This window comes from Cydia fagiglandana, chromosome 26 (assembly GCF_963556715.1).
Source record: "Cydia fagiglandana chromosome 26, ilCydFagi1.1, whole genome shotgun sequence".
In the NCBI taxonomy this organism is placed as follows: Eukaryota; Metazoa; Arthropoda; class Insecta; order Lepidoptera; family Tortricidae; genus Cydia; species Cydia fagiglandana.
In genome coordinates, this window is record NC_085957.1 from 11,010,258 (window position 1) to 11,154,436 (window position 144,179).

General features: G+C 38.5%; 1 protein-coding gene across 2 annotated transcripts; it reads left to right on the forward strand.

Annotated features, from left to right (window-relative positions):
• The first annotated feature begins 26,035 nt into the window (after positions 1-26,035).
• On the forward strand, positions 26,036-117,888 carry LOC134677430 (nucleolysin TIAR). Of its 2 annotated transcripts, XR_010100024.1 has the most exons (10): positions 26,036-26,299; positions 79,059-79,146; positions 91,502-91,577; positions 92,586-92,688; positions 98,768-98,948; positions 99,937-100,066; positions 102,472-102,650; positions 106,052-106,211; positions 106,873-110,435; positions 110,488-117,888. XR_010100024.1 is itself a non-coding variant. In XM_063535896.1 (9 exons), the coding sequence occupies exons 1-9, from the start codon at positions 26,134-26,136 to the stop codon at positions 106,912-106,914; spliced, it is 1,125 nt and encodes a 374-aa protein (XP_063391966.1). In that variant the 5' UTR covers positions 26,036-26,133; the 3' UTR covers positions 106,915-117,888. The 2 variants fall into 2 exon arrangements, 1 of the variants encoding a protein (XP_063391966.1); XM_063535896.1 differs by having other exon boundaries at positions 106,873-117,888.
• Positions 117,889-144,179: the final 26,291 nt, after the last annotated feature.

Below are 144,179 nucleotides of genomic sequence, written 5' to 3' on the forward strand. Positions count from 1 at the left end.
GATTTTTGACCAAAGTTAAGCAACGTCGGGAGGGGTCAGTACTTGGATGGGTGACCGTTTTCTTTTTGTTTTTTTTTTGTTTTTTTTTTTTGCATTATGGTACGGAACCCTTCGTGCGCGAGTCCGACTCGCACTTGCCCGGTTTTTTTTAATACCTTTTTTCTTTCCGACCGATTTCGAGTCACAATCATAACCGAATGACTTACGGCTGTTATGAGTTAGAAAATAAAGACGTCATTTTGGGCGCTTATAAATCTCACGTTAGCTTAAATGGTTATTTATGACACCGTCAGCGACGGAAGCGATACGGTTTTTATATACAAAAAACCGGACAAGTGCGAGTCGGACTCGCGCACGAAGGGTTCCGTACCATTACGCAAAAAAACGCCAATCAAATCACGTTTGTTGTATGGGAGCCCCACTTAATTTTTTTTTTATTCTGTTGTTAGTATTTGTTGTTATAGCGGCAACAGAAATAATATCATGTGTGAAAATTTCAACTGTTTAGCTATCACGGTTCATGAGATACAGCCTGGTGACAGACAGACGGACAGATGGACAGTGGAGTCTTAGTAATAGGGTCCCGTTTTTACCCTTTGGGTACGGGACTCTAAAAATTCGATCATTAGTCATTTTATAGGTTATATAGTTAATATCTGGGAGACCGAGCATTGCTCGGAAAACATATAAAACCTCAAAAACGCACGTTTTCCCAGAGATAAAACCTAGCTAGATCGTTATTTCCCCCGTAAGCCCCCATAGGTATAGCTAATTACTAATTATTATACAGGGTGATCAATCCAAATGGGTCAGTATGGAGAAGTCAGGAACTATTAAGAGATAGCGAAATCTGTTCTTAGGAACCATGGCTTCGATTTTAGATTTAATAATAATGGCATTCAATTTTTTTTTTAATCTATCATACATAACCGGGATTCGGACCTTGTCAATATTCTTGTTGTCTGTTTGTATGGCAACTTTTAAACGATGCGTGATAGGTGGGGGGTGCTCGACCAAATATCATAGCCCTCTATGATATTTGGTCGAGCACCCCGAGACAAAACAAACTACATTAAAAAAAATTCAAAATGGCCGAAATTTATTTTTATTTTTTCAAGTTGGTCCGAGCGCGCTGAGATTTGGCATGCGGCGAGCCGGGGGCCCAAAATTACCATGTCAAAAAATTTTTTTGGAAAAATCCAAAATGGCGGCGGACAGGAGCAAAGTCAAATTTCCAAGTAGATTAAGCGAGCCCGAAGGGCGAGCTCCAGGCCGGGAGGCCGAAGGCCGATCCTGGCGGAGGGCCGAAGGCCCGGAGCCTCCACCCCGACTCCCAATAGGAAAAGTGTTGGCTCGTGTTTAAGCTCCAAATTCCCCCTCTCGTGTGACGCTTCGCCGTCGGACATTCGGCCCGCCGGCTTCGCTCATCAAGGCAGTTGACTTGGTAGAACGCTTGGAAGCACCGCATTCACGCAGCTCGGCCTTCGGCCTCGCATTTTGGGAGTCGGGGTGGAGGCTCCGGGCCTTCGGCCTTCCGCCGGGGTCGGCCTTCGGTCTTCCGGCCTAAAGCTCGCTCTTCGGGCTCGCTTAACCTACTTGGAAATTTGACTTTGCCTGTGTCCGCCGCCATTTTAGATTTATTGAAAAAAAATTTTGACCTGGTAATTTTGGGCCCCTAGGCTCGCCGCATGCCAAATCTTAGCGCGCTCGGACCAACTTGAAAAAATTAAAAAAAAAAGTCATTTTGATTTTTTTTAATGTAGTTTCGTTTGTCTCGGGGCCCTCTATGATATTTGGTCGAGCACCCCCCACCTATCACGCATCGTTTAAAAGTTGCCATACAAACAGACAACAAGAATATTATCAAACTGCACAACGGGACTTAATCGCGTATTTAAGTTTTAAGATTTACCTCCGACGTTTCGAGGACGGCGTTGTCCCCGTGGTCTCGGAGAAGACTGGCTCAAGTTGACATCAACATCTTCTAGCCGCGCGAGTTTTTCGAACTACCCGCACTTGGTCTTGTTTATCAGTTTGAACGTTTTGCGCACTAGGGATGTCACTCTGTCGACACACAACACTAACGATATTCGATTTATCGACTGTCGATAATCGTTTCCGCTTACATTTACTAATGACTGGATTCCATGTGGATGAGATCTTAAAACCCTCGTCCCGATTAAAATTGCAATGTTTTTTGATTTCAATGGCTTCCCGCACTTTTCTACTGTAGAAATGGCGATCCGTGGAGAGGATTTTAGGGTTATGCAGCTCAATCCAGTGGTTTGGTCCTGACTCCAGCAAATGCTCAGCCACCGCAGACTTGTTGACCTGACGATTTTTGACAGCTGCGATATGTTCCTTAACTCTTTCTGCTATGGTGCGCTTAGTTTCTCCGATATAGGAACTACCACAACTGCAATCTATTTTATAAACGCCAGGTGACTGGAACGGAATAACGTCCTTCGGTGACCTTAGGCTCCCTGCTACTTTGGATAAAGGTGTGTACACCGTCTTTATAGAGTACTTTCCAAGTACTGTGCCAACTTTATCCGTTACCCCCTTTTACATACGGCAAAAATGCCGGCTGTCTGGAGACATCAGGACGTTTCCGCCTTGCCTGTCGTCTGGGTTGCCACTTTTTTACCTTGTACCCGTTCCTCCTTAGTACCTCCTGAATATGCGACATCTCACTCTCTAAATATTCAGGGTCACACAGATCATGTGCTCTGTTTACTAGCGAGGTAACCACCGATTGTAAGTGACGAGGATGGTGGTGAGAAAGGGCGTTCAAATACCTGTCAGTGTGTGTAGGTTTCCTATAAACAGTATGAGTTAGGGTTCCGTCCACTCGACCAATCACTTTCACGTCCAAAAACGGCAAACTGCGCTGTGATTCCAATTCATACGTGAACTTCGTCTTCGGATGAATTGAATTTAGATATCGGAGTAGTTGCTCCACCTCCTGCTTCCCACCCTTCATAATACAGAAAACATCATCCACATAGCGCTTCCACAACTTCACCGCCCAAGGCTGCAAGTTTATACTGGCTTCGATATGCTCCATCCAGATATTTGCCAAAACCGGTGCTACAGGGCTACCCATGGCTACCCCATCAATCTGGAGGTAATGCTTTCTACAATACAAAAAGTAGCTTCCTTCCAAGCAGTTCCTCAGCAACACCATTACTGACTCCGATATACCCTCATCGCTCAGTTTCCTTCTGACTACTTCTAGACATTCTTTAACGGGAACATTGGTGAAGAGCGACTCAACGTCAAAGCTCACCATTACCTCATCTGGTTCCAGCGTTATTCCCTTGAGAATATCTATAAAGTGACGAGAGTCCTTCACAAAAGACGACGTACTACCCACAAGCGGCTGCAACACCGACGCAACATGCTTTGCAAGATCGTAAGTGGGAGAAGAGATTTGACTCACGATAGGCCGCAAAGGCACATTCCTTTTATGTACTTTTGGCAATCCGTACAGTTTAGGTGGCAGTACGATCTTGGGTTTGTACAACCGATCGAACACGTCTTCTTCGAACAACTCCCTGTTGTCTTTGATGACAGCCCTAATGCGACGAGAGACCCTAGCTGTAGGGTTGTACGAAACAGGCTTGTATACGAGACTGTCATCCAGTAAGTGCCGTATTTTGCTGTCATAATCCGTTGAGTCCATCACTACAGTGGCGTTTCCCTTGTCAGCCTTAAGAACCAGGATGTCCTCATTTTCCTTTAGATTGGTTCTTAAGGCTGACAAGGGAAACGCCACTGTAGTGATGGACTCAACGGATTATGACAGCAAAATACGGCACTTACTGGATGACAGTCTCGTATACAAGCCTGTTTCGTACAACCCTACAGCTAGGGTCTCTCGTCGCATTAGGGCTGTCATCAAAGACAACAGGGAGTTGTTCGAAGAAGACGTGTTCGATCGGTTGTACAAACCCAAGATCGTACTGCCACCTAAACTGTACGGATTGCCAAAAGTACATAAAAGGAATGTGCCTTTGCGGCCTATCGTGAGTCAAATCTCTTCTCCCACTTACGATCTTGCAAAGCATGTTGCGTCGGTGTTGCAGCCGCTTGTGGGTAGTACGTCGTCTTTTGTGAAGGACTCTCGTCACTTTATAGATATTCTCAAGGGAATAACGCTGGAACCAGATGAGGTAATGGTGAGCTTTGACGTTGAGTCGCTCTTCACCAATGTTCCCGTTAAAGAATGTCTAGAAGTAGTCAGAAGGAAACTGAGCGATGAGGGTATATCGGAGTCAGTAATGGTGTTGCTGAGGAACTGCTTGGAAGGAAGCTACTTTTTGTATTGTAGAAAGCATTACCTCCAGATTGATGGGGTAGCCATGGGTAGCCCTGTAGCACCGGTTTTGGCAAATATCTGGATGGAGCATATCGAAGCCAGTATAAACTTGCAGCCTTGGGCGGTGAAGTTGTGGAAGCGCTATGTGGATGATGTTTTCTGTATTATGAAGGGTGGGAAGCAGGAGGTGGAGCAACTACTCCGATATCTAAATTCAATTCATCCGAAGACGAAGTTCACGTATGAATTGGAATCACAGCGCAGTTTGCCGTTTTTGGACGTGAAAGTGATTGGTCGAGTGGACGGAACCCTAACTCATACTGTTTATAGGAAACCTACACACACTGACAGGTATTTGAACGCCCTTTCTCACCACCATCCTCGTCACTTACAATCGGTGGTTACCTCGCTAGTAAACAGAGCACATGATCTGTGTGACCCTGAATATTTAGAGAGTGAGATGTCGCATATTCAGGAGGTACTAAGGAGGAACGGGTACAAGGTAAAAAAGTGGCAACCCAGACGACAGGCAAGGCGGAAACGTCCTGATGTCTCCAGACAGCCGGCATTTTTGCCGTATGTAAAAGGGGTAACGGATAAAGTTGGCACAGTACTTGGAAAGTACTCTATAAAGACGGTGTACACACCTTTATCCAAAGTAGCAGGGAGCCTAAGGTCACCGAAGGACGTTATTCCGTTCCAGTCACCTGGCGTTTATAAAATAGATTGCAGTTGTGGTAGTTCCTATATCGGAGAAACTAAGCGCACCATAGCAGAAAGAGTTAAGGAACATATCGCAGCTGTCAAAAATCGTCAGGTCAACAAGTCTGCGGTGGCTGAGCATTTGCTGGAGTCAGGACCAAACCACTGGATTGAGCTGCATAACCCTAAAATCCTCTCCACGGATCGCCATTTCTACAGTAGAAAAGTGCGGGAAGCCATTGAAATCAAAAAACATTGCAATTTTAATCGGGACGAGGGTTTTAAGATCTCATCCACATGGAATCCAGTCATTAGTAAATGTAAGCGGAAACGATTATCGACAGTCGATAAATCGAATATCGTTAGTGTTGTGTGTCGACAGAGTGACATCCCTAGTGCGCAAAACGTTCAAACTGATAAACAAGACCAAGTGCGGGTAGTTCGAAAAACTCGCGCGGCTAGAAGATGTTGATGTCAACTTGAGCCAGTCTTCTCCGAGACCACGGGGACAACGCCGTCCTCGAAACGTCGGAGGTAAATCTTAAAACTTAAATACGCGATTAAGTCCCGTTGTGCAGTTTGATAATGTTTAATAATCGTGAAAGTTTAAATCAACAAGAATATTGACCATGTTCGAATCCCGGTTATGTATGATAGATTAAAAAAAAATTTGAATGCCATTATTATTAAATCTAAAATCGAAGCCATGGTTCCTAAGAACAGATTTCGCTATCTCTCATTGTTTCTGACTTCTCCATACTGACCCATTTGGATTGATCACCCTGTATATATCAATACCAATCATCATCATCATCATTCAACTCAGACAAAGTCGCGAGCGAAAGCTAGTCCTAAAATAAAACTAGAGTCGCAGTGCAAGTGTCATTTATACGTCATAATTTCATAGAAGCTTGACGTTTAACACGTGCACTGCGTGGGCTATCAAATCCGCTGCAGACTTTTCATGGACTGACTCTAAAAGGTCGTTTAAGTGACAAAGAATGCGTCATAAAGTCCGCCATTTTGTTTTAATCGTGCTTTAAAGATGTAACGCGGGCCCTAGAGGTCGCGACCCCTATTTATGAAATGTAAATTGAGACCCTTCCCTAAATAATGTGTAGTGTGCGGCAGTGTTCATAATAGGGTCCGCACTCCGGTGTGTGAGTGGGACAGCGCTATAGGCCTGACCATTTAACATTCACACGAATCTAGCCGCTAAAATTATCAATAAAATATATTTCAGATTCCCACGAGTTCTTTCATTTGATATGTAACACAATTAATTTTAAAAAACTTTATTTTTTAATTCTTTCATTTGCCCCCCAAAAGTGGCTCCGTGTTTAAAATTCATTTGTTTACTTTACATGTTCGTCTTTGGGTCATAAACTGACATATGTGTACCTTTCAACTTAATTGGTCCAGTAGTTTCGGAGAAAATAGGCAGTTACAGACGAACAGACATACACACGCACCGACTCTATAAGGGTTCCGTTTTTTCCTTTTAAGGCACGGAACCCTAAAAATCTGCTATACGGAATCTTGTGGTCCTTGTAGGAGGTCACGACCCTCACGACCCCACTGAGAAGAACGGAGCAAGGAGGCGTTGAGTAATAATAGGCCTTTTCATCTGTGTCAGATGTTTTAAACATCATCCCGGTTGTTGCATGCTTCTGCGCCTGGGATAGACGACTTTTTGGCAACACGGGCTTGCCCAGAACCCGTACCACCCTCTCTGTTCTGTCCTTCCCGACATATTCCACAAGAATGACGAGTCAGTACGTGTGGTTTCAGTTTGGCCGCAGGCTTGCGGCTAAACGGTGGCTCCATACCCGGGTTTAATATAGTTCCGGGTTAGTTTTCCTTCGTTTTTAGGGTTCCGTACCCAAAAGGTAAAACGGGACCCTATTACTAAGACTTCGCTGTCCGTCCGTCCGTCCGTCCGTCTGTCTGTCACAAGGCTGTATCTCACGAACAGTGATAGTTAGACAGTTGAAATTTTCACAGATGATGTATTTCTGTTGCCGCTATAACAACAAATACTAAAAACAGAATAAAATAAAGATTTAAGTGGGGCTCCCATACAGCGAACGTGATTTTTGACCAAAGTTAAGCAACGTCGGGCGTGGTCAGTACATACTTGGATGGGTGACCGTTTTTTTTTTGCATTTTTTTCCCGTTTTTTTTTATTATAGTACGGAACCCTTCGTGCGCGAGTCCGACTCGCACTTGCCCGGTTTTTGAGCCTAGGTCTTAGCGTCTCAATCCCTTAGTCGCCTCTTACGACACCCACGGGAAGAAAGGGGCCACAGTGGGGCCAGGTAATAACATTAGGTAAACTAAAGCTGTAAAGGCCCCGGAGAACTTCTACAATTAAAGTATACATTAGTAATGGCGATCCCGGATAAAGGACCCGGATATCCGGGAACGGGTTAAGGATGTACACACTTAATGTATGTTGGATTGATAGGGTATTTGTTTTTTGTGTATATCTTAGTTGTTTAAACATTCAATCATGCAAAAGCTGCAACAGAAATCGTCAGTTGTGAAAATTTCAACTGCCTAGCTATCGCGGCTCATGAGATACAGCCTGGTGACAAACAGACAGACGGACAGTGGAGTCTTAGTAATAGGGTCCTTTTTTACCCTTTAGGTACGGAACCCTAAAAAAACGTTATACATATATTCGTCCAAAAGTGGCGTCGACATGCCTATCACAGAGGCAGTTTATTAAACACCACATGAAATTCATTGTCTATGAATATTTTTATTTATTTTTCTATTCCCGTACTTTTATTTGTCATTTAAAGGGTTGTGCACGTACCTTTAAACCCCTATCTTATAGTTGTCAAGACAAGTCTTTAGTCTATTCCCAAAAAAAGTATTTGTACATACACGCAGTATCTTTTTGGCACTTTTACGATACTTCGTGTAATCACCACTTAAAAAATATTGTATGAAATACATTGTTGCCAACCTAATTTTAATTGTCATCTTTGACAGATGAGTGAACCATAGACATGTTTTTTTTTATTTTTAGTTAAATTTATAATTTTATTTCAAAGTAAGTGATTTGTCGTAGAAAAAGTATGGTATGCAACGTTGTTTAACTGAGTCAAAAAATACTCATGGCGTCTTCATTAACAATTTTCGGCTTCGCCTCAAATTGTTACTCACGCCACCCGCCTTTTCTGACCTCTCTTACACAACGGTTGCATAAAATAGGTACTATTATTATTTGTTCGCAACAGAAAGCTGCGTCACGAAAATTATTTTTTAAGATTTTAGATTTTTATGTTTATCCTATAAATTTTGTATGTATTTATATCCTTTATCTTTCTGGTACCTTGTTGTACATTTTGCTGCATTTGTCACCCTCTTTTCACTCTCTCCTCTCATCTACTCAAAGGTTAACTTGAAGAGATCCCTCAAAGGGATAAGTTCGCCTTTGTACTTCTTGCTAATTGTATGTTATTTTTAATATGTCTTTTTGTACAATAAAGAGTTTACTACTACTACTTTTATTATTGTATATATATCGTCGGCCTAAGTCGCAAACCTCGTAACTCCATTTCAAGGAAATTAGTAATTGCTACCTTGGACAACAATATTTATAGTCCAAACCTCGTAACTCCCCCGGAGGAGTTACGAGGTTTGCGAGTTAGGCCGACGATAAGTGAAATAGTTTGTAAGCTTTACTAGCCTGAAAATAAATGCTTTGTTTGATTGGTTTGATTGATTGATTGATTGATTGGTTGAGCCCTCTATACTATCTATTCTCTTTGTACTAATGTATATACCTAATACTAACAGACGTTATACGTAAATGCATCATACTAAATTATCTTTAGATTCATTGGATTTGCTGAAATATTTAAATAATCTAAATTGAAAGAAAACTACTGAAGCCATGAATTCGGGATTAGTTTCAACTCGATGAAAAGAAAATAACTGCTAAATTTAAAACAGAAAACGAATAATTGAAAATAAACTTTCATTTTGACTATAGGCCAAGAAATAAGAAGTTATAGAGGGAAATGCTAGGAACACAACTTTTGACTCTGTAACTTTGTTTGGACTAGTTAGGAGGTGAACATATCAAAAGTCCCCGGCCGTAGCCCCGGTGCTGGGGGGGAGAGGGGGGAAAGAAGGTCTCATTTTTCGGTTTTTCACTAATATCTTGGAAACTTTGCGTCTTAGCGACATGACTACTAAGACACACCAAAAGCTGATAAAATTTGTTACAAGTTTTATTCAGTCAAGTTTTTCGATATCTTGAATAGTTTTTGAGATATCCGCTCTTGAAAGTTTATTTAGGGCTTTCAATTTTATCTTGATATCTACATTAGTGAAGCTGCTAGGCCGTGTTTGGTATCATTTTCGTATAAATCGGGGGTGCTGAATTCATTTTTGGTATCACATTGACACCATTCCTTAGAAAAAACATATAAACTTTAAACAAATACCTTTTTTTTTAAATTCCTCTTCACGCTTAAACCGCTCAACCAATTTAATTGTAATTTGGTATACAGATATTTCGAGTCCCAAGACAGGACATAAGATACTTATTATCTCAATAATCATCCTTTAAAGTTGTGAAATGGAGTATGGCGGGAATTCAACTTCGTCGACGAAACTGAATTCCTGAGGTAAATACTGCTTAAGGTAAAGTTTGAAGTCATGTTAGGTATCATTTTCATCTAAATCACAGATGTATACCATCCTAAATTTCACCTAAACCGGTTCAGCGGTTATTGACTCCTCATACAAACTTCCACCCCACTTTCACATCCTCAAAAGATGCTTTTGGTTATAAAAACCATCCTATGTCCGGTGTCGAGACTGAAACTATTTCTATACAAAATTTCAACGAAATTGGTTCAACGGTTTAAGCGTGAAGAGGGATTTTTAAAAATATATTTTTTTAAATTTTGGTTTTACTTTGGAATAGTGTCAATGTGATACCATAAATGAATTCAGCACCCCCGATTTATACGAAAATGATACCAAAAATGGCCTAACAGCATCACTGATGTAGATATCAAGATAAAATTAAAATCCCTAAATAAACTTTCAAGAGCGGGTATCTCAAAAACTATTCAAGATATCGAAAAACTTGACTAGATAAAAGTTGTAACTAATTTTATGAGCTTTCGGTTTGTCTGAGTAGTCATGTCGCTAAGATGCAAAGTTTCCAAGATATCAATGAAAAACCGAAAAATTCGACCTTCTTACCCTCTTCCTACCCCGCAGCACCGGGGCTACAGCCGGGGACTTTTGATATGTTCACCTCCTAACTAGTCTAAACAAAGTTACGGAGTCAAAAATTGTGTTCCTAGCATTTCCCTCTACAACGTTTTTTGAGCATTCATTTACTGACCTACTAGGGAACAAATCAGATTATTTTATGAATTTTTTTTATTAGTTTTTTTAAGTAGTCACACTACTATATTTATGTAAAACAAAAAAAATTATGGATATAAAATTGTAAACTGAAATAGATATCATACAGTCTACTTTCTCGCGTTATCCCGACATTTTGCCACGGCTCATGGGAGCCTGAGGTCCGCTTGACAACAAATCCCAAGAATTGAACGTAGGCACTAATTTTTACGAAAGCGACTGCCATCTGACCTTCCAACCAAGAGGGGAAACTAGGACTTATTGGGATTAGCCTGGTTTCCTCATGATGTTTTTATTCACCGAAAAGCGACTGGTAAATATCAACTGATATTTCGTACATAAGTTCCGAAAAACTCATTGGTTCGAGCCGGGGTATGAACCCGCGACCTCCGGATTAAAAGTCGCACGCTCTTACCGCTAGGCCACCAGCGCTTATAATGAAATATTATTAATATTGTGATATAATTTATATAAGTTCTTGATTGAACTGTAACTTTTTTATTATTAACTCAATTCAATTCAAACAATATTGCGAGCTGGTGACACTTACACAGCTCAATATCACAAACAAAAGCCGAATAGCGCCAAATCCTAAACTCACAGCTTCAAAAGATCGTAGCAAAAATGTTAACCATACATTCATGTACATACACGTATATACATGTATAGCATCCGAACAAAGAGGCGGCCACCGCGCAGGCGCGGGGCGAGAGAGACGGGGCATAATCGAAATGTATAACGATGAATGGGAGTGAAGGGGATGGGGGTAGTCGTAAATTTGAACGACTCTGGCGAATATTCGTATGGTGTTTAGTAATAATTATGAGTGTTTTAGCTTTTTCGCTTCGTATGGGTTGTTTTTAATGAAAATTAGGGCTATTATGAACTCATACGGTAAGGAACGAAGTAATTTATTAGGCAAACAATTAAAAATACAATACATAATCTAAGTAGCCGATGGTCCTGGGTTCGTATCCCAGTAAGGGCATTTATTTGTATGATGATACAGATATTTGTTCCTCAGTCATGGGTGTTTTCTATGTATTTAAGTATTTGTATATTATATATATATCATTGTCTGAGTACCCACAACACAAGCCTTCTTGAGCTTACTGTGGGACTTAGTCAATCTGTGTAAGAATGTCCTATAAATATTTATTTATTTATTTATTTTTGTTTTATAAACATAAAACTAATTAAAATCTAAACATAAATATAAATATAAGCAAAAAAATATAGTAAAAGAAAAAGAATTATACTAATTAACTAAAACTACCTAAAAAGTAAAAAACCTACAAATAAAAAAATGGCCCCAGGTCCGTGCCCTCAGGTAAGGTTATTTTATATTTTCTTATATGACTTTCTTCAATACTTTTCCCCTTATAAAACAAGTATTTTGTAAATAATACTAGTGTTTTGTTTACTAAAAACCGACTAAGTGCGAGTCGGACTCGCGCACGAAGGGTTCCATTGCGCAAAAAACGGAAAAATAATCACGTTTGTTGTACGGAAGCCCCACTTAAATATTTATTATATTCTGTTTTTAGTATTTGTTGCAATAGCGGCAACAGAAATACATCATCTGTGTAAATTTCACCTGTCTAGCTATCACGGTCCGTGAGATACAGCCTGGTGACAAACAGACAGACGGACGGACAGTGGAGTCTTAGTAATAGGGTCCCGTTTTTACCCTTTGGATACGGAACCCTAAAAAGTACTATTTATTGATTATATTTAAATAAGTTTAAATATAATTATATTAATTATACTAATATATTATTTATTTTGTTACAGATAATTGCTCCGGTGTGAAGGGAAATAAGGAATCAGGTTAATTTTCTCATGAAAATAATAACTTTATCTATTATACTAATTATTCATTCATGCATTTATTTATATATAACACTTTAAACTCTCGCGTTTTTTACACATATTTAATTACACAAACGGGTCTACCGCGATATAATTCCATTTATTATTATTTATTTTTATTTAATCTTTATTGCACATAAGGAAATACACTGTACAAAAGGCGAACTTAATGCCATAAGGCATTCTCTACCAGTCAACCTTTAGGCAAAGCAGATAAGTTGTAGGCGGTGCAAAAACATGTAGTAGATGATACAATTAGGTACCTGTACGGACACAATACAATCATAATAAATACACTAATATAAACATACATAAATATAAATAATATTGATACAAATACATATACCTATTTACATATACAAATACATATACATACATACATACATATGAAATCAGATGAACTTACAAAACAGAAACATTCAAGATTTTCCAGTACTATTTAAGGTAGAAACAATGAAATTATATCGCGGTAGACCCGTTTGTGTAATTTAATATTTATATTATTAATATACCTTACTTAAGTTACATTTAATATTACTTATTGGTACAGTCGCTATCAGAAATATCGGAGGGTGCTGTGTTATCCCTGACTAAACCCCGAGGTATGAAAGTGGTCAGTGATTTTTTTAGACGAAATTTTTTTCTTGCTCCCATAGAAAATGGATCAGTCAAAAATGAAACCGCCAAATTTTTTCCAATTTGAATTATTTTATGATCAAACCAGATTAGCTTCTGGCTAGACTTATTAATGGGCCTTTTGACCTTACCCAAAGGTCACATGAGGTCGATAGTCAGTTTGACCTATCTAATAACCCTTGTACTAAAATACTAATAATATATTATATGCGAAAGTGTCTGTCTGTCTGTTACCTCTTCAGGCTCTTTTCGTTTCATCGTTTCTTCAAATAAAAACGTCACTTTTGACACTGACACAGTCATCTAATCTATATAGTTTCTAGATCTATTAATTGACGTATCTTAAAGTTCGAATCGAGCAGTGTATCTTTTACTGTGGTACCTATGCAAATAAAGAATATTCTATCTAGAGTGAGAGCAAGAAAAATCTGCAGCTATTTGGATAGCCCACGCGGTGCAAGTGTTATTTTTAGGTACGTCATTATTTCATAGAAGTTTGACGTTTAAAATAACACTCGCACTGGGTGGGCTATCAAAATCGCTGCAGACTTTTCTAGATATAATTCTATACTAATATGTCTGTCTATCTAGTATCTATCTAGACCAGGATCTTTCCGTCAGACCCCATCAGGTCCCTTTTCTTTTGCATATGAAGCATAAGGACCCTTCTCTGTGGAAAGCCACAATTTTTGAATTATGAATATTTAACCGCGAATGTCAATTAAAGTCCGTGTACATATCCCGTGTATTAAAGTAAAATAGCCGCCATTTTATGAAGTCCTCGGGGTTTTGTTTGCGTTGTGAAATTTCATTACCGTCAACCCTGTTTATTGTAGGGTTGGGACAAGCGATATCGATAGTTTGAAAATGGGTGGGTCTCTTTTTAGGGTTCGGGTAAAAACGGGACCATTACTAAGATTCCACTGTCCGTCCGTCTGTCTCAGAATCAGAATCAAGTATTTTGTTCGTGATAAACTTAAAACTAAAATTACATACAAGAGACATTACATACTAAAAACTACGAATGTTTATAAAATAAATAAATAAATAATAAATAAATAAATAAATATTGGGGACATCTTACACAGATCAACCTAGCCCCAAACTAAGCAAAGCTTGTACTATGGGTGCTAGGCGACGATATATATACTTATATAGATAAATACATACTTATATACATAGAAAACACCCATGACTCAGGAACAAATATTAGTGTTCATCACACAAATAAATGCCCTTACTGGGATTCGAACCCAGGACCATCGGCTTAGCAGGCAGGGTCACTACCCACTAGGCCAGACCGGTCGTCAAAATTGGTAAGCGTTAAAGCTTACCACGAAATGGTCTCGCCTCAGCATAATACTGACCCGAAAGTCAGCGCTGATCTTCCTGTCACCAGGCTGTATCTCATAAACCTAGACAGTTGAAATTTTCACAGATGATGTAGGTATTTCTGTTACCGATAATACACTTAATACTTAAATCAGAATAAAACAAATATTTAAGTGAGGCTCATACAACAAACGTGATTTTTTTGCAGTTTATGCGTTATGGCACGGAACTCTTCGTGCGCGAGTCCGACTCGCACTTGGCCGTTTTTTTCCCACCACACCAGCTCATAATCTTCCCATTGAAATTGCAGTCGGGTTGCAGTTATTCTGTATCGGCCCTATAGGCATTCTTTATACTTCGAAAACTGATGAGAAATTTGCTTTTTATCCACAAGGGTGGCAAAATAATCTGATATTTTTGTGTTGTTTCCTCATGTTGGTAGAATTGACTTTTAAGTGATGATTTTGTACGATAGGTAGTGATAATTTGGTTTTTCTCAGAAACGCGTAACTTTTCATGATTGCCATGAAACAAATCTAACTTTATTAACCTAGGTCTATAGGATAACCTTACGAAAATCCCGAAAACTTAACGATTTCATAATTATGACTAAGATAATCTGACAATTTACAATAATTATCAGGCCTTATAACTTGTCGAAATCGTTCAAGAAGACCTCCAGAATCGCGAAAACGTCAAATTTGACATATCTATCTCACAAATATCTTTAAATTATCCATATTGTAACTTGTTGAAGTCTAGTAGATTCATTTTCCGAATCGAGCCGTATGTCCAACAAATTGATCCGATTTAAGACACCTTTGTTACAATAGAAATAAGGACTTGTATCGATATATTTGGCCACTTCGCCCGTCACTATGTATTCGATGTTGAATGGACATAAAAATATAACCTAGTTTTAATGTCGTGTCAGTATTACGAGTGCAATGACTTGGGGCCCGATTCGGATTTTGAAATAGACATCTATTAGATATCTTTTAGACATCACCAAGATACGATAACGATATGTTTAAGATCTAACCTGTCAAATTTGACATTTGCGCGATTCTGGAGATACTCTTGAACGATTTCCACAGGATATGACTTAGAGATCCAATTCACATCTAATAGATATCTTACTCTATCTAACGTAAAAGTGACATTGGTTGCCCGAATTGCGCTGCAAAAGAGAACTAGTTGATATCTAAACTATAACGTATCTAACGATCTTGTACGTGTCGTCTCTTGTGAATATCTTGAAGTTCGAATACGGCAGTTGTTTAATTATTAATGTCAGGCCACGTTCGTATTATTAATGTCAGGCCACGTTCGTATTATTAATGTCAGGCCACGTTCGTATTATTAATGTCAGGCCACGTTCGTATTATTAATGTCAGGCCACGTTCGTATTATTAATGTCAGGCCACGTTCGTATTCGCTTTCATGATTACTATCACGATACCTACTAAATGTATTAAATGTCAAATAAACTCTCTATCTATCTCTATCTCTGTTTATATCTCTGTTTGGCCCTATGGTTGACTGGTAGAGAATGCCATTTGGCATTAAGTCCGCCATTTGTACATTGTTGTATATATTTTGTGCAATAAAGTTTAAATAAATAAATAAACAATGGAATTTATATTTTTTTATACCACGTCGGTGGCAAACAAGCTTATGTGTCGCCTGATAGTAAGCAGCTACCGTAGTCTATGGACGCCTGCAACTCCTGAGGTATTGCATGCGCGTTGCCGAACCTTGCGGAAAATACCAGTTGTTATTATGAATATGAGTATCAAATAATAATTTAATTATCATTGTCCCGATAGTCGTTTCAGTGAACGGTCTAATAGCGAAGAGTCTCGACCAACATCTTGAGAGACTCTCGCTAGGTGGTCAAGGGTCAGATGCAGAAGGCGGTGATCTTGGACACGGCGCGGATAGTCCGCCGGTTCCTCTCTCTGCGGCCCTGACCACCGGCAGCTTGGGCCCTGCCCCGCTGCTGGCGGCACCCTAGGTTAGGTTTATTATGATGTGTTTATACTTATTTTTTGTTGTTTTTTATGTGTTTTTGTATTTTACTTTTATATTCATGTTATAAATGACCTAGCCTAAGAAGAAAAATAAATAAATGATTTAATTACAGCATAAGCAATATTAGTCATTATATCTATCTAATGCCTTTAAACGAGCAATTCTTGTTTATTTATATATATTTAGCAAATATAATTCGGGGATCTCGGAAACGGCTCTAACAGTTGCGATGAAATTTGCTATATGGGAGTTTTCAGGGCGATAAATCGATCTAGGATAAATGGAATCTAGAGCTTTGCGAGGGTTTCAAAGCACGAAAGTTAAACAAATAAATCGGAAAACGCGCATTTTTCAGTTTTTTAATTATGTTTTTCCATCAAAGCTCGGTCTCCCAGATATTGTTCTTTGATTGTTGAGTAACTTATCAAACTATCTGAATAGTAAAAAAATGATTTGCCTAAGTAATAAAAAATAATCAATATCATGACATGATGAAAGTGTATTATTTAAAATTTTCGCGTTTTGAACATATTATTAACTCTCATTCATAGACGAGTCTATCGCGAATTGAATTTATTAACTTTATTTACCGACGTTTCGACACAGGTTTCACTGGTCGCTATGAAAATGAAAAAAAAACGGCCAAGTGCGAGTCGGACTCGCCAACCGAGGGTTCCGTACTTTTTAGTATTTATTGTTAAAACTTTAGCGGGAACAGAAATTTATCATCTGTGAAAATTTTAACTGTCTAGCTTTCACAGTTCATAAGATACACGGACAGACGGATAGCGGAATCTTAATAATAGGGTCCCATTTTTACCCTTTGGGTACGGAACCCTTAAAAGAATGAAAGTGGAAATAATTTAAAATGTCGATATCAAATATAGTAATCTGCAGCACATCCCTATTGCTTCTTGGCGATCGCAAATATACTAATGAAGGGTTGTAAATAAGGGCCCGGTCGACCTCGGTGTCAACATTGTTCTGTTTGACAACCGTGTTACAAACGCTTGAAGTACAACCGAATCAAAGTTATGAAAATAAAATAAAAGATTTTTGTTTGATAGGATTTCAATCTTTTTATTTTAAAAACTTTTAATCATTTTTAGAGTTCCGCACCCAAAGGGTAAAAACGGGACCCTATTACTATATAATGGTAACATTCCATTTCTAACCGCAGCTGCACTGCCGGTACTGAACGCGTCGCTTTTATTGTCAATTTCCATAGTAAAATGAACACTAATGTATCTGTCGTTGGAAATGGACTGTCACCTTAAGACTCCGCTGTTCGTGTGTCCGTCTCTCTGTCTGTTACCAGGCTGTACTGTATCTCATGAACCGTGATAGCTATATAGTTGAAATTTTCATAGATTATGTATTTCTTTTGCCGCTATAACATCAAATATTAAATCCAAAATAAAAAAATTAACTTAAATATATCTAAACATTAAAATATTTTAATCTAAAAGACCTCCGCTGGCTGTACCGGGTGCAAAGGTGCCCATGATGATGCCGCGTTACCACGTTGGATAGCGATAAAAAATATTTAAGTAGGTACAACAAACGTGATCTTTTTGCCATTTTTGCGTAATGATACGAAACCCTTCGTGCGCGAGTCCGACTCGCACTTGGCCGGTTTTTTCACGTCCATCAAGCATGATTCGGAGCTCGCCCCGTTTTCCCACATCCAAGTCTAAGCCTGACTGAAAAAGCTTCGCGGTCTATTCACGAATTCTGTTTCTGAGGAAAGCTCTTTGTACCATCGCCCGCACTGTTAACCGTACATTGGACCTTATGCCGTTTGTAATAAGGTCCACCGACGTACAGTCAGGATGTACGCTGTGATACGCCGACGTGCGGATTGAGGTCTTTCCCTGTCGATTCAGTGATACAAAATGTAGTTTTGACGACACCAGCTAGTAAATGCTCTATTTGCGACGTTATCTATGAAAAGGGACCTGTTTTAACGATGCTCCGATATAAATACAATGCCGCGCGACGCTATGCGGCGTAAGCGCCATCGACAATAAGGCCCCTCTTCATAGATAATGCCCCATATATTCTTCGAAAACTGGGCTATAACCGCGTAAATCGAAGTTCACAAATTGCGGGCATTTTTCTCTGTCACTCTAATTACGCCTTCATTGGAGTAAAAGAGAAAGATCCCCGCAGTTTTCGGTTTTCGCGGTAACCCCTCTGATGAGCACGTTGCATTTTACCCACAAAAGTTATTCAATATTTGTGATTGACTCGTCTGATGATTTTAATCTTTCTTGAAGAAGACCTATATTTTTCCATGTGTGTTACATATTATCTACAGCAACATCCATACTAATATTATTGATGCGAAAGTGTGTCTGTTTGTCTGTCTGGTACCTCTTCATGTTTGAAGAACGCTGAACCGATTTACTTGGGTACAGAGATGTTTGAGTCCCGGGAAACATCTTAGAATAGTTTTTCTCCCAGAATCCCTTAAAGAGATTAAAAGGGGGTGGAAGTTTGCATGGGAAGTTAATAAAATCAAATTGGTTCAGATAAGCTACCCAAATTCTTTATTCCATGCAAACGAAGTCGCAAGCAAAAGCTAGTACAAACTAAAAACCGGCTAAGTGCCAGTCGGACTCGCCCACCGAAGGTTCCGTATTTTTTAGTATTTGTTGTTATAGCGGCAACAGAAATACATCATCTGTGAAAATTTCAACTGTCTAGTTATCACGGTTCATGAGTTACAGCCTAGTGACAGACAGACGGACAGACGAACAGCAGAGTCTTAGTAATAGGGTCCCGATTTTACCCTTTGGGTACGGAACCCGAAAAACGTCAGGTAAAAATAAACCAATGCTATTTCCTTTCTCCGTATTTTTCACCTTAATTCTTTATTTGCCAAATTGCATGTTGTTAAGGAAAATCGTGCACCAAAGATAACCCCTGACAGACAGACAGACAGACAGTAGACATGACAGTTGTACACGCTTTCGGTGTAAAAACAAAGCATTGCTTTCATTATAGTACCGTAAAACGGGGTGAGTAGGTTTCGCTGGGAGAGGTGGGTTATGAATGGGGAGAGAAGGGTTGAAAGGGGGGTGAGAAGGGATTTTAAGGCTACTGCTACAAAAATAACACTATTTTTAGTACATACCAGTTTGTGTAATTAAATATGTGTACAAAACGCGAGAGTTTGAAGTGTTATATAAAATCATAGCCCAACGTTAAGATCATAAATACCCCTTCCTTTTGTTACCTTCAATTGGAAAAACTTTTTGGGATCAAAAACAATTTTTACCTCAGAATTGTACCAAAGAAAAATGAGCAATAACCAGCATAGTGGCTCCCCTGAGAGTCATAGCAATTTCATTACGCTGCATAATATATGTATTTGTATTTTAACGACATAGTGCCTGTTTTATGTCTTCTAACCTTATTATGCTATTAATAGAGAAAATTACGCAAAACTCAGCGTAGGTATATAGGGGGCGCCACTAAGGTACTTGCACCTAATAAGGCCCAGATTTAAAGCTTGCTCAATTTCAAAATTTCATACTTTTATAAGTGTAAATGAGTTTAAATTTCTCGCCCATGTTTGGTTAGTACCATAGACAAAATTGGAAGTTCATATCAAAAATGAAAAAAATTAAAAATTATATTAAAAGTGGGCCTTATTAGGCGCAAGTACCTTATTTAGCGAACTCTTTAACGATACGAACAGTTTGGTGCAACCGACCCTTAGGCCCACTTGCACCATTCCACTAACCCGAGGTTAACCAGTTAAACCAGGAGTTGCCATGGTTAGCCATACAATTTGACACTAGGTTGATAGTTTAACCGCTTAACCCCGGGTTAGTGGAATGGTGCAAGTGGGCCTTAGTCGGCAGGCCTATAAAGCCAACTAAGCAGGAGGTATATATATTTCGGGGATCTCGGAAACTGATCTAACAATTTCAATGAAATTTGCTATATAGGGGTTTTGGGGTCGGGAATCGATCTAGCTAATCTAGCTAGGTCTTATCCCTGGAAAAACGCGCATTTTTGAGTTTTTATGTTTTCCAAGCAAAGCTCGGTCTCATGGCTCCTCTACACGATGGGCCAACGCCGGCCATTCCAAGGGACGCATTTATACGTTAGAGGGAGCAAGTGATATTGCTATCTCATTCTACCGCATGGCTGCGTCCCTTGGAGTGGCCAGCGCTGGCCCATCGTGTAGAGGAGCCATCAGATTTTGTACATTAGTGTGTGTAACAGTGACAAATTGTTCCACGGTTGAAACATATTCTGTGTAAATATTTTTGGCGCATTTGCCCCAGTGTAAACGACCTCCGCTGTGGCAGAGGTCGGTAAAAGGGTACCCGGGACGCATTACGGACTATTTGCCCAAATTCACTGGAATAGGCTCGAGCCTTCTACAAGCGGAGCGGGAAGCGTTTTCAACCGCTCGTGAAAAAAAATTGGGGATAATCTGATACAAATCAACCCAGCTATTAACTAAGAAAAGCATTCAAAGTCAAAGTCAAAGTCAAAAATACTTTATTCATGTAGGCCTAGTAACAAGCACTTATGAACGTTTTACATAATAATATATTATCTTAAGCTAATTATCAGAGCAATTTATTGAAGTTAATATTATTCCATAGTAATATTGGAATATTATACAGATCAAATTTAATACTAAGAATTTCACTAAAAGATCGTCAAACATAAAAAAAAATTGTATAAAAAATACTAGTCTAGAATGTTTCTAGAATAAAATCTAAATGTCAATAACAAATGTCAATAAAACTTAACAAAGAAGTACATACATTGAATTATCTATTTCGAGTCACCATTAATCCCACATTATGAGATCGATATACATACTTGTATAGAGAAATACAAAACTTACCTACTTTACGGGATCAGAACCCACGACATCCTGCTGCACAAAGGATGAATCACGTTAGACCGGGCCGTGTCCGGGCCGGAGCTTCCGGCACATCGTTTTCTATGGAAAGCGTCACGTGATCGCCTGGCACGTCATAAAAAAGTAAGTGTCGGAAGCTCCGGCCCGGACACGGCCCGGTCTAACGTGAGTCATCCTTAAGCATATCCAACTAGGATAGGAGGCAGTCAGATTATAGGACGATGCATGTAAAAAAACTCACCGTATGAAATTGTTTATTGACTTTCTATTTATCTCATGATTCTCATGAATCGATACATACTATTTTTTTAAATCCTTTTTAGGGTTCCCTACCCAAAGGATAAAATCGGGACCCTATTACTAAGACTCTACTGTCTGTCTGTCTGTCTGTCACCAGGTTGTGTCTCATGATTCATGAGTCATGAACCGTGATAGCAAGGCAGTCGAAATTTTCACAGATGATGTATATATTTCTGTTGCCGCTATAACAACAAATACGAAAAACAGAATATAATAAATATTTAAGTGGGGCTCCCATACAACAACATTTTTTTGCCGTTTTTTGCGTAGTGGTACGGAACCCTTCGTGCGCGAGTCCGACTCGCACTTGGCCAGTTATTTTAATCTGATCCGCACGCTAAATGTATGACGTGACCTTATAATCATTACTGTAGGCCGCCGCGCCCGGATAATGTTTGATGGGGGGCCGGGATTCCGACGGTTGACGCCGACTGTACATACGTGTACAGTCAGCTCAATATCATATCTACCTGATTCAATTAGATACTTCCGTTTTCAGATTTTGGGCTCGATTCGTATTTTGAAATAGATATCTATTAGATATCTTTAAGACATCACCAAGATACGATAACGATATGTTTCAGATCTAACCTGTCAAATTTGACATTTGCGCAATTCTGGAGATACTCTTGAACGATTTTCACAGGATATGACTTAGAGATCCAATTCACATCTAATAGATATCTTACTCTATCTAACGTAAAAGTGACATTGGTTGCCCGAATTGCGCTGCAAAAGAGAACTAGTTGATATCTAAACTATAACGTATCTAGAATAGATCTAGTACGTGTCGTCTCTTGTGAATATCTCGTAGTTCGAATACGGCAGTTGGTTAATATCACTACACCTTATAAAACAAAGTCGCCGCCACTTTCTGTTTGTGTGTTTGTCCGCGATAAACTCCAAAACGACTGAACGGATTTTCATGCTGTTTTCACCTATCAATAAAGCAATCTTTGAGGAAGGTTTAAATGTATAATTTGTTAACCCATGCGAAGCCGGGGCGGGTCGCTTGCCTGCCGAATAAAAGGAATACGCAATGAAATTATAACTAACCTTAACACATAATAACTAGAGATGCCACGGTATTCGGCCTATTCGGCCACTTTGCCAAATATTCGGTATTCGGCCGAATGTTGCCTACTATTTGGCCGAATACCGAATATCTATTGCACCTAGAAAGAAAAAAAATCTCAAAAAAAATAACCAAAAACTGTATATTTAATATTTAAAATGGTAATATTCTTGGAAAGTGGTTAATATGAAGGCACGTTTTTGAGCATCTGTTGATTCCAAACTTATTATGTTAATTATGTTGAACATAAAAATATACCTTAGCAAACGTTGGCGTTGTGCTTTGTTGGCGAACAGTTTTCGTAATAATTGTGACTCAAAATGTTCGCATGTCATGCCGACTATTCGGTCGCCGAATATTCGGTATTCGGCCGAGAGGGCCGAATATTAGGTATTCGGTATTCGGCCAAATTCACTATTAGGGCATCTCTAATAATAACCATATTCTTTGTTTAACGCATACGAACAAATGTAGGTTATTTAACCCCCTCACTGCTAAGCATAACTCATACGCCCATTAATTACGTTGGCTAGCCTCCATTTTTACAACATGGCCGTACGAGAGAATGCTTTCAGGGTTCAAATCCCGCGTTACATTTATTTAACTGACCCAGTTAAATGGGCACAATTAATTTTACTAATGGAAATTGAATAAAACGATTTAAAAGGAAAGGAAGTCGACATGTAACGTTCTCAAAATGTGACGTCCACAGAACGTGACCTAACTCGAAAGTGACCTCCTAAAAACGTGACATACGGTGCGACTCGGGAAATGAATTAGAGATTAACTAGATATGAATTAGAAACTACCTTTACCACCTTATGACGGTTGGCGCTTACGCTATTATTAACGCCGCCCCAATATTATTGCGGTGCTATGCGACGTAAGCACCAGCCACCATAAGGTACCTTTTGCCGTGGAACGTCACATATCTTCACTATTTCATATCTAGTGAATCTCTAATTCATTTCCTGTATCGCGGCGCCAGCCGCCATTAGGTATCTTTTGCCGTGGAACTTCACATATCTTTACTATTTCATATCTAGTGAGTCTCTATTGCATTTCCCGAATCGAGCCGATAGGGTCTTGACTGACAGACGCACGGATGGACCGTCAAAAAAGTGATCCTATAGGTGACAGTTCCGAACAACTGACAGGCTTATATTAGACTAGGCTTATAGCTGGATTAAAAAGTAAAACAAAATAAGAAGATCACTTTTATGTGAAAACGAGTTTCCTTGCGGTGGTTCTCAGCTATGTAACTATTAGAAATCGATACAGCACTTTGAAGAGCTCTTTTCCAAAATGATGTAAGGCTTTTTTGCCATAAAATATTTTAGTTTGCATATAACTAATAAATAAAAAACCCTAGTTTTTTTATTTGTACTAATAAATAAAAAAACCCTAGTTTTTTATTTATTAGTTATCTAAATTAAGTTCCTATTTGGTCACAGGTCAACTAAACGCTCCTTTACACCTCTAATGGCTCCTCTACACGATGGGCCAACTCCGGCCACTCCAAGGGATGCATTTATGCGTTAGAGGGAGCATTTGATATTTCTATCTCATTCTACCGCATGGCTGCGTCCCTTGGAGTGGCCGGCGTTGGCCCATCGTGTAGAGGAGCCATAACACGCTTTACCAAGGCACTGCGAAAACTACGAGTTGTTTAGTCTGAAACAAAACCCAGTTTTCATCAAGTTTCGGAAAACTAGATAACTAGTTACGTAAAACACTGTTTACGGTATTACGAAAAACCGGGCAAGTGCGAGTCGGACTCGCGCACGAAGGGTTCCGTACCATAATGCAAAAAAAAAACGAAAAAAAAAGCAAAAAAAAAACGGTCACCCATCCAAGTACTGACCACTCCCGACGTTGCTTAACTTTGGTCAAAAATCACGTTTGTTGTATGGGAGCCCCATTTAAATCTTTATTTTATTCTGTTTTTAGTATTTGTTGTTATAGCGGCAACAGAAATACATCATCTGTGAAAATTTCAACTGTCTAGCTATCACGGTTCGTGAGATACAGCCTGGTGACAGACGGACGGACAGCGAAGTCTTAGTAATAGGGTCCCGTTTTACCCTTTGGGTACGGAACCCTAAAAACCAGTTTTAACTACGGAAATGTGTTTTTCTATCACTTGAAACAAGTTTATACCTGCTGTTAGTTAGTTAGTTAGTTATACTGGGCATTTTCCGCAAGTCGACAACCATTGTGCCTATTTTGCGTGAAAACGAGGCAGCCACTACTCTAGCCACCCCAGTTCCTCCACGAAACCTAGCAGTGTCTTCAGGTCGCTAACTGCCTCCTTCAGTGTGCACGGAGTCCCTAGGTATTGTACCTACTGTAGCAGATTCAATTTCAATTTCAATTAGCCTTTATTTAACAATCTTACTAGTTTTACAAAATATAATATAAACATCTTACTTAAAAATAAAATATAAAAAACTATTACAATATTTGCGCTATCAGACATCGGAGTCAAGATTGTCTTGCTTTCCAGCATAGGCCTCCCCCAAGTACCTCCAAGGTAGCAGATAGGTTAGTTTAAGTTTATCAAAACCTACGTACCTAATAAAAAAAATCACGGCCACACTACGTAAAATAAATAATCAGTAACCTACTAAATAACTCAATATTTTAATTAATAACAATATCAATTCGGGTCTCTTTGAATCTAATAGGCAATAAATATTAGATTCAAAGATCTAGATTCCCATTTCAACATTATTATGTCTAACTTTTTGTTTGCACATTAATATTATGGAAGATTGAAGTTATTATATCTTAAGTTATTTCATTGGGACATAAAAATATAGTTATTATATTGTCGTGCTAAGATTACCTTGCTAGGTATATATCAGAGTTTCCCCTTCAAAATATACCTTAAAAAATACATCTAATAGTTTTAGCGCCGACAAAGATCCATATATAAATAGGTATAGATACAAATACAAATAATAAATAAAACGAAACGTTGTCATCGATGCGTGTTTAACACATTCAACGCCAAGAACCCGACTGTTGGGTACACTGTTCGAAACTACGCGCTCCATACGGCGAAGACGTGGCTACGCGCTACGAGCGTAACCCGTAGCACTTAGGGCCCCCCCACATCTGGCGTTAATTCTATGGCCGCTGCTCGACGCAACGTCGACGCAACGTCGACGCAACGTCGACGCAGCGTCGACGTAACTGCGCAGCGACGTCATTTTCCATAGCGCTGACCAGACGCCGACAGACGCCGACGCTCGAAAGACCCTTAGTGGCAATTAATGTGTTAAAAATTAGTGAATTTTATTTCAAACTAACTTCAATAGGACCGTCAACATCAAAATAAAAGGGCACAATACTAAAACATAAAAAGTGAAATAAGGCCACTAAAACAGTGTTCCATAAACGAAAAGATAAATTAAAATCAGGAACCGGCGTCAACAACGAACAAAAAATACTAAAAAAAGTGTTAAAAAGTTCAACAAAAAAAAAAGTGTTAAAACGTTCAACAAAAAAAAAGTGTTAAAAAGGTAAATAGTGTAGTGAAATGGAGTAGGTGATGTTGCCACGATGCTCGCCATGTCGACGCTGATGATGCCCGCGGCCACGATGACCACCATGACCAACGCGGGGCCCATCCCCGTGGCGCAGGCCAAGCTGGAGCCCAAACTGCTGCAGCTGCCGCACCCCGTGATGCTGCACCAACACCAGCACCAGCACCCCCACACCAAACTCGGTAAGTGGACTTTTGGGCCTTTCTTCCTTTCTTCCTTTCTCCCTTTCTCCCTTTCTCCCTTTCTCCCTTTCTCCCTTTCTCCCTTTCTCCCTTTCTCCCTTTCTCCCTTTCTCCCTTTCTCCCTTTCTTCCTTTCTTCCTTTCTTCCTTTCTTCCTTTCTTCCTTGCATCCTTTCATCCTTTCTTCCTTTCTTCCTTCCTTTCTTCCTTCCTTCCTTCCTTTCTTCCTTTCTTCATTTCTTCCTTTCATGACGGTGTTACAAATAGGCACTATGGATAGCCCGGTGTTGACTAAAGAATGGTTAAGCAATAAGCACGTTTAATTAATTCTTCATTACTTGCACATCTTCACATTAGTTTAATGCATTATAAGCTATCAATATTACTCTTTAAACAACATTAATGAGCATAAAATTTGCTACATCTAGATACGTATCCTAGATACGTATTGTATCTACATGTAGATACAGTATCTGTTTTATAAGCTAGGTATAATAATTTGGCGCCGACTGTACATAAAAAAATCACCAGTAGAGAAATGCGATCCGTATTGGAGAGCAGTCGGACAGACAATAGGAAAGCATTTTTGCCCAATGACAAAATGCCAAACTACCAATAAATAATAATAAATATAAATAATAAAATATTATAGGACATTCTTACACAGATTAACTAAGTCCCACAGTAAGCTCAAGAAGTGTTGTGGGTACTCAGACAACGATATATATAATATATAAATACTTAAATACATAGAAAACACCCATGACTCAGGAACAAATATCTGTATCATCATACAAATAAATGCCCTTACTGGGATTCGAAGCCAGGACCATCGGCTTCGCAGGCAGGGTCACTACCCACTAGGCCAGGCCGGTCGTCAAAATAAATAGAGGGTCATTGTTTACTGGCAATATTGGCATATTTTATGTGTTGCGTGATCACTTTACGTCCACATAAACAGGCCCTGGGACTGTAGGGTTGCCAGATGGTCGGGATTTGGCGGGATTCTCCCGATTTTTAGCAAGTGTTCCCGATTCCCGACGAAGTGAAAATTGTCTCGAAAAACAGCTTCACGTTATAAAACAATAATTTCATGTTCCGAACTGTCGTCGAGCGAGCGAGCGACCGGCGTCGAGCGCGTAGCTAACGTAGTGCCAATAATGTAAAATATCGTTGTTTTTAATACAATTACTTTAATTTGAAAGTATTTTTTCCCGACTCAAGTCCCAAAATCCCGAAAAATTGATATTTTTTCCCGATAATAGCGCCATTCGATCTGGCAACCCTACCTGGGAGGCATTGCAACCTTTAAAAACAATAGATCTAACATAACACATACCTTGCTCGTCCCATCGCCCACACTGTTAACTGTACATCGGTGGACCTTATGCCTTTTGTAATAAGGTCCATCGATGTACGGTTAGGAGTGTTGCTGTAAGTAACATGTAAAAAAGCTTGTACCATCGACTACACTTTTAACTGTAGGTACACCTGCACCTCTAGCACATCTTGCATCCGCGACTTAGACCGCGACTCGAGTCGCCATTCCCGCGGCTGTCAAATCTGTCGATTTCCGTAGCATAACTTGTACCCGCGACTGCAACAGCCGCGTAGAGAACTCAAAGTCGCGGCGCGACTCATCTGTGTTACCCGATGGAATCAAAGTCTAAACATAAATGCTATTTACATGTGACAACATTGTGGTGCTGACTGATAATATTTCATACAAAGCATGATTTTGAGCCGGACATGATCCTGTTACAGCCACGTATCACATCATTCTGTTACAGTGCGATGCAGCGGGCACAGGCCACATGTAGGTATCTTTTGTTGAAGTCGAGGAAGGTTCCAAACGGTACCTAAATAGTAAGAGATTGTTGTTGAAATTAGACATCTAACTGTGATCCTAAATACTACTACTAAGAATATGGCTTACTCAATAAGTTGGATAGTTTGTTTTGAACATTTGTACCTACCCACCTCATCGGCTTCGTTTATGTACAAGCAAGCGGGCTCCGTTGTTTAGGTTGATGAAAGTTTTGTGTAAGGAAATCTGAGGATTACTTTTACAAACTTACGAACCTGAATTGAAATTAAAAAATTCCTACATAAATATGTACCTATTTACTTAATTGAGTACCTACAATGATGGGTGTGTTGTGGGTATCACCTTTAGTGATTGTTCCATACTTCCTTATCCCTTAGGGAAATAAGTAATTATACAAATCATATTTATACTTAATATATAAAACTTGTTTTTAAGTTATAATTATCATGAGTTTAGTTAAAAAAGTACAAGCAAACCACCCGCGAGAGCGAGTCGCGTAGACTTCGACTCGCGGATTGACATAAAGACGAGAGAATATTTTGTCTTAAAATAGGCAGTTGTGCTACGGATTTTAGTTCAAAGTCGCGATCGTTGTCATTTTCTGACAGTGACACCTGATCGCGAGTTTGTCGCGGCTCTCGCGCGTGAGTTGTGCTGCCAACACGCGACAAGCCCTCAAGTCGCGCCGAACTGTCTTGTCTCGCGCCTGTCGCGGCAAGATGTGCTAGAGGTGCTGTAAACCTTATTACAAAAGGCTAACGGCTCGATTCGGGAAATGAATTAGAGACTCACTAGATATAAAATAGTAAAGATATGTGACGTTTCACTGCAAAAGGTACCTTATGGCGGCTGGCGCCGCGATTCGGGAAATGAATTAGAGATTCACTAGATATGAAATAGTGAAGATATGTGACATTCCACGGAAAAAGGTACCTAATGGCGCCTGGCGCTTACGCCACATAGCGCCGCAATAATATTGGAGTGGCGTTAATAATAGCGTAAGCGCCAATCGATATAAGGTACCTTTACCCGTAGGACGTCACATATCTTTACTATATCGTATCTAGTTAATCTCTAATTCATTTCCTGAATCGCGCCGGAAATGTCCACCGATGGACAGTTAAGGGTGTTGCTGCTAATTAAATCAAGATCAGATCTTTGAAGCCGGAATGCCTATCTTTCACGCGTATTCGGGAAACGAGATAATCACAAGATCTAGAAACGATATAGAGATCAACTAGATTTACAATAGATATCGACTAGATGTGACTTGGATATCTAAGTCATAACTTGTCGAAATCGTTCAAGAGGACGTCCAGAATCGCGGAAACGTCAAATTTGACATATCTATCTTACAAATATCGTTAAATTATCCATATCGTAACTAGGTCTAGTAGAGATCTATTTGATTTCCCGAATCGCGCCGTTTGTGTGTTTGTGGTCTCCGAATGGCTTTATTTGTAAATGTTACGGACTTACTTTACTTTTATACTTATTTCACTGACACTTGTAAAATTTATATCGCTATATATATGTGTTAAAAGTTGAATGTCCGAATAGGTACCTTTATGTTTCCGATGTATTTAATGCATGATACTGCAATAAAATTGGTATCAATATTATTTACATAAACAAAATTGTTTACATAAACAAACCGTTTTCTTTAGGTAAACATACCTACACCACAACAGAGAGACCAAAAAAAAAAAATCTTTTGAACATACAAGAATTTTCCAAATCGGTTCAGTCGCTTTAGAAAAAATATAGAGGAACATACGCAAAAAAGCGCACAGATCCTGAAAAATTCAGAAGCGCCTCCGTTCTTACTTTCTTCTTTATAAATTCAGAATCTTTAAGGGCCACTTGCACCATCCCACTAACCCAAGGTTAAGCGGTTAAACCGTTGAATCAGCGTCAAATTGTACCGGTAACCATGGTAACTCCAAGTTTAACGGGTTAACCACGGGTTACTGGAATGGTGCAAGTGACGCTAAGACTGTTAAAAAATAAACTATGTCCCATTTGAGAGCCTAATGTTGAAGTCCGTTAAATTAAAAATCCAATTTGCACACACGTAAGATAAGAAACTTAAAACGCAACTTTGCACCTGTAGCGATATTGCGAAAATTTGCTCACCGCCGGGCCGAAAGGCATTACAAATTAACCCCCCTCCCCCCCTCCCTAGGGGTAGGGGGCTTGTTAGCGCGCCTGAATATTTGAGGGTCGGGCCGGCAAGTTCGCTCGCAGGGTGTTTAGGAACAGTAAACAAAGGTTAGTTTGTAATTTTAGAACTTTAAGTTTGGTCAAAAAGAATAGATAGTATAGAGGGGTCCTGTCATTGTCAATTTTGTAGTCACGGTACATTTACTGCCATCTATCGACACACGATTAAAACTTAAAATAAAATTGAAAATATATAAAATAATCAAAATATGTTTACGGATAAATGATTCTTAATTTTTATTGTTCCATACTGACCCACGTTCTTTCACATATGTGTTAAAATTGTTAAATACCAAACGGTGTCGTTAACGCCATCTAGCCGAGAATAGGCCAAAGGTAATGGCGCCATCTATTCGAGAATGACTTTTCCTTGGCCGTCCGAGGCACGTTTTTTTCTTAGACTTTATTTATCTTATACGGAGTTATATATATCTCTGGTTTGGTCAAGTTGGGGACTAACTGCCCGATTCGAACTTTAAGATACGTCAATTAATAGATCTAGAAACGATATGGATTAGATGTGTCAGTGTCAAATGTCAGGTTTCTTAAAAAAGAAACGTCACTTTTGACACTGACACACTTTTACCGTTACCGTTTTGACCCTTAGTTTGACGGTTGACCTGGCCCCTGTTTCACCAACGTGACAGGTGCGACGAATTGTAAAATCACTGTTGCTGACGTCACAGGCATCCATGAACTACGGTTACCGCTTACCATCGGGCGGGCCGTATTCCTGTTTGCCACCATCATTGTATTATTTAAAAAAACTTTATGATATCGGAAAAAATACAGATATTTCTCTTGCTAAGTTTATGACAATAGTCACAAGAAACACTACAATTGTCACGAAATTCCGACATAATATATAACTCATTACCTGTCAAGAATTACCTACAATTCTTCTAAATCTTTGACAAATGTCAGAAACTTCGCAGGAGGAATATCTGTTTTTTTCCGATATAATAAAGTTTATTTAAATAATACAATGATGGTGGCAAACAGGAATACGGCCCGCCCGATGGTAAGTGGTAATCGTAGCCCATGGATGCCTGTGACGTCAGCAATAGTGATTTTACAATTCGTCGCACCTGTCACCGATGTGAAATTGGGGCCTGTTTGTGTTTGTTGTATCTGTGTGTGTTGTGTGTTGCTGTTTGTGTATCCATTACATGCAGTGAATTACATGTAAATAGGTACAAATTGTTTATTTGTCAGAGTTTGCAAAGTGATGCTTAGGTAGTTGACAATATTACTGATTGTATTATCATATTCTTGCGATTCCGGTACATTAATAAACACAACTATTATTACTGCGTTAGTTTTTACTGTGACCATTGTAATAAGACAGGACTAGCAGTACGTGTAACTACCCTATGTAAATATAGCCTTAGGGCTCTACCTACTGAAACACGAAGGTAGCCCTTTATACTAAGTATATCGATCAAAGCGTCCATAGCCTACAATAACTACTTACCATCAAACAGATTATAAGCTTACCTACCACCGACGTGGTAATTATCACACCTTATAAGAGTCCCCCATCTGTCTGTTTGTATGTTTGCGATAAACTCAAAAACTACTGAACGGATTTTCATACAATTTTCACCTATCAATAGAGTGATTGTTGAGGAAGGTTTAGGTGTATAATTTGGTAACTCGTGCGAAGTCAGGGCAAACAATTTGACGAATCAGGAACAATTCTTCGCTAGTCATCATCGTCTTCTTCGCGTTATCCCGGCATTTTGCCGCGACTTATTGTAGCCTGGGGTCCGCTTAGCAACTAATCCCTAGAATAGGCGTAGGCATTAGTTTTTACGAAAGCGACTGCCATGTGACCTTCCAACCCATAGGGTAAACTAAGCCATATTGGGATTAGTCCGGTTTCCTCGGATGGCGTCCATTGAAGATAATATTTTATTTTGTATGAAAAATAGTATAATTTTTAAAAGTTGTTGAACTAGAGTGTCACCATTTGAGGAGTACAATCTATGTTTTAATTATTTGCTCGTGTTACAGGCCACACCCGGTATAAAACCTAGTCGATTTGGGTTACTGCGTGAGATTTTACTGTGTCCATTATAATACGTGCAGGACATGTAACTGCCCTATATAAACAGTAGCCACGACTCTGCCTACTCCTGGCCTACTCAAATACGTAGGTATGTAAATTTACTGAGTATATCGGACAAAAAAACAAAGTTAAGTCACACAAAGCATTGTGTCAAAGAGAATTATCAAAAACTAGCGACCCGACCCGGCTTCGCACGGGTTACACAAGACCTTAAGAAATTATACATTTAAACCTTCCTCAATAATAACTCTATCTATAGATGAAAACCCCATGAAAATCCGTTTATTTAATAGTTTTTGAGTTTATCGCAAACATACACACAAACTGACATACGCGGCGGGGGACTTTGTTTTATAAGGTGTATACAGTGTGTATGTCAAGAGTGAACAGGCACCTTCTGGGCGAGCTCGCTCCATCGTAGGCCACGTCTACGCCTCGGCTAGTCTGTGGCCATGAGTAAGCCCATTCATAATAATAAAAAAAAAAATGTAGTGATTATATAGTTCCCATGAAATTTTTTAAAACTATATATCACAACCGCGTTTAAGTGCTACGTACAATCGCCTGCGTTCGTGGTGAACCACTTTTAGACTCTATTCTAGTATATTAAGGTTCAAAGGAACACCGCTAACGTAGGCAATTGTACATGTATAATATGATAGTAGTGATGGTCTTACTGTCTTTAGATCGGCATATGCATAAGTAACCCATGCGGAGCCGGGTCGGGTCGCTAGTTTTTGATAATTCTCTTATGAACATACCATAATATATAATAATTTAAAAACAGTTGGGTTAGTACAATTATAATTGTATTATGACATTTATGACTTTAGCAGCATTTGTTGTGGATTAAGTTTTTGGAATTTTCTTCAAAATGGCGGAACTTTGGTGGTTGGCGAGGTCTACTCGCATAGCTTGTATAGAAAGTACCACGTTTTTATTGCTCTAAAGTGTATGCCATGGTTAGATGTAATAATTCCGTGTTCATTAGCCCCCGCGGCGATTAAAGGGGCGAGGACGACACACGGGGTTATGTAATTAACCGACTTTAATACAACGGTCTAACCTAGCCACTTGCACCGTTCCACAAACCCGGGGTAAAGCCGGTTAAACCGTTAACCCAGTGTCAAATTGTACTGGTAACCATGCTAACCAGGTTTAACCGATTAACTCCGGGTTAACGGGATGGTGCAAGTGGGCCTTAGGCGGTAGTGACTCAACCCACAAAGGAGGTCCCGGGTTCGAATCATGGCAAGGGCATTTACTTAAGTGAAGGAAGCTGAAGAGGTATGTCAGGATCGTATTAGCAAGTGGAAATCCGTGGTCACTGCCCACCCTTCCGGGAAATGGGAACATTCCCATGATTTGTTCGCATACCATACCTACATATGTATTCGAACAAATCATGTGATAAAATGTAATATGATTTCATCCGAACAAATCATGTGACATGGAAAGAATCGAACAGGAAAGACCCAAAAAACGTAATTACGTATCGACGAAAAACCGTCATACGTCCGCAATTAAACGTGCTTTAAACCCTCGCTCCCTCAGGGTGTAAATATTCCCTCCCCTTATTATAAAGTGAAAATTGAAAGCGGGCTTGTTCACACATGCCAGGCCAAGAACCCTGTCGGGTACACTGTTCGTAGCGACTACGCGCTACATACGGCGAAACCGTGGCTACGCGCTACGAGCGTAACCCGTACCACTTAGTGCCAATGAATGTGTAAAATTTTAGTAGTAGTAGTAAACACTTTATTGCATAGAGTTATATATTTGACAGAGGGAATGTCACTTAAGACAAACTGTGACACTGCAATGGCGGACGGTTTGAAAGTGTGCGTGTAGACGAGTGATACCATGTAACACAAATTCTCCCCTAATGGTGAAACAATTATTTTCAATATCGTCCTTGTTTTCAAATATTAAAATAGTACAGTTTTACGCTAGACGATTAAAAAAGTGTGTACCTAACTTATTTTATAGGTCTTGAAAATGCGCATTTGCACAATTACTTTGTGCAAATATTATTTTCAATACCTAATGATATAACTTGTAACATATCTGGTTTTAAACAAAAAATAAATATAAGGTAAATGTACTAGTGCTCGACATGTTAATACCCAATAGATGACACCTTGCTGTCACCTCTATTGACAATGATTTAAGTTTCAAGATGACTTGTACTGGACTGGGACCGCGTCGAGCACTATGACACTATGAGTATGTTTATCTTACATAACAAATAAACGTTAGCTATCAAAAATTATTCATGTAAACGTCTTTAATTTCCTTATTATCGGGAAATTACCATACCAACCTAGTTTGAAATGCAAAATCAATATTATTTAGCTATTTACCTAAATTTCCTAAATGATCTCTTGAATACATAATAATTTAATAAGAAGGGCAGCAATTACCCTACTTTCGGGAAATTACCCTATTCAACTTACTGGTCACACTCCTGTTTCGCATTTATAAACAATGAAATATGGAGATTTTATGTACTATACCGTGATAATTGATAAAATTAGCTATGAAAAGTGATTCCTTCACTTTTTTTCTTTCGATCGGTACAATTCTTGCAGGATTTAACTACGCATGCCGACATATTTTACATTTTTTCTTGGACAAATTTACTTTACTGACGTTTTGATCCGTCTGACGGCAAATTGGTGGATGAGGGCATTGAGATAACTGTCAATGTGTGTGTGTCATGCGTAAATACTAGGAAATTGGTGGATGATGGAATCACAGTTTTTGTCTTAGCAAAACTACGTCCGTAGTATTCTAGGTCCATGCTTTATTGTATAAAAATCAAAACAAAACTGGAAAAAAATTCGTCATTACAAAGGCGAACTTATCCCTTTATGGGGTCTCTTTCAGAAAACCTTTGAGCAATTGAAGGAGAATTGGAAACAATTAGAATTTGAAATTTAATTTTGCGGAAATCAGTATTCAAAGTAGTATGGTTCTACTGTACAGTCAGCAGCAGAAATTGCTAAGCGGACAAGATGTTCAAAATTACCTTGACACGCTCTTGTTCTGTTAACAATAAAGTCGCGTCAAGATCATTTAGAACACCTCGCCCGCTCAGCAACTTCTGCTGCTGACTGTACTGCAACCCATCTGTAACTAAACCCATGGGCCCGATTCGGATTTTGAAATAGACATCTATGAGATATAGACATCACCAAGATACGATAACGATATGTTTAAGTTCTAACCTGTCAAATTTGACATTTGGGCGATTCTGGAGATACTCTTGAACGATTTCCACAGGATAACCTTTGGTCCGTTTTCATAACTTTGGTTTTCGTAACTGGCTGCCAAAGAAGATTAATTTTAATATGACTTAGAGATCCAAATCACATCTAATAGATATCTTACTCTATCTAACGTAAAAGTGACATTGGTTGCCCGAATTGCGCTGCAAAAGAGAACTAGTTGATATCTAAACTATAACGTATCTTGTGAATATCTTGAAGTTCGAATACGGCAGCATGACACACAACGAAACCTTACACTCCATTGCTTACCAAATCTAACCCTTAGGCCGTTAGTGGCCGTTACCACAATGGATGCGATTCACACCGGGCTCCGATGTTTGAGCGAGACAACGCTATGCGCATTATAGCGACATCCCGCTCGCTCATCAAAGCGACATGCGAAACGCATCCAATATGATAACCGCCTACAATATCATATTACCCAAACGCGGGTAAATGGGGCGAACGAATCTGGACTTTATGTAAGCGCATTAAGGTTGATATTGGAAGGAAAGGAAATTGTGCGAAAATTTTGAAATCGAGTCGAGCGGATGGAAATGGGGCAAGGAATGCGATCTAAGGCATGAGCGGTAGCGATTTAGATGTACTATACATATGCACTCGTAATATAGTTACAACTTTCTCTTGTACAAACATCAACAGATCTAAGGGCCCGAGTCGGATTTTGAAATAGACATCTATTAGATATCTTTTAGACATAACTCGTAATATATTTACAACTTTCTCTTGTACAAACATCAACAGATCTAAGGGCCCGATTCGGATTTTGAAATAGACATCTATTAGATATCTTTTAGACATAACCAAGATACGATAATGATATGTTTAAGATCTAACCTGTCGAATTTGACATTTGCGCGATTCTGGAGATACTCTTGAACGATTTCCACAGGATATGACTTAGAGATCTCATTAATATCTAATAGATATCTTACGCGAGTCTTACTCTATCTAACGTAAAAGTGACATTGCTGGTTGCCCGAACTGCGCTGCAAAAGAGAACTAGTTGATATCTAAACTATAACGTATCTAGAATGGATCTATAGTACGCGTCGTCTCTTGTGAATATCTTAAAGTTCGAATACGGCAGATTTACTTTCTATATATCTCTTTCGCACTAATATGTCAGTACGAGCGTGATGCATAGAAAGGCTAAAGGCATCCTCTACCAGTCAACCAGAGACCATGTACTTGTTGTGTATTACATTACTCTTTGACACTATTTAACCCTAAGCATCCTAGAATCTAACCTAGGTATTTATAGGTCACCCGGACGGGTCTCGTCCTGACAACTTTACTCCTGTTTTAATCGGCAAAGATCAGACGTTAAATTAAAAATTCATATCCCCCTATACGCTAACCCAACGCGAGGGTGAATTCCTAAACAATCAAATACCAACCTTAACTTTTTGATACAAAGTCGAATATTGTTCGAGCGGAATACAGCCAAAGCATTTCAAACTAGTGTTGGTAGGAAGTCAAGTCTTTTGAGTCTAAATTTGAAGAAAATTTGGTATTTATTCGTTTTTGGCCATTTCTATTTTTTGTACACCCAACTTGCATTTTAGAATTTGGAATTATTATTACAGAATTACGAGTTCTTTCAATTCTAATAATACGAGAATATAATATAATAAGAGAAAGTGTCCCTAAAATTTCATACAATTTTTTTAGGGTCATAGAAGGTTGTATTGAAAACCGTAACCAAAAGGACAAACAATTTTGGAGTAAATGGAGAAGCTCGTGATTCCGAGTAGACATTAATATAAAAACCGGCCAAGTGCGAGTTGGACTCGCGCACGAAGGGTTCCGTACCATAAAGCGAAAAAAAAAACGGAAAAAAATGCAAAAAGAAAACGGTCACCCATCCAAGTACTGACCACGCCCGACGTTGCTTAACTTTGGTCAAAAATCACGTTTGCTGTATGGAAGCCCCATTTAAATCTTTATTTTATTCTGTTTTTAGTATTTCTTGTTATAACGGCAACAGAAATACATCATCTGTGAAAATTTCAACTGCCTAGCTATCACGGTTCGTGAGATACAGCCTGGTGGCGGACGGACGGCGGAGTCTTAGTAATAGGGTCCCGTTTTACCCTTTGGGTACGGAACCCTAAAAATTGCCAATTCTAACACAAACGTTTTTGGTACAACTTCAATAAATAGATATGCACTTTTACGAGATTCTGTGGCAGTTAAGAAAACTTCCGAAAGTCCCGAGTCGAGTTCTTTATTTAGTTTTTTTAATGCTACTTAGACGGACTCGACCCTTGGATTTAAGGCTCCGTCAACAATTTTGTTGATTTTTTCGTAGATTTTATCTAAATTAAATAAGCAAATAAAAATAAATATTACAGGACATTTTTTACACAAATTGACTGAGCCCCACGGTAAGCTCAAGAAAGCTTGTGTTGTGGGTACTCAGACAACGATACATATAATACATAAATACTTAAATACATAGAAAACAACCATGACTCAGGAACAAATATCTGTATCATCATACAAATAAATGCCCTTACCAGGATTCGAACCCGGGACCATCGGCTTCATAGGCAGGGTCACTACCCACTAGGCCAGACCGGTCGTCTGTCTGTCGCTAAAAATATATGTAATAACATACATACATACATACAATCACGCCTATTTCCCGGAGGGGTATATGTAATAAATAAAGCTGCGAATAATATAGGCTTTATTGTATGGTGTACTTAACCCATGAATTTTACATAAAGATATTTTGTTGTTTGCAAAAAAGATGTTTTGCAAAAAAAAATTAGAGCTATCTGAAAAGGACTCAAGTCTCTACAACAGACTCGAGACGCTAACAAGTTGAAAAGAACTCGAGACGTTAAAAGAGTCTGAAATACCGAGTCGAGTCTAAAAAGAGACTTAAAGCGAGTCTTGTCCAACACTATTTGAAACTCTTTGCATGAGATACAAAATTGATATCCGCTAGACTGGCTCGGGCCTATAATGAAGCTACATTATGATTATCGACTCTACAGTTAAAGACTTAAGGTTCGTTTCGGGTTGTAGTTTTGTAATAAATATAACAAAAGCTATATTCGATTCTCAACTCTAAATGTTAACAGTTAAGGTTTAGTTTAAGTTGTAGGTGTTTTTGGTAAAAAAAGCTTTTTAAGATATTAGTTACAAAAATGTTACTCGTAAACGTGTTAGCGAACGATGAACCGTATACAGGGTGATTGTGGGGTGACATATTGATGGGTCGGATAGACACCTCTATGGCTTGTCATTTAATGTTCCGTTAAAAATGACAGAATGGAAAATGGTAAGTAATATTATACTACGTTTTTTTAGCATTAGTTAAATTGTAAACAATCTTGGCGTGACTTTTTATTGAAAAACGCTTAAAAAATATGCTTAGTAAATATTACTTCTTACTCTTATTCGACCTAAAGAATATATATGACCATGCTATAATTCGTCAATTATTGAAATCGTATCATAGAATAAATTTAGTTTATAGGTGAATATAATTAAAATTTAGTATAAGGTGGCCAGTTATTAACTGGTGGCTGGTAATTGACGATTTACTCTAAAGGTTACATAATTGGTGTAACTTACTTTTCAAAAGTATTTAAAAAATAAGTCACGATCGAAATATAGATTATAGGTACCTAAGAATTTGTGTCAAGGGCCGCCATTTTTCAATTACACATTTTTTCATCAGATTTGGGAATTCGTATGTTATTTCTATTCAGAATCATGAGCCCTTTCTATCCTAATAGTAGAAAAAAGTGTTATTAGTCAAAAACATGCGTAATAATATGATTATTAGCTATTTTCGTGATGATAAGCTGCAAAACGCGCCGGCAATGGATATTCGTACAACATTGCCGGAATGACCTTGAGCGCGTCACACCCCGCGCCGTTCATTGAACTTTTAGGTTATGTCAAGAAATAACGCGTTAGCGTGGAGTGCTCACCAGGGATCGGAAATTCGGATGCTTTTATACCTAAACTTAGAAAATTGCCGGAAAAAGCTCAGCAAGTATGGAGTCGGCTTCTTAAAAATATTGTTTTAATTAGAAATGCACCGGATATCCGGTTACTATCCGGTATCCGGTCTATCCAGCCATTATTTTACTATCCGGCTGGATACCGGATAGTGACCTTCTATCCGGCCGGATACCGGATAGTAACATTGCTTGATTTCGCAGTAAACAAATTAGATTTAAGAAACAGACACGGTCATAATCGTACTTGTTTATTTTTAAAACAATTTAACCTCGTGCCGCCCACCATACAATATTATAGCCAAGGAAATTAGAATCTTGTTGTGTTTTCAATTGGGTTCATTTTCATTTGTTCGAAAATTTTACGAGACAAATGAAATGCTACCTACTTTCTTTTTAATTAAGGTTGATATTCCATCGAAACTGAGTGTACATCCTAATGTACATTGGGCGGCACGAGGTTAATCATTCCACTGACTTGCGCGCGCACTCATTTCGAACCTAGGAGTGAGTCCCCGCGAACGTTTACTAGGAAACAGGTCAAACCTCCAGAATGCGCACCTGAAAAATCGAAATGTAGGTATAGTTCCGCTGGCCGAATATTCGGCGGCCGGATACCGGATATTCGGCCGATGGTCAGGCCGAATATCCGGTATCCGGTATCCGGCCTAACAACTATCCGTTGCATCTCTAGTTTTAATTATTTAAATAATCACGAAATAGTGTTAACTGTCAAAATATTTAGTTTATGACTATTTTCAGCGATTTTGTTAACATACCTACACATTGGTAAACAGTTTTAACTACAAACAGGGTGTAACAAAAAAATTACCGCATACCACATTATTTGTAAAACAGCTGAAATATGTTATTTAAATACTTTAATTTGTATGTGATATGATCCTAATTGCCGGTATTCTGGGATATCCCGGTAAATTTATTAGCAAAATTAAATTGAGTCCGCCTCCATACTACTCAACAACAACGCGGTGTAGGTTGCGCAACCCTGGTGCTCACTCTATACATCGTATCTTATCTTATGGCTTCCGGGGGTCTGAAGCGCTGGTCGCCTAGTGGTAAGATAAAAACATATAAACACAGTATAAAAAACCTAACCTATAGTACGTTTTTTTAGCATTAGAAATAAGGTAAACAATCTTGATGTGTCTTTTAATTGAAAAAGACATTTTAAAAATAAGTTACGGCAAATATGTAACAATTATGAATCTAATACGATCATTTATAGTCTTCTGCTTTCATAGTAATAGTTTTTGATTTTTAAAAAGCGTTTTTCAATTAAAAGACATGTCAAGATCGCTTACCTTCTTGCAAGTTCTTTCTAATGCTAAAAAAAAAGAACTATAGGGTACCGCCAGCAGCGGGGCAGGGCCCAAGCTGCCGATGGTCAGGGCCGCAGAGTGAGGAATACGCGCCGTGTCCAAAATTACCGCCTTCTGCATCTGACCCTTGATCCAACCACCATGATGGCCATACGATGTTTTCCTTCACCGAAAAGTCATATGGTAAGTACATCGTACATAAGTTCCGACAAAAGGTGACAATCCATTTCCAACGACAGCTGCATTACGTTCATTTTTACTATGGAAATTGACAATAATAGCGACGTCTTCAGTACTAGTAGTGCAGCTGCAGTCAGAAATGGAATGTTACCAAAACTCATCGGTGCGAGCCGGGGTTTGAGCCCGCGACCTCCGGATTGAAAGTCGCACGCTCTTACCGCTAGGCCACCAGCGCTTCCACTATGTAATTCCCCAAGGCATCTAAGTCGAGGTCGCCCCCTCTGTTGAATGGGGTATAATTATTATAACATTAATTACGGAGTCAATTAATATTAATTAATTGCTAAATTCGTTTGTACGTTCGTTAAATTTAACGAACGGTGTTCGTTTTAAAGATATCAGTTACTAGTTTATTAGAATAAGTGGGTTTTGTATTATTATTATTACACTGCCGTATTCGAACTTCAAGATATTCACAAGAGATGACTCGTACTAGATCCATTTTAGATGCGTTATAGTTTAGATATCAACTGGTTCTCTTTTGCAGCGCAATTCGGGCAACCAATGTCACTTTTACGTTAGATAGAGTAAAATATATATTAGATGTGAATTGGATCTCTAAGTCATATCCTGTGGTTTTTAGAATAGTCTCGATGAGTATTAATTGCATGTGGAAAGAAAAATACAGTCAGAGATAAAAGCTTGTACCAAAAATGAAATTTTTGCCTAAAACTTATTTTTAACTAAATAATAGTCGTAGTTATATTAAATAAATTTCAAAACAAGTTATCTTTTCCATTTCAGGTAAGCTGTTTTACGAGTAAAACTCTGTGGTAAGGTTCATCATCATCATCATCTCAGCCATAAGACGTCCACTGGTAAGGTTATAACTCTTCAATTACATTAGCACCGAAGTAAGTAGATTGGTTAACATTATATATTTATGTCAAAGTTGTTTATACGACAACGGTTTCACTCACTTGAATTTTTAGTCGCTATTGGCGATTAATTAATTTTTTTGGTTAAATTCAAGTGAGTGAAACCGTTGTCGTATAAACAATTTAAAATATGTCTCACGAAAGTTTAATATCGATTATGTCAAAGTTTTAATATTTTGTACTGAGGTTATGTTTTAATCAATAAACGTTTCATTAATTGTTAAGGGAATGAGTGAATTGCAAACAAAAGAGTAGTTTCCACAATCAGAAATGTCTTCAACATTAAAGGTGGCCACTGACGAGCCTTCCAACAGTCCAAATAGCGTGGCTTCTTGCCAAAATCGGTCCGTTTAATATTAGGATGCGTCCATTTGGATGAATCCATCGTAACGGCATCCATTTGGAAGGCTCATCAGTGGTCTGCTTAAAATATCTGTAATAAAATAAATATTGCACATACAATCATTTACAACACTCTTACATTTATATATATATATATATAATATATTTAGTGTAACTCAAATGCTAACAGAAATTTCACACTTTTACAGTAAACATTAAGCTTTAAGTATTTAACAAAACGAAAATGTTGTATTTTTCTCCCATACAAAATGCCTATGTCCCCACAACAATTCATTGTAAATAAAAATTCAAAACTTTTGTGTAAATTGGCTTCGTTATTTTTTAAGACATCTTTTATACAAACAAAAACTTATAATAAAAAGGTTTGTTAGACGGTTTTAACGTATATTTTATATAACAACATGATATTTAGACTATTTAGAGTTATATTTAACGTTTTAATTACCAACGCCAAAAATATCATTTATGGTACAAGCTTTTATCGCTGACTGTACTTTTCTTTCCACAGACAACTAATACTCATCGAGACAATTCTAAAAACACCAAACATAATTATGTTTCGTTGTTTTATCACAGAGTTCCTATGGCCACCTCCGGTCTCCATCATCTGATCAGCTCTATGACACCATAATATTGCATTGTCAACCGATTTACGCATGTATGCAAAATTTCAGCTCAATCGGAAACCGGGAAGTGGATCAAATTTAACTTGCAAGATTTAATTACACACAGACAGACAACGGTCAAGTGAAACCAAATAAAAGCTTGTAAAAACACCGTTATTACGAAGTAACGATATTTCAAGCTGTCGTCAGCCTTTTTAACCAACAGGCTTCGAGAATGCCATAAAATTCGAATAAATTTATACGAAATCCACCAATAGCAATAAGGAATTACTAGACGAAATTCACCAATCTCATGATTGTACTCCATTTGCGAAATTCGGAAAAAAGATGGCGCTTGTGAGAAAAGAAACGACTTGGTGAAAAAGTTAAGGATAACACACACGGATCAGTTAACGTGAGGAAAGTGATAATTTACTTTAAAAGTTTTATATTTAGTGTCCCGTACCCTAAGGGTAAAAACGGGACCCTGTTACTAAGACTCCACTGTCTGTCTGTCTGTCACCAGGCTGTATCTCACTGAAAGCTTACAGTTGAAATTTTCACAGATGATGCATTTCTGTTGCCGATATATAAAAACAAATACTAAAAAGTACGGAACCCTCGGTGGGCGAGTCCGGCTCGCACTTGTCCGATTTTGTTAAACTTTTATATTTCCTGATTTCTATTTTTAACTTTTTAAAACGACGTCACTGTCGAAATAAAAACATTATTTAAATACTTTTTAAAAGGATTTAATTCTTGTTAGTGTTCCGTACAAAACTTTGTTCACGGAACACTTATGGGATCACTTCGGTCTTGCGAATCAGTTAAATACGTTTTTCTCAGAGACCGTTTGTTTTTACTTTTTATGATGTAAATTCTCAGCAAAAACAGCAGAATCGCTAACCCCGTTCGCGACCCCTGGCAGACATCGGACCCTCATTGTGAATAATAAAATTTAACTGTCTTCCCGTGCGTCATTAGGCCTCCGCCCTTAATTAAACGGTTAAATACTTAAAATAAGGCTCAGGGCTTCGGAATATAAATCATTATGTCATTTTCTGGGAATTTGGTTAGTAATAATACCGTAAAATGTGCCGACTTTGCGCCCCATTGGGGGTAAAGGATGACCAGGCCGTGTCCGGGCCGGAGTGGCTGGCACACTGAATCAGAGTTGCCGCAAATCGTGCTCAATGGCGTGCAATAGGAGAGGCCCTATGTCCAGCAGTGGACGAGAGTAGGCTGATGATGATGATGATGAATAAAGTCAAAAACTATTTGCCTCCAGTGATATCTGACCTCCAGCCGCTCTCGATTTGATTTATTACGTCCCATTTTCATTTATTTTCAAATTATTTTAATAAATTTTCGTTCGCAGATGTTTCGCTAGATAAAAAATAGTATTGGATGACAGATACACAGATCGTCCTACAGGCCAATTCGAGTTTTAGTTATTCGATCTATTTCCGATATATTACTGATTCGTGTACCTGTTGCCGTTATTAATATCGACAAAAAAACAGCAAAAAATGTCACGTATGTTGTATGGGAGCCCCACTTAAATATTTATTTCGTTGTTATAGCGGCAACAGAAATACTAGCCATCTGTTGTCTTCTGTTAAAATTTCAACTGTCTAGCTATCACGTTTCATGAGATACAGCCTGGTGACAGACAGACGGACAGAGGACGGAGGAGAGACGGAGAGTCTTAGTAATAGGGTCCCGTTTCTACCCTTTGTGTACGGAACCCTAAACACGATTGTATATGACCACCATTTTTCTGTGTTATGACCCGGCTTGGTTACCTGTATTGGTTTAAAAAAACAAAAGATACTTTATGCAAAGTAGGCAGCAAAGGTACACTTTTGTAAGAATACCTTTCCTTTGTTTACCTTGTGTAGGGTTTCTGAATATTTTCTTTTGTTCGGTTTGCTTACATAACAGGGAAAGTCTGCCGTGTTTTGGCAACATTTGTGTTTGAAAACATCTGTTTTGTTCTAAATATAGCTAGTGTTTTTTATTTGAAAGCAGCCATATAAAGAGAGTAGTCTAAAATAACAAAGCCTAATCACTACACCTTATAAAACAAACTGCCGTATTCGAACTTCAAGATATTAACAAGAGACGACACGTACTAGATCCATTCTAGATACGTTTTAGTTCAGATATGAACTAGTTCTCTTTTGCAGCGCATTTCGGGCCACCAATGTCACTTTTACGTTAGAAATAGAGTTACGTCATATCCTGTGGGAATCGTTCAAGAGTATCTCCAGAATCGCGCAAATGTCAAATTTGACAGGTTAGATCTTAAACATATCGTTATCATATCTTGGTGATGTCTAAAAGATATATATTTAAATACGAAGCTAAAGTGATAGTAAACCCAGCATCCGTTATCCAAATTAGACACAAATGTCTGCATCAGCTCGGTCGATACGGCGTTGACCCTGCCCGCTTACACATAATTATAGTACAACATGGAGGCCAATTTGAACGTTATGATATCAAAATGATGTAATAAACCTAGTATGAATTTAATCGGTTGTCAATGTCAAGCAAATATAATAAAAAAATAACGGATTGCTCTCTGGGAGTGCCGACAGAAGTGAAAACTCAATGACTAGTCCAAAATGTCTGCAGCACTATGTATAATTGACTCATCCTCCTTTCTACTGAAAAACTTTAGTTCCGAAATTGCTGGTCAGTAAGCTTGTTTAAAATTCGAAATTCAAATTTGTAGCGTTAATTGTTTAAAATTCGAAAAGATTTTATTTTATTATTTATTTATTGATAATGGGAAACAAACAGCGAAAAATAACACATATAGATAATTACAGTTAAATATTACATAAGCCAAAACAGTTTCCACTAATTAATTAGCTCATTATGGTTGCTCAGACAAGACTTGTTTATACAATTCAATTCAATTTCATTCAAAAAATTAAAATATAAATGTGACATGCATTAATTTAATTTTACAATAGTAAACTATCAAAATCAGTATGGTATTAGTTTTGCTCTATTAGCTGTAGAGTAATATATTATTAGTTCATTCGCTCTTAATTGCAGAAACAAATTTTTGTACTGAAATTGTAAAGTTACCTTGCAGACCTCGCATCTAATAATTTTTGGTCATGATATTTTGAGTTTTATTCACCAGTACTAGAGTTCACTTTTATTAGCGATTTCATCAAGATGTAGCTTTATTGAATTATAGTTATTTGAGTGATATAAAGTTAGAATATATATAGGGTCAAGCAGATCTTGTCAGTAGAAAAAGGCGGCAAATTTGAAGAATGTAGGCGCGAAGGGATATCGTCTCATAGAAAAATTTAATTTCGCGCCTTTTTCTACTGACAAGATTTGCTTGACCATCTATAACTGCGAGATCCTCGTATTTCAACCCGTACAAGATTAAAATCTTTTTGAGTTTTTCTTTATTGATTTAAAAAAATGTCATCTAAATGAGTGGCCATCTAAACGTTACGGTCACGTGATCGCTGTCTCCAGTTTATAATTTTTTCCTCACCTCAGAAAGTGCCCAGCGCCTCTAAAGAAGTTTTCACTTCAATACACAAAAGCTTGAAAAAATAATTTGTAAAACTTTTTTTTAAGTACCTACTTTGTTTATCTAAATAGTCTGTATTGTTCATCGGAGCGTAGTTAGGAGCGTCAGACGTGGCGGAGAATCCAGTGTCGATTCTTAAGGGCGGGTACCGAGGACGCGGCTTAAGTGACGAGGCTTAGCGAGGTCGTTAGACATTTTTTTGGTGGAATACCTAAATCTTAACCAACTATTTTGGCTCAGTGATAAGAATCTTGGCCTCCGAAACGAGAGCGTGCCGCCTGTCCCGATCCTGTGCAATTTCCTGCCAGTTACTGCCCACTCGATGGCTACCAGTCGGTCGTCCCAAGAATGCCCTCTTGACAGCCCGATCATCTCCCATTCTGAGTAGGTGACCGAAGCGAATTCTGCAGGCTTTCGTTTCGCCGACGATATTGGATAAAATTTGATGGAAGCCATTTTTCATGGCTACCTCATACATCGCTGGTTGTGGTGCAGTTAGCAACGTAAAAATATGTTCCGTGCGTTTAGTAATAAGTATCTTGTAATGTATTTCTACCCACTATGAATAACATGTTTTCTTTTGTGTACACTGTATGCTTAGTCTTAGTTTTAACATGTAAATTTTCTCATGTAAGTGAATCTTGTAATTCTTTATGAGAAATAAAGTTCTTTAAACCTAACCTCTACACAATGAGCCAACGCCGGCCACTCCAAGGGACGCAGCCATGCGGTAGAATGAGATAGCAATATCACTTGCTCCCTCTAACGCATAAATGCGTCCCTTGGAGTGGCCGGCGTTGGCCCATCGTGTAGAGGAGCCATTAAAGATTTGGCCTTTCCCTTTATGTGACATTACAAATTGTAAAACTTCCGTGAGACACAGACATACTGAATATGTTAAGAGAGGGTCACTCACGTCACTCACTATTTTAAGTCAAATAATGCTCGACATGTATTGTGTCACTCCGTATTGAGGAGTGTCATCAAGAGCTTGCGTTGACGGTGATGGACCGGCGCAGCGGCGCCACGGAGTGAAACGTATCGAGCGTTTTAAATGCGTGAGTGATCCGTTGGGAATTGTGGGCGTATCATACTATCGGCAGCACATCAGACCTTCAATCGTGGATGACATATTCGACTCACAATCTTTACTGCACAAGACTTATTACAAATCACAGCACACGATACGTTTCTTATCTTAAAGGGGCCCACTGATTAACAGTCCGCCGGACGGTATCGGCCTGTCAGTTAGAACAAAATTTTGACAGTTCCGAACAACAGACAGGCCGATACCGTCCGGCGGACTGTTAATCAGTGGGGACAGTGGGCCCCTTAAGCAAACCAGTGGATTAGGCCCAGGAGCCGCCACAGACGCCATCTTCTCCCCTAGTTCTATTTCTCAAGGTTTGCATGATAAAACGCCTCTTGAAGGCGATAGATGGCATATTTCAGCCATTCTCCGACATATATTTGATATTGAAAATTGCGATAAATTATATGACTTGCACATATTTTAGAGGACTTCTCAATGTTAAATACAGTATGTTATAATCGGAGTTTTAACCCCTTGACCGCCAAACTGCGCGGGGACCTCCAATGTCAACCAAGGTCCACGGTGACACACACGCGAGGCGCGAGGTACCGCTAAAGGCCTATATGCACCGGATGTTGTAAATTAGCCTCCTAAGTGTAAGGTAGGGTTGCCAGATGGTCGGGATTTGGCGGGTTTCTCCCGATTTTTGCATGTGTTCCCGATTCCCGACGAAGGGAAAATCATCCCGAAAAACAGCTTCACGTTATAAAACAATAGTTTCAGGTTCCTAACTGTCGTCGAGCGAGCGAGCGACCCGCGTCGAGCTCGTAGCTAACGTAGTGCCAATAATGTAACATATCGTTGTTTTTAATGCAATTACTTTAATTTAAATGTTTTTTTTTCCGACTTAAGTCCGAATATCCCAAAAAAATTATATTTTTTCCCGATAATAGCGCCTTTAGATCTGGAAACCCTAGTGTAAGGCCTGAGTCACACCCCGGACACTGGCGATCAAATGTATGAAACAAACGCGTTCCTACGCGGACAGCTAAGCTCGTGTAGGTGAACGCGTACTATGCTTGTGTGAGTGAGATAAGACGTGCGAGGGTTCTCGCCATTTTGTTGTCAAGTTCGATGACCTCAGTGACTCAAAACTTATTGCACGAATTAGGAATAAATAAGAATCGTATTATGCTGTTAGGTGGGTATCTAAGCTCGATTTATACAATAGTTTCCTATTTTGAATCGGTATAAACGAAGTAACAAAATTTTTGTAAGGAAATCAGGCCACCAAAATATTACGTAAGTTGAAAACATGATTTTTTGTTCATATAGATATTGTGTTGTTTTCAGTGTGATCTGATAGGTTTTGTAAATATTTGTTTAATATTTGAATATTTTACGTGGCCTCCGCTCTGCGCACCGCACCGCGTCGTCGCGTCCTTGCCAGCCGGTAACTGTGAGTGTGAGGTAACCGAGAGCGGGTGGGCGGCACTTTCAACGGGAGGCAGGGAGTGTCCATACTGTACGTTAATACTCTTTATTATACTGTGCCTGAGTGGACGCTCGAGTTGGGCGTGCAGCGGTGCGGGGCGTGCGGCATGCATGTTAAACGAATGCAAACTATAGGAGCGGCTTTAGTGCACGCTGCTCAAATCACTTGTGAGTCTGACGCTATGCTGCACGCCCCGCCAAACGCTCCGCTCCGAGCGTCCACTCAGGCCTTACACTAAGGCCCAGCCATACAAATTCAAAATCCATAATTTGCCACTGAAATTTGAACCTACGGTGTAGAAAATATAGCTGAATTTGCGTTGCTTGAAAATTGAACGAAACAATGCAAAAGCGACTCTGTCCCAATTGAATATGCTTGAAATATATTGAGTCTGACGTTTCGAACGTGACGTCACGTTCGTGATTACAGGCAGACCGGTGAGGAATTGTATCAACAAGCCAGCTACAACCGGTAAGCGGTAAGCGGTAGCGTAAACCGGTTGATTGTGACACTCTCTAATCAAATAATATTGTAACATCTGTATATTGACATTGCATAATCTGACAATAAATGATTACTTACTTACTTACAATTCCTCGCCAGTTTGCCTATAACCACGAACGTAACGTCACGTTCGAAACGTCAGGCCATATAAATAAACGTAAGTTTTACGCGATGAAGTCCCGTGTTAGTTATAAAAACGTCGACATTTTGTTGCCTCTTGTGACTTGGACTGCAGTAATGAGAACCTTATCTGCGAGACAAAAGAGATTGAAAGAATAAGGGAACCGAGATAATTCGGATGCCGATGCCGCCATACCGTACCGTACAATAGTAGTAGTATACTATTGAATAGTATACTACAGCAGGCACTCCTATGTCCATATGGCACTTGTCCCACCAAAAGCGAGTAAGCGATTAACTATCGGCGATTTTCTCGCCCAAGAAACGAACAAAAGATTAGGATCCTGTGTTAGTAAAAGAGACACATATATTAATAGTTCATCGCTGGCTGTTCACACTGCCGGCGAGAACACTCGCTCTACTAGTTTGTCGCCGCGATAAGATAAAACTAGCTCAGCGGTACTCGCTCGGCGATGCTCGCTTCGTAGTTAGAACTCAAGCTGCGAGACCAATCAGTCTGCGTGTTCGGCTACGCTGTACCGTCCGAGCGAGTGACGCGAGAAATAGCCCGTCGCACTCGAACACTCGCCTATAGCCGAGCGACAAAACTATTGGAGCTAACACTCGCTTCTTGCCGCTCGCCCACTCGTTTCTAAGTAGTTTATCGTTCTACTCGCTTACCGCTCATCGTCGGTGGTGGGACAAGTGCCTCTATTGCGAAAAGTTTGGAATAGATAGATAGATAGATACCTAATATTTTATTTCTGATGGAAAGAAAATGTAGGTACATGTTATTTTTCCTTAAAAATTGCAGAAATTCACAAAAAGATCGTAAAGTGTATATAAACAAAATTTAAAGAATAATAAATAATTAAGTATAGTAAATTTATAATGTCAAAAATATTTTTTTTATTCATATATTTTTTTTTAAATTATGAATGGGCTTACTCATGGCCACAGACTAGCCGAGGCGTAGACGTGGCCTACGATGGAGCGAGCTCGCCCAGAAGGTGCCTGTTCACTCTTGATTTGAAGGTTGCCGGGTTATAAGAACACGGAAATATAGACGCCGGCAAGGAATTCCATTCCTTGGCAGTGCGCATAAGGAAAGTAGAAGCAAAGCGCTTCGTGCGAATTGGTGGAATATCTACCAAGTAAGGATGGAAACCGGCCGTGCGTCTAAAAGTCCGATGGTAGAATGGGGACGGTGGAATAAGCTCGTGTAGCTCTTGGGCACACTCCCCGAAGTGCAACCTGTAGAATACCGACAGGCTGGCGACTTTCCGCCGATGGGCCAAAGACTGAAGCTCAGCCGTTAGCTTCTTGTCGCCAATCATCCTCCTGGCTCTGCGCTCCACTGAGTCCAAAGCGGCGAGTTGGTATTTAGCTGAGCCATCCCACAGGTGGCTGCAATACTCCATACACGACCGGACTTGAGCTTTGTAAAGTGTTAGAAGCTGTCCAGGTGTGAAGTATCGCTTCACCTTATTTAGGACGCCCAGCTTTCTGGCCGCAGTTTGTGCTTTAGACTCAATGAAGCTGCCGAAGCTGAGGACTGAACTCAGCTCCATGCCGAGGAGTTCCAGGCTGTCGGCAATAGGTACAGATGCACCCCGGAAAGAAGGAGTCAGGTCGAATGGACTCCGTTTTGCGGAAAATAGACACATCTGCGTTTTGGAGGCATTGAACGTGACCAGATTGTCATCACCCCACTGGGAAACGAGACTAAGGGTCAAGTTCATTCGCTCAACCATGGCCTCTCTCTGTGAACGTATATCCTCCCTGCTGTCCCCTGCACTAGCCAAATATCTCTCAACAACCGTACTGTCATCTGCATAACCTACAATGCTGGGTTGCAGCATGTCGTTAATGTGGAGCAGGAAAAGGGTTGCGGAGAGAACAGACCCCTGAGGAACACCGGCGTCAATGGCCATGAGGTCTGAAGAGCAGCCATCAATAACTACTCTGATCGACCGTTCACTCAAGAAATCAGATAGCCAGCTACAAAAGTCAGCAGGGATGCCGTATGCAGGAAGCTTGCTAAGGAGACTTGCGTGCCAAACCCTGTCAAAGGCCTTCGAGATGTCCAGTGAAACAGCAAGCGCTTCACCGTTCCTCTCGATGGCCTCGCCGCAGCAGTGCGTGACATACGCTAAAAGATCCCCAGTAGACCGACCTCGGCGAAAGCCATATTGACGGTCACTGAGCAGATCATTTGCTTCGAGGTATGCCAGCAGCTTGCCGTTAAGTACCCTTTCCATGACTTTACAGAGCATGGAGGTAATGGCGATTGGTCGGTAATTGCAGGGATCAGCACGACTACCCTTCTTGGGTACTGGCTGCACGTTTGCAAGCTTCCAGGATTTCGGCACCGTTCTTGTTTGGAGAGAGAGGCGGTACAGGCGTGTCAGTACAGAAGACAACTCAGGCGCACACTGCTTTAGTACACGTGCAGGTATACCGTCTGGTCCACTGGCCTTATTCACGTCAAGATTCTGCAGAGCTCGGCGTACCTCTTTTTGATGAATAGCAATTCTCTGCATAGAGGAACTGCATTGAGGTAGCGTAGGTGGAAGTTTTGAGCCTGCGTCTAGGTAGGCTTCTTGTCGCCAATCATCCTCCTGGCTCTGCGCTCCACTGAGTCCAAAGCGGCGAGTTGGTATTTAGCTGAGCCATCCCACAGGTGGCTGCAATACTCCATACACGACCGGACTTGAGCTTTGTAAAGTGTTAGAAGCTGTCCAGGTGTGAAGTATCGCTTCACCTTATTTAGGACGCCCAGCTTTCTGGCCGCAGTTTGTGCTTTAGACTCAATGAAGCTGCCGAAGCTGAGGACTGAACTCAGCTTCATACCTAAGAAGTGGTTTTATTTTGTTATAAAAATTGTATAAATAAATAAATTGTGCTGCAAAATGAAATAAAAAAATATACAAATCAAATTAAAAATCGAAAAACGCTTGACATGTTTCACTCCGTACCGGGGAGTGTCATCGGGAGCTTGCGTTTCCTCTTGATTTGAATTATTTTATTCGAATTACCTCTTTTCCGCACTTGTATCGTAAATAACTATTACTGTGCATCATACACTTAAAATGACAGAAAACGAAATACAGTTAAAAGCTAGATAAAACAAGAGACGGTCTTATCGCTAAAAAGCGATAATATTATACCTACTTACTTTTTAAAGCACATTTATATACTGCCTGGCGTCCGTTGGCTCGTTGGGTGGACGCCATTAAATAAATAAATATGTAAATATTTAAATATTTATTTATTTATATAAACTTTATTGCACAATAGAAAAACTTATCGTACAAAAGGCGGACTTAATGCCAAAAGCATTCACTACCAGTCAACCTTAAAGCAAAGCAGAGAGATATAAATAAATATTATAGGACATTCTTAAAGTGACATTCCATTTCCAACTGCAGCTGCAATACTGTTCATTTTACTATGGAAATTGACAATGACAGCGACGCGTTTCCATAGTAAAATGAACAGTATTGCAGCTGCAGTTGGAAATGGAATGTCACTCTTACACAGATTGACTAAGTCCCACAGTAAGCTCAAGAAGGCTTGTGTTGTGGGTACTCAGACAACGATATAAGTATATAACATATAAATATGTACTTAAATACATAGAAAACAACCATGACTCAGGAACAAAATATCTGTGTCATCACACAAATAAATGTCCTTACTGGGATTTGAACCCAGGACCATCGGCTTAACAGGCAGGGTCACTACCCACTAGGCCAGACTGGTCGTATTCGGATGATTGCGGGTCACTTCTGGATGAGATTGGCTCAGGACCGGGATAAGTCGAAGAGAGGCCTATGCTCAGCAGTGGGCGACAAAGGGCTGATATGATGATGATGAAACTTGAATCCCCGATGCTTGAAACAATGTAACCCTCTTTTCGGAGTCGGTTAGACAAAACTTGATACATTACAATACATTGCAAGGGAAGCAGGAAAGCGTTTTCTAACTTTAGCCTTTGATCTTCCGTATAATGAGCCGCTTATATTGCTTCTTATGAAGATATGTATTATATATTATACCTTTAAATTTAAATAAGCAATTCTTTTACATTTATTTATACCGGGTGTGGCCTGTAATATGAGCAAAAATTAAAGTGTAGGCTGTACTCCTCATACTGACCAACATTTGTTCAGCGACTTTTAAAAATAACTTGTGGTTTGATTTTTAATACACTTTAAGTTTATTCTAAGTATATTGTATTGCGAATTCTGTTATGTTTAAGGCGTGATAAGCAACGTCAATCACAATGATAAGGCGTGGCGATGGCGTCCATTGAAGATAATATTTATTTTGTATGAAAAATAGGGAGTTTAAATACTTCATAATTTTTAAAAGTTGTTGAACAAAAGTATCACCGTTTGAGGAGTACAATCTATGTTTTAATTATTTGCTCATGCTACAGGCCACACCCGGTATAGATAGGTATATTAAAGATAATGATAAAAAATAGTTTATTCAAGTAGGCATATTACACTGCGCTTATGAACGTCAAATAAAGCTATACCAGCTCCAACCCTGCACCTCTGCCTCGAGAAGATTACTGAAGTGAAAACTTCTTTAGCGGCGGTGTGCACTTTTTGTGATGGGGAAAAAATGTTAAACTCGCGACAGGTCACGTGACCGTAAGATTCGTAAGACGGACACGTGACCTCATCGAAAAACTGTTACAATGTCATTGAGTTTTCACTTCTGCCGGCACTCCCGGAGTGCAACCCGTTGTTTATTTTATATATTTCGGGAATCTCGGAAACGGCTCTAACGATTTTGATGAAATTTGCTATACCTATAGAAGTTTTCGGGGTCGAAAAATCGATCTAGGTCTTATCTCTAGGAAAACGCGCATTTTTGAGTTTTTATGTGTTTTCCGAGCAAAGCTCCGTCTCCGTCTGAGTCGGAATCGCGCACGAAGGGTTCCGTACCATTATGCAAAAACTTAAAGAACAAAAAAATCCCGTTTTTTGTATGGGAGGCCCACTTAAATATTTATCTTATTCTGTTTTTAGTATTTGTTGTTATAGCGGCAACAGAAATACATCATCTGTGAAAAATTCATTTCAACAGTCTAGCTATCACGGTTCTGAGATAAAGCCTGGTGACAGACAGACAGACGCACAGTGAAATCTTAGTATCCCTTTGGGTACGGAACCCTAAAATGCTTGTATGTAGTGATATACTTAATCAAGCTTTTCATTCTCGTACCCATTTAGACCACTCAGCAAGCTACGGGGCCTTAACACGGTACTCGACTGAAAAGCTCTCCATTATATCACGATTGTATAAAATACTATTAATACCTCCAAATCTTTCTACACTCTATCAAAACAATACCAAATAGTCATTAACAAATGTATTCGTAACAAGAATAGATCTCGGAAAAGTATTACAATTGTAAATTCGCGTTTTAAAAGCAAAAGGGGCGACCAGAAAGTTTTGCGCCTTTTATCGCCTCGAAAATTCCCAAGAATTTACAAGTTTGGGTAATTTTCTATTCAAATAAGATGTAATTTGGGGTTCGGAGTTCGATTGGATGGCGTTTAACGCTTTTTTGTAGCACATACGACCTGATTCGAACTTTAAGATACGTCAAACATTAGCTCTATATAAGATATGAAAATCAAAAACAAATTAAAATATTTTCATAGATAAATAAATATTTGTTTTAGGAGTATAAAAGTGACTGTTATATTTCAAACAGATGTTCCTCATAAAATATTTATATTTCCGCGACGGACTCGGATTAGCTGAGGAAGGAAATATTAGGGGTCGGATAAAAGAGGAAACATTATTTCATGGAATTTATTTTAAGGGCTAATACCCCGGGCGGTCCACACCAAGGGCGAAAACTTTTTAAAAGTAAGTTCATTATAAGGATGTACTGTCTTTATGTATAAAAATACAAAAAAAATAGGGACATTCTTACACAGATTGACTAAGTCCCATGGTAAGCTCAAGAAGGCTTGTGGGTACTCAGACAACGATATATATGTATACTATACCCACCAAAAACATAAATGTAAAAAAGGAGAGCCAAGTTCAATACAAAAATTATGCTTGGCTGTGGGGCTCGCCGCAAAAAGAATGGAGATCTAAATGAGTGCCACTGCCAAGTTCTATGCAAAATCCAAATATGTATTTATAGGAACAAAATAACATTATAAACAAGTATTAAACTCTATTTCTTTGCTTTATTGGATACCTATAACAATTGCTGTTATTTAAAAAAAATGTGAGATCTTAATGTAGGTTAGATTTGACTTGGCCAGTTTTCATTATATCAATCATTTTATATATATTGTAATTCTGATAAAACCTGGCCAAGCCAAATCTAACCTACTTTAAGATCTCACATTTTTTTTAAATAACAGCAATTGTTATAGGTATCCAATAAAGCAAAGAAATAGAGTTTAATACTTGTTTATAATGTTATTTTGTTCCTATAAATACATATTTGGATTTTGCATAGAACTTGGCAGTGGCACTCATTTAGATCTCCATTCTTTTTGCGGCGAGCCCCACAGCCAAGCATAATTTTTGTATTGAACTTGGCTCTCCTTTTTTACATTTATGTTTTTGGTGGGATATCAATACTTTTTGTAAAGAAAACTAGGCAGGTATTTAGATTTAATGTTTTTTCTTGTGTTTCCGCTGTATGGTTTTTACTTCTGTTCTTTGTATAATTATGTGGTGCCGCGCGCCGCCGACGACACACCGTTGGCCGGTTGTTTAGAGCGTATTACAAGTTTTTAGTATGGGGACACCACTTATTTTTTGACTAAACTTTATTTTAATATAGCAAATATAATAATACATATATTGGGGTAGTTTCAAATATCTGCTTGTAACGGTTCCAACGCTACAATAAAAAAATATTTTTTTGTATGGGGACCCCCCTATTTTTTAACTTTTTTTTGTTTTTAGATTTTTTCCTACGCTTACACACAATAACCGAGCTGGATTCCAAATTTCATCCTTCTAGGTCATCTGGAAGTAGGTTAGGTTTAGGTACTTATATGTCAGTCCCAATAAAAAATGGTATTTTTGTATGGGGACCCCCCCTATTTTTAAACTTTGTTTTATTTTTAGATTTTTTCCTACGGTTACACACAATAACCGAGCTGGATTCCAAATTTCATCCTTCTAGGTCATCTGGAAGTAGGTTAGGTTTAGGTACTTATATGTCAGTCCCAATAAAAAGTGTTTTTTTTGTATGGGGACCCCCCCTATATTTTAACTTTATTTTATTTTTAGATTTTTTCCTACGGTTGCATACAATAACCAAGCTGGATTCCAAATTTCATCCTTCTAGGTCATCTGGAAGTAGGTTAGGTTTAGGTACTATAAGTCATAAGTCAGTCTTAAAATTTACGACTTTTTGACCTTCATACCTTTATAACCGTTTGAGCTAGCTTCATGAAATTTGGGCTTCTAGATATCCTTAGGGATATAATTAAACACACGTAGTTTTATGTGTTTACGTCAAAGATGTTTTGAGTTATAGAAGGGTCAAAAGTGGCACCAAGTGGTTCGTGTAATATTACACTCGGCGCTGGCTAGCCAGTTCCTTTGCTTGAACTTGGCTTGACGCGCTGCCGCGTGTCTAGATAAATACTTAAATACATAGAAAACAACTATGACTCAGGACCAAATATCTGTGTTAATCACACAAATAAATGCCCTTACCGGGATTCGAACCCAGGACTGTCGGCTTCACACGCCGGGTCACCACCCAAACCGGTCGTTATGTATAGGTACATGTACAGTCACCTGCAATAATATGTTACTCTTCGGAGGCCGCAAAAATATCTGACACTGTCTTATTTGTAGAGCCATAAGAGCGTGTCACATATTTTTGCGGCCTTCGAAGAATAACATATTATTGCAGGTGACTGTACAGCCGTGAAGAAATATGATACATAAGAAAGAGTAGTAACTCCATACATCAGTTTTCTTACACTTTAAACTACTGTGTACAAAACGCGGTACACATATTTAATTACACAAACGGGTCTACCGCGATATAATTTCATTGTTAGGTTTCCGTACCCAAAGGCTAAAACGGGACCCTATTACTAAGACTTCGCTGTCCGTCCGTCCGTCCGTCCGTCTGTCACCAGGCTGTATCTCACGAACCGTGATAGCTAGACAGTTGAAATTTTCACAGATGATGTATTTCTGTTGCCGCTATAACAACAAATACTAAAAACAGAATAAAATAAAGATTTAAATGGGGCTCCCATACAACAAACGAGATTTTTGACCAAAGTTAAGCAACATCGGGAGTGGTCAGTACATGGATGGGTGACCGTTTTTTTTTGCTTTTTTTTGTTTTTTGTTTTTTGCTTTATGGTACGGAACCCTTCGTGCGCGAGTCCGACTCGCACTTGCCCGGTTTTTTTTACTTTTAATTCCAACGTTTCAGCTGAGTTGCACCAGCTGTGGTCACGGAAACACATTTCCACATTGGGGACATAATATTTGCTGGGACGTCAGTCTTTCCGTTTGTGTAATTAAATATGAAAACGCGAGTCATTTCGTAGTCGACATTCTAACGTCAATCAAGTAGTGGCATTATAGTTCATGTTTTAAGAAACGTCACTTTTGACACTGACATATCATTGCAAACCCAGTACGGATATGATGGTCGTTCTTGTCTACGTGACAGCGAGATAAAACGGTGTCCGTCACTTTCTATCCCACGGTGTTAAAAAGTGACAGTGGATCACGGTATCACAAGGATAAAGATGGATAAAGCTATCCATAATACGCCGGCAGGTCAAATTCATAACCTGTTTTTCGCATCAGTACCTATATACCCGTGGCGGCGCGTCAACCATATCCATAGGCAAGCCGGAGCTAATTTGGCTTACATATTTCCTTTGCAACTCTGTTCAAACGTCCAAAAACAGGCAAGCCGGTGGGAATCGGCTAGTATGGACGCGCCGCCACTGCTATATACTTCCTGGAATTAAATTGAATCCCGCTCAAGCTTGATACATATTTGCAAACTTAGAGATTGACGCTGATGTGGGTCCAAATTGATGTGTAATGGAATTTACAAAGTGAATCCAATTGTAAGTGAAAGGTTAATATGGTACCATAAAAGTATAAAACTTTGCCCTTTAACATAACTTTGCCCGCCGCGTCACAGTTCAGTAAAAGCGAAGTAACTTAAAAGTAGTAGGTACTACACACATATACTTTCTTCATTTTCTTCGGAAAGTGTATATGTAACTACTTTTAAGTTATGTATGCATGTATGTATGTCACTTTATTAATTGCACATAAGCAGGTTTACATAAAACGGACAAAAACAAAACAAAAATAAAAATGTTATCTACTTCACTATGTATGGATGTTGTTTATGTAGTTATTTCGCTTTTACTGAACTGTGGGCAAAGTTATGTTAAAGGGCAAAGTTTTATATTTTTACGGTACTCGTATTCTACGCCAATGTTGAAATACGGGTTAAAGTTTTAAACAATTATAATTATTTTATAAAAATGATTGACACTAATTAGGCTGTCTTTCCACTGAGGCGGAAATTTGCGGAAATGTTCATTTCCGCTACTCCGCTTCAATGGACTGGCAGCTTTATGATTACAATATTACATTTTGAGACTTAATGCTGAAGATGCTTTGCTTTGATATTGAAGAGGATTCTAACGCGTAATTAGTTTATAAATAGAATTGTTTAAATCTGGGGCAAATGACATGAATTAACACAGAAATTTATATTTAGGCATTTTCAGGAAAGAGTATTAGGTAAACGTACTAGTGATCGACATGCTAATGCCCAATAGATGACACCCTGCTGTCACCTCTATTGACAATGGCTTAAGTTTCAAGATGGCATGTACTGGGACCGCGTCGAACACCAGTACGTTTACTTTTTTCGAAAAACTAACAACTTGTGGGTTATTTCTAATCAGAATCACGACTACCGATTTAAACAGGGGAAAAAAGGGGAGGGAAAGGGTCTCAAAAATTTGTCAGTTACGTGACGCATTTTCACATACATTTTAAAACATCGTCACAAAAATCACACGTAATTTTTTAAATAAAAACAAGGGATATTTTTTTTAGTCAATAGACGTCGTGCTTCTGGGTCGACCGAAATAGCCCAAAAGTTGATAGTTATTCGAAAAAAAAAGGAAATGACACATTTCTGACACCCCCCTCTAAAACCCGAGGGCCTAGCGAACCACGTTCGACGTGTTGGCTCTCTGTTGCACTTGTAAATTCGTACGTAAGTATAACAGGGAGGCAACACGTCGAACGTCGAACTCAGATCAGAAGCTGACCATTTTTTTCGTGGCTTTTTCTATCCCTCCCAAAAACGTGACGTCACAAATGCAAAATGGCCGCTAAATGCAAATCGCAGTCGAGTTTAAATATACTAAACCACTTCCAAAAGTCCCAAACTCCTTTAAAAGTCTCGGATTCCGGAGTCAGTACAGTCGGCCGAAGTTTTTTACGACGGAAGCCACCTGGGTACTGAGAGGGGGGGAGGTTAATTTTATGACCCAACTTGGATTTATTCTTGAGATAGGCTGAATTAAATTCTGAATTGAGTTTGATTTGGCTACATTTTATTGGGATATAAACTAGAGGCTAATACGTGGGCCATACTGAAAATTTCTGGAATCTGATATATGAGACGACTTATTTATTCGAAGTGGCCAGTTCCAGGAATTTTCAGTATGCCCTAATTATGTACATCCCCATTGCGAGATACGCGCTACGCTTGTAGCCTATAACCAAGTTTTTCCGCTTGTATTGGAAAACATTTAATAAATTAGAGGTAATAGACTTTATTTCATAATTCCATAGAGTTACACCATTAAAAGTCTGCAGCGGTTTTGATAGCCCACGCAGTGCAACTGTTATTTATACGTCATAATTTCATAGACGTTTGACGTTTAAAATAACACTTGCCCTGCGTGGGCTATCAAAATCGCTGTAGACTTTTCTCGGTCTGATTCTAACTCTAATTTACAAAAACCGCAATTTCAATACGGGTATTACTGCAATGTTCTGCCGCCAGAGCGCAGCACTAAGCTAGCTAGTAAACCATACAGTAACCTATAAATACTGTGCCTTAAACTGTTTTTGACAAGTTTTCACAAACAATAAAATATGACATTGATGCATCAAGGCGGTTTTTTAGCAAGGGCCTACCGGGAAACGCGAAAATCGAAATGTAGTTATCTGCCTCTTTATCGATCGAATATGTATGCAGGAGTGATAGATAGGTTAGATGACGAAATTTTCTTGTTTCGCGGTAGACCCCCAGATTGTGATGGATAGTGGTGGTGGCGCCCCCTACGCAGAGTTTCTACGTAACATTCCCTATTCAAATTCTCTTGCTTAGATTATATTTGAAATAAATATAAAAAGATCATCTCAGATAAGTGTAACCATAAATACGATTCCGAAAGCCCGAATCAAAATGGCGTATGCGCCAAAGTTTCTAAAAGACCTTTGTCGTTTTCTGAAATAGGGCACAAGTACTCAAATCATCATAAAAGTTACGATATAACATAATCCTGTTTTTATTTTTATTGGTATAACATAGGGTTCCGTACGCAAAGGGTAAAAACGGGACCCTATTACTAAGCGCTGTCCGTCTGTCTAAAGGCCAAGCCACACCGGCTTGCGTGTGAGTGACGTGCGCGTGTGCGTGCGCTAAAATGTTGGAGCCGCACACGCACACGTCACGCAAGCGGTGTGCCGTCTCTCATAAGGATCTGAATACTACAACGCCGCACGCGCACGTGCACGTCACGCACACGCAGCCGGTGTGCAGAGGCCTTAATTCGAAACACAATTTTGACCTATCTTTTCTGTAGGGCAAGATTGTTTTATTTCTGAATATTATGAAAGTAAATAATGTTCTCTATACCAATAAATAGGTTGTGCTAAAGAATAAAGAAAAAAATAGAAAGCAAGAGTGTTCACTCCATACATCAATTTCGCTATCAAAACGACCATTATTTTCGCAGTCGACATCTAGCATCGAGTATCGGAATTATCATCACCGCTACTTGATACGAGATGTCTCGCATGTCGCGAGTCACTAAGATTGTATTGAGCAATTTACAACTAATATTATAAGCAGAAGGAGTTGAAAAGAGAGTAATCCAGTTATAAAAAACAAAAACAAAATCTTTATTTCAGAATATTAAAAAATTCCATACAATATTGTTAGTATCATATCATTAGTATCATTACAGCTACATGTTAGTAAGTACCTACATTAAAATTAATCATTATCATTATACATATAGGTAAATAATTGACACAATGTTTTCACAATTGACAATGAGATCAAGATTTATAAATAAATTAAAATTAATTAGAATCATGAATATGTAATAAATATATGTTATAGTAGCTAAAAATTGCTGAGCATAGATTTTTCGGCCGTCGCAACATCAATAATTGTCTAGGAGTCGAAGTGATCGCCTTGTATTGGTCGAAATCGGTCGGAAGGATCATGTCATGTCATGTCATGTCAATTGTCAAGTAGCAGTACTGATAATTCCACTACTCAATGCTAGATGTCGACAACGAAAATAATAGTCGATTTGGTACTGATGTATGGAGTAAGACCTACTTTTTAGGGTTCCGTACCCAAAAGGGTAAAACGGGACCCTATTACTAAGACTCCGCTGTCCGTCCGTCCGTCTGTTACCACTGTGATAGCTAAACTATATCTGTTGCCGCTATAACAACAAATACTAAAAAGTACGGAACCCTCGGTGGGCGAGTCCGACTCGCACTTGTCCGGTTTTTTCTCATGCTGAAGTTACAAACACACTGCCTTCGGACCTTCGAAAAAAACACTATAAATTTATTCTCTAACTTTCCTTAAACTTTATTCCCTGCACAATACGTGTGACCACGGGTGGCACGGGTAACTAGGGCAAGTTACGTGTACCGTGAAATTTCCCTCGTGTGTCTGGCGCATTCCAATTTTAAAAATACTACCTTGAAATCACGTAACCTTAGTCCACGACTTACAACTATGGTCCAAATTTAAGTTCTAGTAAAATATATTATATAAGTATTTTTCAAATTATGTTGAGTATAACAGAGTGACTTCAAATTGGTAATACAATATCAATGTTTTAGATACATCTTCCCTTAATTAAGCCCCTCAATTAAGTCTCATGCTTTTAAAATAATCAAAAGTATTTTTTTATTTATCCCATTTTTTAGGCTTGACATGGTTATCCTAACATAATGATTAATAAAAAGGTTATATAATGTGAAAAGAATACTTTCCTCTTTGGTTATGTATATTTGTTTTATTAGAAAATTAGCGATAATTAAATACAGCTAATTTTAACAACGGAGTTACTGTATTATACTATTGGGCATTAACTGAGTCCTAATCAAGTGTTTTGTATTACCAATATGAAGTCACTCTGTATAATATAGAAAAAGCATTAGTGTATCTAAGCTCCAAAATAAATATAACGAGTACAAATCATAAAGGATCGTTAAAAATGAACGTTAAAAACTGGACCATAGTTGTACGTAAGGACTATAGTTACCAGATTTTACGGTACGTTCATTTTATAGACCTAGAACTATTTCTAGCAAAAACTACCTAGATTGCAAAATGAAATATCGACATAAAGAATGAATCACGCTTGACCGGACCGTTTCCGATATGATATTTCCATTTTGCTTATTTCTCGTTTTTGTTACAAACGGTTTTATTTCTATAATCATTTAATACCAGCCTTAGTGCATCTTACCCGAACCACTTTATAAGCTACGGTGACTGCTTACCATCAGGCGGGCCGTATGCTTGTTTGCCACAGACGTGGTATAAAAAATAAACGGATGTGACGTAGAACAGCAGAATATCAAGTCGGTATCGAATCAAGCTGTAATTTTAAATTTGGAACGCGTCTCTAGGTAGACTTTTCTCCGTAGAGGATCAAATAATTGGGTATGGTTTATTCAAAGAATTGGATAAATATGAAATATTTGCGTTCTTTCAAGTGTTATAATTAAGGGTACAAACCATTTGTTAATTTAAATAATGAAAAATTTATTTGTGGCGATCACAAACCATGTACGAACATGTACAGACAAGAAAACAAAATTTGTAGAGCATTAGCATCACGAAACGGACCCAACTCAGTATATAGGGGCCCACTGATTAACAGTCCGCCGGGCGGTATCGGCCTGTCAGTTGTTCGGAACTGTCAAAATTTTGTTCTAACTGACAGGCCGACACCGTCCGGCGGACTGTTAATCAGTAGGCCCCTACGCTAAACTACGTCTTTGTGGTAGAATGCGTCCAAGTCGTCCCGCTATCTACTTTTTGGTCTGAATCCCGATCTGCACCGTCTATGGTATTAATTAAGTACGTTAACACGTTTTTCGTTTTTCTTTGACGTAAATAATTTCATAATTTAAAATAAAACAGAGGAAAATTCCTAACTTTCAAGCTACAGTTTTGTACTAAGATCACTGAAATGAGAATGAAAACTCGAAAAGAGCAAAGAAAAGCCACAATGAAAAAAGTTTCAAATATGACAATACAAAAGCCGAGGCGAAGTTTGTGCTAGAGGCGTTCTGTTCGACAAGAAAAGCTGTAGGTACATATTAGAGCACATAAATTGGGTCATTGCATTTGACATTGGGTCATTACATTATAAAACTTCGTTTTGTTACATTTTCAATTTATTAAGCAGTTTATGATTTATAGTACCCCTAGTGTAAAAAAAACAACGGGGTGCCGGCAGAAGTGAAAATTCAATGACATTGTAACAGTTTTTCGATCAGGTCACGTGTCCGTATTACGAATTTTCAATCTATCGAATCTGTCGGTCACGTGATCTGTCGCGAGTTTAACATTTTTTCCCGATCACAAAAAGTGCACAGCGCCGCTAAAGAAGTTTTCACTTAAAAAAACATTCGATAACGTGATGTGACGTACTATTTTGAGATTCCACAACGTCCCGCTTGGTGCGCTGTTAATCCCATAGAAAATGGAACTTGGGGAAACTCAAAATCGTACGTTATTATCATGTCGCCCCATGTATCGATAGTCGATAAAATTTATTTGTCTCTCCCTTTGACATTTGATTTTTTTCTATGACTTTTCCGCTCCTTTGATAATAACTTCTCACCAACCTCAGTTAAAAGCTGAGTGCAACCATAAAGAAATATAAGTAAAAATAGATTGGTAACACATCAGTTTTTTTTTCCAAAACGCGAGTTATTTCGTAGTAGACATCTAGCGACAAATATTGAATTTATCAGTAACAGATGTCACAAGTGTCGCTACTTACGAAAAATGTACTCCTAAAACAATTTACCAGTACTATTTTAAGCAGGAGTTGAAAATAGAGTTCCGGTTAAGGCGGTTAATCCAGTTATAATATTAGCAGAAAATTGTTGAGCGTTAGAGTTTTCGTTCTTCGCGACATCTATTGCCAACTAGCAGCAAGTGCTGATAAATTCCGCTAATTGACGCTAGATGTCAACTGTAAGAGATGTAAGAAAACTGATGTATAGAGTTACCACACTTTCCTTACTTATATTTCTCTTTGGTGTAACCATTCACCTCACTCACCTGTATGTAAATTTAACACGAATATGGGGGAGCTGGGGCTTAATGTAACAGGGGTAAGTAGTAACGCTCAACGCTTAATAACCCTGTGAGCGTTCCCTGTGACCTTTTTTAGGGTTCCGTACCCAAAGGGTAAAACGGGACCCTATTACTAAGACTTCGCTGTCCGTCCGTCCGTCCGTCCGTCCGTCCGTTCGTCTGTCACTAGGCTGTATCTCACGAACCGTGATAGCTAGACAGTTGAAATTTTCACAGATGATGTATTTCTGTTGCCGCTATAACAACAAATACTAAAAACAGAATAAAATAAAGATTTAAATGGGGCTCCCATACAACAAACGTGATTTTTGACCAAAGTTAAGCAACGTCGGGAGGGGTCAGTACTTGGATGGGTGACCGTTTTCTTTTTGCTTTTTTTGTTTTTTTTTTTTGCATTATGGTACGGAACCCTTCGTGCGCGAGTTCGACTCGCACTTGCCCGGTTTTTGCCACTTTTGTGTTATTTCTACTCAGAATCACGAGCTCTTTCGATCCTAATGGGATAAATGTCCCAGAGTTTTTTTTCCTATTGTGTTCCCATTTCCCCATATACTTTGGGAGCATTTCATGAAATTGTCTACCGTTGTCCCGTACAAACGCGGAGTTTCTGAAGATTTAAAGGTATAAGAGTTTCCTATTCTATGACAAATGGTCAAAAATATGCACAGAAAAATAATCGCCTGCTTTAAATGCCGAGAATAAAGTCGCAACACAGCAAATAAAATGCGTTTGTACGGGACAGCTCGTGGAATGCTCCTTTGTATGGTGGTAACAAAAAGGAAAGTTTGAAAAATGTATGGAAATTTTAGGATACTTTTTTTCTCCTACAAGGATGAAAAGGGCTCGTGATCCTGACTAAAAAAGAAATGACACAAAAGTGGAGAATAGAATCTGGCGTTTCTTTGCGGAAATCCATATTCACACACACAAAAGTGACACAAGAATTAAAGTGAGGATTTTTGACACAAAAGTGGCAAAAAGGTGACAATATATAAAAATGCCAAAAAATAAAAGAAACGCTCGTGTAACCATTCATCTCAGGGCCCGATTCGGATTTCGAAATAGATATCTACTAAGGGGCCCACTGATTACCAGTCCGCCGGACGATATCAGCCTGTCAGTTGACCGCAAAAGGCCACACACTAACAGTTTTCTGTCAGTTTTCGGCCTGACGACTTACACGAACTGATCGTGTGTGGCCGCCTGACGATTCCAGTCAGCGCCGACAGATATCCGCCGGACAGTCCGTGGCCTCGAGTCCAGTCAAACACACATCATGAGGTAGCCGGCCGGCGATCGACACACGTTACAGCATTAGTAAATTCTATTTTATTCCTAATACTTAAGAGTTCATAGTCCCTAATAAGCAATATAAGCATACGACTTTTTGTCTTCGAACATCACGGATCCAATACTTAATTCTATGAGGCTGATATTTGCTTGTAATTTCATACACAATTTACGGCCAGTAGACCTTATTAATCTTAAATACGGTAGGGCTTCTGTCAAATTGAAATAAAATTATTCCGAATGTGCAAACTACGTCACCAGATGTCAGTATAAAATTTATACAATTTTAAGGCCTGAATACAACAATGCGAAGGTTGCATGTATCTAGTTTGTCAAGACTTTTCTTTATTTATCATGTTGTTACCTCGCAACTGTTGTTTACTGTCAGTCAAAAATAAATGTCGTAAAGAGAATTATAACATAAACCTTATTTTTTCTCTATTAATTTTAAATGTGACATATTGTATTTGCGTGGCTTATATATTCGAAAATACAGACATGATTATTGATTGCTGGAAGTGTAACCGAGAAAAAAAGGAGCAAGCATTCAAAGATTCAAATAGGGAAATTAGCCTCCCAATATTTCCTAAAACACTGGTTAAAATTTTAATAGTTCTCAAGATAACGCCGGGAGGTATACCATCGTTGGCGTTCACGGCAGCTAGCAATGAAAAGACTAGCTATGAAAAATACCTTTATAAGAAAATCGAAAACATAATATCACAATTCTGATTTTTTTCATGACTGACATTCTGCAAAAATTGTGCGATTTGATTCTATAAAGTACGCTATAAAGACACGTGGTAGGAACACTAGCGCAAGTATGGAGATACCTCACCTAACCTAACCGAAGTACCTGCTTAGACAAGAGATAAGATCTATGCCTGAAATTCTTCAGCTACAAGTTGGATCCGAATTATGACAACATTAATTCATTCCGTTTTAAGTTAAAAGAATATCTGGAGCAAACTGTGTTCGGCGTTACAGAGCGTGGCGTGGCGATATTACCTACCTGCAATTCTCCTACTATGTGACTATTATTACAAAAAAAGGATATGGAGTTAGAAGCTGCAAGCGGTGGATTCAACCTACTTTTACTTACACCGGCTCTTGTTTAGGTGCTATCTTGTATACCAAATTGAAAGAAATGAAAATACCTTACTGTTATGTTTTTGTTTTATTCATTCTACTCTTTAAAACCTTTTCTACATAATATTAGGTCCACTTGGGCGGTTTACGAGTGATTTTTTTGTTTGATACCTTGTCATAGATTTTTATAATTTACAAGAAATCAAACAAAAAAATTACGTACATCACCAGATATAGTAATCCACTTCGTCACCTTTTTCTCGTAGTATTTCGTTTCTGTAACGGTCTGGCGCCCCCTACGCAGAGTTTCGCGTAATATTCCCTATTGATAACCTTCGTCCTTCTCAGATTTGAAAGTCAGTTAGGTAATAAAAGCTTGTAAAATAGTTTCTGGTTGGGCCAGTAATTGACTGGTAAAGAATAACTTAAAACATTAAGTCCACCTTTTGTACCTTTAACTTGTTTTGTGCAATAAAGTATAAAATAATGAAATAAATAAATATTTAAAGTACATCCTATTTTACTAGTAGAAATAATAAATAGGACCAAACAATGGAACTGTTACAATTATAGAGTAGGTAACTACTTTATGCAATCTGTTTAATTACGGAGGCAAACTTAAGAAAAACATCAAAATCAAATTTCATGTAACTAATAAAATAACTAAAAAAGTTTCATAATTTCAATTATAGAGGACCTTTGGTTCCAAAGAACCAGAACCAGAGCTTTGGTTGCAACTATTGAGGTTTTCCATTTATCCAAGTAACCAATTAACCAGGTTTCACTGTAGTAGTAAAATATAGGTTTATATTTTTTGCCTTATTACAAAGGAATAAGGTCCAAAAGTGTAAACATTATTTTTGACGTCGACTGTCCATTTTGCTGAAAAAATTAAACTAGTTGAAAAACTTGAAACTGAAGGCCGTCGACTGACAGCAGATGACGGCCGACAGGCCACCGGCCGGCTATCTGATAATGTGTGTGTAAATTGGCCTGCAGGCCACGGACTGTCCGGCAGATATCTGTCGACGCTGACCGGAATCGACGAGCCGTATTTCGAATAGCCGTCAGTCCAAAATCTGAAATAGAACTGTTAATGTGTGGCCTTTTACGGTCAACTGACAGACTAATGTCGTCCGGCGAACTGTCAATTTGTAGGGATCTGTCAAAATTATATCAGACTATTGCCGGCGGGCGGCCGTACAGTGGGAAAGTGACGACTCGTCTGTGGTCGCAGAGGTGGCAGCAGACCATTGCCGGCCGGCAATAATCGCTTATGTTTGTGGACGTTATTGGTCTAGGACGGCAGGCCGCCCGATAAGGCCAGAGACTGCAGGCGGACTGGTAATCAGTGGGCCCCTTTAGACATCTTTTAGACATCACCAAGATACGATAACGATATGTTTAAGATCTAACCCAGTGGTTCTTAACCTTTTCAGTCCGGTCACCCCTATGACTAACTAGGGAACCTGATTTTACCCCTCCTCCCAATGGTAATAAAAAATAAAACGTGTACGTTTGTTGTATTGTTATATTAGGTTAGCTTATTACCCCCGTAAAATACCAGTTTTACCCCCACGGGGGTAATTACCCACAGGTTAAGAACCACTGATCTAACCTGTCAAATTTGACATATGCGCGATTCTGGAGACACTCTTGAACGATTTACACAGGATATGACTATGAGAGATCTAATTCACATCTAATAGATATCTTACGCTATCTAACATAAAAGTGACATTGGTTGCCCGAATTGCGCTGCAAAAGAGAACTAGTTGATATCTAAACTATAACGTATCTAGAATGGATCTATAGTTCGTTTTTTTTAGCATTAGAAAGAACTCCACAGAAGCAAGCGTGCAGTTTTTATCAGGCTCTTTAATTGTTAATAATTATTGAATTATCTAATGTAGCATGGTCAATACATCTAATTTACTTCAAATTATTACCGCTAAAAGTGCCGGATTTGGAACCACAAGCTTACTTCTGCGAAGTTCTTTCTAATGCTAAAAAAAACGGACTATAGTACGTGTCGTCTCTTGTGAATATCTTGAAGTTCGAATACGGCAGTCCCTCACCTGTATGTAAATTGAACACGAATACAGACTGTAATTGACTCACAAATCTGTAAATATATTCTTTACCTGACGTTAATCAATACGAAACACGATCCCCAAAGATGGCCCTTAGAACAAAATGACAAATACAAATCACATTAATACAAAAATAGACTTTATTCTTGAAGGGTAAAGTTCATTTTGAAAGAACGTTAAGATGAAATGTACACTCATGCTTCCATTGAAAAGTAGACTTTATTATATGAATGCGTAGAGTTCATTTTGGAATACGTGTCAGGAAATGGGTGTTATATAATGAGGCAGGAAATTGATCATGTGTTTGCGAAACAGACTGGAATCGTGTTTGACAATTTAAAATGGTGCGTTGGGGTTATTACGGCTCTCTCGTATATTCTGCAATTATTCGTGGTATTTACCTACTTTATTTTTTTGTGGCATATTATGTGATAATTAGTAGTTACGCCTAATAGTGGTTTTGGCTGAATCCCGAATACCGAATATTCGGGCCCCTTACTCGGTCGCAGCGCCGAAGATTCGGCATGACATGAGAACATTTTGAGTCGCAATTATTATGAAAAATGTTCGCCAACAAAGCACAACGTTTGCTAAGACATATTTTTGTTGAACAGAATTAATGAATGAATGTACCTAGTCAAAAAAGTCACACTCATGATGAAAATAACATAATTTGTAACCAACAAAGGCTAAAAAAGGTCTCCGTATTTAACAAATACATTTTAAATATCAAGATATACCTAGAATTTTTTAATTTTTATTGTGTATTTTTTTAGGTAGGTAAAACAGATATTCATAGATAACGTAGATAATAGTAGGCAACATTCGGCCGGATACCGAATATTCGCCTCAATACAGAATATTGGGCAAAGTGGCTAAATAGGCCGAATACCGAATAGTTGCCGAATATTCGTGGCATACCTTTGCCATAAGAATTTTTGTCATGACAATTCCGCCCCTTATGAAAAAGGTCAAGTTAAAGTCTCACGTTAGAATAATATTTTCGGTTTCTTAAGAAACGTGATTTCCGCAGCGTCACTCTCGTATTGACGTGACAACAAAACTACTTGTTGAATGGACCGGATATTAAAATGTTTTGTATGTCGGATATCAATGTTTGACGAAATATTGGGCCATTCCGGGCTTCGTGCTCAATAGGGTAGTTGACTACTAGTCAAATCAGTTTCTTTTTGAACTGTCAAAACGATTTGCCAGTATGGAATTTTATATCTTTAAACGAGGAATTCTTGTATATTTAGTATATATTATATTTCGGGGATTTAGGACGGCTCTAACGATTTCGATGAAATTTGCTGTTTTGGGGTTTTTGGGGGCAAAAATCGATCTCCTAGGTGTTATCTCTGGGAAAAAGCGCATTTTAGAGTTTTTATATACGTGTAGCCAGGTGATAATTCCGTAAATATAACAGATATCAGAAAACTTCAAATTGATATCGAAAGTGCGTTACCCAATTAGAAAAAATTACATCAGTAACTTTTTTAAAATAAAAGCAGAAATATCCCAAACATCAACTTCAAACCCTCCCATACATTTAGTACGACGACTCACCCCTCTAAGAACGTCAGTGTCGTAAGAGATAAAACTGCTTGAGATTCATTATTTGCGAAAATAAACTGTAATAAAATAATAAAACTACCGTTTATGAAATAATAAATCTAACATTTATTTTTTAAGGAAGTCCATTTTTGTTTACAGTAGTCGCTCGAAGTGACGCCCTTCTTGTGCAATACATTCACGGGCCCCGCATAAAGGTTTCTAAATGAACTTCCTTAAAAAATAAATGCAGATTATTATTTCATAAACGGTAGTTTTATTATTTTATTGCAGTTAATTATCGCAAATAATGAATTTCAAGCAGTTGTATCTTTTACGACACCGACGTTCTTTGAGGGGTGAGTCGTCGTACTAAATGTATCGGAGGGTTTGAAGTTAATGTTTGGGATATTTCTGCTTTTATTTTAAAATAGTTATTAATGTAATTTTACTTATTGGGTAACGCAATTTCGGTATCAATTTGAAGTTTTCTGATATCTGTTATATTTACGGAATTATCACCTGGCTACACTTAACGATTACACCCTGTATGTTTTCCGAGCAAAACTTGCTCTCCCAGATCCTAGAAAATAAGGTACCTTTACCTGTGGATTTGTGGAACGTCACATGTCTCATTCTAACGTATTGCCATAATTATCCTCTCTATCACAAAGTGTCCATGTACAGTCACCTGCAATAATATGTTACACAACGAAGGCCGCAAAAATACCTGACACGACTCTATTCGTAGATCCGTTTAGAGCGTGTCACATATTTTTGCGGCCTTCGAAGAGTAACATATTATTGCAGGTGACTGTACTTTGTCACTGATTTAAACATGGCAAAACTAGTCATTAATGCAACCAGGGCGGCGTGTAAATATTCATGTCACGTGTGAACAGGCCTTTATATGTCACGCCACGCGCGTGTGGACACGCCTTTATGTACCTAAACATAAGTGTTGACTTTGTTGAACTAGATTTTTACTTTGTAAAATTAGAACTAGAGGTTTTCAATTTTTAACGAAGTCTCAGCCTAGACGGTGGCCTATGAAACTAGGAGGTTCTGGGTTCGAATCCCGGTAAGGGTAATCTGTTGTTAGTATGCTGTAGTCCTCATTCTCCCCTCTGGATATTAACATTATTGAAAATATTTTGACACAATTTGATGTATATCAAGTCAATTATCAACCACTGCTTTTGATTTTTTTCGAATTTTTAATTATTATAAGAGTTAGGAGCATTTAATAGTTTGTATTAAATCTGTTTTTCGCTCTTAATTTTTAAAGTAATCAAAACATTTAAAAACAATCAAACGTAGATGCATAGCTATGGTTAATACACATCAAATCATGTAAAAATATATTCCATAATGTCAACTCTGATTAACAGTCCGCCGGACGGTGACGGCCTGTCAGTTGTTCGGAACTATCAAAATTTTGTTCTAACTGACAGGCCGATACAGTCCGGCGGACTGTTAATCAGTGGGCCCCTTTAACTATAACACTTTGAACTTAAATAGAGCGTATAATAACTGGAGTCGCCTTTAAGAGCTTACCCCTCTGACTAACGCTTATCTGACATGGTTATTTGTACGTTACGTACAAATAGCCATACATATGACGTGCCCGTCCCCCTCAAAATTCGGCAGACTGTTTTGTACAGAAAATGGCGTCTCCAGACTCTCCAGTTACTAAATGCTCTAAGACTTTGTACCAATCGGCTCAGAGGGCCAACCGCGAACCACGTTCGACGTGTAGCCTCTCTAGCCCACTCATACATTCATACGTAAGTGTGATAGGGAGGCAACACGTCGAACGTGCTTCGCGGTAGGCACTCAGTTAATATAGTAAAGACATTTACATGTGGAACGAGAGGCACTCAGGCCTTTAATTAAATGAGCGTGCGAGCGAGAGGCTGAATGATCGCAAATTGCGTCTCTTTCACCGAATTATATCGCTGATTGGCGCTAAACTCGATCAGGGGCAGGGTTAGCTCTATTATTAATAATTAATAAACAAACAAATAAATATTATAGGACATTTTTACACAAATTGACTAAGGCCCACGGTAAGCTCAAGAAGGCTCATGTTGTGGGCACTTAGACAACGATATATGTAATATATAAATAAATACTTATATACATAGAAAACAACCATGACTCAGGAACAAATATCTGTATCATCATACAAATAAATGCCCTTACCAGGATTCGAACCCGGGACCATCGGCTTCATAGGCAGGGTCACTACCCACTAGGCCAGACCGGTCGTCGAATACATATGGCCCTTTAAATTTTTTACATACGCACGAAAAGTGCTATTTTACGCACTAGTGCGGGAAAATAGCACCATATGTACTGTGAAAACTATTTCCAAGCCCGTGTTAACTATCCTCAATAAGTCATAAAAGGTTGTTATTTCGGGATGAAATTAAACCCTAACTGCGATACTGAAATATCGTGTTATTATATAATATTATTATATTACGCGGAGCGAGTGGCAGCCCTCGATAAGCGGAGGCTTATGGTGCCAGAGAGAACAGCTTTCTCACCGAGTGATTAAAATGAGCAGGACACTCATATATTTCATTCGAGATAATATTCTTCTTTAGAATAGAATAGAGAGCGTTTATTCGAGGCAAAATAAAAGAAGCCACGAAATGGTCCCGACTAAACTGATTGGTGAATAAATATAATGGAAACATTTATTTCCACAATTATTTTACTTTAGAACTAGGTTCGGAGCGTATCATTGAGAACTATACTTACCGAAACAATATTTGAAGGTATAGCTAGTATATGTTGTGTTGTATTGTTATTGATGCATCTTATTTATTCGTAGACGATAATATTGTAGTTTGTCAATCTAATTCGAACTGTCCTCTCATTAACTCTAAGGTTAGCTGGTACAGATCCCTTATAGGGATAAGTTCGTCTTTGTACCTAAATCTATGTAAATATCATATGAACCTATTTTTGTACAATAAATTGATATAATACTACTATATGGGTACAATACCGATAGCTGAGTTTATCGATATAGTAACTCGTCATTCGATTTTGCTCTCAACACGCCGATGTCTGAAAATAAGCTATCAATCCACGACCCAGAGGTCTGTGCTTTCTGGCGTATCAGGTAATTCAATCTGGCCGCCGGATTACCTTTGTGGAAAAATTGTGCCACCTGCGCGTCGCGTCGCCTGGACTAGGTCTAGGATTTACAGCGAATCTCAGATGGAGATCTTACGTATTTAGTTGAACTGGTTTATTTGTAGTTTCGTTACAAGATTCACGGGCGTAGGGTTTTTTCGTGTCGGTAGTTGGCGGAGATGAGACCGGAGTGGCGTCGTAACCTGCGGGAGGGCATGGCAAAGCATGACGAACTCTGGTTGGAATAACTTTTAAGCAGAAACAAAATCGCAGAGCCGCTGGACCACCCCAGGAGACACGTCTGTGATCGATGCCGCTAAAAAATCGGCCATTTGTCTATGTCCGCGGCCGATCGTAAGATCAGGCAGATCGTGATGTTCCTGTGTAATGTTTTGACGATAGTGAAATTAAACCAATATATAGGTAGGATAGGTTCGTTAGATTGCTTTAGATGCCCGAAGGGCAAACTGCCCAGAAATAGGAGTCCCACGTAGCGGGCCTCCGTCGACCCAGGCAACGGGTCAAAGATTTTCACGTTTCACAATATGAATAGGAATTTCACGATATGTCGGATCTTACGATCGGCCGCCGACATCTATACAGTCATCGCAGTCGATGTAGTCTGTACCCAGCAAACATTTTTGGTCGATATTCCGAAAAAGGCACCTATTTTAGGTCGCACAATTTAGGAGTCCAAAATGAGGCACGTCGAATCGACGTCGTGGGCACGTCGAGTCGACATAAATGGGGAAAAAACGCACGTGCCGGCGACGTATTTATTGACGGTAAATTAGTGATTACAACCATTAGGTCAACACTAGGTCATGTTTCCGACGTGGATTCGACGTCGCCACGACGTGCCGCGTAGTGAAAATGTACTAATTTGGTATTCTTTACCACCTTTAGACGTGATGGCGACATATTTTTATCCATATAATTACTCTGCGAGGCAATATTTAGATGAGACGCGATGAAGAGAAAAACAGACACAAACATTACGCTTATATTTTCTTTTCACTCAGAAACAAAATGTCTAACAAGAAAACAACTTTAAGTTGTGCAATGATAATGGCGGCCACTAAGTCATGTAAAATAATTTAGGCCGATTACGCTGATGAAGAACGATGAAATCTAGTGCACAGAAAATTTTTTCGTGCTGTATGTTAGGTTTACATACAAAACTATCGATGGGCTTTTGAAATATTTAAGTTTTCAACATTTTATAAAATCAAAATGCATATATTTGCTTGTAATTGAGTGTTGTAATTGAATATTTGTGTGTCTGAGTGTATTGAGTTGATCAAAAATATTGTTTTATTTTGAATATTAGCACAATGAAGTACCGTGCGATGGCACCATTCAAGATATAACAACTTAAATTATGCAATTTCATATTTAGCATCTCGTTATAATGAAATAAAATGGCGGCACAACCTTATGGTATTGATAGTACTTTACAAGTGATTTTAACTATATGGTCGCAATTTGGTATCTATTTTAAGTAACATTTACCTAAAATTAGTAGCTAAATCGACATAAAATCGACGACCTAAAGGTCTCCGTATAAGAAATAATTACGTCGCAAATACACCTAAAATGTCTTATTAGTACATTTGACCTATTGGTCAGACTTTGCAGTTAATTTTACCTAATATTTCGACTTATTTTCAACCATTAAGTCCCTGACTTCATGGTCCCCGTATAAGAAAGAATTACGTCGCATATACACCTAAAATGCCTTATTAGTACATTTGACCTATTGGTCAGGGTTCGAAGTTAATATTACCTAATATTTCGACAGATTTTCAACCATTAAGTCATCTCCGTATAAGAAATAATTACGTCGCATATACACCTAAAAGGCCTTATTAGTATATTTGACCTATTGGTCAGGGTACGAAGTTAATTTTACCTAGTAATACGACTTATTTTCAACCATTAAGTCCGTGACTTCATAGTCCTCGTATAAGTAATAATTATGTCGCAAATACACCTAAAATACCTTATTAGTAGATTTGACCTATTAGGTCAGGGTTTAAGGTTAATTTTACCTAATATTTTGCCTTATTTTCAACCCCTAAGTCCCTGACTTCATGGTGTATTTATGAAGTGAAATTTACGTTTTATTATCCCTATATTTTGACTTGGAAGTAAAATTGTACAATACGTAAAATAATTGGTGACTTTAGGACGTCATTTTCACTTAAATTGGTAAAATCTTCTTCGAGCCTAGGAAAAAATATTTAAAATGTTTGCTGGGTAGACTACCTCCTCAGAATACCTTCTTTAGTCGCTGCAACTATCATCTGCAAAGATGCTGTGGCCAATGATGATGATGATAGTTGGCATATTGTTGTTTGCTTTTGAACGCTTTGATAGTTATTTTATTTTATTATAGAAAGATAAGAAAGAGATACGCTTATGTTTTACAACGAGTGTAACAATAGTATGCAAAGAATAGTGACGACCGGTCTGGCCTAGTGGGTAGTGACCCTGCCTGTGAAGCCGATGGTCCTGGGTTCGAATACCAGTAAGGCCATTTATTTGTGTGATGACACAGTTATTTGTTCCTGAGTCATGGTTGTTTTCTATGTATGTAAGTATTCATATATTATATACCGGATGTGGCCTGTAACACGAGCAAATAATTAAAACATAGATTGTATGCCCCAAACGATGACACTTTTGTTCAACAACTTTTAAAAATTATGAAGTATTTAGATACCCATTTTTTCATACAAAATAAATATTATCTTCAATGGACGCCATCGCCACGCCATATCATTGTGATTGACGTTGCTTGTCACGCCTTAAACATAACAAAATTCGCATAGGGGCTGTTCATAAATTACGTCATCGATTTTTGACGATTTTTGACCAAAAATCATGCTTCAAATGACCCCATTTCCTCCTACTTCATGCTACCGTCATCCGATGCCCAGACCCCCCCCCCCCCCCCTAAATTGAAATGACGTAATTTATGAATAGCCCCACACATTGCGTCTTAGAATAAACTTTAAAGTATACTAAAAATCGAACCACAAGTTATTTTTAAAAGTCGCTGAACAAATGTTGGTCAGTATGAGGAGTACAGCCTACAATTTAATTTTCTGCTCATATTATTACAGGCCACACCCAGTATTTTATTTTATTTATTTATTTATTTATTTATTTAAGAAACAAACAGTCTTTCATAGTTATATATACTTAACACTGGAACTTACCTTAAAACTAGACTTACAGTTTCCTTAATGAGAATATTTGAACATCATGTTTATTAAGTAGTTTCTACACAGTAAAACAGAGCTATTTGTGCGTGCAAAAACAAAACACAAAAAAGAAAAAAGATGAAAATAAAAATAAGAGTATTATAGCAACCTTATGGTATTGTTACCAGTATATCGTTGTCTGAGCACCCACAACACAAGCCTTCTTGAGCTTACCGTGGGACTTAGTCAATCTGTGTAAGAATGTCCAATAATAATATTTATATAGTATGCGAAAACTAATTTACAAATTTTTGTAGTATAAAATGTAAGGATTTTTGTTAGTTTGTCATTTTATGTGTAATTATTGTGTCTTCTTTTGTATGATGTACCTATTGTCTTTTTGTTACTGTTTAAATTAAATTAAATTTTGTGTACAAGTGAATAGAATACATTTTTAGTTTCGGGTGGCCGGTTACTAATAGGTGGTCAGTTATTGACGAATTACACTATATAGATTTACAAATAATAGGTTGATACGTAAATAATAAAATAAATGCGCAAGTACTTTTTGGGATCCTTTTGTATGAATATAAACTATGTACAGTTGTATCAAAAAGAATAGATAGTATAGAGGGGTCCTGTCATAGTAAATGTTGTAGTCACTGTAAATTTACTGCCATCTATCGACACACGACTATAACTCAAAATAAACATGTATAAGATTATCAAAAAATGAATATATGTATATGTGGATAAATGATTTTATTATTCTTATAGCTTTTTGACCCATGTTCATTCACTGATATCTATGTGTTAAAATTGTTAAATATGAAACGGTGTCGTCACGCCATCTAGCCGACCATAGGCTAAAGGTGTGTGCGCCATCTATCCGAGAATGAGTTTTTCTTGATTTCCGAGGCACGTTTTTTTCTTAGACTTTATTCATCTTATACGAAGTTACATATGTCTTTGGTTGTATAAAATCATTGTTTTTATTTACATTTTGTAAAACACGTGTAGCAACATTTTTACCACAAGTATATTTTTAGACGTTAGATAAAAGCCAAAAACCCACGCAACGGCCATATTCAAAGAGGATTCAATGTGCTTATTATTAGCCTACTTAAATAAATAACGTTTTTTCCTTTGTTCCAGAACACTACCACATTTTCGTGGGTGACCTGAGCCCCGAGATCGAAACTCAGAGCCTCCGGGATGCCTTCGCACCCTTCGGGGAGATCTCGTAAGTGTACACACCCGCAAAAGTCAATACCGTAAAGTCGGGTTACTTTAGCCCTGGAAAGAGTTTGGCCCTAGAGATTTACTCGGTTCAGGTTATTGCACTATAATTATAGAAATATGCTATGAGGTTGGTTTTAGCTAACCTTTGACGTTTTTATTACACCCTTTCCTCCAGTGAAAAATAATCATTCTTAATAGTCATTTGCGGAAGTGCCGCACTCTTAATATAGACGCTGCTTAAACCATCATCTTATTGATGTGTCAGGCCAATGATGATGACACTCTTTAAATGAGGTTTTCATGTGGGGCAAACTAACCATCTATTGGGTCAAAGTAACCCTCTAATGGGTCAAAGTAACCCTCCATTGGGTCAAAGTAACCCGAGTTTACGGTGCTCTTTCTAAATATACATATCATCATCACATCAGCCTTTTATCGGCCACTGCTGAGCATTTGCCTCTCTTCGAGTACGCCACTTGTCACGGTCCTGAGCCAATCGCATCCAGAACTGACCCGCAATATTCCGAATGTCGTCCATCCAACGAGCCAAGGGGCTATTCATAAATTACGTCATTTCAAATTGGGGGGGGGGGTCTTCAAAAAACGATGATGTAATTTATGAACAGCCCCCAACGGACGCCAGGCACTCCTTTCGTCTGTATTAAGCGGCCATTTTGGCCCACCTGCCATCACTCTGCCTGGCAACATGTCCCACCCAGCTCCATTAAGTTTGGTAGAGTCTGTGCGGAAACAGAAGAGTCGTGAAATGTAGGTGAGCCCATACATTCTACGACTCTTCTCTTTCCGCACAGACCCTATAATGACGTATCCGACGTTTTGCACCTTGTTGCGGCGTCGGATCTCGACACAATAATACATTTGTGTCAATGTGTAAGTTTCCAATTTCGATATATTCCAATATTCCCGATGTGAGAGCACTTGGAAGTGGGTTACTGGTGATTTAAAACACGCCGACGCTGTCCACTCGACAGATATAAGCAAAACGCTGTACAGTTGGGTAGAAGCCAATACCGCGCCACTGTCAGCGGGTTTATACATTACTAGAAAAAGAACTGTAAAGATCTTGTAACAAATATTATGTGGTTTTCGATTGACAAGATAAAACCAAATATAAATATATGAACATTTATTTGCGACGATCACAAAACATTTTATCATGTACAGACAAAAAAAGCAAAAAAAAGTGTGCAAGTGCATCACGAAATGGAGTAATTTACTTACATAATTATTATACGCAAGCATGAGTGCGATGCATAGAAAGTAAGTTACGTTCTGGATAGCGTTTATGTCAGTGCCAGCAAACTGGTGGTAGCCACACTGGTCTTCCGTAGGTGACGCTACAATGGATTACTAACTTTACTAGTTCTCGCAAAATGTCTAGGTGAAAACTAGTTTTGAATAAGTAGTTCGTTAGTAGTTTTGTACAGTGACCACACGGGATTGTTATTCCATTTAGGGTTCTTGCTAAATCGAAAATTTTATAGCGTAAGTATTGAACAACGAATTTAGCTAGGACCCCAAATGGCTCAACAATTGCGGAGCGTGATGGTACCTCACTAGTTTTAAATAATGCGTTTTCACTCAAAGCAGGTTTTTACATATACTGATAAACACATTACACTTCTTCGCGTCGCGCAGTCGGATAAGGGCCACGTCCACTTGGCAATAGAGCAATAAGCAAATCGTCCAGTGGTTGGTCGCATGCCAAGACCTTTCCACTGTCAGTGCGCTTAGTTTTAGATGTTTATTGATAAGTAAGGCTTTTTAACCTACGATGCAAATAACTGCAGCTTGGCCTAGTGAGCCCAATTCGTATATACGTAGATTGTTTTTGGTATATTGTCAGGAATGTTAAAACGTGTTTTTAATATTGTCGCTTTGCGTATGTTTTGTCCCTCATGGAGGCACGCGTATAGCTCATCTATAGAATGGTACTTCTATGGTTATCACCCAGTTTACCCAGTGATCTGAATCGCCCCGGTTTATTCTACATGAAGTACCTATATTGATTGGTAAGTCAGTGGGTAGTTGCTAGCCCCAGGACTCGGTTCGCTCCTTAGTGATTCCTTAATTTTAAATAATAATAATGGCACAAAAAGCCCTTGAGACTGCAATTCGTGAACTTCAAAAAACCGTAACCTCTATGACAAATAAGTTAAGTGCACTTGAAACTAAAATAACGCAGCAAAATAGTATAATTAGTGAACAAAGTGAAGTGTTAAAAACGCTGAAAATCAACTTGGAGGGTAACAAAACATCGGCCAGCAAGCCGACCATTAGCAATACATCGCCCCTGACAGCGCCGCCAGCGCTGCAGCGCCCGGTACGCCAAGCGCGACTAAGAGCTGCTGCCAACGCCGCAGCGGAAAAAAAATCAAGCGCTAACACCGCTAGCGGGCCGCGGACATCTAACGAGCACGTAGACCCGAAAACACCCGAGGAACTCCGACCGGTGACGGAGACAAACGCCACCACCACTACAGACCGGACATATTGCAATGTGGCCACAACACCGGTGAATTCGACTCCAACTACTGCAAACCACGATTTCTCTCCAGGTGTCATAGATCCTTTAGAAAATAATAGCACCAGTGGACAGGCTCAATTAATGACAAGCCAGATAGACTCAACTCCAAATTCACCTGATCCAACAAAAAACTACACCGACGAGCCTTATAGAGACACCTATAAAAAGAATCGAAAAACTCGTCCCATTTTTACAGGAACTGGAAAAAAAGACGACGAGCTCCTCACAGTCGAGCGACAGAAGTATGTACAGGCCTGGCTATTTAAGCCAGAAACTACGACTAATAGCGTTTTTAGGTATCTAACTAGCCATATAAACAGTAGTGACATAACAATTGAAAAACGTGATCTTAAGACAAACAAACACGCCGCGTTCATAATAGGTTTTCCCGAGCGCCTACAACAACAAATTTACACGCCGACTTCGTGGCCACCCGGAATTAAGATCTCAGAATGGTTTCGCCGTCGAACTGGCGGGGAGCGAGGAGCGCGACCCGCCGATACTCCCACCACTGCCGGCCCCCGCCACCGTAAGCGCTCGCTCGAGCCGGCCGCCATCGTCACTAGTCACAGCGAGCAGCGGACAACGTAACAACAAACCAAGCGGCTCGACTATTACTGTATGCCATCAAAATATAGCTGCACTGCAACATAAAACACTTCGACTTGAAGTACTTCTACAAGGTGAAATGAGATGTGATATCCTAGGTATCTCGGAACACTGGTTATCGTTGCCGAAATTAAAGTGTGTACAGATCGACGGCTACAAGCTAGTTTCGTGCTATTGTAGGATTAATGCGTTACACGGTGGTTCTTGTATATGTATATATGCACGTGATAGTATAAAACGTGTAGAAAACAACGACTTAGTGAACTTGTCGCAAGAAAAATACTGTGAGATTTCTGCCATAGACCTTATCGACTATGGTATAACTATAATGTGCATATATAGAACGAATCTAATTAGTGCGAATGATTTTCTTCTAGTGTTTGAACGGGTTCTCGACAAGATAAACGACTTAGAACTGCAATGCATTATTGTGGGTGATTTTAACATAAATTGCTTGGGTGAAGTAGGCCCGATATTTAGTAAATGGTGCGATATACTTTGCTCGCAAGGGTTTAAAAATATAGTAGATTTCCACACCCGTATAACCAGTACCACAGCGACCTGCCTTGACCATGTGTACTCAAATCTGTTAGCAGACTCAGTTAGTGCCATGCCAATAACTAGCAACCTAAGTGACCATCTCGCGGTCAAGGCCGAAGTAAAGGTACGGGACTGGAGCAAAATAAACAACTGCCCTGCGTCCTATTGCAGGTACTTCACGTATAATAACCAATATAACTTTACGGCAGCTAGGTATTAGTAGTGTTGATTGGGAAGAAATTCTTGCGAAGAACCTAGATTCCGCGAATCTTGCTAGGTCTATTACTTATATTATAGTGAACAAATTCGAAATCTGTTTCCCACTAAAAAAGTTAAATTTTAGAGACAAAAATGAATCATCTTGGATTACACCTGACATTAAACTTTATAAATCGTTGTTATTTGACATTTTAGAACTTGGAAATAGGCACTCTAATTATATAGAATTAAATGACATTATATCTGACATGAAAATTCACTATGAAAACTTAATAAGGAATAAAAAATCCACTTATTACAATAATTTAATTAAATCTAGCACTAATGTTTCAAAAAGTATGTGGTCAGTAATTAATAAAGAACGGGGGAAAAATAACACCCCGCTGTTAGATGTCGCAGATGTGCTATTGAATGAGGGCGGGTCTAAGTTCCCCACCAAGAAATGTGCATTAAATGCCATTAACTCTAGGTTCCTGAGTGCCGCGGCGGCGTGCGGAGCGCCTCCCGCCAATGTAGCCCGCGCCCTGCATGAGCTGCGCGAGGCTCGGCCAGCCTCAACACACACTCTCTCACTAATACCGTTTACTGTTGATGAAGTTTATCGTCTAGTGAATTCACAGATTCCACCAAAACCGTCAAAGGACGTGTATGGGATTAGCATGAAGCTGCTGAGACTGGCACCTATTTCCCTTGTCCATGTTATGACAGAATTATTCAATCGCTGCTTAAAAGAGGCCACCCTTCCCGCGTCACTTAAAACAAGCAAGGTAACTCCTATCTTTAAAGGAAAAGGAAAAAGAGGTGATGTAGATGCTTACAGGCCTGTTTCGATTATACCAGCAATAGCTAAGGTTTTTGAATGTGGCCTCAGTAGCCGGCTCACGAACTTCTTACTTGTAACGAATGCGCTATCAGACAGGCAGTATGCGTATCGTGCGGGCCGGTCTACGACATCCTTAACCCGCGAACTGGTACGCCGCATCATGGCCGCTAGAGAGGGTCAGCAGCAGGTAGCAATCTTGTGCTGCGACCTATCCAAGGCGTTTGATGTTGCTGACCATGCCTTACTCACCTGTAAGCTACAACATTACGGGATAAATAACTCGTCACTGTCCTTACTAAAGAGCCTACTCCATAATAGATCCCAAATAGTAGTTGGAGATGGAGGAAGTATCAGATCTGATCCCCTGGAGGCAAGCATGGGTGTAGCCCAGGGATCGTCAGTCTCAAATATATTGTTTTCGCTGTTACTAAATGACTTACCTGACGCGATACAATCGGCTGAGATTTTAATGTACGCAGACGATGTAGCGGCGGTAGTCACTGCACCTACCATAGAAGACATCGACGTGGCACTAAATGAAACGGCTGCTCAGATGGCTCAGTGGTTCGAGTGCAACGGACTTGCCCTAAATCTTAAGAAAACGCATTACATACATTTTAACCTGTCAGGCCGTGGTACGAAGCCACTGACTGTTAAGTTGGACGGAAAATCTCTTGAGCAAGCTGCCTCTACTACCTTCCTAGGTTTTGAAATTGACAGCGGACTAAAGTGGGACCAGCACGTCAACAAACTGTGCTCTAAAATCGGTAGCGCATGCTTTGCCCTAGGCCGGGTAGCGAAGACTGTGACACCAGAAGTGGCCCGGTCGTGCTACTTCGCCACCGTGCACTCCCTAATTCAGTATGGTGCGGAGCTCTGGGGCCGCTGCGCCCAATGGGAACGAGTATTCCGACTCCAGAAACGAGCAGTCAGGTGTATCGCACGGGTACCTCCAGACACGCCAGCAAGAGAACTCTTTAAGGAATTAGGCATACTCACACTGCCTTCAATTATGGTTATGCAAGTAGCTATGTACGTAAGGGTTAACATATCCAACTACAAAACTAATGGAATGATACATAACTTCAACACTAGGAATGCCGAGAAACTAGTTAGTGTAGGCCGCAAACTTAAAAAATCAAATAAGCTCACCCATGTAATGGGGCCCACTGTTTATAATAAACTGCCCAGAAGTATTGTCGAAGCTCCCAATTTAATTAGCTTTAAGCGCCGATTAAAAAACTGGCTTGTCGAGCGCCCATTCTACACCTACCAAGAGTTCTGTGCTTACAGATAATAATAATTAAAACATTGTAAAAATAATATTCTTACGTAAAATGAATAATGTATGCAAAAAATTGTAAATAATTATAAATAGAATATTGACATGTAAACTGGTTTTATGAATAAATTGATTATGATTATGATTATGATTATAATGACAAACTGAAAACGCGAAAACTATGCGAGAATAGTTTCGAATTATCGTCGCCTTGTAGTTTTGGGTTTACGCCAAAATGTCAGCGAAGTTAGTGTGGCCTAAGTGGCAGCGACAAGCGGAGCGGGCAGCGTAGCGTCAAGCATCCAGGTGATTTGAGTGACGTACACTGAAAGCCCTATTCGGATTTTGAAATAGATATCTATTAGATATCTTTTAGACATCACCAAGATACGATAACGATATTTTTAAGATCTAACCTGTCAAATTTGACATTTTCGCGATTCTGGAGATACTCTTGAACGATTTCCACAGGATATGACTTAGAGATCCAATTCACATCTAATAGATATCTTACTCTATCTAACGTAAAAGTGACATTGGTTGTCCGAATGCGCTGCAAAAGAGAACTAGTTGATATCTAAACTATAACGTATCTAGAATGGATCTAGTACGTGTCGTCTCTTGTGAATGTCTTGAAGTTCGAATACGGCAGTGAGGCTCACACACTCGTATGTTTGCAATTGTTTAGGGTAGGAACATCTAGGAGAAATGGTCTGTCAGTGTCAAAGTTATGTTTCTTTAACCAAAACCGTCATAAGGGCGGGATTCCACCGTGTGCGGCACTGTACGGCACAAGCATATTCAGTACAAAAATGCTTGTGCCGCACAGTTCCGCACACTGGTGGAATCCTGCCTTAACAGTTTTGAAGTCTACACAATTTTGACACCGCTATCTTCAGTTACCCGTGAATCGTGCATCGAAATATCGGGAGCTTGAAAACAATACAAAAATGAATCACGGTACATATCCCGGTCGATATAAGTCTAGCAAAAACATCATATCAATAACAAATCCAAATCAAATTCAAAATATGTTATTTCAATCAGAATGTCCTCCATAATGCCCATAACATATCTCGCTTAGTTACGTGAAAAACATAAATATAGTTTATTTATGAATTCATTTGACAATCATAAACAAAACATTCCCGGGTCTATTTGGATCGGCGCCAAGTCCGTTTTTTGGTTAGTAGAAGTTTATTACAGGTCCCACAATGGGGTTGGCCGGTGGAAGTTTTTAGCAGATGGCGCCATTATAGCTTGCCCTGTCAATCCCTAGAATTGTGTCAAATTTTGTTTTTTTAATCCCCTGGATGCCAGCCCTTTAAGCCAAATCTCATAGAAAAAGGGGCAAGCTATGATGGCGCCATCTATGCAAACCTTTGACAGTTGCCAACCCCAATGAGAGAGAGGCGAATGGAATGAACGGTGAATGAATGAGATGACACATCACACACTTAAATAAGGATTGAATAATTTTACGGTTTAGACTCACTACAGTTTTATTTTTGTATTTATTATTATTTAATTAATATCGACGTTTTATATGATTTTCTTAAGACGAAACAGGAGCCGAGTTTTAAATATTTTAGGTAAATATACCCGTCTCGCTAACGGAAGCGGCTCCTAAAACTAGTGCGATAAGGACAAGGCCAAGGACAGAAAAATCCTGCGTAAAAATCTCAAAAATAGAGGTTTCTTACTCTACTGTTTCCTCCTCCAAAACTTAACCAATCGTAATCAAATTTGAAAATCTAAATGATTATGTAATTATCTGTGTCGTACCGTTTTGCTTTTTTGGCTAATTGATATCAGTTTTGAATACTACGCCTCTCATTGCGGCATAGTCAATGAGGCCATTTTGGCCATTTTTGAAGGGCTCTAGCGCCTTAAAAAGCAATAATATCAAAAAAAGCAAAACGGTCCGACACAGATATTGACAATATTAATCGGTATTGAAAAAATCATTGCTTTAGCATCAAAACCCACGGAGGAAACAGTCGAGTACGTTTGTATGGCGAAATGACCACTCCTGTTTAAAATATATTAATAAGGGGGTCGCCTTTATTTATTTAAACTTTATTGCACAGTAAAAAATATACAGTGACAAAAGGCGGACTTAATGCTACACGGCATTCTCTACCAGTCTACCTTTAGGCCAAAATGACGACAGAGATAGGCTTTCTCTTTATTTCCGCTACAAAAGGCGCCCCACTCTTCAAGGACTTTTTCTAGAATATTGGTCTGTGTGTTGGCAGATGCATCATCGCAGTAAAATACGAGACGATCGAAAACCGACATCTATTCAGATATAGGGACCGTGCGCGTTGGAGAGTCTGCCATCTTGTGGCCTGAATCGGAAACATATGTGCATATGTACATTGCCAAAGCAAGTGCTACCATCTACCGTTCTCGTCGGTACGTTCCTTGTGCAAATGTGCATAGGTTCTGCCATCTTTTGGGCTACATCGGAAGCAAAAACGACACATTTACGCCTCGCGCCAAAAATCTGACGGCTCCTATACTGCCCCCTATCGTTCATGCACGGGGCCTATCGTCGTATGGTTTTTAGGGTTCCATACCCAAAGGGTAAAACGGGACCCTATTACTAAGACTTCGCTGTCCGTCCGTCCGTCCGTTCGTCTGTCCGTCTGTCTGTCACCAGGCTGTATCTCACGAACCGTGATAGCTAGACAGTTGAAATTTTCACAGATGATGTATTTCTGTTGCCGCTATAACAACAAATACTAAAAACAGAATAAAATAAAGTGGAGCTCCCATACAGCAAACGTGATTTTTGACCAAAGTTAAGCAACGTCGGGCGTGTTCATACTTGGATGGGTGACCGTTTTCTTTTGCATTTTTTTCCGTTTTTTTTTTGCTTTATGGTACGGAACCCTTCGTGCGCGAGTCCGACTCGCACTTGCCCGGTTTTTATTAAATGTCGGGAATGTCGGGATCCACGACTACCTGACGACGAATGGCATTGTTAAATTACCGCTAATTATTATGTATCAGGTTAGCTGGAAGAGATCCCTTAACGGGATAAGTTCGCCTTTGTACACATTTACTGTATTCTCTCTGTGTTATGTACTTGTTTTGTGCAATAAAGTGTTTACTACTACTACCTACTACTAATTAGTAATTACCTCTTCTTCCTCACGTTATCCCGGCATTCTGCCACGGCTCATGGGAGCCTGGGGTCCGCTTGACAACTAATCCCATGATTTGACGTAGGCACTAGTTTTTACGAAAGCGACTGCCATCTGACCTTCCAACCCAGAGGGGAAACTAGGCCTTATTGGGATTAGTCCGGTAAGTACGTCAAAATTTGCTAAAGATACGATAGGGATCGGATATGTCAGTGTCAAAAGTGACGTTTTTGTTTGAAGATACAAACGCTCAAAATTCCAACTTTGGAATCTTTCGCTTGCTCGGGTATCAATATTAGCACAAACGCGGTTAAACAACAACTTTGCCCCCTTGTAAAATAAGCCACAAAAGTAGGTAAGGTATATTCGGGTAATACCGAATGTCGGATAATTCGGAAATTCAGATGAAAATCACTCTTAATTCCATCATAATAAAAGTCTCGTTTCGGAATTATCCGACAGTTTTCGACATTCGGAATTACCCGAGTAAACCTTACCTGCTTTATTTTAAAAGCACTAAGGTCTTTTTTCCCAAAACCATCAAATCTGCGATACCTACAGAACCCTAAACTGGACGTGACTACTGAACCAAATGGAATGTCCGACCCTTCTGACCCTCGCATCCGTCCTTATCTAACACGTGCTTGTCCAGATACTGCGTCCCTCTCTGTGACATAAATGTTTAATGTACCTCGTAAAAATGTTTACATCGCCGATAAGAGTTTTGGACGAATTTAAAACGTTGGGCCCGATTCGGATTTTGAAATAGACATCTATTAGATATATTTTAGACATCACCAAGATACGATAACGATATGTTTTAAGATCTAACCTGTCAAATTTGACATTTGCGCTATTTTGAAGATACTCTTGAACGATTTCCACAGGATATGACTTAGAGATCCAATTCACATCTAATAGATATCTTACTCTATCTAACGTAAAAGTGACATTGGTTGCCCGAATTGCGCTGCAAAAGAGAACTAGTTGATATCTAAACTATAACGTATCTAGAATGGATCTAGTACGTGTCGTCTATTGTGAATATCTTGAAGTTCGAATACGCCAGCTTGTTTTGTTAAAAAAAGATATGTCTCTGAAACGTGGAAAAGTATGTTTAATTAAAGCCGGGGAAAATAGTAGATTGTGTCACAAGAGAGCGAAATGACATATTTACGGCGTGGGCGTACACTGAATATTGAATAAAGCGATACATTCTAAAATAAGATACCTATCACGTGTATGGAAATAATTTTGCTACTATGTGACACATAACTACAGCCCGATTCGAAATTTAAGATACATTAAGTAAACGATATGGATTAGATATGTCAAATGTGAAGTTTGACAACTGACACAACTTTGAAAACTGACACTTCTAATCCATTATCGTTTCTAGATCTATTAATTGACGTATCTAAAAGTTCTAATAGGGCCGTACCTACTGCTTTTCACATCGCCTATGAAGAAATTATTGTTTCAAAATATTATTTCGGAAAAAAATTGTATGCAAAAAAAAATGTGTATTAAACCAGAAAAGTGCCACTTTGTTCCCTCTTTTCTATGTATTTAAGAATTGATATAAATATAGATCACTGCATAGAAAACATCCATAACTTTACACAGACAAAACATCTTCCAGACTGAGCATAGTCGCGCTACCCCTTCTGCCACGCATACGGTAATTTTACTCCATGTTCGTGTCAAAAGTGTCTTTGTGGGACGTCCGTGTCTTTGAACGGACCGATCACGGCACGGGACTTCGCTCACCTCGTCCCGCGCACCCCCGCATTTTTGGCATCATAGGTTGCATGAAATAATTGCTCTAAACTCGGTCAAGAGTATTCCTAGTTTATGCTTTGTTGTACAGTCAACAACAGAGCTATGAATACAGGCAAAGTGCCAAAAATATGTATACACGACCTTAATGTACAGGCAATAAAGTACTGTATACATATTTTTGACACTTTGCCTATTCATAGCTCTGTTGTTGACTGTACATGTTTAACCATATCCCCCCCCCCTCTCCCTGACACTGCGGGGTTGCGAACTGCATCGCAGCCATAATTGTGTTTTTAGTTATATTTTGTAACTAGCTGTTGCCCGCGACTTCGTCCGCGTGGAATTTTATCTTCAACATTTTACATCTTTAGTATCTATAATTTTCTATAATTTTCATATCCGAGCAATGTTGAAATTAAGTACTTTTCTTTTTTAGCAAGTTGTATGAAGTTTTAAGTCAAGTGGATTTTGATGTTGGTTGCTGAAATTACTTTTCTTGTATTCTCATAATAGGTACCTATGCCCTTATACAAAGATTCAAGTTCCGCATTCCGCACTCACAAAATATCTGATCTCCATACAAACTTTCAACCCCTTTCTCACCACCTTGGGGGATGATTTTCAAAAATGCTTGAATTAGTTTTCATGTTTTTTAATTTAATACCTTTTTTTGCAAAAAGTTCAAGTTCCTAGCTTAAAATTTAATTTACAGCCCAAGACGAACTTTCATCCCCTTTTTAACCCCCTTAGGGGTTGATTTTCGAAAAACGTTGCAATTACTGTTTTTTTGTAATCGGCTATTATGTCTTTCTAAGTAGTTTCAAAGCATTTGTAATGGATTCAAACTTTGAACCCCATTTTAACCCTGTTAGGGGATGAATTTTACAAATTGCTGAAATCACTTTTATTGTCTTCTAATAATATCCCCAAATACAAAGATTCAAATCCCGCGCTCGAAAAAATGTTTGATATCCATACAAACTTTCAACCCCTTTCACCACCTTAGGGGATGAATTTTCAAAAACGCTGAAATTAGTTTTCTTGTATTTTAATAATATATCTTTTTACGAAGTTTCAAATTCCTAGCTTATAAGAAAACTTTCACCCCATACAAACTTTCATCCCCTTTTTAACCCCCTTAGGGGTTGAATTTCTCAAAATCGCTTCTTATCTCTTGTACACTTTATAAATGCAATCTGGTGTGCAAATTTCAACTTTCTGGCTTTTGTAGTTTCGGCTCTGCGTTGATGAATCAGTCAGTCAGTCAGTCAGGACACTTGCATTTATATATATAGAAGATAGATAATTATGTATGCTAGTTTTAAGGTAAGGTAATCTATGGGCCAATAGTTGCCTGAATATAAATGTTTTCATTCATTCATTCATATCCATTTGTTCCAGGGACTGTCGAGTTGTCCGGGATCCTCAGACCCTTAAATCCAAGGGCTATGGCTTCGTGTCATTCCTTAAAAAATCGGTGAGTGCATAGAAATTATCATTATCACCATGTATTGCCAAGTGGGTTTAACTGAGGTCATTAATCAAATAATACTAGGGTAATTCGCCAGTAACTGGCCACTGTTAATAACTGGATGGCCACATGTTAGTAACGTAATGGCCACCTGTTAGTAACCGGCCACCCTAATAGGTCAGGAATCAGGAAACGAATGCTCAAAAAACGTTGTAGAGGGAAATGCTAGGAACACAATTTTTGACTCCGTAACTTTGTTTAGACTAGTTAGGAGGTGAACATATCAAAAGTCCCCGGCTGTAGCCCCGGTGCTGCGGGGAAGGGGGGGGGGGAAGAAGGTCGAATTTTTCGGTTTTTCATTGATATCTTGGAAACTTTGCGTCTTAGCGACATGACTATTAAGACAAACCGAAAGCTGATAAAATTAGTTACAAGTTTTGTCCAGTCAAGTTTTTCAATATCTTGAATAGTTTTTTAGATACCCGTTCTTGAAAGTTTATTTAGGGATTTTAATTTTATCTTGATATCTACATCAGTGATGCTGTTAGACCATGTTTGGTCATTTTCGTATAAATCGGGGGTGCTGAATTCATTTATGGTATCACATTGACACTTGAGACCTTCTTTCCCCCTCTCCCCCCCAGCACCGGGGCTACGGCCGGGGACTTTTGATATGTTCACCCCCTAACTAGTCCAAACAAAGTTACGGAGTCAAAAATTGTGTTCCATTTCAGCATTTCCCTCTATACCTTCTTATTGCTTGGCCTATTAACTAAAAACGAATTTTATTTACCTATAAACAGAATTAATTTTAGTATAAGGTGGCTAGTTATTGAAGGCTGGCCAGTTATTGAAACCTTATACTAAAATAAAAAGTTATTGGCCGGTGGCCAGTTACTGGCGAATTACCCTACCTAACCTAATATCCATTCTGTTGTGGTGTGCAAATTAGATTTTTTTTACTTATTTTCTTAGGGACGATTATAATTATTTCGTTATTTTGTGATTGAACAGGAAGCAGAATCAGCGATTACGGCCATGAATGGGCAGTGGCTGGGGTCCCGGTCTATCCGGACCAACTGGGCCACACGCAAACCTCCCGCGCCTAAGAACGAACGTAAGTATTTACGAATGAGCTGTGGCGTTGATCCATTATGTCAGCATGAATGGGCAGTGGCTGGGGTCCCGGTCTATCCGGACCAATTGGGTCACACGCAAACCTCCCGCGCCCGAAAACGAACGTAAGTATAAGTAATCTCTTATTTTTGGGGCCTAGCCAAATGAAAGTCGTTGATATAAAATCCATCTAAACCTAAATAGGTAATATCTAAACTGGCAACCCGACGTATTTTTAGGGTTCCGTACCTAAAGTGTAAAATCGGGACCCTATTACTAAGACTCCGCTGTCCGTCCGCCCGTCAGTCTGTCTGTCACCAGGCTGTAACTCATAAACTGTGATAGCTTGAAATTTTCGCTTTTGTTGTATGGGATCCCCACTTAAATATTTATTTTATTCTGTTTTTAGTATTTGTTGTTACAGTGGCAACAGAAATACTCTATGAAAATTTCAATTGCCTAGCTATCACGGTTCATGAGATACAGCCTGTGACAGACAGACGGACGGACGGACAGACGGACAGCGGAGTCTTAGTAATAGCCTTCCCGTTTTTACCCTTGCGTACGGAACTCTGAAAATCAAGTAATAATGCCATATTACCTGTTTGTTTTCAATTGTCACTTGCGACGTTCATGCAGCGTGGTGTGACGAACAGCCCTCATGAAAATGTGTCACGGGCGTTAAAAAGTCCATTTTAATTCCCGTCGCCTAAGCCCGTATTGAGGTCGCGTCGAGCATTCATCGGAATCGAACCCGGCACAAAAGGCCGAGTAATGAAGAGTGCTGGCAATCAAGAAAACTGCTGTACGGAATGTCAGGAATAGTTTTGATGAAAAAGAGGTTACATTTCTTTAGCGACCTTTTAGCCTATGGCTTATTACGTAGTGACTCTGCTCACTAAGCAGAATATTCCGAGTTCGAATCCTGGTATATCCTTTTATTACAAGCCCCGATGAAAATTAGTTCGTCTAGTTCCACGCAACAATTTTGTGTATTCTAATAAATCTTACACATGAAGATAAAATGACCCAGTAATAGGAACCATAATAGTAATGTTTAATTTGTTTAATCTACTTATATTATTTTGATCGTATAATAAAACTGCATGAATCTTTTATTGCTGAAAAATGTACTTTTTAAAAACGAAAAACTCATTAGTACGAGCCGGTTCGAACCCGCGACCTCCGGATTGAAAGTCGAACGCTCTTACCGCTAGGCCACCAGCGCTTCCTTCGCCCCTCTTCCCTAAATAATAAAACTCAATTTTCCTCGACATATAAGTAGGTATTTATATATTCTTGTACTTTAATCTTCCGCCCGCTGCATATCTAAATAACCTCTTTGTGCGTTTAATTTATTAGAGATCGCTGCTGTTTTAAACTAGAACCACGTATCGGCGTTTTCTCCGTTTTTGTCAGCCGAGCGAATGCGAAGCGCTAGTCTCCAAAGTCTAAGTCAAAATATTATTTCTTCAAGTAGGCCTAGCAACAAGCACTTTTAATAAGTTTTACAGATGTCAATGATGTCATCTTAATCGAAATATAGCAATTATCAATTTATTGATGCAACCATTATTTTTCTTAACCGTTTGAGCTCGGGTCAAAAAAAAAGCTTTCGTATGTCCGGAAGTTGTCTTATGTAATTTGAGGGTAGATTTGATAATTACCTCGATTTTTTTTGTATGTTCGTTTTTACAAGTTTCCAAAATTCTACAGCTAGTACTTACGACAATCAATTCATGTTTGTTATTAATTTTAAAAATTGATTTTGTTCTTTTTTTATTTGTGTCCTTACCACTATCTTCTTTGTGGTTACCAAAAAATACATTCTACAGTTTATTGTACGGTTTATACGTAAAACTCACAAAGAAGAATATTTCCTTAGTAAACTCCTACAAGAAATTGTAGAAAATTATTGAGGGCGTCATTTCCTACGTAACTGTCACATTTTTGACTTAAATGCTCAAACATGGCAATAATTTAGTATGGATTTTAGAGTTACATTTTTTTTAATTTCTATTATTTTATGTTGAAACTCTATAATCATAAGACTTTTTGAAAGACATTTGTATGGTTTTAGTTTTGAACAGCCATCTGGACATTCTGTATTACGTCCTTTGAACTGTTTTTGTTTTTTGTATTTATAAATGTTAAAGGAATTATCTTTCCATTTACGGACCCTATGAAATTTATAATAATAAGTCCTTGAATTACACTGAATTGAATAAATACCGCTAAATGCTATTAATAATAGCATTTAAGTAATTAACATATTATAAACTCCGGGCAAAAATAAAACACAGTTTCAAATGGTGAGCATCGTTTTAAAAATCAGTTATCAAATGTGGCTTTCCATAGAAAAGGGTCCGTAAATATTTTATTGATGGAAAGGTTCTTATGCACATGAAGCATAAGGACCTTTCTCTCATGGAAAGTCTCAAATAGTGTTCTAAAGATTTTAATTTAATCACGGGCAAATAAAAACGAACGTAATCTTTCTACATTATAGAGTCTGATCGGAAAGAGAAGACTCTTCTCTTTCCGAATAGACTGTACACATAAGAGTAGGTAGGTAGATACCTAGAATAAGTATACCGGGTGTGGCCTGTAACACGAGCAAATAATTAAAACATAGATTGCACTCCTCAAACGGTGACACTTTTGTTCAACAACTTTTAAAAATTATGAAGTATTTGGACTACCTATTTTTCATACAAAATAAATATTAACTTCACGCCATGTTATTGTGATTGACTTTGCTTGTCACGCCTTAAACATAACAAAATTCGCAATACATTGCGTCTTAGAATAAACTTTAAAGTGTATTAAAAATCAAACCACAAGTTATTTTTAAAAGTTGCTGAACAAATGTTGGTCCGTATGAGGAGTACAGCCTACAGTTTAATTTTTTGCTCGTATTACAGGCCACTGAGAAGATTGAACAAATTTTTTAGTCTATCGATTTTAAGATCTGTTAGTGCTTTTAACTATTTTCTGCTTGTCCAATTAATTAGTAATATTTGATTGAACAAACAAAATATAGCAGGTGTAAACCTGAATAACCTAAAATCTAGGTCGTACCGTTTGTCTGGAACAATTTATACTATTGCTTTGTTAAACAGACCGGATGTGACTGGGCGGGAAATAGTTAATGTCGCACCGGAAATTAGGCGGTCGGGGGAAACGTATAGGTTTTTATGAAAATGACATTAATGCCCGGCGCCCTCTGTCGGCATGGCATGGCAATTGCCATCCTTCGGCATATTGCCAAGGCGTCCTCAAGTATGCCGAGGCGTCCTAAGGCATGCCCAGGTGTCCTGAAATGCTGAACCACGTTCGACGTGTTGCCTCCCTGTCACACTTGTACGAATTTACAAGTGCGACAGACTGCCGTATTCGAACTTCAAGATATTCACAAGTGACGACACGTACTACATCCATTCTAGATACGTTATAGTTTAGATATCAACTAGTTCTCTTTTGCAGCGCAATTCGGGCAACCAATGTCACTTTTACGTTAGATAGAGTAAGATATCTATTAGATGTGAATTGGATCTCTAAGTCATATCCTGTGGAGATCGTTCAAGAGTATCACCAGAATCGCACAAATGTCAAATTTGACAGGTTAGATCTTAAACATATCGTTATCGTATCTGGTGATGTCTAAAAGATGTCTAATAGATGTCTATTTCGAAATCCGAATCGGACCCTGTGTCTCGTATGTTTTGTTTTAATTGCTTATGGTTCATTGGTCTATTAGCATAGACACGTGCCTTTAGATAGACTCACAGAAAAAAGTCGGAAACTCTTGTTAGCCGTTAAGGTACCTCAGTGATTTTTACCGAAAAAGATCTAAGATGAGGCAACGCGCACCAGGCCCTTACGGCCCCAGGTTTTTAACTCCAACTTATAATATTTATTTATTTATTTGACGACCGGTCTGGCCTAGTGGGTAGTGACCCTGCCTATGAAGCCGATGGTCCCGGGTTCGATTCCTGGTAAGGGCATTTATTTGTATGACTATACAGATATTTGTTCCTGAGTCATGGCTGTTTTCTATGTATTTAAGTATTTATATTTATTATATTATAGTATATATATCGTTGTCTGAGTACCCACAACACAAGCTTTCTTGAGCTTACTGTGGGACTCACGCTCAGTCAATTTGTGTAAAAATGTCCTGTAATATTTATTTATTTAGATAACTTTCAAATACACAAATTGTATTTAGAACTTAAACGCGAATGACAGGCACTATAAACAGATAGTCAAATCGGCCCTCGCTATTAGTTGAATAAATTGAATAATTGACAATTCCAATAACCAGTGTAATTAGTAGATAGTGATGATTCAATAGTTGGAAATCGGCTCTGAATATCAATGAGATCGTGATTGGGCCGCCATTAATAATAATTGAAATTACTCACATTATTGTAAAAGGGAACAGTTACGATTCACACGGACCCGCCGCCCAAAAAACGCTCCTATCTTCGAGCACAAAATAAATAAATAGTACAGTCAAAGAATTTAATTTCCGACCCATTTCGTACTTTGTCACAGTGACAATCAATATGAAAGCCGCTAGAGACCTCATACGGTTGTCACTGTGACAAAGTACAAAATGGGTAGTAAATTAAATTCTTTGACTGTACTAGGTAAGGTACAGAAGATTCACTCTCTAATAACTAAACGCGCTGTTACGATTAGGTGGCGACAGCGCTACGCGCGGCTTGCACCAAAATTGGTGTGGAACGGATGTACTTGTGAAATAAACACCCAAACAACATTAATACATTTATTTATTTATCCAATTAACAATAATACAAGAAACAAACTGATCGTATTAAGTATAATATGCAGACCATATTACATTGAATGATATCGCAAATAAATATGATACTACTCTGGTCAGCAATACATGTATATGACCAAATACTTACTTCTTCGCTGGTGGCTGCTAGATGGCAAGGCAAGTGGTCGCTCCCGCCTTGTGCTTGTCCTTTTATGACGTTGGGTTTGACAGCTCCGTCAAAGTGGTGTTACCAAAATGCCGTGGCGAAAACACTTGTAGCTACCTGTTGCAAAGCGACGACATTGCGGAGTGAGCCACGCCTGCTTCGAGTAACACCGGTCTCAATATGGCGGAGCCATGAGGATTTGTGACTTCTACAGCTCACAGACCCAATAATAATTTAATGTAATATAGAATAAGATACATTTAAAAGTATCCTTTTAATCATCTCATAAACCGGCAAAGGGAGGTTAAATCTATCTCCTTTATACGTCTTTGATTTATTTTCCAATTTCCGAGCGAGTCTTCGTTCAAAGGAATATTCTCAACGAATGGTTTGTGGTCAACGTAGTAACTTAAAAAGAATTATTATCCTTTTATAGATTTCTATTGAATAGAAAAGTAATTAAGGGATAGGGTTTTAAGATACATACGTGGAAAAATACTGGTTATATAAAAATTATTGACGATTAGTGAGTATAATCGGCTGAAATAGAAATTTTGGGAGAAAAAATTTATGACAAGTAGGGAGTTCGGCCTTTTCATTAGTGAACCTTTTTTGACGGAGTGGCCCATGCGTTCACGCACGGTGTGTGGGACTCTCCGACCGCTCCTTTCCCATTTCACCCTCTTTGCCGTTAGTGACCCTACCTACGAAGCAGGAGGTCCCGGGTTCGAATCCTGGTAAGGGCATTTATTTGTGTGTTTATCACATTTATTTGTTCCCGGAGTAGGTTATGATGTTTTTAAGTACCTATTGTTTATTTACATAATATTAGATACATATATACCTGCAGAGATAAACTAAACAAAATAATAACTAGCTTAACTCCAAAATAGACCCTTGAGGCGATGTGCCAAGTATGCTGGCAGCCTTTCCTCGTTGTATCGCAATGCTGATACGTTGTGCAAGGAAGCTGCCGGCTCTTCGGTCACCAGTTACGTCAACCAGCCTTTATATATGTATTGTATAACTATATCGTCACCCACCCACAACACAACCCAAGTTATATTGACTAACGCGATCTGTGTAAAGTTGTCCTACAATATATATTTTTATCTGTTCCAGTAAATTCAAAACCTCTGACCTTCGACGAAGTCTACAACCAGAGCTCGCCCACCAACTGCACCGTGTACTGCGGAGGCCTGGCCGCCGGCCTCACCGAGGAGCTGCTCCAGAAGACCTTCCAGCCCTTCGGCTCCATTCAGGAGATCAGGGTGTTCAAGGACAAGGGATATGCCTTCATCAGGTCAGGAGGTTTTCAATTCATTAAAGCTTCCAGTAGACCAGGCCTGGAGGCACTGCTCCAGAAGACCTTCCAGCCCTTCGGCTCCATCCAGGAGATCAGGGTGTTCAAGGACAAGGGATATGCCTTCATCAGGTCAGGAGGTTTTCAATTCATTAAAGCTTCAGGTAGACCTGGCTTGGAGGAACTGCTCCAGAAGACTTTCCAGGCCTTCAGCTCTGTCTAGGAGATCATCTCTCTCGCTATATGTACTGCTTGCCCTAATTGATCCAACGGCGTCTAGCCTTTCAAAGGTGCATAATAATAAATCAATAATCAATTTATATCGAACAATACTCCACATTGTGTCACTAACATAAAGCTACTACCCAACTAGCAAATCTATCTCTAGGATTAGTATCAACATCAACATAATATCAAAACAATATTTTACATAATGGGACATGTACTCGTAAGGGCCCCCCCACATCTAGCGTCTTTCGAGCGTCGGCGTCTACAACTCTATGGCCGCTGCTCGACGCAACGTCGATGCAACTGCGCAGCGACGTCATTTTCCATAGCGCTGACCAGACGCCGACGCTCGAAAGACGCTAGATGTGGGGGGGGGGGGGGGGGCTAACTGCACCCAGTGCTTTTCAGCCATGGCGAGTCCCACCGGTTGGCCAACGTGCACAGGATGGTATTCCAGCTGGTGCGCCACCGTCTCAACAGCTGCACCGCTTCCTGATGATCGTGTGGAAGCCATCGATCCATCCCTCTCGTCCCGATAATATGTATACTCGAGAATTCGGGCACCGTGGCAATAGCAAAATTGGAAATTGCTCATTGTTCAACAGTCGAACTTAGTGGAATTTTAGAGTTCCCCTTAGTTGGATGATCGACATAGGTGGAATTTCGGAATTCCTAGTGGTTAGACAAGAAGATTTCCTAAGCCAAAAACGTATTTCACTATGATAATCAACATTACTGAAGGTCTTCCCTCGGTTTCCAGATTCTCAACGAAGGAGAGCGCGACGCACGCGATCGTGGCGGTCCACAACACCGACGTGAACGGCCAGCCTGTGAAATGCTCCTGGGGAAAAGAGTCCGGGGATCCGAACAACGCTCAGACACCAGGACAGGTGAGACCCTTGGTTCGCAGGTCATCAACACGACGCTGACCTGAACGGGTAGCCTGTCAAGTGCTGGCGGCCCGAACACCGCTCAGACACCGGGACAGGTGAGACCCTTGGTTCCCAGGTCATCAACACGACACCGACGTGAACAGGTAGCCCGTCAAGTGCTGGGGGAAGAGTCTGGGGGTTAACAACACTCAGACACCAGGACAGGTGAGACCCTTGGTTCCCAGGTCATCAACACAAAGGCCAGCCTGTCAAGTGCTGGAGAAAGTCCGGGGACCCGAACAACGCTCAGACACTGGGACAGGTGAGAACATGTTGCCGGTGACGTCCTGACGTCGGATGAAGTGGCGTGACGTTTCCGAACTACACTGGACATGTCTGGCAATATGGCGCGACACGTGTAGCCAGTAGCATAGAGAAATATAGTAAGTAGTAAGAACAGACTGCTCACTCCATACATCAGTTTTGGTACCAAAACGACTATTATTTTCGAAGTCGACATTTATGCATCGAGTAGCGGAAGGAGTTGAAAATAGCGTTCCAATAAATCCGGTTATATATTAGCTGAAAATTGTTGAGCATTAGACTTTTCGGTCATCGGAACATTTATTATCAAGGAGCAGTACTGATAATTCCGCTACTCGATGCTAGATGTTGACTACGAAAATAATAACCGTTTTGGTACCAAAACTGATATACGAACTGAGCACTCTATGTATTTTTAGGGTTCCGTACCTCAAAAGGAAAAAACGGAACCCTTATAGGATCACTCGTGCTTCTGTCTGTCTGTCCGTCTGTCACAGCCTATTTTCTCGGAAACTACTGGACCAATTAAGTTGAAATTTGGTACACATATGTAAATTAGTAACCCAAAGATGGACATATTTTTTTATACTTTTAAAATACATAGGTTCGAAGTTATTTAAGAAAATAGCCAAAAAATTACCATTCCCCCCTTTATCCCCGAAACTACTGGGTCAAAAATTTTGAAATAATACACAAAATAGTTCTTCACCTATAGATGACAGGAAAACCTATTAAAAATGTGCAGTCAAGCGCGAGTCGGACTTATGTACGGAACCCTAGAAACGCGAGTCCCACTCGCACTTGGCCGGTTTTTATTTTCTCTATGTCAGTAATAACCGGTTTTTATTTTCTTTATGCCAACGCGTGTCGCGAAACATTTGTCCTGTCCGCTACCGTGTCCCTGGCTATATTTCAGATCGGTATTTGGTATATAATAGAGAGAACAGAGAACTAACGGCGCGATTCGGGAAATGAATTAGATATTCACTAGATATGATTTAGTAAAGAAATTTGACGTTCCACGGAAAAAGGTACCTTATGGCGGCTGGCACTTTATTAACGCTGCTTGCTGCTAATATGGGAATATTCAGCCGGGGCAATGTTACCTTTTGCCGTGGAAGGTCACATATCTTTACTATTTCATATCTAGTGCATCTCTAATTCATTTCCCGAATCGCGCCGTAAAACGTTAAAAAATGAATATTCCGGAAAGTACTTACTTATTAAAATTTCAAATGCAAATTCCGAGATATTTGCCAAATTCAGTAAAGTAATTATATAATTAAGCATTAGACTTGTGACCTTTTTCATGATAATGCTTGAAATGGATCTTATTTACATTATTTATCTGAATTGACTGTGAAACAGAATTCTAAAGTGAATACTGAAGCTGTAAAAATTATATTTTGTTTGAAGCTATATTATTAGAATTTCAGGGTTCTAAAAGAAAATATTATACGCTACTAGCGACCCGCCCCCACTTTGAGCGAGTAAACCATAACAAATTATATAGGTACCTACCTAAACCTTCCTTAAGAATCACTCTATCAATAAGTCAAAACCGCATTAAAATCCATCCAGGACTCTTTGAGTTTATCGTGAACATACAAAAACACGCAAACAGACAGCATCCGGAGTCCACCACGGAGACCACTCTTACAGTTGCAATTTAAGATTTTGATTCAACTAAATTTCAAGTGAAAATGGCGGGCGCCGGTTTTACGTTTTAATTTTTATTTTTTTATTTTGACTACAGCCAAATAAAAAAAAGTGATACATATATCGTATTTTATAACATTTTATTTATATAATAACAATTAAATATTTACTATAAATAAATATTTCGCCATTAGCCATTTATTACGTACAATACTAATGGCGAAATAAAAATACATATATAAAGTTTTTAAACATCCAAACTCTTCAATAATGGTGTGGACGTATCAATTGCGGTCAGAATTAAATTTAATAAAGCTGAAAAAGTAAAAAGCACTACTTCGCAAAAACTAATTTTGCGAACGCTAAACAGCTACACTTAGCACTTTTTGAGCAAATGTACATATTAAAAATAATTAAAATATTTTTTTATGATTTTCCAGCTCGGTGGCACCGCGTACAGCCCCTTCAGCGCGGCGTACACGGGCGGCGTCCCCCCCGCCTCCTACTGGTACAACACGTACCCACAGCAGCTGGGGGGCTTCCTGCAGGGCGTGCAAGGCGTGCAAGGCGTGCAGGGCTACTCCTACGGACAGTTCGGCTACCAGCAGCAGTATATGGGGTACGTGTAACCCTGTAATGGTCAAGATTAAATCATTCGAAAAAGCGCTGGTGGCCTAGCGGTAGGAGCGTGCGACTTGCAATCTGGAGGTCGCGGGTTCAAACCCCGGCGCGTACCAATTAATTTTTCGGAACTTCAAAGTCGTGCCGCCATCTACTTCGAGGTCTGCCGCGATGCCGCACTATCGGTCCGGTTCGAACTTTAAGATACGTCAATTAATAGATCTAGAAACGATATGGATTAGATATGCCAGTGTCAATGTGACGTTTCTTCAAACAAAAAGGTCACTTTTGACACTGACACATCTAATCCATATCGTTTCTAGATCTATTGATTTACGTATCTTAAAGTTCGAATCTGGCAGTATGTTGTGTCCACTTGGTAATTTTCTTGGCCTACAAGTCCAGCCCAGTCTCATCTTAGCTTAGCGGCTGTCAGGGTTAGCTACTCTGGTTTATTTCTAAGGTTCTAAGGTAAAGTTCTAAGGTACCCTACCTATAAAATAAAATGCAAAAAACATTAACTTACATTTTCTATCTCCATGTTAATATATCAAAGAAATTAATGGATATACGTTATATCTTAACAAGTTTTCTTTATCAAACAGAATATCATGAACAAAGCAACGCGATAATTGATTTACTGATGCCTAAAGAGAATACATAATTACTATGTACTTACCTAAATAAATTAGTATTTGCTATCCATGTTTGCTAAGTTTGCTTTGGCGTGACGTCTGGAAACTGGATTCAGACTATTTATATTTATATCCTTTGTCTTTCTGGTACCTTGTTGTACATTTTGCTGCATTTGTTTTTACATTTACATGTTTATGCAAGTAACTGACGGTCTTTCCATCGCTGTACAACAGTCTGACGATTTTTTTCATCAAAGCATCTAAACTATCATCTGACAAAGTATAAAACGGGAGGCGATGAGTGATCTTCAAAAATGATATTGAGGTTTCGATTATCATTCTTTTCTAAACTAAATAGTTTGCGCGAAAGACACTTCTAAAGTAGTAAAATATGTGTCCCCCCCCCCCCTGTAACTTCTAAAATAAGAGAATGATAAAACTAAAGAAAATATTATGATATACATTACCATGCAAACTTCCACCGAAAATTGGTTTGAACGAGATCTAGTAAATAGTTTTTTTTAATCGTCATAAATCGTAAACCCTTCTATGTTATATCTAGTTCTTGATAGATAGATGAAATAAACAAAGTAGCTGGCAAAGACTGGATGAACAAAGCTAACGATAGAGATGTATGGAATAATATGGAGGAGGCCTTCACTCGAAGAGAGGTCCTTAATGCAAACACGAATTTTACATAAATAATTTAATTAAACTGCATGACATATATTGAATAATAATAATTAAAAAAAAAGAGTATTAATTAATTAGATTAGATAAATATTTAATTTACTTACTGTCAGAATGAATTGTAGATCTAGATTAATTTTGCACGTGAAATTATCTACGAATTGTTATGTACTTATTTTTAATGTATTAAGGAATAAAAGAGGCTATAATAATATAATAAATGTAAATCGTAAACCGCAATTTTATTATGTTACTTGCTGCTACGGAACCCTCCAACGGCAAGTCCGACTCACACTTGGCCGCTTTTTTTATTCACGATAGCATCTAAACTATCATCTGACAACTTGGAGGATATAACCAACGGAGACGCCATGTCTAAAATTTTCGGTACAAAATAGTCTACCGTTTTTTGCGGGGGAGGGGCACATCAAATGTATAGGTACGTCATGTCAGATAAACGTCAGTCCATACATATGGTTGACATGAGGTTGACCATTGGCCGCCTATTTTCGACAGAGGGGAACGCCTGTTAATGGCGGCTCCATTGTTAATTACTCCGAGTCTGACAAGCGGGAGGCGACGACTGACGATATTTGCTCCCGGCCCGCGGTCTAATTATTTGCCTATGGAAAGAAAAGTACATTCAGCGATAAAATTTTGTATCAGAAATGAAATTTTTGCCATAATCTTATTTAAAGTATAATTCGTCAACAATTTGCCATTGGATACTAACGTAGCTAGGGTTTGCACGACGGATCCGAAATGTATGGGAATATCCGCGGATCCGGATCCAGATCCGGATAATTTCATACATTTCGGATCCGGATTGCAAACCCTAAACGTAACTGTGAAATAAATTCATTTTAAACGTTTTCATGTATGGATCAATTCATCAGTGCTGCTCAGTAAGTGACAATACAAATTATTACAGTTATTTCCCATTTCTATTTTTATACTCACCCGAACCGGCCGCCAAAAGCCGCTCCCATTACAATCGAACACTCTCACTTTAAAACGACATGGTTAAATTGTGTTTAAATTACATGAATCATTTACGTAACATAATAATATCTATGTCTAGTACTAGTTTAGTATGTTGGTAAAACATTTACAAAAAAATAGAGCTAGTACAAGTTGTATATGTAAACTTTTATCTTGTTTTTTAGCAATTAAAACTAAGGTACCTGCGTCATTAAGGCCCGCTCATTAAGCTTGCTTTACTATTCAAATTTCATACTTTTATAAATGTGAATTGAATGGGTTCAAATTTTGCATCCATGCATATTAATAAAATCGATGGGCCTTATTTGGCACAAGTACCTTAGTACAGTCACCTACAATAATATGTTACTCTTTGAAGACCGCAAAAATATGTGACACATACTTGAGGCTCTTCAAATAAGATTGTGTCAGATATTTTTGCAGCCAGTACCAGACATAAAATATATTGTACTTGAATGTTCATGTCATTTAAAAATGTCGTTTCAAAATGAGAGCATAACGTCCATTTAATGGCGGCAGTTGGTGTGAGTCTTAAGACGAAACAGGAGTTGAGTTCTAAATATTTTAGGTAAATATACCCGTCTCGTTAACGGAAGCGGCTCCTAAAACTAATGCGATAAGGACAAGGCGAAAAATCCTGCGTAAAAATCTCAAAAATCGAGGTTTTGTACCCGACTGTTTCCTCCTCCAAAACTTAACCAATCTTAACCAAATTTGGAAATTGAAATGATTATGAAATTATCTGTGTCGGACCGATTTGCTTTTTTGGCTAATTGATATCAGTTTTGAATACTACGCCTGTAATTGCGGCATAGTCAATGAGGCCATATTGGCTATTTTTGAGGGGCTCTAGCCTTAAAAAACAAAAATATCAAAAAAAGCAAAACGGTCCGACACAGATATTGACAGTAATAAATCTGTGTTGAAAAAATCATTGCTTTAGCATCAAAACCCACGGAGGAAACAGTCGACTGCGTTTGTATGGAGAAATGACCACTCCTGGTGGCTTTTAACTATTCCTCTAATATGAAATACCGAAAAGATTAGTACTAAATAGTGACGTCACCTCCAGAATGGGCGGCGTGCAGCTGCCGTGGGCGCTCGGCGGCGGCGTGGGCGGCGTCGGCGGAGTGGGCGGCGTCGGCGGCGTCGGCGGAGTCGGCGGCGTCGCCGCCATGTCGCAGCCGCCGCAGGTGCTGCACTACCCCGTGCAGCACTTTCAGGTGCAGCCGGTGAGTGCTGAAACTTCTGGAAGTCATATTCTCAGAAAAATTAAGACTTTTTGTCTGTGCACTGCGGTACACACACTCAGTCACCTGCATTACTTGTCGAAAAATCTTTTGATCTTTTATCGTTATCATCTTCCTCGCGTTATCCCGGCATTTCGCCAGGGCTAGTTAATGGGAGCCTCCAGACCGCTTGATAACTAAATTCAAATTTAATGCATTACTTATATTTAATTCATAACTTGATGTTACATAGGGGCAGTACAGTGACCTCCACACTAGGCTTAGCCTGTGACGTGGGGATCTAAGCGAAATACAAATTATTATAAAAGCTAGATTAAAATTAACACTAAGAATTTTTATCAAAACACTAATCCAACTGAGTACAAAAGGACTTAAGTCGGTTAAGGTCTTAGTAGGTGATAAGTAAGTGAAAGTGTTTATGTGAAGTTATGTGTGTATATATGTGAGTATGTATGTATGAATTAGTTATGTGCGTACCTACGAAAAACAGAAGAGTAGCCGTGCAACTAATCCCAAGAATAGGCGTCGTCGTCTTTTGATCTTTTATATACATACATACATACATTCATACATACATCACGCCTATTTCCCGGAGGGAAATCTTTTATATGTTAAGTAAATAATTAAGACTCGTTTTTTCCAGATTAGTGAGGATGAGTGGCTCGCACCGAGCCTGCTGGTGTGAGGGCGTGGGTGCTGCTGCCACGCCGACTGCGTCTAAACCCCCCCTCCCCCCACTTCGATCCCCTCTTCTGTTAGGGCCGTAGCCAAGACAATCGTATATCGATGAATGCCTTTCGAATAGTAAAATATCGGACCGAAAAGACATATTACTATTCATTTATTGCATCGTTGATGTGATGATGATGATGATATAATATGATATGATGCGATAACTCGCAAGCGTCCAGAAGGCGTATCATGGATGGTTTTATTCAAGTGATAAAATAACCATCCCTGTTTAACACCGTTAGGTTGAACGTGTCTGATATTCACATTTCACGTTGTCGCATAGACAAGAGCCATCATAACATTTCGTCTTTTTTGAAACGTCATTTCGATTGGCATTTTCTATGAACGATTGTTATTTGGCTAGGTCAGTTCTGTTCTAAAAGTATATCTAGTACTAAGGATGTTTCGGTGGGTGAGCTCTTTTTTTTGGCTTAAAGCCGTTTAGTGTAACCCGGACGGGTCGAAAAGGCAATGTGAGTCACTTATCGAATATTTGGTTTCTATATGCTTATGATTATATCTACAGAATGCATAAGAAATAATTTTAAAGATATATTATAGATATTCATATTATAAGGTAGGTTAAGGCGAACCACGCGGGCCCAATATGGTTGCGGATGGTAATTCGATTTACGAATGCGTAAAAACTTAAAAAGCACAAGTATAGAGTAAGTTAGAGGAAAAATGTAGATTTTTGGAAAAATGTTTAGTAGGAATGTAGATGACTAGGCAGCCGAGTGAGAGGTTTTATAAAACATTTTATATTCCGTTGGGCTGCGGCGTGCGGCATGCGTTTTACACGCTGGTGCGGCAAAACGCGGCGTTTGTTTACCCGGTGTGATATTTGAGCGTATAAAATCCCTTAGGGAATTCTGAATTGGCATGTTTTATGACATTAACCGTCGCGATTTTTCTACATCATAGTGATACTAACGCCATCTAGCAACAAAGATAAAAGTAACTTTGAATTATTGTAGACGACAAGTTGTAAAAATGATCACATGACCTATTATTTCATCATATAGGCAAATAGAAACGTTTTTATACAGCTGTTCGCAGGTGTCAATCTTTAAAACCGTGGTAAGTTATAGCGCACTAGCGTGGCATGCAACATTGTGGTATGCAAAATTGTAGTGTGCAACATTGTGGCATGCGGCATGCGGCACGCCTACTCCTGCTAGTCCGGATCTTGCCAAACAAACACGGCCGCGACTTACTTACTTAAACATGGTTGTGTCTATACTTAACGGATACACTTAAAAGTTCGAGGGAATACCGAAAAAACTAAGTGAAATATTAGATTTATTTATTGAATAGGTGGTTAAGAAAGAAAAAATATTTATTGTTTAGATTTAAGGGCATGTAATCGTCGTAGGTAATGTTCGTTCGTTTCGGCCGCAAGCCGCACTGGCGCTTGTCGCTTGTCATTTATCGCGTCGCTGACACATGCGTCTGTCGCATGCGACAATCGCAAGCGCCCAGTACAGCTAGCGGTACATCGTCTTTTTTGAAACTTTTTGGAGGTACTGTGTCTATCCACAATACCTAAGAATTCGATATTAATATTTTGTAAATGGTGTATTTTATATATTATATTGAGAAAGTTATCGTTTTATTGATTGTATAGTTAATTTGTTTTCATCTATTAGCTTTCTGTTGGGCATTAGTCAAACTTGAGAGACATATCGCTAGTAAAATATTTATATATTATTATATATAGTTCATTTAAGATAAGGGTCGAATCGTTGAGTCAATTGTGTCATCCAGTCAATCGAAAGGAAACCGAGCGAAGCGAGGGCTTTTACGCGCGCCGGTTAGAGGTACGACCTCAAGCACATTACATAATACTATAGCATATACTTTACTGCAACATTATTTTTACTATACAAATATACCGCGTCAAGAAAAAATCAACTTTATATACATGCATTGAGAGTTGAAATCGTTTCGCTAAGCGCGATTTGACCCCAAATGATAACTCGTAAACGCAAATCGCGAGTAAAGTTGCCATAGTATTAAGTTCGTGCAAGGCTACGATATTAAAGTAAAAAACCAATAGATAGAAAATTTAGATATAGTCAACATATATAATGAGATTAGGTAAACATTAAGGCTATTATTCGCTTGACATAGTGTAGTGCATGTACCCACTAGAATAAGATTCAGCATTTCCGACTGCCGCGGGGGAATTAAAAAAACATTATAAATAACTTTTTTTTAAGTGTGAAATTTTAATAGAAATGTTCTATGTCAGTTTTAAAGTACAGAGTACGTGTATGAAAAGTAAAATTGTTTGATTTTTGAAAAAAAAAATGATGTTTTTGAATTCCCCGAAAAATCGCAGATCGTTGCCTTTTCTTGTTGCTATATACTTCCTTCACTATACATATATATATACGCTAATGCTAAAACTAAGATATGCTAAGATATAATAAGCTATAATCACTATGAACCATTATAAAATGGTAGATATGTTAGCTAGGTGAAATTACATATATTTAAAGTATATTATATACAATGTGCAAAACTTAAAATATTATATCTTTTAGATAGGCTATTCAAATTTTGTGTAATTCGGTTTTTGTGTGTTTTTTTTTTATCCATTCCATAATTAAGGTATTGTTTAGGATCCCACGAAAACACCAAATATTATATAACCATAACATATATATAATTAAAGTAGATCGGCATATGATAGGTGTTAGAGTAATCCTAATCTTTCGGTTCTTCACTATGAGATGCCTTATATCTTCACCGTCTGCGCAGTGTGGGGGCGTCCGCTCATGCATACATACATACAATAAATATCAAAATCCTTACATTTAAAACCATACGAAATTATATGTACCTATTCTATTTATGAACGTTTTAAATATTTATGAAATAAATCTCACACTTCAAGTACAAACACATGTTTTCCTTCGAAAAAGTAATACAATTAAAAAAATAATTTTAAATAAATTACGTTATGTAACGTGAAAGATTGTTATGCAAAGAAATATTGTAAAACAAGATAAAAAGTATTCCTTATCCTTATAATAATGCAAATATATAACGCTGCTATGACTTATGTAGTTAAATTATTACATAAAGCCACATAAACTCTCAAGGTATAATCGAAATTCACTTAAATTCACTTCGAGTTAAAAAATAAAACATTATTAACTATCACAAAGACAAAATAACAAGCGTTATAAAAATATATGCATAAAAATATATAATAAAATAAATAAGCACCAACGTGCATTATAGTACAAGAGACGGCGGCGCCATCGTAACCAGCGTTCATACAACGTTTAATAAACTTTTAACAAAAAAATAAATTTTAGACTTAAAATTATCACAAAATTCAACCTTGTGCAGTATAAACCAGGAGACAGCGTTTTTTTATTTCGTAATCAGCGTCATAAAACATCAGCAACATTAGATTTTAAAATTAAACGTAACAAAATTGAACGTTCACACAAAGAAAAAGTGCGTTATAGTCTAAGAGCCAGCGCAAATTCAACGTTCACACAAAGACAAGAGATCGTTATAGTCTAAGAGCCAGCGCCCCCACCCTCGGTGCCAAACTTCGTTTTACTTCGGGCTGATCCGTCTACAAAAACACCAATTACACAATCGGGAACTCCAAGAGTGCCCGTTTAAGACGATTTTTGGAACATTTCTGTCAACTTGCAAAAAGGATGTTTCCTGTTAAACTTAAATCTTATTGCGACATTAAATATTGACAAATCCTCATAACAACTGACATACATTAACGTTGAATTGAGTCGTTTAACTTCAAACTCGGATAAATCCATGTGTCAGATTATGCGAATTTGGTATTAAGGAAAGGTAATAGGGTAGATATTTTCTGAGAGGGTCGAATGGATTTATCCGAGTTCGAAGTAAACGATCGATGCGACAATTTAACGATCTAAATTTAAAAGCTTAAAATTTATAAAAAAAAATTAAAGAAAAAATTTTTTTGGTTTATTATTCGTGCGAAAACTAAATAACAAATATATTGGGACAATATTACTTACAAACATTGGCCTATTTCCACAGTAAGCTAAATAAAGCTTATGTTGTGGGTAAAAGACGATGATTTAAGTAACATATAAATACATAAATCAACACCCATAACTTGGGAACGAATAATGGTGACATCCATACAAATAAATACAATAACCGGAATCCAGCCTGGTGTGGATCACTACCGAATAGGCCAGGAGACCGATCAACTCTATTTTCTACTAGGTTTAAAATTCACTGAAAAATCCTTGGTATTGTTTTTTATATCGCTGATCCTTAAAAGGCTAGGGAAATTTGTCAAAAATGTTCCAATAGTCGCGATAGGTATAGAGGTGTAGTATTGTCTGTTAGTCCTGGTTTCTAGTCATGCTAGTCGGTGTTTAGAATCTTCGTTGTTTTGTACACAAAAAACATATTTTTTGAAACGTGTAAGGTGATTTCACCAGTCTGCGCTATCCATTAGCAATATTTTAAATGTAAAAAAACATATTCAAAATAAAAATCGATATCAAGAATGGACTGAAAGTTTCTTCCAAGATGGTTGTTCCACTATGGAAATGGCGAGAAACACTTATAGTTTCTATTTAATTTTAATTTAAACAACAAAACAGCTATGTCGCACACATATCTTATATGTCAGATAGTATTCGGCCATTTGAAAATATGGCCCGTTCGTGTGTCAAGTAAGTAAAATCTTTTTTTAGTGCGATTTAACATATGACATTAGGATAGGTTTTTCTATTCAGAATATCGAGATTTTAATTGATACATTATAGTTAATGTAAAAACAATATCACTTGATTTTTTTAAATTTCAAAATGTAATTAAAAAACACTATGAGTACCAGCTGTTTTTCGCCGGCTCTCGCACTATGCTAAGAGAGACGCTTTCCGAGCGACAGCCCTGACTCTAGGGTTGCCAATAATAGTGAGATACATGTTGTGTGTTTACCACCTAGAGTGTTAAATATGTCTGTTTTGCTGTATTTTAGTTAAAGAAAGGACGCTTAGCGCGAGGAATTTTGTACATTGACGCACCTGTTCCTATCTCTATCGCACGCAAATATTTATTTTTCCGTCCCGTTCGCACGGTATCATCGACTGCTGGCATCATGAGACAGCAATATATAACTACGCACGTGCAATAGAGATAGAAACAGGTGGACTGGTACGAAACGTTCATAAGCATCTTTTCTGTAAGTGATAGTTAGGTCATGATTTTTTATTGCTTAAATGACATGAAATGTCAAATGTACAAAGATCTAGTCGCAATATTCTAGTCTGTTTTATAATGTTTTTATTTGGGCTGTGTTATCTACGCTTCGAAACGTATTATTATTTGCAATGTAAAAAAAAAACAACTTGTAACTAACATTTAGCTAATGAGATAACTATTATCAAATACCGTAAAGTCGGGTTACTTTGACCCATATGGAAGTAAGTTTGGCCCACGTATGTAGACCCCAATGTAATCCGTTTTTTCGGTGCAATCGAGCCAATCGTCGCAACTTGGAGCCATCAAGGTATTTTCGAACCGATACAACCTTCAAACCTCCAATCTTAAAAGCTGACATCGCACTTGCAACCCCTTTGGTGTTGCATTGCTTACCATCATTCGATACGTCTGCTCGTTTGCCTCCTATTACCTTGAAAATTAGATTTGTATTCAAAGCTTTGACCGTTTATAGAGCTTTTCAAAAACGTACTTGGTCATCCGGTTCGAAGGACCATGTAAGATCTTCACTGATTATTTCACCACCTTTACAATACTTGAGACCAGCGAATACTTTACAATGATCTTTTTTTATTTCGAATGTTTCTGAGTTGTTAAGAATAAACGTATCGATGCGAAGTAAATAGAGTTAGTCCAAAAAAAGTCTACAACGGTTTAGATAGTAAGCATGCGCAGTGCAAGTGTTATTTATACGTCATCATTTCGTAGAAGTTTGACGTCTAAAATAACACTTGCACTGCGTGTGCTATAAAAATCGTTGCAGACTTATCTTGGTCTGACTCTAAAAGCCCAATTTTTTTGTGTTACATGTATGCATGTGTAGTAAGAGTAGTATGTGTCGATTTCTATTTTGAATATTGCAATAAACTCAGCAATAATGCGCAATAGATGTCGTAGTATTTCGTTTTTTAAACCGCTAGACCATTTTTACGGGTTGACCTTTCACCATGCCCAAATATGTGTTATAACACACAGATTTTTTCAAGTTTACACACACATTCAATTTATGAAATGGCCCAAATTCAATGTGAATCTAGTTTGGCAATGTGCAAGTTGTAGAACAACCAGTATTTAGTGTGCAAGTCTCAAAATTTCCGCAATTTCTGGAAACTTTCATGAGAAAATTATCACGCAAGTTTCCACATAGAAAGTTCTCGTTCAGATTAGGGATTGTTTCTCAATGTTCTTAACTGTTGAGGACTGTTTCACTTAAATATTTACGTCACTCTTGGCGTACATTTCAAGTGTCATACAAATCGAAACTAACTGTAGGAATGCTTGGCAATATGTATACGTGAAGAAAAAAAAAACGACACATTTTATGGGAACTTTGCGATTTGCGAACTCGGGTTACTTTGACCCACATGAAAACATTATAAAGGGTCTAATAAAAAACATAAAAACGCCAAAGGTTAGCTAAAAACAACCTTATTGGCATATTTCCATAATAATTATAGTACAATAATATAACCTGGACCGAGTAAATCTCAATGGCCAAAGTTACCTTCCAGGGCCAAAGTAACCCAACTTTACGGTTTTGAAATTTTTCTTCGGCACATTGCTAAGCTGTTTCCGTCAGATGGTCTGATAAAAATATCTTCACTACAACATCGTAGTCCAAAAATCATGGAGAATACTAACTGATTTTGTGGTACAGTTGAAAGGTCGGCCATATTTAATTTCTTATATGTTGTTTCAAGATGTCTCTCATTGAATCTATATGTATTAAGATTACTTTATTGGGGAATATATTTAAATGCTTATTTTTTCCAAGTTTTATATATATCTGTTGATTTTATTGAAAGGTGTTCCAAATTTTAATAATAATTTTCGAATATATCTTTGCCTAATTTGGGCAAATGGCCAAACAGAAAATTTTGAATATATATTACAAAAATAAAACAAGAAATTACTATCCCTCAAATGAAGCCATTGTTTTGCAAATAACGGAAAAAATGACCATTTTTTATTCCCCCTATTTCTGCCCCCCCTTTTTTCTACCGTCCATAAGTGTTGTCAGAGCTAGACTAGGTAGTTCCGTTTGGTTAGGTCGGTAGATGGGCTAGGCAGACCTTGGTAGTAGGTGTACAGGCTGCGGATGTAATATCACAAGTTACGGAAAGTTTCCTAAAAGTTGTCGGAAATTTCAGGATAATTTCACAGGAATCAAAGATTTCATTTCGTAAATGGAAAAGTACCACCACTATACATAACTAAATATGAGAAGTTTCAAAAATATACCAAGTGAATATTTCGTAATTTTGAAAAGTTCGGGCACATCAGTAATCACATCGTAATACACAAAGAGATAAATAAATAGAATTAATTATTTTCTTTTAAGTTATTTCAGCAATCGATTGAAATATTTAGTTATAACGAAACTAAAAGAGAGTGTTTAACTACTAACAGTCATAATGACAAAAGAGAAAACATTATCTTGTAATTTTTTTCTAGTGACGCGGTAGATTTAGCATTTTAAGATTTTTTTAAGCCAAGACGGGTTTTTTTGTTTATAATATTTGAGAATAATATCATATCACAGAGGCTTCAGTGTTTATTGATTGAAGTATGGTGTAATATTACATTTAGTATGCTGTGATATTACACTCGCAGCTGTCAAACGCATGTACTGTGAGCTTGAACGAGCTATCGCCGTCATAAGTGAAACCAAATGACCAGAAAGTGTTAGTGATTTTACCTCCCCCTCTATTTATTGATTAATCTTGATCCTACGCGACTTTATATATTTATATCATAGTGATGTGATCTATTTAAGGTTCCCCAAAAAAAAACATAAATACGAAAAAAGCGGGGCGTTTTTTTTATCCCCCCTTTTGATTAGATTTTTTTTTAATGTTGCATAAATAGGAATGTAGTTTTTAAAATAGAGGAATAAGTGTACTTTTAGGTCTCTGCTCGTGTTTGAGCGTTTTTGTTGAGCTATTTATTAAGTTGTTCTGTTATCTGGCAGTCACCGCTTTAAATGACAAGTTGGCCCGATCTGTCAGTCACTGAATTGTCAGTTTGAGTTGACAAGTTGGGCTGATTATATAGTGTAATAAAAATACAACAATATTGTTTTTAAGTCACTGTGACTATTAATTATATAATTTAAGTTTGCAAAGTGTTCACTAGATTCTATTGTTATTGTTTTACAATAACATGTTCTAACTGGCCCAAAAATACATTATATTTTTTATTACTGAATATTGTTTAGAATTTTAACAAATTTTTGAATTTATGTGTCAAATGTTAACGGAGAATATTTACGTTTTGTTTTAGTTAAATGATTGAAGTTTTAATTTTTAATGACATTTCGTAAAACACGAAATTATAAAAAAATATTCCATAAAAATATTTACGTATTTTTAGGCTAAACTGTAACTATGTATTATTTCAGTGTATATCATAAAATATGACATGGTTACGATATTTATAAATGGGTGTTCAGATCTTGGTTAGCTAAAGACAATTGTAAACTTATTATAAAAATACGTTTATTAATTAAATGTACGCATCATGAAATAACAATAAAACTATGTGAACACTACAAAAATATGTGAACATACTATAAAACCTTATGTTATAAAACATCGAATTGTTCGATCTATCAACGAATTTCAGTATGTATTATTTGTTTACTAAAATGGTATTTATATTTAACTTGATAAAAGAGACACATTACACTATGATTGTACCACTAAGACACTTCTTAGGATAAAGGATGACTCTCGGTACTTTGCGTTCGGATCTCAGACTACACAACATACACATGAGTACAGAATGTGCGCGTTGAGAAATGTTACGATAAAGTTGGAAAAGTTCTCTGAAATTTTCATAGGAAATTAAGGAAACTTTCATTTTGGAAACGGAAAATTTCGAAATTTACCGAAATTTTATAATATTGCAATTTTGGAAACTTTTCGACGACACATCAGTACACATGAGCTATAAATTCTTCTCAAAAAAGTTTTAGTCAAAATAAGGATTTCTTAAATTCAAATATTCAAGTCATTTTTTTTTCGGTTCCTTACGTTTTATTAAAATATATATTGTAACTAAGTTGTAACTAATAACTAAGTTTGTAAATCCTCCAGTTGATGCGGTGTAGTGAGAATCATTCTTTAAGATAAGTAAGGCCAGGTTTTGGAACACAAGTACTTAAGGAGCCCACTGAGTCAGCCGGACGGTATCGGCCAGTTGTTTGGAACTGTCGAAATTTTGTTCTAACTGACAGGCCGATACCGTCCGGTGGACTGTTAATCAGTGGGCCCCTTTATAAGCGGTGAACTGTCAAAAGTTATTGCAAGATGAGCGCTTCATACAAAATACCCATGATTTTACATGGTTCTTTGGTTATTTTAACAATTTCATTGCCAGTAAGTGCTACGGGTTACGCTCGTAGCGCGTAGCCACGTCTACGCCGTATGGAGCGCGTAGTCGCTACGAACAGTGTACCCGACAGTCGGGTTCTTGGCGCTGAATGTGTTAAGGTATTTCCGAACCGATACGACCTTCGATCCTTCAAGAAAATAGCGTATTCCCATAGACTAGGAATCCTCTAGACCGAGTTTAGAGCAATTATTTCATGCAACCGATGACGCCAAAAAAATGCCTGTAAAGTTTATTTATTTCTACAAACAGCTCAGTAATCCCAAATATAATTTCAACAAACAGATAATAGAAATTGCAAGAACTAATAGAAATTGCAAAAGTCAATTTGTTCCTATTAGTTAACTCTCCTTGTCCCCGGATTAAGTTTATTTTTGTAATTCTAAGTGTGTTTTTGTTGTACTTTTCTCTCAGTGTGCGCGGGACGAGGTGAGCGAAGTCCCGTGCCGTGATTGGTCCGTTCAAAGACACGGACGTCACACAAAGACATTTTCTACTCGAACATGGAGTAAAATTACCGTATGCATGGCAGAGGGGGTAGCACGACTATGCTCAGTCTGGAGGATATTTTGTCTGTGCGTACTCCCAATGCACTTACAAATCCTCTGGTAATATTAAGCGGGCATGAACGATGGCAATTGCTTGCCATCAGGCTATTCGTCTGCTCATTTGCCTCAAAATTGTAGGGAGAGCTAATATGCGCTGCTAAAATTTCAAAAATATTTGCATTAAATAAATATTGATATATTTCGTAACTTAGTAAAATATTCTACGGTTTTTTAGACTATATTACGCAGTCAAAATAGTTATACATGTGCCTATTCGAAGTATTTTTAAACTATTTACCATACCACACCAAGGGATGCGTCAAACAGTAAAAATAATTCAAACGTGACTAAATTTTAATAAACAAAAATAAAATATTGTAAAGAATAGACAATTTTTCTGACTTCGCATTTTTTTAAAGTTTTTTATCACTTAGTCGATGTGATTATTATGTATACAAATGCAAACATTTTTCATATTTTTGGCCCTTTGGCATCTAACTTCCCACCTTAACTTAACTTAACCTAACTTTAACGACATCTTTTTCATTATACCTAAAATGTCACAGGTATTAGTATGAAGCCTCGTCTGTCTGTTGTTTCGTTTGTTAAGTTTACAACTGAAAGATATAACCTAGGTATATAAACTCTGTACCTACCTATAGTCTAAGATATGCTAGTTGTATGACATATAGGATTAAGAAGATACTCGTATGGAGCGAAATAAAAGGGACAAAATATTATAGTGTTTTATTTATTTTGTAACTAAGTATAGTATTTTTTTTATTCCCGGTAAAATAATAGCCGCAACATATCGGTAGAGTAATTCGCTAGTAACTGGCCACTTTTAGTAACTGGCCACCCCCAAACCAAAAATGAATTCTATTTACCTATAAATAGAATTCATTTTATAGTATTAGGTGGCCAGTTATTGACACCTTATACTAAAATGAATTCTGTATTTCTCTGATTCCCACGTTACAGGCTAAGCCTAGTCACAGAATAAATAATAGTACTAGGTACAGAAGGCTCACTACTAACAAAACGCGTCTGTTACGATCAACACAGATATGGCCGCTAGGTGGCGACAGCGCCACGCGCGGCTTATGGCAAACCCCAAAATTGGGGTCGAACGGATGGACTTTTAGCTACCTGTAGCAAAGCGACGAAATCGCGGAGTGAGCCACGCCTGACGATGGCACCAAATCACAGGGCGGACACGCCATACATCAAAACTCGTTTGCGTGTATATGTGTGAACGGCACGTCTGTACACGCGTCATTGTGTGAGTAAGTCGCTTAGGGCTACTATTTACATGTTTTTGAGTTCACGGAGCGTTATCGTTGTACTCGTAACGTAAATATCAAACATTTTTATTCCTAAAATTAAAGAAACAAACATAATTTACAAGATGGTATTTTCTCCTAGATTCTTGCTATAATAAACTGTTCTATTCACAGGTCACAGCTAATATTATTTGAACGTATATGCGAACTCACCCGTAACCCGTAAAGGCCGTAAAATATTGCGTAAAGTAGGTATGGTGCGGCAATAAATTACCAAAAATGTCATGTCGAATTGTCGATACACAATTAGCGTGGACTAAATATAAATAATTACAAAACGCTACTTTTTAATATATGTATAATAAAAATAAATGTTCTTTATTTCGTGAATTTGAAAAACAACCATACATCGCAAAATACATCGGCATTTTGAACGTTGCGTCATCGCGCCGCGGCGTTGCTAGCCGAACTGAGAGTATGTCAGGAGTCCGTCAGAACTCAGTCGCGGGGCGAGGTAATCCGAGTCGGGGCGGGGCGGTGCGTGTCCGTTCTGTATGATAATACTATTACTTATTCTGTGACCAAATCAAAAAGCTCTTCCGAGCACTAGCATTCCCCATTGTATATTACATGTAGGGGGTCATCCATTAATTACATCACACGTTTAGGGGGAGGGAGGGGGTCAAGAAAATGTGACATATTGTGACATGGGGGAGGGGGTAGACCAAACTTTGTGACGTCACTTTAACTTCATCAGTAACCGAAAATTTATTTAAATTATTTTATTCGCTGTACATTTAAATAACAAGTTTTTAAAACGATAATCGTTTTTATTCGTTTAATTTTCTTTCCTAAGCAGTTTTGGGTTATAAAATAACTAATATTTATATCGTCAAAAATATTTTGATAAAATATTAATAATACTTAGGTACTTACTTAATTCGATTTGGCGATTTCGTAGAAAAAATGTGACGTCACACTAGGGGGGAGGGGTTTGCCAAATGTGACCAAGTGTGACAAGGAGGGGGGGAGGGGTCAAAAAACCTAGAAATTCGTGTGACGTAATTAATGGATGACCCTTAGTTACTAAATGCTCTATGGCATGTCAAGATGTTTTTAAGCAACTTGGCAGCTCTGATATATCTGAAGGTGACTATACATCTGTATTACCTAATTAATAAATCATCATCTTATTTTTGCAGACGTAAGTCAATTTGTTTACCTGTAAAGCAAACATTCCAGTCGTATTGCGCAAGTATGATGCAGCTGAAATAATTAACTGCATAATATTATTATGTCTAGACTTGGAAAAATAATAGAATCAATAATATTTGTTCCTAAAATAGATTTATTAAAAGAGCAGAAGCGCTAGTGGCCTAGCGGTAAGAGCGTGGGACTTGCAATCCGGAGGTCGCGGGTTCAAACCTGGCTACTGCCAATGAGTTTTTCGGAACTTATGTACGAAATATCATTTCATTTACCAGTCGCTTTAACCTGGCTACTGCCAATGAGTTTTTCGGAACTTATGTACGAAATATCATTTCATTTACCAGTCGCTTTTCGGTGAAGGAAAACATCGTGAGGAAACCGGGCTAATCCCAATAAGGCCTAGTTTAAGTTTACCCTCTGGGTTGGAAGGTCAGATGGCAGTCGCTTTCGTAAAAACTAAGTGCGTACGTCAATTCTTGGGATTAGTTGCCAAGCGGACAAAGCAAAAGAGAACTAGTTGATATCTAAACTACAACGTATCTAGAATGGATCTAGTACGTGTCGTCTCTTGTGACTAACTTGAAGTTCGAATACGGCAGTAAGATATCTATTAGATGTGAACTGGATCTCTAAGTCATATCCTGTGGAAATCGTTCAAGAGTATCTCCAGAATCGCGCAAATGTCGTTATCGTATCTTGGTGATGTCTAAAAGATGTCTAATAGATGTCTATTTCAAAATCCGAATCGGGCCTCTAGTCCTGTAATTAAGATTATAGAACAAACGAAATAGAGCAAAAACAAGTTTTGTATGAAAAACTTAAGTTCGCTGTATTTTTTTAACTATGGTATTGGTACCTATCTGAAGCTACATAAATTATATACAGGATGCTTCCTGTAACAGGAGCAATAAATTAAACCAAAGGCTGTACTCCTCAAACTGACCAACATACTTTTAAAAATTATGAATCCTCCTCTTCCTTCCTCCTCCTCTTACTTCCTCTTTTTCATACAAAATAAATATTGCCTTCGATGTACGCTGACATCAGTGTGTTTGACGTTACTTGTCAAGCTTTTAACACAACAAAATTTGCAATACATTGCGTCTTAGAATAAACTTTAATGTGTAATAAAAATCAAACCATGAGTTATTTTCAAAAGTTGCTGAACAAATGTGGGTCAGTTTGAGGAGTACAGCCTACAGTTTAATTTATTGCCCCTGTTACAGAAAACACACTGTATAAGTACAGAACTGGTAAATATCAAATGATATTTTTCGTACACAAGTTCCGAAAAACACATTGGTGCGAGCCGGGGTTTGAACCCGCGACCTCCGGATTGCAAGTCGCACGTTCTTGCCGCTAATAGTTCAGTCATTATAGATTTTGACCCGTGAATAATCAGTTCTTGGATTTTTTTTCGTAGGTCCCTCGGGGGGGTCACTGGGAGTGTAAATTCAAAAAGTAGACTGAATCAGGCTCCTGTGTATATTCGAAAAACGGATTTTCTTGAATAACTCGGCCATTTTTGATTTTACGGTAAAACCGTGAGGACAAAAATTGTAGGAAATTTGATTCTCTACAAGTTTGGTCCTCACAATTTTTCTTCTAGGATCTTTTGGAAATTAAATTTGAAAAAAGAATTTGATTCTCTACAAGTTTAGTCCTCTTCATTTATGCCGTAAAGTTGAAAATAAACGCGATGATGAATTTATTTTGAATTTGTCGCTTTTTTCAAATTTAATTTCCAAAATATCGATCCTAGAAGAAAAATTGTGAGGACCAAACTTGTAGAGAATCAAATTTCCTACAATTTTTGTCCTCACGGTTTTACTGTAAAATCAAAAATGGCCGTTTTTCGAATATACACAAGAGCCTGTATCAGTCTACTTTATGAATTTACACTTCCAGTGACCCCCCCCCCCCCTACGAAAAAAAAAATCCAAGAACTGATTATTCACGGGTAGGGTCGGTTTTTTGGATATAATGACTGGGCTACTAGGCCACCAGCGCTCTTTCTGTGATGTAGGTTGTTATTGTTTTTTACCTAATTTAATTGCTAATTACCTATTCCATCTTAGACATTATTGCAGCTGTGTGACGTCACATGTTTAATCAGAGGGCCAACCACGAACCACGTTCGACGTGTTGCCTCTCTGTTGCACTTGTGAATTCGTACGTGAGTGTGACAGGGAGGCGACACGTCGAAACTGGTTCGTGGTACGCCCTTAGATTGATAGACAGATATATAAACGCGCCACAAGATGAACTTAGGCAGTTTCGTTCGAAATCCCCTGCAACCATGAAGGCTAATCTCGGCTTCCTGCTATTGGTAAGTTGATATTCAGTTGGAGCAAAGAGAATAGATAGTATAGAGGGGTCCTGTCATAGTAAATTTTGTAGTCACTGTAAATTGACTGCCATCTATCGTAACACGACTAAAACTCAAAATAAAGACGTATAAAATGATCAAAAAAATGTATATATATGGATATATGATTTTATTATTTTTATATCATTTTGACCCGTGTTCATTCACTGATGTGTTAAAATTGTTAAATATATAACGGTGTCGTCACGCCATCTAGCCGAGCATAGGCCAAAGGTGTGTGCACCATCTATGACATTTTCTTGATTTCCGGGGCACGTTTTTTTCTTAAACTTTATTCATCTTATACGAAGTTACATATGTCTTTGGTCGGAGCATTCCACGGGCTGTCCCATACAAACGCATATTATTTCCTGTGTTGTGACATTTTTTTCGGCATTTAAAGCAGCCGTTTATTTTTCTGTGCATATTTTTGATCATTTGTCATAGAAAAGGAAACTCTTGTTCCTGCAAATCTTCAAAAAATAAGCGTTTGTACGGGCAAACGGTAGACAATTTTATGGAATGCTCCAGTTACAGACTAAAGGTGCCATTCATTAATTACGTTAGACGACTTAGGGGGGGCTTTTGTCCTAAAAATGCCAACCACTACACGCAACTCAGGCAGACCACCTACCACCTGGTGGACGACGGTTGAAAAAGACCTAAAAGAAGCTCATTTAAATAAAGACGTAGCGCAAGACCGCGCTAGATGGAAATTGAGGACAAGAAAGGCCGACCCCAAGTAAATGGGAACAGCTGCCGTATTCGAACTTCAAGATATTCACAAGAGACGACACGTACTAGATCCATTCTAGATACGTTATAGTTTAGATATCAACTAGTTCTCTTTTGCAGCGCAATTCGGGCAACCAGTGTCACGTTTACGTTAGATAGAGTAAGATATGTATTAGATGTGAATTAGATCTCTGAGTCATATCCTGTGGAAAATTGGAAACCGTTCAAGAGTATCTCCAGTATCGCGCAAATGTCAAATTTGACAGGTTAGATCTTAAACATACATTATCGTTATCGTATCTTGGCGATGTCTAGAAGATGTCTAATAGATGTCTATTTCATAATCCGAAGAAGAGACGATTTAGGGGGGGAGGGGGCGAACATATATATTTTTTTCTTACAAGGGGGTTTTCATCGTTCTTACGTAAGATCATAAAGATGCGATCTTTTTTAATTTCTATGAAATTATGAAGTTTAAAATAATACTTCCACAATCTATGCTATCAAACACGGTGCAGAGTTAACTTAAACGCTCCAGTACCTTTGTAGGTACTAATAGACATCTATTAGTACCTACAAAGGTACTGGAGCGTTTAAGTTAACTCTGCACCGTGTCCAAAAATGATTTTCTTGAAAAATAAACACTAAAAGTACTAACAAAACGTGTACTCATTTTTAGGGTTCCGTAGCCAAATGACAAAAAACGGAACCCTTATGGATTCGTCATGTCTGTCTGTCTGTCCGTCCGTATGTCACAGCCACTTTTTTCCGAAACTATAAGAACTATACTGTTGAAACTTGGTAAGTAGAAGTATTCTGTGAACCGCATTAAGATTTTCACACAAAAATAGAAAAAAAACGATAAATTTTGGGGGTCCCCCCTACCTAGAACTGAAACTTAAAAATGTTTTTTTCATCAAACCCATACGTGTGATAAAAATGATATTGAGGTTTCTAATATCATTTTTTTCTAAACTGAATAGTTTGCGCGAGAGACACTTCCAAAGAGGTAAAATGTGTGTGTGCCCCCCCCCCCCCCCCTGTAACTTCTAAAATAAGAGAATGATAAAACTAAAAAAAATATATGATGTACCATTATTACCATGCAAACTTCCACCGAAAATTGGTTTGAACGAAGATGTAGTAAGTAGTTTTTTTTAAAGTTATTTGCTGCTACGGAACCCTTCATGGACAGGACTCGCACTTGGCCGCTTTTTTCCTTTACATTCTTACGTAATATATGGTAATATAGGGGGGAGGGGGTCAGCGTATTCTTATTTTTTCTTACATAGGGATGGGAGGGGGTCAAAAACTGGCAAAAATCGTCTTACGTAATAAATGAATGGCGTCAAATAGGGAATATTACGAAAAACTCTGCGTAGAGGGTGTCACTAGCATATGTACTCACAGGGCCTACCGCGAAGTACGAAAATCGAAAATACGGTTTCTCTCTCTCTATCACTCTTGCTTATTCGATCGATAGAGAAGGCAGATAACGAAATTCGATTTTCGCGATTGGCGTTATGCCACCTGTAAACAAACCGCCTTGATGCATTAATGTCATACCGGCCCTATTTCACCAACGTGACAGGTGCGACATTTGTCAACATCACTGTTTCTGACGTCACAGGCCTCCATAGGCTATGGTAACCGTTTACCATCAGACGGGCGGTGTGGTTGTTTGCCACCAACATGTTAATTAAATTAAAACTCCATAGTGGAGTGGATATCGCCAGTTAATAAGTACTTATTTTGCGAAGCTAATGACAATTGTCACAAGAAATACGACAATCGTCTCGAAATTCCGACACAGAACGCATTTGCTGTCAAGAATTACCGAAAGTTCTTTGAAATCTTGGGACAATTGTCATCATTATCATCATAAACATCACAAGAGAAATACCTGTTTTTTGCCGATATAATAAAGTTTTTGTAAATAATACAATCATGGTGACAAACAGGAATACGGCCCGCCCGATAGTAAGCGATAACCGTAGCCCATGGATGCCTGTGACGTCAGCAACAATGAGACTTGTCGAATTGTCGCACCTGTCACGATGGTGAAATAGGGGCCGGTGAAAACTTATCAAAAAACTTTTTAAGGCCTAGTATGTATAAGATACTCTATGGTTTACTGGGTGCACTAGTGCTGCACTCTGGCGTAATAATCAGAATTATAATATATTTATAAACCAAACACAAACTCAAAAATAAATAAATATATATATATATATATATATATATATTTATTTATTTATTTCTGTAAATATAGATAAACAAAAAAATAATAATATGAAAAGTATTCTTAATTTCTATTTAAAGTTAATTGTTTAATGTATAATATCATCTCTTAAAATATCGGTAACTAATTTGTTAGCACTGTCATTATTATTATTATTTCCAGGTTACATTTACGTACATTCTCTGCGCGCCGCAGCTTGGTATGTAATGATATAAAATCATATGATAAATGCCTAAGAATCTAATCAAATCTAATGTTTAGTTTATTTAATTTTTTTGTGTACGGTTTTTCTTTGTCTTTTCTTGTATTTTGTAGTTTCACGGTGCCTTTTATACTGCCCTGGAGGGAAACTACCTACCTTAAATCCTTAAGCTGGCTCATTTTACTTAAAGGAGACATTCCTTTATTTTTAAAAAGAAACAAAACTGCATTCAAAGATTTTCTAAAACTCGCTTGCCTCGCCCGGGACTCCAACTGACTAAAAATTCCAAAAAATAAACACTCGCAATTTTATTATACTATTAGTCGATACCATTAACATTAACTAATGTTAATTATATTATTTCTCCAAGAAATATTAAATAGGTATTACACTCGTCTGTCGTATAAAATATCCATAAAATCTAAAATTTAATAGTACTCAAGATTTTTTAGACAAGCCAAATTGAAGAAAAATCTTTTAATGCAGTTTTGTTTCTTTTTAAAAATAAAGGAATGTCTCCTTTATGTAAAATGAGCCAGCTTAAGGATTTAAGGTAGTTCCCCTCCAGGGCCCGACTTATCTTTCCACTGTATATTCGTTTAGCGCAGCGTGTCGAAAGTTGGCACTTTACGCACGGAGAACAATACTATTAAAATGAGTACCTACAGTCAAGTGTAAAAATATGGGTGCATACAACTTACTCAAAAATATGTCCCATAGTTCTTAATTCACTGACATAAGAGTTATGGGACTTATTTTTGAGTTTGATGAGTGCATTGATGAGTGAGTGTATGACGAGTGTGTAAGAATGTCCTATAATATTTATTTAATTAGTTAATTTATTTATTCATATGTTTCCACTTGACTGTACCAATAATTTGAGGAAATTTCTAATATTATAGATAGCGGCGGTGTGGGAGGAGCGCTAGATGGAGTTAAAAACGCAACTGGCAGTCTAGGAGGAGCGCTAGATGGAGTTAAAAACGCAACTGGCGGTCTAGGAGGAGCGCTAGATGGAGTTAAAAACGCAACTGGCGGTCTAGGAGGAGCGCTAGATGGAGTTAAAAACGCAACTGGCGGTCTAGGAGGGGCGCTAGATGGAGTTAAAAACGCAACTGGCGGTCTTAGCGGCAGCGATGCGGGAGGGGCGCTAGATGGAGTTAAAAACGCAACTGGCGGTCTTAGCGACGGTCTAGGAGGAGCGCTAGATGGAGTTAAAAACGCAACTGGCGGTCTTAGCGGCGGCAATGCGGGAGGGGCGCTAGATGGAGTTAAAAACGCAACTGGCGGTCTTAGCGACGGTCTAGGAGGAGCGCTAGATGGAGTTAAAAACGCAACTGGCGGTCTTAGCGGCGGCGATGTGGGAGGGGCGCTAGATGGAGTTAAAAACGCAACTGGCGGTCTAGGAGGAGCTGGCTCTGCTGTAGGCGAAGCCACAAATGCTACTAGCGGTCTGAGCGAAGGTAAGGTAGGAAGGTAGGTAGGAGGTAGTAGGTAGGTAGGTAGGAGTAGGCGCTGCGCTAGGAGAAGGTAAAAAGACAGCTAGCGGTCTAAGTCACGGGCTAGGAGGAGCAGGAGGTCTTGCAGGAGGCCTAGGAGAAACTGGTGCTGGGCTCGGAGAAGGTAAAAAGACAGCTAGCGGTCTAAGTCATGGGCTAGGAGGCGCAGGAGGGCTAGGAGGAGCTGGTGGAGTCGGAGGGTCTCTTGGTGCATTTGGCAGCATTGTGGGTGGCGCAGCTGAACAGGTGAGTGCATGCATTAACACCCTTTATGGTAGGTTGGTGATTATTAACCCTTTTCTCGGCAATGTATCTTACAAGATACATAGTTTTGTACCCTTTTTAGGGTTCCCTACCCACAGGGTAAAAACGGGACCCTATTACTAAGACTCCACTGTCCGTCCGTCCGTCTGTCACCAGGCTGTATCTCACGAACCGTGATAGCTAGACAGTTGAAATTTTCACAGATGATGTATTTCTGTTGCCGCTATAACAACAAATACTAAAAACAGAATAAAATAAAGATTTAAGTGGGGCTCCCATACAACAAATGTGATTTTTGACCGAAGTTAAGCAACGTCGGGCGGGGTCAGTACTTGGATGGGTGACCGTTTTTATAGATAATGGTACGGAACCCTTCGTGTGCGAGTTCGACTCGCACTTGGCCGGTTTTTTTTTGTATTTTTTTCTAAGAGCATTCTTTGCTCTATCAAACGCAATAGACGCTTGCAAATTTACCAAGAAAAGGATTAAGGTTTCAGGTTACTTTCCGTCCAAGTCATCGGATACGGGTATATTTGGTATCAGTGCATTCAGTATCATCATCATCATCATCTCAGCCATAATACGTCCACATGTGGAATATCAAATGAAAGAGCTTAGTGAGTAGATTACAAATATAATTATCATAACACACTAAGTATAATATTTGCTCTATTTGCTATAACAAATTATTAAGGCCCCAGTACACAATGGGCCATCGCCGGCCACTCCAAGGGACGCAGCCATGCGGTAGAATGAGATAGCAATATCACTTGCTCCCTCTAACCGTAAATGTGTCCCTTGGAGTGGCCGGCGATGGCCTATTGTGTACTGGGGCCTTTAGAAAACGTCCTAAATTTTCACAATTGGGTAGGTAAAGTTTTTTGAAGATATGCAAATTATATTTTTTTCCGATAGTATTTATTATAGCGGTCACGGAAATGCAGCTCTTTTATTTTTATTTCATTTTATTGATTAAATATAATTTTTTAAATGATCGATATGACGTTTGTGAGATGGAATGGCAGATCCGACTAATTCCTTTGTACGTAGTAAATGGGACGAGATAGAAAAAAAAACGATGTCAACTGTCAGTGTCACTTAGCTCTCATTTCCGAAAAATAACGGACAAGCCTCATGTTACCTTGCGAATTGCTATTAATGTTATCATTGAGATTTTCGACGACCTCAGCACGACCCACGGACTTCTGATTCCCCACGACATCTGCGCGTATTTGGACAAAGATTGAATTTACTTTCGATAACTTGGCACTGCATAATTATTGGACAATGTTTTCTTCCCCACCCCTACACGACCCTTGGACAGAGTTTTGCAAGAAAAATAAGCGAGTTCATACGAGATTGCGAGCAGATTCTACAAATTTGGAATTATTATCATAACAGTGATAAGCACAATGCCGTTGAATTAGAGGAGCAATGGCCGTACAGGAGTACGTATCCGTGAAATACATAGGTACATAAACTTTCTTCACTTGTGTTTTGATTTTTATTATTAAATTGCCATGAGCTGTTAAGTTCGTAAACAAGAAATCGGTCTAATTTTTTCTAACAATTTCAACCATCTGTTAGTTTTGTGTGGTTATCCTCATTTTATGAATGTTGTTCTTATTTTCAGGTGGATGTAAACATTCATTGGCGGTATTATACTGATGGCTAATTAGAACCATTGAGCCATGACATACTTCCTTGCAGTGTTATTCGGCTAAGCCTCGAGCATCCTGTGAATCTGAAGAATATAATTATTTCCATAAAAAAGAGCAATCGAATTAGGACCAAGATATCCCGAGAATCTAAAGACATTTTATAAAAAATGCAAGAAAATCGGAGACTCTCTTATTTTAACAATGTTACAAGATCATGACAATGTTATGGTCTATACTTATTAAAATTTTAAAACCAACATGTCTTTATCTTTGACTTGAAAATGTACAAATGATTTGGGTTAAGTTTTATGAAATGCAACTTATGATAAAAATCTATTATTATTATATGTCAAATTATCGTGAACTCGATGTTGCTTAAGGCGTATCCAGATTAGTCAATTTTTCGTCAATCTGATTAAATTGCCCGATCGAATCGGGACGTACGGACGCAAACGCCAATTTGGCTCGCCGAATTCAACCGCCGATAATGACCGATAAAATGAGGTGCGGATACAAGAACACCAATTTGTGAGGCTAGTATTTTCGTTATGGGGCATTTTTTCAATTTAAATGGCTCTAATATCACCATAAATCTAAAATTGGAGATTAACGCCACGTCTGGATACCGCTTTAGCACCGCGAAAGGGCGCTGCGCGGTGCGCGCGGATTGACGCATGCGCGTACCGTATGCTTAGTGTCTATGGTAATATAATTTTAAAAAATATGCAAATAAAAGGCGGCAAAGTTTATTCGTTGTGCAATACTCAATAAGTTACCGCTTGTTATATTAATACTCGTAATAAACAAAATGAGTTCAAGTGACGAAAACGACCTGGAATAGACGGCACACCGCCTCATTTGAAAGCAGAAGCAAACTTAATAATGAATAACTAGCTTCCTGCTAAGTCCAGGGACAAATACAGGACTTACGACATGCTCATGCTGTGGAAGGACACAAGAAGGACAGCCAAAACGCAAGAAACACCTACTCTGAAAGTGGTTTTTAGCGTATTTCTGTGACCAAGTGAAAACTAAAAAGCCATCTACATTTAATATAAACTAAGAATATGCGTTGCTTTTTAATTGTATTCGCGTCACTTTACCCCTATTAAATACGCTTTACTAAATTGAATTTGTTTTATTTCCTCACATAATTTGAGAATAGTGCTTACTATGTATACCTCAATGGAAGCAAAAATGTAGTATTTTTGCGAGTTGATACACTTGCTACTTGTGTATAGTGGCAAATGTATTAAACCCGCAATCAACACTTATCAATATGTAAACAGGCCCCAACGTGAAGCACATTTACCCTACAGACATACTTATCCATATTGACCATATTTGAACCTCTCAACTCTCTTCAAGGGCACGCCACACAGCGTGATTCTATATACTGTTGTAATGTTAATGCTTAAGGATAATAATTTGTGGATTTATAAAATAAAACGAAACGAAATTTACTGGATTTATATTATATTATTTTGAATTTATATTATAAGTTTTCTAAAGTACAGTCGCCATCAGATATATTGGTGCAGCTAGGGTGCTCATAAATATCTGAACACGCCTCTATTATTAGGGCGTGCGTGATCAGATATTGTGAACACCTTGCCGAGCCCATATATAATAGCCAATAACGACCTAGTTATAAGACTATTACAATCTTAATCATTATGTATGTATAATACAACGATCACGTTTATATAGTCCTCACAAACGTATAAGTTACCATTTTGGCCAATATATCTTCAAAGCTTGGCACCGAATCGCTGTTAAAGACTTTGGTGTGCTCAAATACGCTGAATTTGGAAAGTAACGTCTGTACTTCCTACAAGACGGTACGACGCACTTTGAGTTCATCTCTGTAATATTCTATTTCCATTCGAACGTTTCCGGGATCGTCTCCATCTATTGTGTTGATACTGAGATCCAAAATGACTCGTGTAGCAGTCCAAGAGTCATGGTGAAGGCGTTAATGAAAATGTTCTCCAAGAAGCAGTGCCAAGTAGTCGAAAGCAATCGTTATCATTATCAAAATATCCGTGTTGATCGTGCTAGGGACGTTAAAAATACTTATTCTAGAAATCACACCGACATCCAATTACAAGAAAACAAATGTTTCGTCCGACCATTATTTTCCAATTATTTGCAAGTTATTTTCCAAGAATGACACTGACAGTTGACATATTTTTCTATCTCGTCCCATTTACTACGCGCAAAGGAATTAATTACTTGAATCTGCCATTTCACCTCACAAACGTCATATCGATCATTTAAAAAATTATATTTAATCAATAAAATGATATAAAAATAAAAGAGCTGCATTTCCGTGATCGCTATAATGAATACTATCGGGAAAAAATATAATTTGCCTATCTTCAAAAAACTTTACCTACCCAATTCAGAGTTGACTTTCGGCGCGATTCGGGAAATGAATTAGAGATTCACTAGATATTAAATAGTAAAGATATGTGACGCTCCACGGCAAAAGGTACCTTATGGCGGCCGCAATAATATTGGAGCGGCGTTAATATTTTATATCTACACTTGGATATGTAAGTCATAACTTGTGGAAATCGTTCAAGAGGACGACCAGATTCGCGGAAACGTCAAATTTGACATTTCTACCTTACAAAATATCTTTAAATTATCAATATCGTAACTTCTTGATGTCTAATAGATATCTAATTCATTTTCCGAATCGAGCCTATATATCTAATTCATTTTCCGAATCGAGCCGAATGTCTAAAATTAATGAACCCGATATATAAAAAATAAGAGAAGTACATTAATTTTATTAACAGTATAATTTTCTGTTATAGGAAACTAGTACTGTGTGCTGTATGTATGTACTTATTGTACGAAATTTTTCGCACTATTATTTAATGTTAGTTAAATAATGTTATTTAATATTAATTCAATGTTTATTATATCAACTAACCCCGTACTACACATAAAAGAAAAATTGAAAGTTTGTTTTAAATTTGATCATTATTCAGTAATAGCTGTCAATAGAGTTTAATATTATATCCGCCATAAATGGCTTCGTATGTGGTAAAGAGTTAAAAAAATGTATAAATGTAGTATATTTACATATGTAAGTACAATTAACCTAGTTTATAAGCAACAGACTAACAAATGTGGACTGTATTTGTCTGAATAAAGAAATTATTTATGATTCTTTATTCATCATTTCTCTTAGGCTAGGGTTTTTATAATATGAATATAAAAGTAAAATATAAATTATTTATTATTATTTGTATCTCCTTAGATATCACGGGCCCATAATCCCGGTTTTTTGATAGGCTTGCGTGGGGACACAGATCCAACACGTAGAGGCCCCTTGGAGAGATTATTATTATTATTATTTATTAATTTGGTTTTTCAGGCGCCGTTGGAGCTGTAACTGGTCTCGCTAAAGGCGTCGTCAACGCCACAGCAGCCGTCCTTGAAGGCGCAGGCCTCGGCGGTATTGCCGGCGGAATCAGAGGCCTCGGTGGCCTCTAGGACAACGCTGTAGGCGTCCCGGCTAAGGTGCTCGGAGGCGGCGGTGCAGGCGGCTCCGAGGGTAAGGTTTAAGGCGTAGGCCTCGGCGATGTGGCCGGCGGAATCAGAGGCCTAAGCGGCCTCGAGGATAACGCTGTAGGCGTGTCGGCTAAGGTGCTCGGAGGCGGCGGCGCAGGCGGCTCCGAGGGTAAAAGTGACATTCCATTTCCAACTGCAGCTGCAATACTGTTCATTTACTATGGAAATTGACAATGACAGCGACGCGTTTCCATAGTAAAATGAACAGTGTTGCAGCTGCAGTTGGAAATGGAATGTCACTCTAAGACTAACTTAGAATTTTTGTTTCGACTTGGTTAATTTCAATGGTGAAGCGTAGAATGTCCACTGATGGATCCCAGTCAAGACCACTCTGGCAGCACTGAACATCCGATTGCCCTTTCCGTGACGTGTGAGCAGTATTCTCACGCAGCATGAAGAAAATAAAAGCCATTTGATATTTATCTCCGATTATCTATAGTATTTTTCACATAGCTTGGGTACCGTGAAAGCTACATACAATTTATAACCTTAAAATTTAATGGAAGGATGCATTCCTTAATCATAGCGCCTGAAATTATCGACGAACAAACACGCATCAATGCACTGATGCGTGTATACAAATGTAATGTCAGTCCTTACTATAGTTCGTTCATTTTAACATTAGAAATAAGGTAAACAATCTTGATGTGTCTTTTAATTGAATAACACATTTTAAAAATAAATTACGGCAATTATGGATCTAATACGATCATTTATATTCTTCTGCTTTCATAAGTAATAATTATTGATTTTTAAAAAGCGTTTTTCAATTAAAAGACATGTCTAGATCGCTTACCTTCTTTCAAGTTCTTTCTAATGCTAAAAAAACGAACTATAGCGCCGATCGTGACACGACATAATTCAGTCTTATGTACTTGCTTATTTTTCATTATAATAAAGTTAGTTAAACAAGTTAAACGCGCTAATTATTTACAACAAAATGCAAGTCAGCTGTCTTGCTAACTATGTAAACCAAAGTCACTAGTAAATTCATCATTCAGAGACAATTTCAATATGGCGGTTTGTTTACATTGGTACCTATACTTCGTTTTTCTTAGCATTAGAAATTAGGTAAACAATCTTGATGTGTCTTTTAATTGAAAAACACATTTTAAAAATAAGTTACGACAAATATGTAACAATTATGAATCTAATACGATCACTTATATTCTTCTGCTTTCATAAGTAATGGTTTTATATTTTTATAAAGCGTTTTTCAATTAAAAGACATGTCAAGATCGCTTACCTTCTTGCAAGTTCTTTCTAATGCTAAAAAAAACGAACTATAGTTAGCAAGTTCCATAGAATGACACTTTATAAGATAATTTTTGAATCAACGACAATTGTTTCTTTTTCAGATGTGCACCAGAATCCAAGTCATCCCTCGATGCTTAATTGAATCCAATCTGTTTTCAATTGTTTGTATAAATCATATCATATCATTTCATTTTTTTTTCTTAGTACTAACTAATTATTTATTAGATAAGTAGGTTAAAACAATAGGTAAACATAGTTACACAAAACCTAAAAATAACAACTAAAACAGTATACAGATCTGGGGGACCTAAGGTAGGTGGGTAAGTTTTATTTATTTATTTTATTAGTTTTAGTTTTAATTTATTTAGTTTATACTTAATTTTAATAATAGTTTGTATAAGTTTTGTCATTGAATAAATTACCTGTTATATAAAAAAAAAACTAAAACTAAATATTAAATATTAAATATCTCTCCTAAGCTGCCCGCATCTGGAATGGACCCTAGAATGCTGGCGGCGTTGCCCCTTTGAACCGCCAAACTTAATCTTAATAATATCATTTATTCTATTGTAATCATGTTCATTTGTACATTGTACTGTATTGTTGTATTGTATTGTATTTGTAAATATAATTGTTTATATGAAACGCTTGTTTGAATTATGCCTTTACAAAGGGGTCCCTTTGTTTCCCATAAAGTTTTAAGTCATAACTGCCGTATTCGAACTTCAAGATATTCACAAGAGACGACAACACACAACAACGTACTAGATCCATTCTAGATAGGTACGTTATAGTTTAGATATATAAATGTCACTTTTACATTAGATAGAGTAAGATATCTATTAGATGTGAATTGGATCTCTAAATCATATCCTGTGGAAATCGTTCAAGAGTATCTCCAGAATCGCGCAAATGTCGAATTTGACAGGTTAGATCTTAAACATATCGTTATCGTTTCTTGGTGATGTCTAAAAGATATCTAATAGATATCTATTTCAAAATACGAATCGGGCCCATAATGTATTGTTTGTGTAGTAAACGTACTTTTAGATATAACGCGTGGCTGCGCCCGCGCCTAATTAGTCTTTAAATAGCTAACCACTACCACACAGTCCATACGTGTGTTTGACTAAGCCCTCCCGATTTACCGTTATAACAGTTTGTCATATTATCGTTAGTCATAAAACTGAAACCGTTAACTTTTCAGGATTTTCGTAAAGTTTTTCTATAGATAGGTTAGGTTAGCGGCGCGACGGAAGACCAGCGTTGGCCCATCAAGGCTAACACCATGCTGAGTCGGGACCATTTCGTGGCTATTTACTTGTTCTGTTATGTAATAATATGTGTTGTAATGTTAAGTATAAATTTTCATTTTTGTTCCTCTTTTTTTGTCTGTTACCTATTTTTTTTTTGCCACTAATAAACAATTTCTATTTCATTGCCAGTCAACCCCATAATGGGGCCTAACTAGATCAAACAGTGACAGCAAATATTTTACAAAATGAAGAAGTTTTTCGTTGAACCAATAGCAATAAGTAACTAATAGCTGAAAATTGTTGAACATTAAACTTTTCGGTCGCCGCTACATCTATTGTCAAGTAGCAGTACTAATAATTCCACTACTCTACGAAAATAATAGTCATTTTGGAACCAAAACTGATGTATGGAGTGAGCACTCTATGTAGTTCTTTCTCTTTGACAATACTAGCTTTTGCCCGTGACTCCGTCTGCGTGGAATTAGTGACGGCAGCTAAAGTGGGTATAGCGCCTGGATAATGCTAATAGCAATCATTTATTTATTTATTAAAACTTTATTGCACAGTAAAAAATTGTACAAAGGGCGAACTTAATGCCAGAAGGCATTCTCTACCAGTTAACCCTCGGGCCAAACAGAGAACAAGTAGTAATAGGTGTAAGAAAAATTAAAAGTAAGAAAATTTAATATTAAGCATACTTAAATTTTATGTTGAACAACATTCTATCATTCAGTCAATTCACGCATTGCTTACTTCTATTATTAAGGCACTTCATTAACTCTTTCAATTCCACCCACGTTTGCACTCTCTTCAGAGATGATACCCGACATAAAAACTATCCTATGTCCTTCCCCGGGACTCAAACTATCTCTACGCCAAATTTCAACTAAATCGGTTCAGCGGCTTAAGCGTGAAGAGGTATCAGACAGACAAACAAACTTTCTCCTTTATAATATTAATAATTAGTATAAGTATATTAGTATGGATGTAATGAACTTTTAGTTCATGGCCAGTTGTCAACCCCATAATGGGGCACTATTCAAGCTACCAGTTCAAAACAGTAACAACAATTAATTATACTTAGAAACAAATGAAAATCAAGAAGGTTATCGTTGAACCAATAGCAATTAGTAAACTATAGTTCCGTGCGTCATCCGCCATTGTGGCAATAGTTTAAACAGCAACTGTGCAAATACATGGAATCTATATTTCCGTCGTTACCGAAAATATGGATTAACTATTTTTCCGTAACATTCGTGACGATTTTTAGAGAAAGTCCTATTGAGTATAGAAATTTGATGTTGGCTGATCTGGCTGCTGTCATAGACAGCGCCTTAGTTTTTAGGGTTCCGTACCCAAAGGGTAAAACGGGACCCTATTACTAAGACTTCGCTGTCCGTCCGTCTGTCTGTCACCAGGCTGTATCTCACGAACCGTGATAGACAGTTGAAATTTTCACAGATGATGTATTTCTGTTGCCGCTATAACAACAAATACTAAAAACAGAATAAAATAAAGATTTAAATGGGGCTCCCATACAACAAACGTGATTTTTGACCAAAGTTAAGCAACGTCGGGCGTGGTCAGTACTTGGATGGGTGACCGTTTTTTTTTCTTCTTTTTCCGTTTTTTTTTGCATTATGGTACGGAACCCTTCGTGCGCGAGTCCGAATCGCACTTGCCCGGTTTTGTGTTTAGTTCCTAACATGACCATGTGGCGCTAGTAGTACGATGGTGGACGTTGGGTCGTACACGTTTACTTATAGGTAATTATTATTTACGAAAATTTTCTTGTTTTTGTCATACCGCCAAATAGACCGTCCTGGAAGTAACCAGATTTTTAAGGTGACGTCCGAACTTTAGAGATTCTATAGTAACCCTACCCAACGCACGCTCTTTCGTAGGTTCGTGTTCTCTCACTCTCATGGATCTCTCTACACGATCGGCCATCGTACTGGCCCACTACGTCACATCAAAGGTAGTTAGCCAGCGATGGTGCGTACGCATCTAAACGTGACCCATTCGTATGGTAATTCGCCGTTTTAACAAAAAGAGTAATCGATGAGTTTCCTTAAAATTTAAATTGCGCGTTTTTAGAAACAACTTAATATATTAAGCTTGTGTGCATAAATTGTTACAAATTTTAAACGTGCGTGTTAGACCTTATGTACCTAGTTTTCTTTTTTTATATCTAGTAACACTTATTTAAACTCTGTAATGTCAAGGGTGAGAAACTCCTGACTTCGATCAAACTCGGCTCCGCTCGGCTCAGCATTGCTCCGAGCAATTATTAGGGTTGGCACCACTTGACTTCCTTTTGCGTGCACGACCACAGATAAGATAATCACTTGATTTTTGACAACCCTAAATAGCCGAAAGGGATAGTGGCATATATTAGAAAGGGACAGCATGATTCGACCCTGAACCGCTGTCAAACTTCGTTTATGTAGGAAGTTTCCTTTCTGTACGGTAGTACTATTAATTATTCTGTCAAATTCTGTGGTAATGTAGAGGCCCAACGAAGCCGAAATGTCTCATTGATAAAGGCTTCTTAATCTTAATCTTAATAAGAACTTCTTATACGAAGTGTCACTAATTAATTTTTTGTCAACGTTATTGTGATAAACAGTACGATTTATTAAAAACTCCGCTCTCTATACCAACTACAACTGCATTAAGCGGCATTGACATTACGACATTAGTGTCATGCATGCAAATCAGTTTCACGAAAGTAGTTCCGATATATGCGAAAGTAATTTCTTGAAATAATTAGTGTCGTGAAATTCACAGTATCGCAGTGACCCCATCATCGCTATAACCGCGAAAATCGAAGTTCGCAAATTGCGGGCATTTTTCTCTGTCACTCTTATTACGCCTTCATAGGAGTAAAAGAGAAAGATCCCCGCAATTTGCGAATTTCGGTTTTCGCGGTAGCCCCTCAACATCGAAGGTACACGTCCTAGTGAGGATGTTAAGTGCAACAACCTTTTTTTGTTTGATTAAAGCATGAAACTTGGCACAGCAGTTCCTTATATCAAAATAAGCCGATTTAGATCGGTAGCCCGAAGGACCCCCCCCCTCTGGGGCCAGGGAGGGGGGGTCAAAGAACCGCTCCGCCCGGCTTCATTCTAAAAAATCTAACAGGCCCCGTTTAGCTAATAGGTCATATTTGGTATCAATTTCGGATAAATCAATAACGTAGAATTCATTTCTGTTATAAAAAAATTGCAATTTGTCGAACAAAATTAAAAAAAAATAAAAATAATCTAATTTTTCAAGTGTAATTTTTATGTTTTATTTGGTGTCAAAATTAAACTGCCTGGTTTTTCTACATACAAAAAATATGACAATAAAGCCTATTTAATGCAGATTTTAAAAACATAACTTTTATTTACCTTTATTAAAAGAAAATTGCATAAAAAAACTTATACCGTCTCGCGCCGGTGAATATCTTTTTATCGACATCGGCATCGTTATAGACAACATCCGAAGTACACACTCTGGAGACCGATTAAATGTATTGTTTATTGTTGTAGATCCTATTATAAAGATAGAAAATCGTACATATATTATTATTTATGTGTCGTTCAGTGAAAAAAGGGACCTAGGAAAAAAATATCACAGAGCCTCGCGTTTGTATAGAAGCATACTCGTATTTAATTAGTGCCAACCACTCCAAGGACTCCATGGTCGCTGTTCTCAATGAATAAGAAGTAAACTGTAAGTATATATGTCAGTTTCAATCATATTCTGGCCACAGTAGGGTTGTCAGAACAGTTTGGAAACAGTCATTTGCTTTTTGCTTCCATTCCCAAGAAGACAGACTGAGCGTTGAGAGGGCTTTTGACACAGCAACCTTCGAGGCCGTAGAGGAAAGTCTGAAGAGTGAGGGCATCTGACCGGCAATAGCGCAATGGATAGGGAAAATGCTAAAAGGTAGATCCATTACGGCGGAGCTGGGAGGAGTAACAAAGACGATTAGTCCAAGAAGAGGGTTCCCACAAGGGGGATGCCTGTCCCCCCTGATGTGGTGCCCACTTCTAAACTCAATGGTAAAAGAGCTCAACAGAGGAGGCATGTACATGCAGGCTTACTCTGATGATGGCGTGCTGTTAGAGAGAGGAATGGTTGTCACTGCGATAAGAGATATAATGATAAGAGGTCTCAGACAGGTACTGAGATGGTGTAGAGAGAGAGGGTTGGATCTCAATCCATCGAAAACAAAGCTGGTGCTATTCACTAATAGAAAAGAATAAAGGAGATGAAACCCATAAAGATACAAGGTATAGAACTAGACGTGGTGGAGGAGTTGAAATATCTGGGCGTTACTTTAGACAGTAAACTCAGGTACAAAACTCACATCAAGGAGCAGACGGCTAAAGCTATAAGAACACTGTTCCAATGCAAAAGGGCAGTAGGAAAGAACTGGGGACTGAAGCCAGGAATGATCCACTGGATCTACAAGGCGATAATACTACCCAGGGTGCTATATGGAGCCGTGACATGGTGTATAGAGCACATATTAAGAAAACCAAAGAGACCTAAGACCTAACCAAAGTCCAGAGATTAGCGTGCCTCATGATGACGGGGGCTATGAGAATGACCCCGACACACGCAATGGAGGTAATGCTAGGCTTGAAGCCACTCTGGATTGAGGTGGAGAAAAGAGCCACCGAACAGTGGTACAGAATGAAAGCATGCAACGAATGGAGAGGAAGCTGCGTAGACAAGAGACACGCGCTGATACAAAGAGAGGCACTATCAAAACTTGAAATGTTGATGGCCAATAATGACCTTATAAAGAGGCAGGAGATATTTGACAAGAAATATAGAATACACATAGGAGACAGAGATAACTGGAAGGTGGAAGTCGGACACCCGACGACCATCTGCTTCACGGATGGCTCAAGAAGAAGCTCGATGAAACTAGCAGGAGCGGGCATAGTGATCCTCAACATGGGAGAGAATCAGTACCACTGGGTAGATATGCTAGCGTGTTCCAAGCCGAGGTATGTGCTATAACGCGCTGCGCAAGCATAATCAAGAAGAGCGTAAAACAAGAGGGCGCTGTCGTAATATACACAGACAGCCAGGCAGCACTAAAGGCACTAAAGAAAATATCAGTTACCTCCTCTCTCGTGAGAGAATGTCGAGAGGAGCTCAACTTGATAGGCAAGCAAAGAAGTGTCACGGTGGCATGGGTTCCAGGACACCAGGGAGTAACGGGAAACGGAAAGCGAAGACGGAATACATAGGTCCGGAACCGGCTCTGCCTATGTCAGCGGATGTCACGAAGGGAGTCATAGAGAAGGTAAAAGAGATGGAAGCACAGAGAGAATGGGAAGAAGAGACTGGATGCAGACAGTCGAAGATGATGACCAAAGGTATAGACCACAGGAGAACCAGGTATCTTCTGAAACTAGGTAAGACCAGTCTGAGACTATTGACAGGTATCATTACAGGTCACAATACTCTCAACAGACACCTCAAGATAATGGAAATTAGTAGAGACGCCTCTTATCCACATTGTGGTAAGGAGGGGACTAGCTTACACTTACTAGCAGAATGTACTATGTACGCGGCACCGCGATATAATACATTCGGTAGAGACACACTAAAAGAAAACGAACTAAAGGACGTCGAAATCAAAGATGTCCTTTTATTCTGCAGGAAAACAAGAAGATTTGAGGAGAATAGTGTGGGAATGCCGCCGGGACAGTAACCTGAAGCTCCAACTCCAGGGAACTGGGCTGAATGAACGCGACAAGCGATCGACAGCTCGCCTGCTTCTGACCGGGCGTCCCTACACTACATCTACATGTATAAGTTAGTCTATGAATTTACTAGAGTCGGTAGTGCTGCACTCTGGCGGCAGAACATTGCAGTAATATCCCATATTGAGAACAGCGACCATGGAGTCCATGGAGTGGTTGGCACTAACTAAATACCCGCGGGCATGGCGAGAGACGATGGCAAGCGCCCCGACGGGGCCACATTGGTGCCGTGGAAACTAGGTAGGGCCCTGGTGTGGGACGCAACGTGCGTAGATACCTTCGCACAGTCCCATATCCAGGCGACCCGCACCCAGGCCGGCGGCGCGGCTGACCAGGCCCAGGTTCTCAAGCGCCGCAAATATTCGTCCTTACTTAAGGACTACGAGTTTGCGGCGCTCGCGGTAGAGACACTGGGCCCTTGGTCAGCCGACATGCAGGCCTTTGTGAGGGCCCTGTCGGGACGGCTGATTGACGCCACAGGGGATCCCAGAGCTGGCGCGTATTTCTCGCAACGAATCGCCCTGGCGGTTCAGCGAGGAAACGCCGCCAGCGTAATGGGTACCATGCCACAGGCGGACCTGCTAGAGGGGGTATTCTTTTTATAATTAGGTTTTTATTTTATAGGTAAGTTTCTTTTATTTTAGTATTAATTTTAATTTCTTTGTAGTTTTAGTTTATTTTAATAAGTTATTTTATATTCAATATGTTATACATAGATAGTTTATTTGAAATAAAGTATTTATGATTATGTTCCACTAATATTGTAAAGCGATCACTAAATACGAGTATGCTTCTATACAAACGCGAGGTTCTGTGATAATTTGTTCCAAGGTCCCTTTTTTCACTGAACGACACATAAAAAAATATTTGTACGCTTTTCTATCTTTATAATAGGATCTACAACAATAAACAATACTTTTAATCGGTCTCCAGAGTGTGTACTTCGGATGTTGTCTATATCGATGCCGATGTCAGTAAAAAGATATTCACCGGCGCGAGACGATATAAGTTTTTTTTATGCGATTTCCTCTAAATAAAGGTATGCAAAAGTTATGTTTTTAAAATCTGCATTAAGTAGGCTTTATCATCATATTTTTTTAATGTAGAAAAACCAGGCAGTTTAATTTTCACAATAAATAAGAAACAAAAATTACACTTGAAAAATTAGATACTATGAGTTTTTTTTTAATTTTTTCTACAAATCGCTAAATTTTTATACCAGAAATGAATTCTACGTTATTGATTTATCCGTAATTGATACCAAATATGACCTATTAGCTAAACGGGGCCTGTTAGAATTTTAAGAATGAAGCCGGGCGGAGCGGCACTTTGACCCCCCCCTCTCGGGCCCCAGAGGGGAGGCTCCTTCGGGCTACCGATCGAAATCGGCTTGTTTTGATATAAGGAACAACTGTGCCAAGTTTCATGCTTTAATCAAGAAAAAAAAGGTTCGACCTTTTTTTGTCACTTAGAACCCTAGCTATCCGAACAGCGCAGACAAGTGTTGCGAAAGTTCGCGACACTAGTTAGCTTTCACGTCGCATTTACACTAGAAAATTAGTTACATGACACTAATTTCACCCAAAAATCGCGCAGGACACGACATTTATTTGCTTTCATGATTTTTTTTTGTATAGCCTATATTGTGTCGCACTGTTGGACAAAGGCCTCCCCTGTCTTCACGGCTTTGTGCATGCTCCCGCCAGTCGCCACAAAATGAGTCCAGGTCGTTTCGCCATCTCATTTTTAGGGTTCCGTACCCAAAGGGTAAAACGGGACCCTATTACTAAGACTTCGCTGTCCGTCCGTCCGTCCGTCCGTCTGTCTGTCACCAGGCTGTATCTCACGAACCGTGATAGCTAGACAGTTGAAATTTTCACAGATGATGTATTTCTGTTGCCGCTATAACAACAAATACTAAAAACAGAATAAAATAAAGATGTAAATGGGGCTCCCATACAACAAACGCGATTTTTGACCAAAGTTAAGCAACGTCGGGAGTGGTCAGTACTTGGATGGGAGACGGTTTTTGTTTTTGCTTTTTTTCGCCGTTTTTTTTTTGCATTATGGTACGGAACCCTTCGTGCGCGAGTCCGACTCGCACTTGCCCGGTTTTTCATGACATTAATGCAAATTACACACCGTGAAACTGTGGGTAAAACTAATGTCACGAAAATTATTTCACGCCACTAATTTCGTATAGCGGAAGCAGTTATAAAGTTGACCCAAAAATTTTTTATTAAGCTATGAGCTTCATCACATATGTTCCTTGAGTAATTCTAAGCATTTCAAGCCTGGGAGGCAATAAGAAATGTGTGTCTACTCGGATTTGTAATGGATTCAAACTTTCAGCCCCTTTTTAACCCTGTTAGGGGATGAATTTTACAAAACGCTGAAATTACTTTTCCTGTCTTTTAATAATATCCCCAAATACAAAGATTCAAGTCCCGCGTTCCAAAAATTTTTTGATATCCATACAAACTTTCAACTCCTTTTTCACCACCTTAGGGGATGAATTTTCAAAAACGCTGAAATTAGTTTTCTTGTATTTTAATAATATATCGTTTTACGAAGTTTCAAATTCCTAGCTTAAAATAAAACTTGAACCCCATACAAACTTTCATCCCCTTTTTAACCCCCTTAGGGGTTGAATTTCTCAAAATCGCTTCTTATCTCTTGTAAGCTTTATAAATGTAATCTAGTGTGCAAATTTCAACTTTCTATCTTTTGTAGTTTCGGCTCCGCGTAGCAAAAATCTCCAACCAAATTTTTCACCTTTTTACGTTTTTCTTGTAAAATTACTATGAAACTGAAAAAAACAAATGTCAGCAATGAATTCTACGTCTTTGGTTTATACGAAAATGATACCAAACTTGCCCTAGTACCCACCAGGATCAGAATAGATTTTTTTTTAAGATGACGGGTGGCGGCCGTCTTTGTACCCCACCCTCCCCCCCACTTCAGGCTAGAAATGCTTAGAATTACTCAAATATCAGATGTGATGAAGCTCATAGCTTGATAAAAAATTTTTGGGTCATGTATGGCAGCGTTACATAACTGATTCCAGTAGTAATGTAGATCCCGCTTTACTGTGGCTGTGTCGTTGTTGTCGCCGCTGTAACTGTCAATTTCCTCGATAAAATTTCCACCTGATTTAACGTAATAATAATTATAAATGCGGCAGTATGCGGCAGCGAACATCATTTTATTACGTTCTTACACTTTAAAACATTGACATATTATCTAGGACGGGCCTTACGGGGAATAAGAATGGGGCCAGTACAAACTACAAACAGCAACATACACGATGGGCCAACTCCGGCCACTCCAAGGGACGCATTTATGCGTTAGAGGGAGCAAGTGATATTGCTATCTCATTCTACCGCATGGCTGTGTCCCTGGAGTGACTGGCGTTGGCCCATCGTGTAGAGGAGCCATAACGCCACAACGCGATTGGGTTGAAGAGTTCGTATCACGCGCGCGATTTGTCACAACTAATTGCGTTAGGGTCTCCCCAGATATCGTCGTAAAAAGTCGTCGTTCGGCTCGGCTCGCATCGGCCGACGCATGCCGACGCATCTACGTCTTTTTCACTATTACTGCGCCGACATAAAGCTTCTTCCTATCGGCTTTTGCCGATTACACGTCGATATAATTATCTGGGGAGACCCTTAGACTGCACGATTACTC

Coding starts and splice junctions, on each gene's coding strand:
- LOC134677430 (XM_063535896.1), top strand. CDS start 26,134: ATGCTCGCCATGTCGACGCTGATGATGCCCGCGGCCACGATGACCACC. Junction 92,689..98,767: donor TCCCGCGCCTAAGAACGAAC/GTAAGTATTTAC, acceptor TATCTGTTCCAG/TAAATTCAAAACCTCTGACC. Junction 100,067..102,471: donor ACGCTCAGACACCAGGACAG/GTGAGACCCTTG, acceptor ATGATTTTCCAG/CTCGGTGGCACCGCGTACAG.